At 37.0% G+C, this 144,179-nt stretch overlaps 3 protein-coding genes and 1 long non-coding RNA gene across 5 annotated transcripts in view; 3 read left to right on the top strand and 1 right to left on the bottom strand.

Annotated features, from left to right (window-relative positions):
• The window catches only part of LOC124412507, a 1,351-nt gene extending 1,189 nt beyond the window's left edge, over positions 1 to 162 (top strand). The window contains exon 3 of the long non-coding RNA XR_006929799.1: positions 1 to 162. This exon is cut by the window's left edge and continues 137 nt beyond it. This is a non-coding gene — a long non-coding RNA (uncharacterized LOC124412507).
• A 25,999-nt stretch (positions 163 to 26,161) lies between these two features.
• LOC124412506 (LIM domain only protein 3-like) lies at positions 26,162 to 137,948 on the bottom strand. Of its 2 annotated transcripts, none has more exons than XM_046892423.1 (6): positions 137,767 to 137,948; positions 72,385 to 72,493; positions 72,149 to 72,286; positions 70,210 to 70,335; positions 43,545 to 43,701; positions 26,162 to 26,463 (listed from the first exon to the last, which is right to left on the bottom strand). In XM_046892423.1, the coding sequence occupies exons 2-6, from the start codon at positions 72,471 to 72,473 to the stop codon at positions 26,308 to 26,310; spliced, it is 666 nt and encodes a 221-aa protein (XP_046748379.1). In that variant the 5' UTR covers positions 72,474 to 72,493; positions 137,767 to 137,948; the 3' UTR covers positions 26,162 to 26,307. The 2 variants fall into 2 exon arrangements, with proteins under 2 accessions (XP_046748379.1, XP_046748380.1); XM_046892424.1 differs by having other exon boundaries at positions 43,566 to 43,701.
• On the top strand, positions 51,568 to 53,487 carry LOC124412505. Its single transcript, XM_046892422.1, has 6 exons — positions 51,568 to 51,606; positions 52,208 to 52,281; positions 52,379 to 52,532; positions 52,596 to 52,787; positions 52,983 to 53,091; positions 53,170 to 53,487. Exons 2-6 carry the CDS (start codon positions 52,215 to 52,217, stop codon positions 53,362 to 53,364), a joined length of 717 nt encoding a protein of 238 aa, XP_046748378.1. The 5' UTR covers positions 51,568 to 51,606; positions 52,208 to 52,214; the 3' UTR covers positions 53,365 to 53,487.
• LOC124412504 (cytochrome P450 6k1-like) lies at positions 122,824 to 124,417 on the top strand. Its single transcript, XM_046892421.1, has one exon. It carries the CDS (start codon positions 122,824 to 122,826, stop codon positions 124,357 to 124,359), a length of 1,536 nt encoding a protein of 511 aa, XP_046748377.1. The 3' UTR covers positions 124,360 to 124,417.
• Positions 137,949 to 144,179: the final 6,231 nt, after the last annotated feature.

The following is a 144,179-nucleotide window of genomic DNA, read 5'->3' as shown; positions in this document are numbered from 1 at the left end:
TTACTTTTAATTAAGCCCAAGTTGTTTTGTAATTCCAATCACCACAGCTGATGTCATCATCAAGTTAATACTGTTACTTTTGTTTGACGATACATGGCGTCAATTGCTGATTTCATAATAACAATAATTATCCATCGACACAATAAAATAAACCTTTGAAAATTATTGAAGATTTTGTCTGATTGCCAGTTTTACTGAACTTGCTTTAAGGGTAATTTATTCCTTAATTTTACCGTTCGCCATGTCCCAGATTTAATGCAGACGAAATATTACAATGCTTTGATTTTTTACAGGCTAATTAAATTATGTTTAACCTCTGCGTCGAATAAAAAATAAAACGATAAGAAAAAAGAAAAAAAAAAAAAATGGATGAATTTGTTACGTCACTCTACTGCACAAGTTTAATTACATAATAATATAATATTTACATAAAGGTTTTCAACTTTATCTTAATGACCACACAAGTTCATTCCCAAAGTTTTATTACATATAGATTTCGTTACTCCGGAGAGGGAAAAAAAAAGTGCAAAACTCAGTTTCACAAAATTCCAAATCCTTCCAATTTTCGCACGTAGCTTGGATTTTCGAAAAAAATCACCCGATTTTCGACTCCTCCGTAATTTGGATATAAAATAAAATTTGGACTTGGTCTTTTCCTCCGTTACGAGGGCTCGCATATTCGCATCGTATATATCAAGTACCGTGGAGGTACTTTCACGCGTGTCTGTCCGCCCCCGAGGGATGGGGCATAGAGTGAGTAGCTGCGGGCTGGGGGGATGGGGGGGGGGGGGGGGGGGGGATTTCGAGTAATTGTACCTTATAGCTCGAGTCGCCAACTAAAAGCAAACCCGGGTCTCCCAGCGCCTGTTAAGAGGCTAGTCCTCGTGACACAACGCGCTAGAATGCACCTTATAATTCCATATTTCGACTTCCATTTGCCTCGGAATTTTTTACGCGTCAGATATCTTCAACGAACTTGTTTCTTTACCGTGTAGCTTTTGAATTAAGATCAGATTTTCGATTTTTTCTTTGATCGTTTATTCGATTCCATCCGTTTTTTTTTTTTTTTTTTTTTTTTGTTATTTCAAAGTTTATACGCTAACGTATATTCAGTAATTTTTTCATCAAAATTTATCCACTCGTGACGTTGGTACAGTGGCTGGTGAAAATGTTTACAATTTTTTAACTTCTATGATTTGTTAGTTTCTTTTTATTCAGATTGTTTTTCACGATTCCAATGTTTGAAAAATAATCGGGGAAAGTAGGGTAAAAGTATTACTGCTAATTTTTAGGAGTGAAATATTTCTCTCGAAACTATCGTAACATCCACAATGCGATGAGCTCTTCACGTGCATTTCTACAATCCTATTGTGTATAATGTTTTTAACTTTACGTTCTGGCTTATGCGATTATTTGAAACTTTCCTCATTCCCAGAGTTGTGATCACACCTCGGGTCGCAGAGGTCAGCCTGCAGCTCTTCTATTACACCGCGATCCTGAGATCTGTGTGTGTTTATTTATGTTTGTGTTTGCGTTACCTGCGCCAAAGTACCATTACAGGTAATTACCTGCGGTAATTAGATCGTAAAATTTTGTATTCGGATCAAATTTAACGAAGGAATAATAATGGCCGTGGCAAAACTATCAGGAATAACTGTTTTGTACTATTATTTACGATACATCGTACAAAAGTAATAATTTTTACTGAAAAAAACTTATAAAAGAAGTTCGTGTTTGCCATATTTTATTTCAATTTATGGAAACTATATTGGGAGGACAAAATATTTTATGATCTCTGCAGTGATTAATGGCACTATAGTTGTGGTAATTTATACTGATACTGTAATAAATCCACTATTTTTATAAAATTGGGGCCAAATTGTGTTTTACTCTCATTCTAGATATAATTTTCTGAAAAAGTTTTTTTTGCATTTGATTAATCTATACTGCAACTACGACTTGAAGTACAAAGAGAAGAATTAAGCAACGAAAATGAGAAGTTTATTATACAAGTGTAAATAACAATAACGGTTAAAATTATGGTAAACATTTCAAAGGAAAAAAATTGTCCAACAAACTATCACGTGCTCACGGAGAAGTATGTTTAAAAATTTTACCAAGTCCTCATCGTTAATTGAAAGAATTATTTAGTATAAATAAATTCTAGACAACAAATTACCCGAGAGGAATTTTTCTCAGAATTAATAAATTTTTCGCTCATGATTTGCAGAAAAGATTTATTGATTCAAATCTCCATTTTTTCGAGAGTGTCACTGATTAATCTCGTGATTAGTAGCCATTTTTTTCTTTCATGTTTCAATCAAGACTTCTTTACTCTTAATCTTGATCCCAACCGAAATCTGGCCAAAAAATCCGATTCAAAACGCAGAGTGAAAACAAATCATCAAAACTTTCATCTTTTCGAAGTTAATCAGAATTGAACTATCTTCATGAAAAATCACATTTTTTTTTTATATTCCATTTTTGCATTCAAAGAAAAAATTCCTTCAGTCTTTGGGTTTTTCTTCTCTATACTCGCAGAAATAAATCGCCTCACTAAAGCTTTTTAAGGGTTAATCAAGTTCGAGACAAGAAGCTGGCAATTCACACCTCATATAACACCTATCGCTGGGCGACGAATAATAATAGACCACGTGGTCTGTTTGGCCAAAACACGCATGTGCCCTCCATGAAGGTGCCATAAAACCGAACAAACCACGCGCGGAAGTTAAATTAAATTTCGGAGGGAAGGTGTTAAGCCTTGACACGAGCATATTTTCGTTTATTACACCCTGCAGTTCCCTATTCCCGGCATATTAATACGTCATACAAAAATATCCAAAATAACCTCACGCCATGTCAGTTTAATGTAACAGGGGTTGTAAAAAATTCCCCGCATCTTTTTTTTTCCTTTCAGTTGTTATTTTCTCTTCTTTCTCTCTCTTTTTTTTTTCTTTTCTGCCCAGCATAAATAAATACCGATTTTAACCATTTCTTCCCACAAATTTGAACCCGTTTTTTCTCATCTTTCAGTTAATCTGCAAACCATTGACACTGCGTGACGTTGCTATAGTATTAATCCATCCATCGACCAGACGTTACATTGATAAATGATCGAATGATCGGTCATTAAACTTATACCAAAGTGCATTCGGATCATTATTTGCCCGGATTCTACAAAGGATCTGACCACAGAGAGAATGATTTAGTTTTGTTTGTCCGTTTACACAGGCTTCGAACCTGGCCATCGAACACGCACACGTTCTTCCACCTCTACTACCATCTGCTATGGTGAGGGGAAATCGAGACCTGCACACGGTCGATTTGGACAAAGTTGGCCCAACAACGTCATCGCTCACGATCAGTGGGGTCCGATTACAGCTTCGATTCATTCAACCCTTATCAAGTTCTCAAGTGGTAAGCGCTTAATTCCATCGAGGGCTGATTAGCTTGCATTTTTCATATTCGAATAGCCATTTTCATTGTTATTACACCTTTTTGACTGGTTTCTTGAACAAATTTTTTGGCAAGGGTTCGAGAAACTGGGTAAGTAAGTTTTTTTTTCAGTTTATTTACTAGGAAATTATATAGTTATGTGTGTTTGATCGTTACGATATCGGATAAATGTTGTTGGATTGATGAGAATATCGGTTGGCTTTGAGACACTGCTCAACGTGATTTACACACTTGTTTACCACAAATAAATTTTTTTTTTGAGGTGTGTAGTTGTTTGACTGAAATTTTGGAAATTGGAATTGGGATCGTAGTTCAGAAGCACGTTTTTGAAAGACATTCAAAATTTCAGATAACATTATTTCTATCTATTAGCAATCGTAAACATAAAAAATTTTTCTCAAACCAATCTTCATCCAAATCTGAATGTCATAATATTCTGCAATCTTGATTAAATAAAAATTCTATAATTACGACTTTAGTGTCAAAATGTGTACTGTAAGCGTGGATAAACTTGCATTTCTCTATTGCTGTTTTTGAATGAAATAAATTTCACAATCATCGGGATCGAAATTAAAGAACGATCTTAGCCAGAGAGTCGTGGCTATAATCGTACGAATCTTTGTCTGCGACTTGTAGTTATTTTTCTTTTTTTTTCAAGTTTTTAACGACGTCGTGAAATGGGGGTGTAAGAATGGTATAAGCCTGGGTATAAACGGTGCGAAAGGAAAAGGTATAATTAATGTGAGTTCATCATGCGGTGTTCTTCAGACTTTGGTGACGGGGAGCCGAGTTGCTTTACATGTAAATGAAGTCTCATTCTCTTCCTTAACCCCGTATATATATATACCATATTGTGCATCACAATATACATACCTGTATGTAGTTCAACACTTGGCAGCCTTTGCAGGACGATCGTAAAAAAGTTCACTGCTTGAAACGCATATTATAAGAATGTTTGAAACGAAGCTAACGGACTTGGAAAAATATTTAATATTCTCCTCGAGCTTGCGGTTTAAGGGGCTGCCTTGCTTGATTTTAACCTCGTCGTCTATATCTTTAGATACCAAATTCCACGTATTTTGAACTTAAAAAACGGCTCGATGGCTCCATTTTATACACAATTCTGAACAAAAAGAATCCAACACATTTTTATTTGATGCAGAAATAAAGAAATGGCACGAAAATTACGAATTTACTATTTCGATTTCGTAGTTTTTGTCCCATTTATTTTTTATTGCACCAAATAAAAATGTGTTAGAGTCTTTTTGTTCAGAATTGTGTATAAAATGGAGCCGTTGAGCCCTTTTTTGAGTTCAAAATACGTGGACTCTGAAGATGTGTTCGACAACTTTAAAATCTACGAGGGCAGCCCCTTAAGGAGAGACTTCGGTGAAATTTTGGTGAAATCGATTTTTTTTGTTTTTCAAATGACTAAAGAAGATGCGATCAAAAATTCCTTTCAACAAAATTCAGATTATGGCAGTACGTGTACTGAAAAAATTTTTTAATCTCCTCCTTTTTTCGTCGCAGTAGATCGAAATTTTGTTTCAGGACACATATAACCATAATCTAAATTCTTTTGGGAGGAATTTTCGATCCCACTTTTTTTAGTCATTTCAAAAATCAAAAACTCGATATTATAAAAATTTCACTGTAGTCCCTCCGATTAAGGATTAATGCAGGATCTCGACTTTTGAAAATACTTTGAACGGAAGTATTCTTTAAAAAAGATCATAAAAAAAAATTCCTGATACGTGATAGAAAAGAAAACTTCTTCGATTCTGAATATCAAGAATTTTCATCTGCTTGAAATTCGTGTTATTTATTGTTTTTTACTCCTCTCTCCTCGAAGAAGATAACAAAGTCGGAGTTACGAGGTTTTCTTCTCCCATTCGCCGTTGCTATTCTTCAGAATTAGACCAGATGCAGACGCCGTTCGTCGCCCATTCCATCTGCACACATTCTACACCTTGGTAATTTTCAGTAGGCTCGAAACGGAAGAGGAAAGAGAAAGAGAGGCAGGCGCACGCAAGGCAGTTAACGACACCCTGCGCGGCTTTAAAAAATAATATTTCCATCATTGTTGGCTTTTACGACACGCCGACTGCTCTCGAGTCGTATTGTTACTTTAGTGGGAAAAACCCAGTTCTGGGTGGGTTGAATGGAAAGCCAGCCATTCTCCACCCTTGAATTTCGATCCTATATTATATTCGTCGACATCGTTTCGGACGATTGTTCCAGAAATGACAATTTTCTTGTTATTGTGCGATTTTTAGAATTGCAAGGTTTTGCAATAAACACGATCATATAAGTCACATGTGTCCGAAAAAGCGCTCGTTGTTCGGGAAGAAAATTTTTAAACACCACATTATGTAATAACGTCAAAAAAATCACATAACTTGTTATTTTTTTTTTTTTTTTGTTTTTTTCATAATTTTGTCCATAAAAGAATTTTTCACAAATCATTTTTCTGAAATCGTAGATAATAATAACGTATTTCTTGCTAAATCACAAGTTTATCATCTGTAAATTACTGACAAACTCGAGGGAAAATCTATTCTTGAAGATTTGTAGACGGTTAATTTCTGAGTAAAATGACAAGATATTTTTTACTAAAATCTCACCGAATACATGGATCTTTCGGTAGAAGAAAAATAATAATAGAATAATGTGACGTCACTCTGACGTTGTTAGTTAATATCAAAGCGTTTGCAGTAAAAAGACAATTTTTTCCAAATCTTTTTCTAGATTGCCAGGAATATTTGAATAATATTTAACTTTATTAGCTCGCCTTGGACTTTTCGAATCTTTGACTCGTCAGTTTTTGTTTCGACTAATTCTTGAATCGAATGGGCACCTTAAAAGTTTTGATATCTCAAAAAATTTGGGGGCAAAGTGGGCCTCCTGAAATTTTTTCAACGACTATGGATAAAATTAATCACCTAAACTTTTTCTTAAATATAAATTACTCAGAAATAATTTACTCGAGTAATTGCACAGCTCGTAACGCGAAACGTTTGAAGTCGTGCTTTACTCTCAACTCGTCAAAGTCAAATAATTTTCTGAACTAGAATTCACGATTACTTTTTCTCTCGAGAAAGCTAGATAATAATTTAACGTAATTGTTCATACGAAAGCTAAACATTTTATTCTGATTTTAGGCATTATTTTCATTATCAATCATACATACATCTATTATTATACGCATATATAGAGAATGCGAGAATTTTCTTTCGCGAACGTAACGCAAAGCAGCGATTTTTTTTTCACCGCCAAGAAATGAGGGATGCATGCAGCGTGGAATGCAAGCCTCTAATGGCTCGGCTTAAATATGCAGCAGTGCCTTGCCCACCAGGCAGCGGGTAACAATAAACTAACACTTAGGCGCACTTAGAAACACAATGCAAAGTCGCACCCTTTGCGCTAACGATCTCACCTATTTTGCACCGTCATGTCAGATCTCACGTTGCTACGTCAAGTATTATCCGCCAAAGCTGGGGGACTTGCAAAGCTGCGAACCTGCATTTATGCGCATATTACGCGAGATTTGCAAAGTTTTTTCATCCTACCAAACAAATTTCTCATTCCGTTTATTCAATTCAAAGAAAACTTGACTTTTTCAGAATGTACATAATTTCAACTACGAAAAAATTGAATAATTTATCTCTCATACTAAAATTAATTTGTTAGATGGTTCAGAGAATTTCTTCAAGCACAAAAATCTATGCAATATGTATTTTAAAAAATGAGTCGTAAGCTTATGAGAAAGTTATCTCATTAGAATGAAAAGTTGATAAAGAAATTTGAAAAAAGGATTTACGAATAATATAAAAAAAATTTCACAAATAATTTTTCACGAATCAACGATAAGCCGAGATTCAAATTCTGATTACATTCTTTATAAAGTTTTTCGTTTCCCGTTAAAACGACGTCGCGACTTTTATTCCCGATTATTTCACAACGACAAACGTTTTCGTTTCGAAGAGTTCCCAAGGGTGGTGTACTGCGGCTGGGTGATTATACGGTGCAAAGGGTTAACCCGCCTCCCCCTTCCTCTCGCCCCTTCTTACCCTTGTTACGCCCCTGAATGTTTTAAGATTACCGCCATGGCATGGCCGATGGGAAATCCCCGAAAGACTTGGCGTTATACGAAGCACAGACACATCTTCACCTTGCAGCCTTGCCACAAACTTACTCGACTACGGGGGATTTTTTTTTTTTTTTTTTACCAGGGGGTGGTTTAAGGGGGAGGAACGAGTGTCAGTGCCCCGCTGGGCCCAATCGTACGAAATTAATGTCTTTCCATTATTAGCAGAGAAGTTGGTCTACTTAACCACTCGCTCGAGTTTCGCAGTCTAGTCGTCGAGGACGAAGGAAAGAGGCGGAAAGGCAGAACGGCAAATAAGGGGAGGAGAAAGAGAGAAAGAGAAAGAGAGAGAGAGAGGGAAGATTATAGAGTTACAACTTCTCGGATATACGACACACATCTGTAACTTTCCTTAACGCGAGAAACTTAACCCTCGAGGAAGAAAACACTTGTCATTTCATCGCGAAAGATAATATACGAGAATTGCCTTTCTTCCTGGTGAAAATATAACACTTTTATCTTTGGCACGAGAAGACGAAGGAGTCGACTCGGATTTCGTTAACCTTATTAACAGCCTGCTGCCGAAGCGGCGTGGAGCCGCATTTTTCTCAATTCACATACTGGAAAAAGAAGATTCATTTTATCCGAGTAAAAACGATCACGAAATTATTGCCAAATAAATAACTTAGTCACATCGAGTATCGTTCATTTGACTTGATTTTTTTAAGGTCTAAAAAACACCTTTTTTTAATTCCTCAAGAAACACGTTTTAGTACTTGAATCGTTACTTTTTTTCCTTATATTTATATTCAGTTCAAAGATCACGATTCATAACTCAACATAATATATCATCCTGGAATCTTATTATCCTAAATTAAATGTTTATATTAAATTATAACTATTTCATGAGATTGAATCAATAACGAAAAAGTCGTCAGATACACTTCACAAACATCAATTGAAGATTTGATATTACAAATACGGATCTTCTTTGTAGTGTAAACTGATATCATGATTGATGTAAACAATCGAAAAAGAAAAATTTATTCACAATACTTCCTATTTAAAAAAAAAATTTACCCATAAAAGTGAAAAATCAATCGTGAGTGCGATCTTCCGCATAACTTTTTAGGGGATGCTATGGTTGAAAATGGTAAGTTATTTTTTTTTGAAACACCTTAACACAGAGAAAGAGGGGGGGGGGGGAGGGGGGGGCGAAGTTGGAATACCCTTACAATTTTATAAAAAAAAAAAAATACATTTTTTAAATAGTCAGAAATAACTTGTATAAACATGATTGATCATTATTTTGAATTAAAAAAAAAATGTAAATTCTTTTTTTCCTCCCGACATCTGAAAATCATTTTTATTTTCTTTGCTTATGCTTTTGCTTTTGAATTCTCGAAAACTAAGTATTTTCTTAGGTACTCCGTTCTGCTCCCCCCCTCCCCCCCCCCGGCCTACATATTTCATTCCAAATGAAAGTGAATTCAATTGATCGCAATAAATTGTTTATTGTACGTAACTGCCGAAACGAAGGTGGCAAATTTTTTTTAGCTACCCATTTTCTGTCCGTTTTTTTCTTTCGAGTTACCCTCGCATCCCTTGGCTGAAAATTTGGCGCTGAGATATGGCACGGAGGTCACAAAACCAAACTCTCGCTCACTTTGGTCCAGTCAGCTGGAATTAACTATCATCGGGTTGCTATCAATCCTTGTTCCTTGGGGATAGATTATCTTCCGGTAATCACGAACCCTCATTAACAGCCAGACATTGCTATAACAAGCTTGTCAGGGGGTAAAATCATCTGCGGTTACTATCGCGTCGATTTTTCTGTTTCGAATTGTGTATGTTAAGGCTGACGATTTTTTTTTCTTTTTTTTTCTTTTTGGCAATTTCGTATCGCGGGTAATCGAAAAGTCTTGTGTTGCAAAAATCTTCCGAATGTCATGTTTTTTGTTTGACCAAGTTTTGTACGAAGAAGAATAGATGTGTGTATAAAAAACGAAAGTGTGTCGTAAAGAAGAGAGAAGAGAGAGAGACACTTGCGTCAATAACTGCAGATAATGGCCTCGCAAAACTAAGAGAAAACTGTTGAGTAAAGGAAAATAAAACAAATTGGAAAAAATTGGAGAGCTTTTTTAAGATTTCAATTTGTCAAATAAATGAAAAGAGATTTTTATGTGTTTGGTAATCCAATTCTTAAAAAATTTCTTAGATTTCTTAGTTAGAAAAAAAATATCTCAGCATGTTTACTAAAATTTTTCGCTTAATTTAACCATTTTTTAATATATTACTAAGTGAAAAAAAAAGTACAAAGTCGAAATTAAATGTTAATATGAGAATTTAATTGTTAAAATTACAATAATTTCTGCCATATTAACTAATACAAATGCGTTAAATAACATAAACATAAAGTTGAACTGCTGGGACATTATTTTTAATTTAATTCGTTGATTAAAATTTGCTCCAACTATAATTTCGTATTGAATTTTTAAAGTATATAAAAAATAAGATGAAAACGAACATGATTAGGCAGATCGCGGAACAGTTTTCGTTTCTTTTCTTCACCGCCTTTCGTTTTTCACTTTTATTTTTTTTTACACCGAAAGTGCACGGGAAACGAGTTTTTCCCAACACGTTTTCTACGCGGCTTAGAACGAATGGAATAGGGAAAGGAATAAACGGTTAGGTTCAACTTTTATGCCAATTAAAGCAGACTGCGGAGGCATTCTCGGCTCGGGAGGCGAGTCGTAACCGTAAATTCTTAAACGAAATCGTCTTGTAAAACTAAAAGTTACCAACTTCGGTAACATTAGCTGTAACAATGCTTGTCGTTGTAACTTCTTACTGTTACGATCCTGCCTGCCTGCCTGCCTGCCTGCCTCCAGTCGTTTCTAGTGCTTGTCAGTCGGGCCAATTTCTTAACGTTAAAGTCACCGATGGGACCCCGCAAGAATTAAACTCACTGAAGGGATTCAACCGTCGGAATAATCTGCCGTCAAATAGAGATTAAGATTTACGGATTAATTCTCGCATACGAAGCGTTAATTTTTTCGATTTTTTCGATTATTCTTCGCCTTCGATTATTTATATTTATGTGAAAATTTTATTTACCGCAATTATTTTTTTACTCGCGGTTTAACTAGGTGATAAGAATATTGTGCAATTTTTGCAACAGATTATTGTGCGATTCATGATACATTCATTTTTTACAATTTACTAAAAATATGGTCAAAGTTATAAAAAATTTTTTTGGTTTTTATGATTTGTGATCTATTTTTATGCTATTTCTTATCCCTGTTAATCCTATTATTTTTACTATTGTCAATGAGGACTCGCAGTTAATTGTACTTGTTGAAAAAGTATCTGGCAATTTTCATTTCACATTTTTACTCAGTTGAAAATGCATTTCTATTCCTCCACTCAACGACACAAGTTATTTTAAATCCTTGAAAAAATTTACTGAACGGTGATTCTGAAGTGAAAAAAAAGAAGAAATTACACCGACTGTTTAAGAATTCGTATTTCGGTATTTTTACATTAATTTGATATTTATTTTGATCTTCAAAACCACGAGATTAGTCATTTTTGAATTTTGTCCGAATTTGGTTCGAATTTATTGACACATAATTTTTTCAATCTTCTATCATACTGCACGAAATTTAAGGACTGTAACATTTTGAAAAAAATTCACTACCTAAAAATAGAAAATAAGAACCGAAATTATTTTGTTAAGATGGAGTGGGTTGAAAAATCTGAAGTGAATTTTTTTCACACACCTGAAAAATATGGAAAACCTGGAATTGTCAGGGGATTTTTAATTTGGTAACGGAAAAAATTGAAAATGTCACTTTTCTATCGTGGAAATTAGAAACGATTTTTCGAGGTAATGAGTTTACTTTTTTCGTTTTTTCGAATTATTTTTACGTTATATTTTTCCTCAATTTGAATCGAATTTTTAAGGGGACACGTCAGTAAAACTCTAAACTTTTTCGATTTGCTTGAAACTTGAGCTTTATGATAAAGCTCCATGAACCAAGTTCTTTTCACTCGGTTCCAATCAGTTACGTTCCACATATATCAAGTTATTATTTAAAACAATGTGAAAAAGTCGTGTTTTTCAAAAAGTTCCTTGTCTCACAATTCTCATCGTAAAAATCTGAAAAAATTCCACAACCATTAGACGAGCGTAGAGAAAAAAATTTACCATGGAAATTGCAATTCTACAAGTTACCATATAATTGATAATTTTCACAAAAATTAACAAAAATTGTCAATTACCAATTATTTCACTGACGTGTCCCCTTAACCAAATATAGAGTCAGCAGGCTGATCGATTTAAGTTTTAGTAACTTACTAAAACTGGGAAAATGTCATAGAATTATTACCCAAAAATTTGTGACCATCCTGGACAAAGTATTATAACAATTGTGCAATTTGAAAATTCAAATATGAAAATACTTAACAACGGCGATGATAATTTCCAATGTTGATACGTAAGAAGCGGGACATCGATAGATCGTTTGTAACAATAATCTAGAAACGATACGAGATTATACGAAGGTATAGAAATTAGTCGAAAGCAACAAAAGACTGGGGGTGGCGTCGCAGAGCTCTATTCAAAACGCGGTTGGCAATCGGGGTTGAATCGCTATCCGCAATTCCACAAATGGGGCGGTTTGAACCTGGGAACAAAAGATGTAATAATTCTGGCCCCCCGCCCTGCGCAAAACCCCTTTGTTTGCAAAACAAACAAGAATCGTTTGCTCTCGAGTCAGGTTAAAGGCACGGAGCGGGCTTTGGGGTGGAATTTTAATTACGCGAATAACAAGATGTTGAATTATATTACCTGATTTCGGAATTAATAATTGGCCCTCACCCCCTCCCCCCCACCCTCCTCACACTGCCTGGTTTTAGGCTCTTTTCTCCTTTCTGCGGTTTTCTTCCTAAATAAATTCTTCGCATACTTTATAATTCACTTCTTGTTTCGTATTATGGATGGATATGTAGCTAGAAATATGGTTTTTATTTTTTCAAATTATGTTTCGAGGAAGTGGTGGTGAGACAAGAATCTTGAATGTTTATCATTAACGATGTATGCTTGAGGTAAAATGATTTCTATGAAAATAAGACAACAATATTTACTCAAATTATAAACCAAAGTTTGGATATTGATCTGATTTTTAGTCGTATAAAAATTGTGAAAATTTTATTAAATTCACAAAATTGCTACGATTTTGATTATGATTAATAAAAATATAAATTTTCTCATCACGTGAAGTGAAATTGAATTAATTTCGCGTATATTTTTTCTAATTTCAAAGCGATTTTAACCGAAACATCGACATACAAGATTTTCTTTGTGGTTTTAAATTTCTGAAAAAATCATCGTAGCTTTTAAAAATTGTAATTTTATATATTATACTCGATAATAAAATGCGTAACAAATATCTGTATAATATTTGCTTCATCGACCTTCTTCTTAAGCAGCGCCAAAGATGCAATAAGAAAGCGAGGAACAGGTTGCAGCTAGCCAGAGAGATCGCATACTTGATTAATGAATATCTAGAGTTTTAATAATTCGGGGATTTTAAAAGCGGCAGGTCGCTGACGCGGGACGCAGCGAAGCAGCATTGTAAACATTTTAATTAAAACCCTCGAAAGATATTTAATTTCGAATAATTAATGGTTGCGAAGCCGAAATTCATTCATCGTCGAAACCACAAGCAACGCCACTGAAACCAGCGAGAGACCTGCACCCCGTCTATTACCTTTCATTTTATTACAAGTCAACAGCCACACCAACAACAATAAGTCCCTTGTGATATTGCGTCATTATTTTCTGTCTAATTTCAATCTCTTCGTGACTCGCAGCATCGGATTTTTTTTTATCAGGAAAAATTTGACTCAGCTGCAACGTAATTTGGAAAAAAAAATTTCTTTTTTTTCTTCTTCTTTTTTTTTTTTTTTTATATCTCGTATCTCGTCTAGAAGACTTCGAGACTTACAACTCGTCAACCTTCGAATAAGATCGCACTTACCAGAGATCACCTTGCATATCGTGGGTGAAAATCGCGAAGCTGTTCGTTTGAATAATTCAAACAAAACGTGGCGTTTTATCCTCGCGTATATATATATACATGTGGAAGATTTTGACGCTTCTAAATTCATAAAACATGATATGCTTCACCTTAAACCACATCAGTTTCTTTCTTCTTTTTTTTTTATATGGCTTACCTTGTGCGTATGATAAGCGATATATACGTAACAAAAAAAAAAAAGAAAAAAAAAAAATTCAACGCACCATTCATGCCTCTTAACTCAAGGGACGAAGCTCAGCTGTGAAGTGAACCTGAAAAGTTTGAGGTTTTTCATATGTGATATTTCATTCGAGATGAAGTAACATTTCGAATAAAATATTTACGTACTTGGATCGAATTTCTTTTTGTTTTTTTTTTTTTCTAAAGATGCATTATGTATAAAAATTTGCACAGCTTCACGTTATTGCAGTAAATGCTTTCGTGTTTGGAGGTATTTTTTTCCGGTTAAGAAATGATTCGTTTCAATCCAATTAAAAGACACTTGACATTGAGAACGAATGATATCGAACTCTGCTCAGAAGAAAATCAATGAAATATATCTATATAAAAAAAATTTTTAAGAGGTCGCTCCACATTTTTTAAAATGTAAGAAATTGTCAAAAATCGATTTTTTTTTTTGAATTTTTTTTTCTCGTTACGGTATAATTTTATAGACAAAAAAAAAAATAAGTTTCCGAAAGTTTCAGTTCAAGATTTGAATTTTGAAAGGTCGCTCATAATTTTTTTTCAATTTTTTGGTGCATTTCTTTAGATCTTTTTGAGCGACCTTTTAATATTCATATTAAAATTTCATAAATTTTTTTTCCTCTATTTAGTAAGAAAGAATCGATAACAATACACCACGACATGAATTAAAAATCAAACAAAATAGTGAAAATACAATTTTTTTAATTTAATTTTTTGACGATTTTTGACATTTTAAAAAATTTGGAGCGATCTCTTAAAATTTTTTTTTTGAGTTGTCCTTTGGAGTGGGCTCTTAAAACATCAAAAACTAACATTTTGTCACACAAGACTCAAAAAAAAAAATTTGCTGTTTTTTTGCGCCACCCTAATATATATATATATATATATATATATATAAAAGCTTTCATTCGGGTGAACGAAATTTATTTGACACAGGTTTGACGCGGATGAATAAACTTTTATTTGATCAAACAAAATTCACTCATTTGTGCTAACTAAATAACACTTAATTACATTCAATTAATAAGATAGATAGACTCGCTCTTTAAAAAAATTGATTCGTTTTAAATGAGGTCAAACAATGAAATTTTTCTATAAAAAGCAATTCAATTTTTCGTTGTACTATGCATAAAAGTTAACTTGAATCAGTGAAGCTTTTTCATCGTTTGGAAAAATTGATTTTTCGTTGGGATAATTCATTTAAATTTATCTGAAATGATTATTTTATTTATACATCGAATAACACAAATTTCTTTACTATCGTTAAGTTTATTAAGTATCCCCAACAAGCGTCCCCAACAATCTAAGAATACAGAACTTTCTCAAAAATGGTAAAAAAAAAATACCATCGAACTGTAAAAATGAAAAATGATGAAACAAAAAACAAAAACAAAGAAAGAAAAAAGAAAAAAAAATTAAAAGAAAAGTTGAATCGCGTCACATCCCTGAAATGAAAAAAAAAAGAACAAAAAACAAAATAAACTAAACGTGGTGCAAACGAAAGGGTTGAAAATGAGAATGAAAAAAAAAAAAGAAAGAAAGAAATTGTTTTCCAAAACGGGAGAATATTTCAGCCGGGTAAAATCGCAGCCGGAAAATATGTATAATATTCTTTCAACAATACGATCAGCGGTCCCGACGAAGAGACAATGTGCACGAGTATTGAATAAAACCGAGTAACAATAAAGAGAATACGCGACGCGTCGCGTCGCGGGTTTTGTGCGGGCAAAGGTTCGGGGGTGGGGGGCAGGTGGTTTGGGGGATGAAAACAACCGTGGAATCAAATTAGGGCTGCCGGCGTTGCGGCGACGGGGTGGAAGAGGGGAATTAGAAGGGCGGGGGGTGGGGGTGGAGGGTGGAGGAGCTGTAATTATATTTACAAGTGGCAGTTCTTGGAAACAAAAGCAGCCAAGATTGCTCAATTCATTCGAGGACTTATTGTGAATATTGTCAGATCTTTTGTCTCGTTGTCGGACCGAGTTTGGTTTCAAAATGAGCGCTCGACTCGATTTGCTGCCTCTCTTGTTTTCGGATACGATTAAGCCACTCGCGTTTTAACAGATTTTTGGAAAGGTTTTTTTTATTTCGTGGCAAATCGGCCGAAGTTTAATATCGTATTTGTTACAAACGAATTGTTTTAGCTGGTATTTTAGTAGTTTGAAAAATAAACAAAGAATCGATGTGAAAATCTGATTTTTGGATATATATATAGATTGAAGAATTTTTTCTTCTGGTGTATTCATTTTGGTACACAATTAAATGAATTTCTGTTGGTTTTGTTATATATGTGTATTAGGGTGGGCCAAAATAATTACTATTTTTTTTTTTTTTTTTTTTTTTTCCCGTTAGTCAACGTGAAAATATCGTTCAAGATGGCGACAAAAAATTCTGGAAAAGTTTTTTGAGCTCTTAATATTAATATTAAGGTGTGCCTCTTTGTGATTTAAAATTTCTCGTTTAAATAACACAGGAAAATTTTGTTTTTTTATTTTGAGATTTTAATACTCAACAACGGATTGGCGTATCGTAAAGAGCAATATTTATTTTTTTAGGATATGAAACGATCTACAAAAAACGTCTCTTGCAATTTTTTCGTCATTCTACTGGTTCAAAAGTTGATAAAAATATAAATTTTGTACGATAATTTACGTGAAAAATATATTTCTTTTTAAGTAATCGGAAATTTTGGGAAAACTTCGATGTTTTGTTAGAGAAGATGACACGTAATTCAAGAAATATTATGTTTTTTTTCTGAATGAAAAATGAATTTAAAAATTGATTTGTGTTATATTGAAAAATTCTGAATCTTTAATAATTTTTTCAATTTTCAACTTTCAATTTTGTCGGTAAAAAATTGAAAAATTTTAACTGTCGCAATACCTACGTATAGAAAGTTAATTAACAATCAACTTAATTGAAGACGCTACAAATCTTCCACATATAAACGTTCGAAATCGAATTTCGGGTTGTCCGGAGAATAAAATTCTTATAACAGCACCGAACATTCTTTCGTTGATGATAATGTATTTCCACATATCTCGTGACAGTAATTTTTTTTTTTTACTTTAATGTCAATTAACAACCGACCGATTCTAGCGAGCGAAGAAAAACGCTTGACGAGCTTATATTACCGTATCAGTTTTTTGCGCTTAGTGCGAATAACTGGCCGATGAGAGGCATAACGCAGATTAATTCCGCCAAAAATTGTGTTTCGAACACTTCCAGCAATTTCTTAATGCTAAACATTTTATTTTTCAATTTCCTGAAATCCTAAAATATGTATTCAGGAAGATTAGACGCCATTCGTTAATTACTTAAGGACGATTTTAGCAATTTTTAACTCCCCCCCCCCCCCAGTAATCGATTTCAAGTTGTAACCAGCGGAATTGAGTGACTTGCAATTTCGTAACACAGACTCGTATCGTTCATACAAAAAAGCAGCTGTATTGAAGCTGTGATGCAATGAAAGGAAATGAAAAGAAAAACTTTTTCTACCGTTTCAGATATACTTGAGGCTTCTATTTGCTTGCGGGAAACCTTAGGACGACCTTTATTGTACAATAAAATGCCTTTGACTCAGCCACGGTTTTTCCTAATTTTCAGTTACGCGATTCTTATTCACGCACGAATGCAAAAGATGAATGTAAAAATTTTACACCATTGGAATTCAGGATTGTGTAGTCAGCGTGTGTTAAAAAAAATGTATAAATCAGGTGAAAGATAGAGAAAGTAGGATGTTTTGAATAAATGTCGGGTAAAAAAGTGTTAAATCGGAAATGAATAAAAATTAAATTTTCGAATCGGTGATCACAAAAATCAAAGTAAAATTTTATCGAGTCAGATTCAATTCAAATTTTGCCTTTTTCATACGAAAATAATTTGCGAAGCTCACGACTTTCAACCACAAGAACCCAGTTTTTTCATACATTTTGTGTATAACATTATATAAATATCAAACGTATAATTTATAAGCGCAAAAATGTGATTCCTAACAAAAATCTATCATCGTTAAACTGAGCTATAATTAATAAAAATTGGTCGAACGATGCGTATTGATTTTTTTTTTTCAAAATTATTTCATTTTTTCTGGGTTGAAATTAGCTGTTTTCAATTTTTTATTCCTTTTCTTCTTTTTTTTTTTTTTTGAGCGTATCGTTACATGGAAATTGAATTCGAAATTTCTGTTTCGTCGTAGATATTTTTATCTCGACAAAATATTTTCCCAAAATATTTAACCAGTTATATTTACATTAAATAATATCATATATCTTTTGTAACTGGAATGTTTAATCGTCAATAAATAAAAAAACGGTTCCCATTTTCTCGGATTAAATAAGTAGATGAAAAGGATCGAATATATCCGCAAATAAAAAGAGGCAACTTCAGACGGATCAAGAAGTCCGACTGAGTCGTCGGAGAAGAATAAAAATCATAGTATAATATAACAAGAAAAAAAAAAATAAATAAACAAATAAAGGAAAATAAAAAAACACTTTCCGCTCTCGTCGCAGTGGATTCTGGCAAATAAAGTGAAATTGAAATATTTGAAATTTCGCGTCAAAGAAGTGGACCCCGCCTTGTCCGACGGACAGAGCGCGTTATTCATGGTGGATAAACATCTGGCGTTGCGAAATTGGCGAAAACTTGATAATCGGGCTCCTCGGATGGCTTTGAGCCTGGAAATATGCACTCGCGAATACGTGAATCCTTATCGAATCGTCTAAACGTTCCCACGATTTTCTCCGAGGACTCCGAGGCACAGATCCGGGCTTAAATCCTTACGTCATCGTTGACAACACTTGTTCACTTGCGCTTTACCTGAAATGCGAATGGGAATGGGAATGGGAATGGGAATGGATCTATCTCGCTTCTGCAGAGTCCTTCAGGAGACTGACGCTGGACACAAAGCTGGACAAAGTAAAATGAAAGATAGTTGGCATGCTTTTGAATCGTCTTTGGATACGTCGGGTCGCATATGCCTGCATATCTAGGCTACTTCACGCCGAGTGCAGATACATGTATATTTATATATAGGGGGTTCTACGGCAAATCGGACGGTTTGAAAAGTTTTCATTCTTTATTTCCTCAATTTTTTGATATTTTTTAGTACCCCTGAAAGAGCTTGTCCGGTAAATTTTGACATTCTTTTGATAACTTTTTAGTTGAAAAAGTATCAAATTTAAAAAAAAAAAAAAAAAAAATTGCTCTGTTTTGGTTTTTTTGTTCATAACTTTCTTAATAATGGTACAAATTTGAGTTTTTTATTTTTCGATTCTTTGTTTTTACATGGCCTTTACCGAAAAAATACAACAAAAATTTTCACAGTGTTTTTTATTAAGATTATTGCATTTGAAATGTTAAATCGCGTTTTTGAAAGTTTATCTATCGTTTTTTTGAAATTGTTTTATTTCAAACTAATATTCTTTTAACAACTTGAAACATCAAAAAAAAAAAAATTCAATTTGGACGATTTTTAAGAAAGTTATGAACAAAAAACCAAAAAAAGAGCGATTTTTTTGAAAATTTGATATTATTTTGACATGTAATCAAAGAAATCTCAAAATTTATCAGAAAGGCTCTTTTGACGGGTGCTAAAAAATATAAAAAAAATTAAGGAAATCAAAAATCAAAACTTTTCAAACCGTCTGATTTGGCGTGGAACGTCTCATATATATGAATATATACTCACGAATATCTTCAAAGTCCTTCTTCAAGGGTGGACAACCAGCCGACGAGATTTCGAGACACAGAAATCGCCATTCAAGCGAGGCGATTCTCGGATGTGAGAAAATAATTCGGGATATTCGTTTTTTCAGTTTTGTTTACGTGGCAAATTTTTTTTGTTTTGGATTTCTAGAAATTCGAAGCACTCTTATAATGAGTGACTTTTTCATAATTTTTCAGTTGATTTAGGCTGGGAGGAAAAAAAATCCCTTAACGAGACGTGGAAGGGTTGATAATTTTTTTGAAAACGTTTTGCGATAAAAAAAAAATTTCAAACTTCTTCCAAGTGCTGTAGATAATTGAAACAGTCACAAAATAATTCTACAGAATTTTACAGTTACACAATTCGACAGTTTTAATATACAATCTGAGAATATATCACGAAGGTTTTTTAAACAATTCAAAATCATAGTCTTATAATATATTCTCGTAAAGATTTTGTTTTCAAAATTTTCTACTTCGAGCACAATTGCGCGAGTATTTCTTTTCTTTCTCTATTACTTTAAATACCGTAGATCTAAAGAGTGGCGTTTTTAATTAGCGTGATTTAAAATTGCCGGAGGGAGTTTTTGTCAACCCTGTGACGTGTTTTGTCCCGCGTATAATTTCGTCGTGCTTGGGAGAGCGATAAAAGTTTTTAGCATTGAGTCGTGATTTGAAATTTTTTTTTGTTTTTTATTTTTTTTGGCAATTTAACGTTTAATTTTAAATAAACTTTTCGTTCCACGTTTATACATTTTTTATTTATTTATTTTTTTTTTTACACATATATTCACTTGTTCGTTATTTTCTCAATTTATTTCACGTTATTCGATACCTTGTGCCAAGGATAAAATAAAAGAACAAAAAAAAACAGAGAGACGGAGAGAAATTACGCGGTAATATGGACATGAAAATTAATTGTATGAGAAAATGAATGAATTTTTATTATCTATATATCTAGCTAGTTTTTCACGCCAGATCGTAAAATGACGATAAAACGAATCTCGGAGAGCCAATTTTCAAATTGGAATATCTTTACTTCGTAAATGAAAGATAGAAAAAAATTCACGTCATTTTGTCTCGCGAGTAAAGTGACGAGGCGTAAGAGAAAAACAGGATTGCAATATACATCTACGGGTAGTATTAATTATCGTTGGCACTCTTCGCGTGCCTTCGCTTACTTACTTACTTAGCGTAGTAAAAAGCTTATGGCAAGCACTTAGCTTAACTCGGAGGGTGTGGATTAAGCTCAACCCGTTTAAGAAGAGGGCTGCTCTGCTGCAGGAACAACGGATTTCAAACTCTATTTTTATATTATACAATTTTTCTCATCCCCAGGAAACCGCGACTCACGGAATTTTCTAATTAACAGGGAAATTTCTTCTCCCAGTTTTATATTACATCTTGTATACGTACACATCTCGTATTTTCCTCTAACAAGACGTTTAACCCGCGATCCATCCCTCGATGCGTCTCAATTATTTTTAAACTTCACCCTCAAATTCTTTCGCGTTTATCGGCATTCGTGTCTTCTTCTTATTTATGTATATATACATATATATACCTCTCAAGCTCCAAGAATAAACAAAACCTTTCAACGTTCGTTCGACAATCTTATTCTCAAACAATTCTCTGGCCGATAGATAATAAAAAAAAAACCATCCTTACATTCATGCATTAATTTTTTCGCAATGACTGACCCGTTTTGACGGTGAAATTTTTCTTACGTTCATTATTTTTTTGTTGTAGAATAATTTTGTAGATAGCTAGATAAATATGATAATTTTTTAAATCATTTTCGTTATTTTTCGTTATAATTCCATCGTTTGGTAACCGGATCATTTTGATGGAATAAAAATTATAGAAATGCTCAGAATTTCTGTTAATAGTTACGAATTAACTTTATGTTTTATCTTATTCTCTTGCCATGTGAAACGCTTTTCTTATTTTTTTGTTGTTTAAAAGCGTATTAACCATTGATAAATAAATAAATAAATAAATAAATTTCGAATCATTATTTCTCACCACATAATTACGCCTAAGTATAAATGAAATAATTTCATCGTTTTTCTCGTATCTAATAACTAACCAACTCCATGAGTGACTGACTGGCCGAGTTCTCGCAATGAAGCGACGATCCCGAGAACCTTTGTTGCTTTAACGATCATTTTACGCCCGCTTGAATCACACTTTCTCCTCAAGGCTCGAGGTGCTTTATTCCCTACTTACGTTGCAGCGCCCCGTAACGGGAATGCGGCAAGGAAACGGGGGTGGAGGGGGTGAAAAAAAAGGGAAAACAAACAGCGCCGGCGAGTTATGAAAAGGGACGGGGGTAGGAAAAGTACACAAGCGTCTCGATAAGAGTTATGAAAATGAAACGTGAAAAAATTCTCAAACTTTCAAACCATTTCATATATAAACATATATATATTATATATATTATATATATAACCTTTACATAATGTTTCGCATTTTTATTTCATTTCTCCCAACTCGTCACCGCCAGAGACACGCATCAGGCTTTCGGATATTATTTCAGTCGGCGCATATTTCAGGAAATTAATTTTATGAAAACAATTTTCACTTTTTCAATTAATTTCGTGCCTGCGTGTGTGTGGCTTTTCTACTTTCTTCCGGTCACGTATTATTTCTCAAACTGCAGACCATTGTCCAGTCTCTCGGCGAGTTCCAAAGTTTTTCGAAGGAAATGAAAGCAGCAATATTATCACTAATTTATGTTTTATTTATTTAGCATTATTACATTATTTTTTTTTCACACGGGGTGACGATCGATTCGATTGCAATTTAAATTTCGTTTCACAGTAAAAAGTGAAGGTTTAGAAATACCTGTACACTGATTTCCAAAAAAATTTCACTCCTACCATCAAAAACGGTTTTACGAATCTATATTCTCTCCTCGCTAAAAAATGTATCGCAGATTCCGCGAAAGGAATTCGTCACATATTTTCCTGCTGTTGAAGTGTTCGCGCCGCAAGCACTCGACTCCTCGTTTTGTGCAAACACGAAGCTGAAGATTGTAGAAGGGTGGTAATTGGGAGCAATTATGGGTTTATTATTATCCACGCGAGGGATGTCGAGAGGGTGGTTGAGACTTGGGCGAGGCTAATCGGACTAATAAATAACACTGGGCATCCACATCTGCAATCCAAAGTCTAATCGTCGATCGAAGAGTAATCGTCCAAGTCCTTGGAATAATCGGGGTGGAAAAAGCGAAACGAGACTGAGAATAAGGGTGGCGAGTTTTACGTCAAAATTCATCTCGTGTACCGTAGGTGTTACGCAAGGTGTGATGTGATATTGCAGAGAGCGAGAATAGGCGTAGAGGATTCGGGCGACTCGTCCGATCTGCATTATCATAAATTTGCAATATTCAGCGAAAATTCTCGATCAGTTCGTGCGCGCAGGTTAGATTGCTTCGCGAGTCAGTTTTACTCTCGAAGTAACAGTGCCGATGGTGTTGGAAAGGGTGGCGATAAGGGGCGGGGGAGGGTGGGAGGGTGGGGGGGGGGGGGAGGAGGAGAAGCGCCTGCAGTTTCCAGTATTCGCGCCCCAATAGAGTTGAATTTCGCCCTTCTGAATACACAATGCGATTTATTCGAATCGTGGCGTATAAAACACAAAGGACCCCCTATGATTGGTAAATTATTGAGGAAGGCCAGATTTTGTTGGCCAATCACGTACGCTGCCGATTTAATATTTCAGTGGAAATTTTGAGGAATGCCCGTTTCTCAATTCGACTTCGCTTCGAAGTTCCTGCTTCGCGAAATATAGCTGAATAATTGTTGTTGTTGTTGTTTTTGCTAGTATTGTTAGTATTGTTAATATTTATTTTTTCAAGTCACCAAAGAAGATGGTTTTGTTTTAAGGAAATCAAGATTTTTTTTCCCCGATTTCGTGAACCACCTTTCAGCGATTTATTCTGAAAAATAGTTCTTTCGCTGGTGTCTCGAATCAATTTTGAATATTGAGTTTTGAAATTCGAAAAGTAAAATTTAGTTTATTATTAAAGTTAGAAAATTTTTTTTGTAGTATAGAATTTATTACGAATTATTCGTTTTCATGTTTCTTAACGTTTCTAGAAAGTGGTGCAAAATTTTCATCCCTGTATAATTTTCATCTACGAATTATTGGAATTGGGAAAATACTCGTTCAGGCTTCAGGTATTATATTTATAATCACGAAATTGCAGGTTAAATCAATGAAGTACATACACGGCTGTTTCAATGTTCAACTTATAACGTTGAAATAATAATTCATTTTTATTAATATTCATTCTATATAAATAAATAATGAAAGAAATTTACAAAACGAACTATACGCATATACACTATTATATATATATATATATTACATATCTATCATATTTGTTATTCATCATTCAATTAATACTATCATCCATATTACGTTTATTTATTTTTTTTCAAAGATCTTATATATTTCACTTATTACCGATCGCGTTATATTACACAAATATTTATACACGTATATTTATACGGTAATTTCATTTTTTTTTAATTTTTTAATTTTTTTTTTATACATATACGAATGCTCATTGCGTACTATTATTATGCAAGTAATATACACACTCATATATATATAAATTACACGACGAAATATATCGATCGATGTTATAATATATATAGGTATTCGCTTTTCAATTTCTTTTATTTGTTATATGAAAAATCTGCGAATTGATTAAATATGACTCAAGAATCATTCTCTAAGTCTTCATATAATACGAACGATGCGTTAATTTTTCGTTTATATACCATCATCGTGTCGTAAAAATTGCAATAATTTACTAAATTAGGAACATTCACGTGTACTCGATTAATTTACGTCTGTTTAAGGACAATAAAAATTATTTAAAATTAAAGTAGACGAATAGGATAGTTTTTTAAATAATTAATTTAAAAAATCAAGCCTTTCGCGTAATCCAGTCGTCGCAATTATGCAACGGAATATTATCTTCCGATAGTACCTACAGAGCGAGCGAGTGAAGCCAGCAATTTATTCTGGAAAACGTACGGTTCGGTGCAGCGAGTCGGGGAGGAAAATAAAACATCCCCATTTACGATAAAAGTGTTCAAACTTTCGACATAACTCAGCTTCGTTATCTGACTAACAAATAAGGCAAACGAAAGTTTTACGCATCAATCACGACTCGCGGAGATTCAAAGTTGAAACAATGCTAAGTCACCCCTAACGTATGACTCTCTGGGGCTCACCGTAGAATAAATTCCATTTCATGTTGCGCTATTTATTTCCGAAACCAAACATTCGAACACTTCAGATTTCGCATTTTCTTTCTTTAATCTTTTGCTGATTAATTTTTTTAAGCCGAAACATCTTTTTATTTTACATTTATCTCGTCGCAGAAAATTGAAATCACATCAATTTAGATTAAAACAAGAAACAAAAAAAAAAAAAAAGTCGAGTTTCAGAATAAATTTGTTGACTTTTTCTTTTAATTATATATATGTATTAGGGTGGCGCAAAAAAACCGACTTTTTTTTTTTTTTTTGAGTCTCGTGTGACAAAATGTTAGTTCTTAATGCTTTAAGAGCCCACTTCAAAGGACAGCTCAAAAAAAAAAAAAAATTATAAGATGTCGCTCCACATTTTTTAAAATGTCAAAAATCGTCAAGACATTAAATTAAAAAAATTATATTTTCAGTATTTTGTTCGATTTTTAATTCGTCTCGTGGTGTATTGTTATCGATTCTTTCTTACTAAATTAGAGAAAAAAAATTTATGAAATTTTAATATGAATATTAAAAGGTCGCTCGAAAATATCTAAAGAAATGCACCAAAAAATTGAAGAAAAATTATGAGCGACCTTTCAAACTTCAAATTTTGAACTGAAACTTTCGGGAACTTATTTTTTTTTGTCTACAATATTATACCGTAACGAGAAAAAAAAAATCGATTTCTGACGGTTTCTGGCGTTTTAAAAAATGTGGAGCGACCTCTAAAATTTTTTTTTTGAACTGTCCTTTGGAGTGGTCTCTTAAAACATCAAAAACTAACATTTTGTGACACGAGATTCCGGAAAAAAAAAAATTGCCGGTTTTTTTATGCCACCCTAATATTATATATTATTTTTTTTTTCAGAAACCAATAACGACGAGACAACGACAACGATAACGTACCACATAAATATCGATATCTCCATATTTTTATTTCCAAATTACCTAACGAGCACCTAATAATTTTTTTCGTTAAAAAATTTATCGCGTCCAGATAATGACTGCAGAATTTACTAATTCAAGACTATATAACGTAAATGCATTACGAAGAGAGCTCAGAGGGCAAAAAGTTCTATCAATTTCCAAAGTTTGACGAGAAACTAGATTTGCTCGAGAAAGAAAAAAGTTTCTTCGATCGAATCAAACTCAGGCTCCAATGAATCAAAAGTTTTATTCTCTAGTTACGAATATTCTGAAAGCAAAAATTTATCCGTGAAAAAAAAAGTGTTAAAATAAATTTAAAACGGTGTTAAAATTTCATAACATTATTTTTAAGTGATGTATCTACTAATTAAATTCACCTATGCGCAAGTGATTTTTTTTTATGATATATATCACCTAACCTCACGAGATGCAAAAAACTTCTCACCGTCTTTGGGAATGATTTTGGTTAATAGATTATTTTAGTTTTATTTGGCCGTCGTTTTTTCCGCGTGTTGTAAGCATCGAGACCGAGGGAATTCCATCGGTACTTGCAACTCCTTGCCTATTTTGATTGTCATTTTCCGTCGTACTGCGGCGGGGCGTTGATTCCGTTCAAACTGTTCATCTGATTCAAAGCGCTGTGAGAGGTCGTCGGGGGTGCCGGATATCCGTTATGGTTGTGGCCGACGTCCCCGTTTGTCTGCCTTTGCGCAGATCCGGTTGGACCTCCCTGAAACGAGGTGGAAAAAAATTGGGTAAATATTGATGTTGGCAAGCGTGTCAGCGAAAGATAAAACAACATGTTAATTGTTGATAAACCCCATGGATTTTTTATAATGCTAGAATAAAAATGATTTGCCGATTTTTTGCCTTGACGGAATCGGCAAACCGATCCTTAGATCAGGTAGTCAATATTTGCTGATTTGCATTTCGAAAATGAAAAGATGAAATTTACGACAGGCAGAATTGGCATGGATTCAATGAAATTTTATTGATAACGTAAATCGGGTATCCATTGATAATGAGCCGAAAATAATCGGACACGATTGGGTCTGTTAAAAATGAATCGATTCATCGATTATTTCGTATTTCTTGAAACTGTTGGTATGAAACCAAAATTTCTGTATGTAGTCTTAACAGTGGAAAAGTTCTTTGATAATTTATTATTTCATTTAAAACATTTTTCAATTTCAGGTGAAAATATTCATTTATCTTTCACTTGTTATATCAAAGTATAAGTAAGAATATTGCAATAATTGATAATTTGATCGCACAAATTGATATTGTATCTCATCGTTAATGGGAGTAAAAAGTAAAAACCGATCTTGAGAGAAGTTAATCGAGTCGATCGATTGATCGGGTTTGCCAAAAATAATCGATTACATTCGATTAATCAGGAAAAAATAATCAATTTAATCGAGAATTTATTATTCTTGGAGAATCCACGATGCACACATTCTTTATCAGTCAATCTACTCCCAATTAATTCTTAATGATCAGAAGTTAGTCGAGTCTCATCTACTTATTCACAGATTTTCAATTATTACTCAACCATTCTCGCCTGGAACGTTTTCTTTTAAAAAAAAGTTTGCAACTGTTTTTAGCACGTATGAATGTGATCGATTTTCGTTCAATTATCGTTGCGACTTTTGTAGCAGATTTGGATTTTCTTAAAATACGATTGCATAATCGCTGCGATTTGAGAGTATTGAAAAGGCTTTGTATGTCGGAATTTCTTTCAATCTTCCAAAATTGCGACTTAAGAATCGTTTCAGGTCGATTTTCTGCGTGAAAATTGCCTCTACGAATATTTAATCATTTGTCTTTCTAGAGTTATAATTGCAAAATTATTACAATTACATCTGTCGCTATATATATGCTTCTCTCAGAATTCTGTTTAATCTCTTGGAATTGGGATTACAATATTTGCAATAGAATCTAAATTATAAAACAGAAAAATCGACTTCTTTTCACAGCAATTTGATTCTTTTTTTACTTTAACTTTATATTCAACAAGCAGGAAAAAAAAATCGTCGTCACTTTTGCGGTAAATTCCAAAACATGGTTTCTTGTTCTCCTTGTTTATTAATATTCTATTAATTTCTACCATATCACGTAGGTACTTTCGTTGATTTCCAGACCACTAAGTGATTTCCCAGCATTCCCGGTGAATCCTTCGACTCTATTAAATCTAATACAGACTGAAAATTTGCTAGAACACTTGCAGACTGTTTGAAATCAATGGAAATCAATGAAAATCACTCGGAATGAACGTTCACCAATTTGAATCATTTGTTTTATTTCCCAGTGAATAGCGTCTTACGAATAAAAAAAAAACAAGACAAAATAGAAAAAAACGTTAGGACAAATTCGCGTTTGAGTAAACTCGCGGAAATTTTGTTTATTGGTGGATAGAAAATTTATCCCTGAAGATTTGTAGACGGTTAATTTCTGAGTAAAATGACAAGATATTTTTTATTACAATCTCACCAAATACATGGATCTTTCGGTAAAAGAAAAATAATAATAGAATATTGTGACGTCTCTTTGACGTTGTTAGTTAACATCAAAGCGTTTGCAGTAGAAAGAAAATTTTTTCAAATTTTTTCCTAGATTGCCAGGAATATTTGAATAATATTTAACTTTATTAGCTCGCCTTGGACTTTTCGAATCTTTGACTCGTCAGTTTTTGTTTCGACTAATTCTTGAATCGAATGGGCACCTTAAAAGTTTTGATATCTCAAAAAATTTGGGGTAAAGTGGACCCCCTGAAATTTTTTAAACAACAAGGGATAAAATGAACCACCTGAACTTTTTCTTAAATATAAATTACTCAGAAATAATTTACTCGAGTAATTGCACAGCTCGTAACGCGAAACGTTTGAAGTCGTGCTTTACTCTCAACTCGTCAAAGTCAAATAATTTTCTGAACTAGAATTCACGATTACTTTCTCTCGAGAAAACTAGATAATAATTTAACGTAATTGTTCATACGAAAACTAAATATTTTATTCTCATCTTAGGCATTATTTTCTATTCCCGGCTTTGCATGTACGCGAGTTTAGAATCGGGTGTAGGAGCAGTTAGCCGCCTAACGAATTCGGCTATTCCCGATTCAACCCTCTCGGAAACAAAGCAAAAGCTCGGGGAACTCGTTGTGTCTCAACTCGACTCGACTCAACTCAACTCGGTAGGTATAGTAAGTTAAGACCTGCTGGCTGAGAGCCGAGCGAAGCAGAACGAAACACCCGCTGCTCCTGCCTTCGAAGGTATATTTATGTGCTGCGAGATCCTTCGGAGGCCGGGAAAGCCGATGAAAACTTGGAACTTTCGACGGAAGCTCGACGGCTTTTGTGCCGTTCTTATTGTCACTTATAGCCTTGCGTCGCACCGTCGGGGTGTTAAATTGTGCATATTGCTCAGGCGGTGGATCAGTTTCGAATCGGGCTGTAGCCGGGTTCTCAGATGCTCGAATTAGGGGCGGGGTTGAAATTCCGAATTTGAAAAGTTCGAAAGCGCCAAATTCCCGGTTTTTTTTTATGGTTAAACTTGAAGCGAACAAATCAAATTTTGACCAAACGTCAAAGGTGGGAACGTCCGAAACCCGATACTTGAAGTTCTGAAAGTACGAAAATGAGAAAATCTGAAACATTCTGTGAATTTTTGGCTCCGTGACCTTTTTGGTTTTTCTGATTTTTTAAACACACTCGTTGAATAAATTATGCTTTGTGAATATATTTTAATTTTCGTAACTTCACTGTGTCAAAATTTGCTTTATTGTAACTTGAATTTTTAGAATCTTCATTTCTGAACTTTGAGCCGTCGGGTTTCCGACTATTCGAAAATCTCTTGTTTCGTGAAAGTTTGTTTTCTTTCCTTCAAGTTTTCCCACCAAATATTTCGAAGTTGTACTCGAAGTTATGAAGACTTGAGTAAAATTTTAATCGCATATAATAGCATGTGGACGAAACTTCGAAACTGCTCGAATATAATATTCCAATATCGACCAGGAACAGGTTAAGAATTTTTTTGAAATGACGCCATTTTGCAGGCTAAAATTTAAAGTGCTTAATTTAAGCAGACTTAAACAAATAATTTAGTTCTGCAGTATAAATTCTGAAAACTGGTATTTTTTATTATAAAACTGAAAAATTATAGTGAAATTTTTCTTCATCAATTTACAGAAAGTTTCGAATCAAAGTCTCAAATCATGCACACCGTCAACTGGGCATCATCACGCGTCGAGGGGGTTGGGAGGCGTATTTTTGGGAGAAAATGATTTTGAATTTTATCGTGAATAGATAAAAGATAAATAAATTCACTGTGTCAAATTTTGAATTGATCCGTTGAACAATTTCTTCATCAGAAAATTAGAAAAAAGCGATAAATTTATCGAAAAAAAAAACAGAAAATCTTCCCTTAAGTAAAACCGCTTAATGATTCCCCTAAAAAACTGCGTATCACTTAGGTTTGTCTATATAATCGAGCCAGAGTTTCAACGATGTGAAAATAACTTTTAAACTTGACACATTAATTTGAGTGATAAAATTCTCAAGAAATTTCAAATCAAGATTTTCCTAAAAATTTTTAAGTGACCAAAAAAGGGAGAAAATTACTTGGAGAAATGGTGAAAAATTCTTCGGCCGAGAGATTCGTTCTTAGCTTGGACCAACTTGTGTTGCAGGTTGCCACGTGTTCCCATAAATCTGTGCCCGCTCTCAGCAGCCCGGCAATTGAAGATAAAAGTGAAATAAGTCATAGACTTAATTTAGGGGGAAAGACGCCTGGACTTTCTTTCTTAATTACGCGCCCTATTCTGGTTCCGCAGGCCGGCAGAAAGGGGTTGAAAATTTGAGATTCTCAAGCGGGAGATTTGGGCATTCCTGCAGGACGAAGTTGGCCTCTTACAGACGCTCGACGCGACTGTTGCACACCCCTGTAACGGCTACAAAGCATTATTAAGCTCTTTTCTCCTTTCTCCTTTTTTTATTTTTAATTTCTTTTTTTCACTCTCTTATACTCAGTCATTTTTATCAGAATTATTATTTACGGGCTAATTACTCGACTTGGGTAGGAATTTAAATGCAAAGAACCACGAGTATCACGTCTCGGTCGTTTATACACCTACACTTGCACGCTTATATACTCCGGTAATTATCTTGGGCAATAATTAATTCTGTATCTCATTCTCTGAATCTAGTTGGGAGTTTTTTCAATGCAGGAATTTAAGTCCGAAGAATATGTATGATCTGTTATTTTTTTCTTTCTTATCATTTTTTATCTATAGAATTTTATAGATATATATTAGGGTGGCGCAAAAAAACCGACTATTTTTTTTTTTTTTTTTCGAGTCTCGTGTGACAAAATGTTAGTTTTTGATGTGTTAAGAGCCCACTCCAAAGGACAATCCAAAAAAAAATTCTTAAGAGGTCGCTCCACATTTTTTAAAACGTCAGAAATCGTCAAAAATCGATAGTTTAAAGAAAAAAAAAAAATTTCTCGTTACGGTATAATTTTAAAGACAAAAAAAAAAAAAATAAGTCTCCGAAAGTTTCTCAGTTCAAAATTTGAATTTTGAAAGGCCGCTCATAATTTTTTTTCAATTTTTTGGTGCATTTCTTTAGATCTTTTCGAGCGACCTTTTAATATTCATATTAAAATTTCATAATTTTTTTTTCATTATTTTAGTAAGAAAGAATCGATAACAATACACCACGACATGAATTAAAAATAAAAGAAAATACTGAAAATATAATTTTTGTAATTTAATTTTTTGACGATTTTGATATTTAAAAAAATTTGGAGTGACCTCTTGACATTTTTTTTGAGCTGTCCTTTGAAGTGGGCTCTTAAAACATCAAAAACTAACATTTTGTTACACGAGATTCAAAAAAAAAAAAAAGAAATTGTCGGTTTTTTTGCGCCACCCTAATATATATATATTTTTTTTCTTTTTAACCGTGTTTCAATACATCTTTTTTATATTCGCAAACAAGAAGGTATTCGAAGAAGCTTCTTCTTTTTTCTTTTTTTTTTTTCTTTTTGTTAACTCCTTTTCTTCCTCGTGTATCTTGAACATATTTTTGCAGTAACTTTACTCTCCTGGAATTTAAAGAATTCCCAATTTTAGGAATTCACCTGCACTCCACGATAATTAAAGTTTACAACGACGGAAAAATTGTGTGCAAAAGCTCAAATTACGAAGAACAACTTTTCTGTGTAATTGAAAATCTCTATCACGTCACGAGCTAAGGGTTAGCAAAATTATTCCTCTAACTCGATTTCTCTGAATAATCAACCACGATCTAAAATGAAAAAAAAAAAACTTTTGTGAAAGTTTGAAAAACACCAATGTCTTCCGTTCACTTGTGCAAACCAGATTTCATTCTACGAAAAATCAATCTTCTGATATCAACGATAGACAGTTAGGAATAAAAAAATGAATTTTTAGTATCCAACATCGAAAGTACGATAAAGCATTTTTGTTTTTTTTTTCGACAATCAACAAAGAAAGAAAAGAAAATAAGGAGAGAAACACTAATTATGCGAAAAAAAAAAAAAGAAAAAAAAAATTCACCCAATCGCGTTAATTGCATCGATACAATGAAATGCCTCGCGGATGAAAAAGTAACCGGGAATAGACGTTCATCTTCAGGTCATTACCGCGATACACGAAGAGGTCTGTGGTTGGAGAAAAACTGGGGGTATTTTTCGCGAGATTTGCGCCCGCGAGCGCACGAGTAAGACATTAATCGCGAGCTTCGGGGTTAGCGAAGGATGGGGGAGTAGTTTGTAACTGGGGGTGCGAGGCTTCCTCAGGGAGGGTGGGAGGGAGGGAGGGAGGCTTGGGGATTCCTGAATCGCGTGTCATTTGTCTGTTGATCTCCTGCGGCTGGGAACGGAACAGGTGCTCAACGGGGCTAAAAGCACCGGCCGCTTTTCTTCACGGCAAAAATTAGCACCTTGAAGAAGAGAATATTAAGCATTGTGCAAAGTCTCGTTACTTTGCCTGATGTAACCAAGAGCTGTAACTCTGATCTGAGGAATTATTTCAACGGGTGAAAAAAGTTTATTGACGGATCGTTGAATATCGGGGCGTTTGGTTGTGGTTATTCCCATGCAAGAGTTTGTTTTTTATCTGAAAATATCGTTATTTTTCAAAGTTGAAAGGTCAAGTGTTCTGAAATTTCAAAAAGACGGGTAGAGAAATCGAAGTGATTGTGAAATTAGATGAGATTAGCACGATTTTTTAGATAAAAATCAATGTTCATCAGGTTTTTTTAAACGTGTCAAAATTCTTTTTGGCTTTTTACCGTCGCTCAATAATTTATGAAACTTTTTACGGTGTAATGTGTGATTAAATAAATTAACGGAGAACATTCTTGATTATCTATATCAATTTTGATCGGCTTAAATAATTTAGATATAATTGAAGTTTTAAAAGTTGCATGAAAACGCTGAGAAATTAATTCATTTGACGGTGATAATAAAATATCGATATTCGATAGTGATTTTGTTCATCTTTAGTTTGACAAATTCATTTCAGAGCATAATATCGATTGATTGAGCAAAGAATTCATAAAGTGCTAAAACATTTGAAACTCTCTGCTGGAGATTAGAATTTTTCAAGACAATTCACAATTCAGAAATTGGAAAACAATATTCGAAAAGTCAGAGAAAATAAGAAAAATATTTTACTTTACAGAAGAACAAAAACGCGGATATAAAATATTTTATCGTTACATATTGAATCTGAGAAAAATTACAGTCGATCCTGTTAAACAATTAATTATCCCTGCGGTCTTTCTGTGAATATAGTAATCATTCAGTTTCGGTGAAATATTTCAACTTCGAGGTGTTTCGAAGCCTGCTTGAACGTTATTTGTGAAACCGTAATTCCATGAGAAATCCATGGTTTTCAGACAAAAATCATTATTCATCCAATTTGCTCTCATGTGCACAATAAATAAAAAATACAACAGTCATATGAACAAAAATATTTTATACTTCACCAGAGCCCAGTTCATTGTGAGAAGAATTTGTAAAAATTCCTAGCACATAAAATTCTCGAAAAAAAAAAAAAAAAAAAAAAAAATGGCTTGGTTTACAACCATCGCCTGAAAGTTGAAAGAAAACTTTTCTTCTCGCCAAATAGTTAAATTTCTATGAATCTAGAACGAAAGTCATTATATTCGAGATACGCCCTAAAATTCCCTGATATTTCCAGATTTTTTCAGATGACATAAAATTCCCTGAGAATTCGTTGATTCCATAATTTCCTCCACGAATACCGGATACCCTGTGAGAGTCAAATGATCAAGCACGTTTCATTAAATTTCAGTCGAAGGAGGAAAGTCGAGGCGTGATGATCGGCGTATTTGATCATCCCACGAAGCCTTCCGCCTTCATTAATTTCCCTCCAAAGCTTATAATTCCTCGCGGAGGGCCGGCAGGAACCGAGTGTAATAATAATCGTTAGAAAACTCGGAGGCGTGCGGTGCAGGGAGTTGTTTCGCAACTAAACTCGTAATCTCGCAGCCTGGGTTTTCCCATGCCCGATGCCTGTTCAACAACGGTGTGAGTGCTGCAGTCTACACCAACAGTCATTGCATCCTGCTAAACTCAGTCATGCACCGATGGCTTATAATATGTTCTGAATAAATCGACCGTAATACGCCACCGGGGGGAATCGAATTCGTTCCCTAATTTCACGCGTCTACTTCACTTCACTTCGGAAATACGTATTTCAACCCTGAAAAATTGTAAGCCATTTTTTTTTTTTTTTTTTTTTTTTTTTAAGTTTTTTTTTGTTACGGAATATTTTCAAAAACGATATATCGAACATTTGACAAATGATTGTAACGTCATCTCAGTTCCGATATATTTGCAAATTGTTTCATAGCTCTTCAGAGTTTTTAAAACTGATTTCGGTTTTTGTTTTTTTTTTGCTAAAATTGTTCGGTTAAAATAAGTCTAATTTCAGTTCTCAGGGATTCTGACTCTTTGAGACACATAAGCTTTGATGGTAAGAGAAGAGAGACATTTTTTCAACAAAGTTTCCAAATAATAAGGGCTTACGTGCATCAGTTGTAACATTTTTCACTAAATTTATTTTTTTGTACACACTGAATGCTTTTTTTTTCGTATCTATAGAGACTTTGCGATATGAAATAAGACCATGAAATTGGAATCCTTGGAATAATTTCATGAAAATTGAGTGATTTTGTTAACAATAAGAAAAATCTTCGATCGTTTGTTTATACGGAAGTTTATAACAGGATCGAAGAATTCTGAACTTCGATCTACAACATTGAGTTCACCAGAATTGATTTAATAAATTAAACTGGTAACAGAGTTAGAATCTTTAATTTCTGTTTATTCCTAATGAAATCGTTACAAAACTGGACGAATGTTCATTCCTGCAAAAGGAAGTCTTTGATTATTTATTTTTGAGAGAACTGATTTTCTTTCGCGTAATAATTCTCTACCATCCATGGAGAGAAAAAAGAAGGTGAAATAAGACGAGAGCCGACTCTGCAAGAATTCTTTAAATATCTTGTATTTGTTAAGTATTCGCAGTGCGATATAGCAGAAGAGTCGTAAGCCTTTACGACGTACATTGATCCCCTTAAAGTCCCATGTTTCTGGGGCGTCGCATTAGCATATTATCTGCCGGCAGCCCCCCGGCACTCACCACCCGGCTTGGTGCCCCACCCCTGATTCGCGAAGGACTTTGCAGACACTTGAGAGTTTGTTTTAAAACTCAGATAATCGTTTCGAACTCTCTTCGTCTCGCACCGGCTCCTCGCCTACCCTCGCCGAGGTCCCAGGGGTGAAATTAGACCGGAATAAAAGTTTCCGCTAATTTTTGAACACCTCATAATGCTTTCTCCCTAGCTCGTTGGTTTTTTGCTTTTTTATTTTTCTTACTTTTTTTTTTTTTGCATAGTCGTAAACCTTCGTAACTTGATTTTACGCTCTCGTTCATTTTTGGAGGGGAAAAAAAAGACTTGAAAAATTAAAAGTTACGAAAATTGATACTTGAAATTATTTTTACTAACAGATAGTCGCACTTTGAGCGTTTATTCGAAATTTTTTTAAAATTCTTAACAAAAGGTTTTATGTATAGAATAAATATTGGAATTACCATCGAAATCTTAGATTTTAAGGTTTCGTTTTTGTTTATCTTTGTTGAAAATTGTTGAAAATTTTATACATTCATTCAATTTCGATCTTATACAACGACTAACTTTATTCCGAAGACTATTTTCCACCCAGTCATTGAAACGGATTTTCATTTTCTTCTATAACTCATTCAATATTGCAATTAATCATTGATCATAATCAAAACCGCTGCAATGTTTTAAAATTAAATATCAAACAATACCAAAATTATGAAAAAATCAATTATTCAACCGAACTTAAAACAAGCCATCGTCGATTGAAATAAAACAAAACAAATATCAAATTTCACTCTATTTCAAATCGACTTAAACCAACGCATCGATATCTGAGCTTTTCATCCAAATTCAAATATTTTCTATTTTTCTATTACTTAAACAGATTCTCAATCATAGCTCAGCAATACATATCATTCTTTACAGATACTCAATGTGCGGTTATATCCGTTAATAAAACCAACGAAAAGCTTCGACTTTCGACCAACCAATCAACCCCCTGAAATGTCTCTGTTCCTCGTAAGCTCGTTTCCTGGCAATATAACAACCGGGAAGCTTTTTCTCTCTGTCGCTCCAATAACGCGCGGTTACAACCCCCCCTCCTCCCAATTTCTACGAAATCGTCGTCTCATCAACCGATCGACATGTTTCCACTTCCGTTTCGGCACGCTCGGTCGGTTCGCAACAAGAGACGTCGTTTACAATCAGTATCGCTGCGGCAGCCGCAGATTGAGACAGCTGTCCGTTCCCAGGCAATCAGAAAAACTACCCCATCCGACGGAGCCTCCCTCACCCTCCTAGATTCTGCTTAAGACGGCGCGAGTTTTCTTCTCAGCCTTCTTTCGAAGGTGACTGCGAGCTTTGGACGAGCTTGAATACGCCGAGCATCTGGTTCCGCGCGGTTTTTAAGATCCTCAACGGCTCTTCCTTTTCTTATCTTCTTCTTATTTTCACCCCCACAGCGCGCTTTAAGACGTCTTCGAAAGGAAAAATGGGGCTTGAGGATCGTAAGTACTTTGCATTTTCTCTTTGCGTCTCTGGTTTCAAGCTTGTTCCGTTATATTATTCCGTCGGTATTTCTCTTCCAGCTTCCATCTTTCGATGATTTTACTCTCGTTAGCTTACCGAAGATCGGATTGTGAGATTGAACGTTTTAAAAGTAGTTTCCTGGGCTTCTCATCGTGTCTTCTAATCTCAGATTAGGCGGATAAAATACTCTGAAAAATGCTTTTCTTCAAGTTTTTATCGTTGGTTGAAACGTTGTAATTTGATTGTGTAAATTCCACATATATTTTTCTCAGCGATTAGAGTTTCGAAGCTTCGTTTCTACACTTACATCTATTCCCAAGAATGTAATTATAATATCATTCAGGTTTGAGGGTAAGATAAATTTAAGATTGCATGACGCACGTGTAAAGAAGGCGGCATGGCGTGATTCTCTCACTGAAAAGAACGTCGAATTTATCACGCAATTTCATTGTGTTCGGGTATCAGGTGACACCTCATTATACCTTTGTACTTCCCAACGCTTGAACGATGTCATTACAGTCCCCGTTATTATCCGCACCGATAATTGATTGACTCTCTTGTCATCCCCGTCACCTGTAGCTCCCGGTGGTCTTAAGTACTGATTGATTATAGCCATTATACCGAATAGTGCATCGTAACTAAATGATGTCGTTGACAAGAGAAGAAAAAGTATCCACTTTCCAGAAAAAAATTCTTTTCATATGATATCAGGTAAATTTGTATGAAATTATATCTCGAATTTGACCTGATAAAGTTGTATCATTTTACAGAATATTGTTTAATTTTACCTTCTGTTATATAATTTTTCAATAATTTACACAAATTTAAGAAATTGGATATAATTATTTGAATTTTTCTTTTGAATTGTATAAAATTGCACAAGAATTACGAAGTTTGGAATAACGAGATCGAAGATACAATTTGAATGTCTATCTATACTTTCGACATTGATACTTAAATTGTTTCACTCGATAATATTAATATTTTAGAATACGTTCGAACGTATGGTTGAATAAAAAAATGATCGACAGTTTCATATTTCTGGAAAATGTAGAGAAAATTATTTAAAATTAATAAGATCTAATTGCGATTTGAAAACATGAGTTATCGATAGAAAAAAATATGAATCGATTCACAGATCGTGGAGATAAAAAAAGGAAAAGAATTTATGACATAAGTTTAAACCTCGTGTTTCGAAAGCTTTAATTATACCTGGTTGAAGCAGCTAATTTGACTAATATTAATTAAAGCGAGTGTACACAAAACTACGGCATGTGTATTATGACGCGTATACCTCTACTCCTTGTGTGTACCTTACATCCACCCCGGCTGATCCTGTACCAACTCGAGAGAGAGAGTTTGAATAGAGTCGCTTGGCGGGTCTACGAACCCCTGGAGAACACGACGAGGGTGTAGCATAGGGGTAACGAGTGAGGGGAATTTGCATATTATAAGTAGTGCACGTTACCAAGCCGATACCATCGTCAAGATATCCAAGGATTTCGTATTCCATACACGTTATTTCATGATTTTCACCCATCTATATACCCTAGATATAATTCATACGTATAGTTATGTTAAGTTATTTCTCAAGCTTTGGTTTGAGATTCAAATATTTTTCGAGAGATCATCCTACACGTGATTTGATCAATTTTCTGATTTTATTTACTTTTTTGAATGAAAACAGAAAAAGGTTTCGTCTCTTTTGTTGTTATATACTCGTACATTAGAGTGGGCAAAAAAAAATTACTATTTTTTTCGTCAATTACCATGAAAATATCGTTCATTTTGACGTAAAAAAATTTGTAAATTTTGAGCTCTTATTTAATATTAAGACGTGCTTATATGAGATTTTCCATTTCACGTTTAAATAAGACAGGAGTTTTCTTTTTTTTATTTTGGAATTTTATTACTCAACAACGAATTGGCGCATCGTCAAGAGCAATACACAGTTTTGTAGGAAATTGAACGATCTGCAAAAAAGGTCTGTTGCGATTTTTTCTTACATCTACTGATTCAAAAGTTGATAAAAAAATTTATTTTGCCCAATAGCTTACGTTATAAACTTATATTTTATAAAGTAATCAGTAATTTCGGCAAAATTTCAATGTTTCAGAAAAGAAGATAACATAAATTTTAAAAAATATCATATTTTTTTCATTTTTCAATCATTGTTTCATAGTGGAAATGAAAAAAATTGTGAAATTTGACATAACTAATTTTTAACCTTATGTAACTTTTGAACCAGTAGATTTACGAAAAAGTCGCAAGAGATTGTTTTTGTACATCGTTTAATTTCCTACAAAAATAAATACCGCTTTTTACGATACGCCGATCAGTTGTTGAGTAATAAATTTCCAAAATAAATGAGAAAAAAAATTTCCCGTGTTATTTGAACAGGAAATGGAAAATCGCAAATCAGCATTTCCTAATAATTATACTAAGAGTTCTAACTCTTACATAATTTTTTTTTGTCATCTTGAACGACATTTTCACGGTTACCAACGAAGAAAATAGTAATTTTTTTGGTCCATCCTGAGAATATTATGTCGCTCTCGTCTTTAATTTCTGCTGCAAGCAACTGCTTCGTACCGTCAATATTTTGGTAAGCAAATTCGTTACGTGATATTCGGACCTGGCTTAAGATATATCTTCTACCTACGGAGATTTCGCTAAGATAGGCACAGGATTAAGACGGTCTAAGGTAACTCAACGGGCTGGAGATGGTATATTGTTTTCATACAACGCTGTTGCTTTAGGATAATCATCGGTCTTCATATTCAAGCTGTTGTCGCAAAATTTATGCATCGAAATCGCTGCAATTTCTCGCCAATCTTGTTTCGTATTTAGAATAATCGATCGACATCTTCTTCGATATTTTTCTACGAATTTTTTTGAAAACGCAGCAGATACAGATTGAAAATATAGATTTCAAGTTTCGATTGATTTTTCCATATTCTCTTAATCGTCCAGCGTAGTGATAATCTAATGGAAGTTGCGAGATAATTCACACATCGAGAAAATTTAATTTTCTACTTCCTCTTTGGTGGTGAAATATTTTCGAAAACTTTTCATCACTGGTTTTTCTACGGCAACACTTCTTTTCAATTGCACGAAAATTTTCTTCAAAATTCGTAATGCAGGGAAATGTACAAATTATAACGACATCAAAAAGCTCGATGCTTTTTTATTTAAGCTTCAAGGAAGTCAAAAATGAAAAACTGAACCATCTAGTTCGATGGAGTCGTCAATTTAACCTCAAAAACCCAAACCAAAGTCCTGGGCCACTGAATTCAGCCAGGATCCCAGGTTTCACTAGCAAGGATCACTCGAAAGTCTTATATAACTCGTCCGAACTGAATTCTGCCGAAATTATAAGGACATCAAAAAGCTCGATGCTTTTTCATTTGAGCTTCAAAGAAGTCAAAAATGAAAAACTGGAGCATCTAGTTCAATGGAGTCGTCAATTTAACCTCAAAAAACCCAAACCAAAGTCCTGGGCTACTGAATTGAGCCAAGATCCCAGGTCTCACTAGCAAGGATCACTCGAAAGTCTTATAAAACTCATCCGAACTAAATTCTGTGGACATTATAACGACATCAAAAAGCTCGATGCTTTTTTATTTAAGCTTCAAGGAAGTCAAAAATGAAAAACTGAAGCATCTAGTTCAATGGAGTCGTCAATTTAACCTCAAAAAACCCAAACCAAAATCCTGGGCTACTGAATTCAGCCAGGATCCCAGGTCTCACTAGCAAGGATCACTCGAAAGTCTTATAACTCATCCGAATTGAATTCTGCCAAGGTATAAGGGGCGCCCCCATCAAGGAAGGTGGCTCCGGATCGTTAAGGTATGCGACGAAGCCTCGGAGGCCAAGGAGCGGAGCGGAGAGCTTAATTAATAAGGACATGCGATATCCCACTCATATAAGAGCTGCCGTTGCCTTATAGGGCAGGCACAGCACGCGGGGAATCCTTTGTCGTCGAGGACTCGCGATCCTCTGCGCTCTCCCCGTCTTAGGTCTTAGGACACGCGTCTTCTCGAGTCCTGGATGCAAAGACGTGGGAGCGCCTCAGGTTCAACGGTGGGGTTCAAATATTCCAAATTAGAGGTGAAGGAGGTTTTCGTCCTTCGAAGCCATAGTGTACCTGGCTGTGTGTGTCCTGAGAGTTTTTGAGGTTAAATATGATTGCAGCATAATTCAATATGAAGAACGGTTACAGTACCAAATTCTAAAATGAGTGAAAGTCTGATTTGTAGGATTCGTAGGAAAGGTGATAAAAATAGGGCATTCCATGCCAAATCTACCCCTTTCGGTTTGACAGAGAGTTTTTTTTATCCTTCTTTAACCTATGAAAAATGTTTCTAAGAATTTTTTTCAAATTTTTTTACCCAACCAAAAAAAAGGTAGAAAATTTTCACGGAATACCCATAACTTTTTCAAAATTTGCTTTTTGAAAAAAGATACAAAAAAATTATTTAAATCTATCTTCATCGTAATTTTTTTTTTGTTATTTTTTCAGATTTTTGGGAAAAATCGAAAATTTCTCGATAATAACTATTTTGGATTGTTTTCTTTCTTTTTGTAATATCAAACTTTGACATTTTCTGCAAATCCAGAAATTTTTGTCAGGTAACAACATAAACGCGGAAAATATGGAAGAAAATTTATAAAAATGGTGCCGTGTGTTCGACTATTTTTGACATAATTTGCAAGTTTTTTTTTGAGGTGAAAAAAGCTTACATCGTGATAAAAAAAAATTCTTATTTCAAACCTACGAATATTACACGCTACTATTCGAACTTCTTACCCTCGGTAGGATGCATGAGATAAAAATCTCCAGGAAAACAAGCGAAATGTTAAATTTCCACTCTAAATATCGAGGATACTTAGCAAGGTGTTAAGAACGAATTGCGTGACAGAAATAATTAAGTAACAAATTTGTCGTCATACAGGCGATAATACATCGTGAAGATGAAGTTTTCCCCGACAACGACGAAGAAAAGTGGAAGAGGAGGCGAAGCGAGGGCGCCACGTGACTCGGGGTGAATTTCCTTGGAGGGGGAGAAGTGGAAGAGAAATTGAGACTGACAGCGCTGTTTAGCGGCTCAAGTAGTACCGTTTGTTGTGTGAATAGTTGAGATGCTTGCCTTCATACCTGCCTACATGCATACATATAGGCATGGATAAACCGAGGGGATTTACTGACAGAATTCTAGAATCCTCGTGGTTTCCACCCCAAATCGTGTATTTAGGTAACACCTCCCTACCCCCTTTCCCACCACACCCTCTACACGACGATCATCGCGGTTGGTTTCTTCGACAAATCGACTCGAGTCTCCGCAGTATAAACAAGTGAGTCAAGCTGGGAAATGAGCCAATTATCGATGTTTATTAAGGGGGTAGTTTCTGGTCTGAATTTTAAGAAATTTTTCTAAATGAGATAAAAAAGAAATAAAAAAACATTTTTACCATCCATATTTTTACAAGAACTTTATTGATGTTTTAAGAATATAGGATAAAATCATCGAAAAAAAAAAATTGAAACTACGAAAAGTTACAGGGTGGTGAAATGGGGACTACAGAAAAAAAGGCACGTCCTGTTCGACATGTTTTTGACTCTTGTAGTGTTCCGAAACAGAAAATTCAAAAAAATTCTTTATCAGTAAAGACGTTTTAATAATCCGCAGGATGGAAAGAGAAAAATGCATTTTTTTTGCGCCCTTGTTTTTTAACCTTTCCGAATTTTTTAAAAATATTACCAATTTTTTTTTTCAATCCGTGCCTCCAACCATAGAGGGATTTACAAAGAAAATTTCCACCAAATTTCAAGTAAATCGGTCCATCAGAACTTGAGATATCATTATTAACCGTATCGAAAAAAATAGTTTCGAGAAAAACGCGTTTAAAGATTCGTTCCGGTCGGATCGGTTTAGTTGGCGCGTCACAAAAATAACTGTAACTCCGAAAATAATTTGAGTTTCCAAAAATTCTCTTAAAGACTTGGTCTTAAAGGTCTAAACTTTGAAAATATGGAGGAAAAAAACAAAATTTTTTCGAATTTCTAGACCAGTATACCCCCTTAAGAATCTCGACATTCGTTCGATATTATATATGCATAATGAATTGCGTTTGCGGTGCAGATTGTCCGAGGAAAACGAAGAAGAAGAGAGACTTCCGCGTCTTTCACGGCGATAAAGAAATATATTCAATTGAATATTGTATATTTGAAATTCAAATTCGTTTTGCTCGATTAAAATACCGCCGATAATTGAGCCAATCACTTGGCGATTTTCTTTATTAAACACGCTCTGCCGTGTCTTAAGACTCCAGACGTACTTCGTTGCAGACACTGTTTAACTGATTGCTCTACTAGAAAGAAAGAAGAAGTGAAAAAGGAGTAGAAAAAAAAACAAAAAACAAACAACAATCTCAAATCGATTACCTACTCATACATAATGGAGTGTGGAGGAAACTTGGCTCACTTGTGAAGTGTTAAAAAAAGTTTAAATTAATCGAAAAACGCGTCGAATCGCGATTCATGTAACCATTTGATTTTGTGCGATCTGAAACAAGACACATTTTATCAGTTAGTCGATGTTACCGGAGATTGAAGATGAGTTACTTGTCTCTTGATGTGGGCCAGAGTCGCGGAGGGTGGAGGATGCAGAGCCATATTTGCGAAGACGAGCCTCTCCTCGTAGTCGTATTCGCACAGGATTTTATTTTCGCACAAGTAAAATCTGTCGCCCACGCAGAATCTGGAATGAAAAAAATCAAACACTGTACATTAGACTGTATCAAAAAAATTGACTATTTTTTTTTTTTTAATTGTATACTGAAAATATTGTTCAAGATGACGAAAAAGAAATACTATAAAAATTTCAGATTTTAATATTGATATTTAGAGGTGCCTCATCGCGATTTTCTACTTTCCATAAGAATAACATGGCAAAAATGGTTCTTGCTCGTTGCGATTTTTATAACTAGATAACGACGCGTCGTACAGAAAATTCATAACCATGTTTTTGTAGGAAATTGAACCTTCTACAAAAAAGGTCTCTTGTCATTTTACGATAAATCTACTCCTTCAAAAGTTATTTGAGGTCCTTTGTTGATGTTTGACGTCAAATAACTTTTGAAAGAGTAGATTTATCGTAAAATGACAAGAGACCTTTTTTGTAGAACGTTTAATTTCCTACAAGAACGTGTTTTTGAATTTTCTGTACAACGCGTCGTTATCTAGTTATAAAAATCGCAAGGAGCAAGAACCATTTTTGCCATGTTATTCTTATGAAAAGTAGAAAATCGCGATGAGGCACCTCTAAATATCAATATTAAAATCTGAAATTTTTATGGTATTTCTTTTTCGTCATCTTGAACAATATTTGCAGTATACCATTAAAAAAAAAAAAAAAGTCAATTTTTTTTATACAGTCTACTGTACATATATTTTTAAAGTTGCGAAAGTTGGTGAAAAACACTTCATATTTAGATGAAAAATAAGCCTAGCTTTAGTTGGAAAATTTTCAGGACCCTGAAATTTTGGTAATCATAAATAAAACATGTTTTTTAGTATAAATTCAAATTCATAACAGGATTGATTCGAATATTTTGTGGAAATAGATGAGAATTTGTCGGCCGGATTTATGGGTTTCCGAGTCTATTTGCCCGGAGTAACCGCAGCGGTTTTCGAGATAGGAAAAATCAGTAAGTGAGTTAGGGAATAGGCCGAGCAATAAGGCGTGTTAATTTCCTTTCGACTGCTTTCCTGCAGGCGGGAACTGGCGAGGAAATTGCGAACAAAAAACGAAGAGAGGTAAAAATAAATAAAGTGAAAAAGTAGAAAGTGAAACAACCGGCGAAACTCTCATCGCCTTCCGCCTTGTGGAAATCTTTCAAGGCTATTTAAATGCAAATTTTTACTTAATTCGCAGGAAATAAAACCGTTTCGTTTATATATATATATATATACTGTTGCAGTTTACCATCACCGATTAAAACTCGCCTTTCGCAATGCTCCGATGGTTATCTGTTTATTCGCTGCAGAGCGAACGAAGTCTTCGATAATTTAACGCGGCGGCGTTTTATGGAATTTATCTATTTTTCAAAAGGTAAAAGGTGTCTTCAGAGCTCTTCGATTTTAAATACGATTCATTTGAGTTTTCGTTCGTTATTTTCCCCCTTAATCGATCAAGTCATTTTACGCTTTTTTATCCAGCAGGTCGTGCATGCAGAAAATACTATCGCCAAGTGTTTACGTATAATATTCCATGGCAATGAATGGAAAATTGTAAGAATTGTTAAGGTTTCAAAGTCATAGACTTCAATTTCAATTCTTTAAAAATATTGTTTTCTTCGAATTTCGGGACCATCAATCTTTTTTTCTTCCAAATCTTTTGAATTTTCAGGCAAGTGTAAGAAAAATTGATCCCCAAATATATAGAATTGCGTTTTCTATAATTTTTGGATAAAACGCGAAATAAATTAAGGATTACAAAGAGAGAAAAAAAATGTAGTCAGCTGAAAATACCAAGTCCAAGCAATCGCGAGTTCACTTTTCATTCCCCACCAGAATCAACAAAATTGTTATTCCGTTAGCTTTTCTGCAGATTTTCGTAAAAGAAAAATCAGATTCAACTAACCATTTATATATATATTTTCACATTGGAATTTCACCTTCGTTTTGTTTCTGTGCTCCAAAACTATCAGCGATTCTGGCGTCTAAATTTTTCAAAAATAATCAAACGTAGGTATTTGCAAAAACAAATTGTTGTTGTTGAAATGGACAAGAAGCAAATTTTTTCGTTAAATTTTCAAGAAGGACTACATGAGCATTGGAAACAAAATTGAATTCTCAAGCTACAATTAAAAAACTGTATTATTTCATCAACCTAAAATTTGCAAGATTTTCACTTCTCGGATCTGAACAATTTCTGCTCGTCCGATTGCATTGATAATCGATTGCAAAAAATAACAGGCGTATGAAAAATGATGGCATGAAAATATCAACTCTAATCAGCAAAGCAAAGCATTTGGCATTCTCTTATTTGACGGCGGTTAAATGTTTCCCCGTGACTCTAGTAAACAGCCGAGGTCCTCGGAGCTACGTGCCCAAAATGCGATATTGAGAGAATAACGCAAATTCTCCGCGGTGCTGCAGGTTATACGCATCGGCCAACTGTCGCGCCTCGGCTGAACGGCCCTTTAAAATCTCAGGCTTTATGTACCCTCTTTTTTATTGCCAGATTCAAAAGTCGAATTTCAGAGACGAATACGGAATACATACGCATAACCGTATTATATACCCCATAGGTGCATATTATACGTATAAACCTACGTGTATACGCAAACGTTTTCGCAAATTTGCAGCAGGTTCCATGCAGCGTTCGGATCCAAAAGCCGTTTAGAGTTTCACGATTTTTAACGACCGATTTTCTTATTTTTCTTATAATTTTTCATTTCTTTTTTCCTTCTTCTTTTTCTTCCTTGTTCCATTTTTTCACCTCATCCGCATACAAATTTTACATTTCTCTTCGATGTGGTAAGAATTATTACCCTCGATCAAGTTTACCCCGATTCTTATACAGTTGACGACTCTAAAATCGTTTTGTCACTATTAAGTTCAACAAGCTTTTTTAAATTCGTATCAGCTCCATGTAATATTACTCTTGACGGAGCGTCGCCGCCCATTTTATCTACCGCATGACAAGCGTGTCCAAGCCATTTGTCTAACAAATGAGATTGTAATGCTCTCCTCCATCTCCATGTAGAAATCAAACAAGCCAAAACGTATATGGGGATGGAAAGTTTTTCAAAACACTCTTTAAACACCGATTCTTGAGCATGCGTAAAGTGACTCATTTCTGAACAGTGCGGTAAAACGACGCTGGCACATGCGCACTTTCAGGCAAATAAATTTTATGTACGGACTTTACGCACGTCATTAGACTGAGTTGAACCCAAAGTTTGCGCGTTTAGGTTAGGTTTCCGGCACTCGCCTCTGCGGCTTACGCTGCGAACTTTATACTACTCGAAAATCGCCTACTTTTCGCACTTCTATCGATGACAAGAATGGTCTAAAAAAACGATTAGTTCAATCGTTCTTTACTTTTTCCGTGCAACTCTCGTGAGCGAAATCAGAAATTGTGAAATTTTCTGAGTAAAAATAATTCAGGTGAAATCGAGAAACTGTTTGGTTAAAGTTTGCACGGTGGAGTTGAAGTGAGGTGGGAATCTCCTTGGGCGTAAGGATAATAAAAGTATTCCATGGCAGTATACTGCAGTTGTTGTGTATTCAAGGCAGTTCCCTCTCGGCGAATCCTGCGTTCAACCTCACCAGCTCGGATCCTTGCTCGGGGGTTTATTTCAGCGCTTATGTAAATGCAGACGTGATTTTTTCGCCACCTCTGCACCTGCCTCGTGTACCAAACAAAACTTTGAACAACTGTACACAAACGAAAAACCGAGAGATTTTTGACCACATAATCGCAAAGCGGAGATCCGTAATCAGGTTGTGAAAACCTGACTCTTCCAAATCTCAAAATATTTCTACAAGCTTGAGGCATGGATCATTGATCATTAGCCAGTTGCAGCAAAATAAAGAAAGAAGAAACAAAGATGAGTAAGCGAGATAACGCGTCATGTAAAATGTGTGAAGAGAGAAAAATTAGAGGAGCAAAACACTGGAGTGCGAATCGTGTAGCATGAGGCATGTTGGGGCCATAAAAAGCAATGCTCCCTCATAACGGGACACGATAAGTATGCGACGTAAAATAAAATCGATTCGTACAGCATCGAACTAGGCTCATAAAATGGGACATTAGAGGGGATGGTGGTGTATAATGGTGTTATGATTTCGAGGAAAGATACGTGGCGTGTTTGGCGATAACGCGATAAGGGTAAAAACCGCTAAACGCTTTGGGCATTAGCTATATTTTTATAGTACCGAATGCTAATGTCGTTATACCGTAAAAATGTGATCTTTCAGAAACGGTTCGAGAGTCCCGCCACCTGCATACGCATGAATATCAGGCCTAGCTATTGATTAATCTTGATCTCCCCGGATGTACCGCGATTCTTATCTCCGCCACACATGAAGTATAATCTGCAGGTTTTCAATGGGTGAAAATAATATGAGAGTGAATGCAATTAACCTGCGTCAAATATTGTTACATTAGGTATTGCAACTTGTTCATCGCTTCACTTCCTGTACTTTAAATAACACATTATAATTAAATGAAAAGGTGAGTATTTAAAATACACCACCATAAAGTGACGCTATCAAAAACGTGCGTTCCGAAGTATGATCGACTTGATCATTTTGAAATGAGACGGCATTGATGCACATTCAGAGATCAGATATATCCATGAATCGTTAAATATTCCTCATATCACGCATCGCGTCCACTGACAGACTGCCGAATTGCAAAAAACTCCGGAGAGATTATACAAGCGGAATAAATTTTACAGTCTGTAGAGTCCCGGCTGGCATGCAACGTGAAATTTGTAGCTCGATGAGCGATGCAAGCGCCTGGTAAGCCTCGAGTGAAATCCTCTCCGTTTCTCGCCTAGCTCTCTCCACTCCACTCGTCTTCTCTCATCTCTGGCGCTTATTGTTATCCCTGATCGCAAATTCCTTCCACCCCTTGGCACTCGGCGTAGCGTTCGCTCTTAATTTGCATCAGGCCGCAAGAGGCAGCGGCTTGGCGCGGCGAGTCTAACGCGTTTAGCAGAGACTCGAACCCTTAATCAGATCTTCCGTCGGTGAGGTGCGGGTCGGAGGCGGCAGTCATGCGACTTCGAAAGGTGGAAGGAGTGGAAGGGGTGGAAGGGGTTGCAGCGTGCGCTCGAAGCCGCCGAGGAACTGGAAGGAAGGAAGGAAGGAAGGAAGGAAGGAAGGAAGGAAGGAAGGAAGGGATGTGCGAGGAGCCAGGTTTCCCGGCTAAGGTGCCGCTAAGTGTGAAGTTAATGGAGTCAAGATGCTGCCACCTTGAGAGACAGAGGCGTCTGCCACAGGGATCTACATAGACGTCTCACAATCCAGGTGCCATCCCCGTCTGCCTCCCATACACCACCGTTTGATTATTTAAAGGCAGTCAAGGGCTTCTCCCGACTCTGTATTGTTTGCAAAGGCGCAAACGTCGTTAGCCTCGAGAATTCTCTATACTATAACGCACCGTCAGATTCCGTGGTGGAATAATTTTCAACGTTGTCCTGACGCCATTCTTTGGAAAATCATTTCTGGACTCTACTGTACACACGTGTTTACACTCCGAATCGCATTATTTTTTCTTATCCAAGGTTCGAATGCGTGAAACCGTTACCAGGAGGGGGGGTGTGTTTTTGGAAAAATGGGAATCGGTTGGCATGAAAGTTAACAGTGTTTTCTCTACAATAGGATATTGGGAAATTGAACGCTTACGCCGCTGCGTAGGTATTAACACAAACAGGGTTGAAATAAATTGAAATTTGTTTCGATGATGAGCGGGCGATACGATTCAACTGTTAATTAATTCAAACCATGAGGGTATCAGGGGCGGCGTGGCGTGCTAATTCGATCAGGAGTGCGTTCACTCTGCGGACAGTAGGGGCTGGTTTGGCCGGCGACAGTCTCGACGATCAGCCCAGCCGTGATTTGACGTTGCTATCTGAGCGCTACCCAGGCATACGGTTAAGCGTCACTCGGTGTTCCGTTTAATTTCCTAATAGTCCTCACCCGAGTCTCTTCTCTCCAGCACCGACTGTAATTGACGTAGTGTCAATCATATTGCTAATCAGACTTTCCCCGTTCCGCCGCGTCGAACAAATTCTCGTTTTGTTCAATGTAATTGGTTGTGAAATACATCTACTCTCAAGCAAATACACGGATTATTCACAATTCGGTTCGGTGGAACCTGTCTGTTCGTCAACTGATTCATCTCAGTTCCTGATACCTGGAAAACCTACAGACTTTTCAAACAAATGCCTGCCTACAAGACTACGCAGTCGCTACAGACATTTGTGTTTCAACCCCTTCGCTCTCGAACGTAATCTCGGGCTCCTTTCTCTAGACCATATTAATCTATATTAATGACCAGGATTAAGCGTGAAATTAAAACATCTACTCCACCGACCTACCGAGAGGGAGGCGCACTTATACCGGGTATCACAATGAAGCCTGAAGGGTTGAATATATCGGGATGAAAACACGATACGTCTGTATTAAAGGATCTCGGAGCGATTCCGCAACGAGAAATGACTGGCCAACGTCAGTAATAGGGTCGAAATATTTCACCCCTAGCTGAACAAAAGATCCGAGTTATGCAATGCTGATATAATTCAGAAGCTTCCCGGTTAAATATGAGGACAAAGAAGGCAATTTCTCTGTGCCACTTTACTCGTGGTAAGTCCAATGGCTCCTCATAATATTTCTCATAACATGTACAACTGTCGTATAAGACGGTTGCCAATTACAAGCGAGCGCCGTGAAATCATACACATGTTACAATGCTCAAGGAAGTGGAAAGGTTCGATCGAACGAGGTCTTGGTGAAGGTTGTACGTGTTCATTGGCCCCTGGAAATGCGGCGAGAGGAGCCCAAGCACGACTAACTCAGTCCTCAAAGACGATAGAGGGAAAATGACGTGCAATCAAATCAAAGATTATTTCCTCCAATAAAGTGGAACGCATTTCTTGGAGCAGCGCGGGAGGACTTCGAGGTTATAAATCTCTTGTAGCCTGGAGCGGACACTTATCAGTTTCAGAGTTAAGATATAGTCCTCAGGACCGCCGGGCGTTTGTCTCTGCAAATTGACGCCAGTCGAGTTATTAACTTCCTTGGCGACAAATTCGCGAAACTTTGTACAGTCCGCTTGACGCTAAAACTTATCGGATTCAAGTTCACGAAATGTCTCACTTTGTTGACTCACTTCGAGACTTCGGGATTTTTAACTTCCGTCATTATACTCTGAGCAATTTACTACCGTCTGGTCATTTGAATTAACCCCGCAGGGTCACGTGGAGTGCAAATCGTGGCCGTTATAGCAACGCGAGTGGCACCAGCAGCTGTAACAAACTTAGTTTCCATGCAGTCCAACCAAGAGGGGATTAAGTATGACTTAGTACTGAAGTTGCGATCATTAGCCGTGTGGTCTTCTCTGCTGCTGGCCAAACTTCCTCTTAACTTGCAAGAGACTGTAGGGAAGGACGCGTTAGCTACGAGTTCTATTCCCTTCAGACATTGTTAGACTTTACACTGTTTTTCTTTTCTTGTGCTTGCTATCATGCCACAAATTTCGTGCGTGAGATGAAGATTCCTTGAACACTGTGCCGTAGTGTTTCACTCACATTCTTTGGGTGATCGGTAAAACTGATCGAGTGTCGATCGGCGATCGATAAAGGACTGATTCACTATTGTTTATCGTCATCAGATTCAATTTCAACAATGCTGGGAGAAAATGATTTGCAGACCTTGATTATTTTCGGGGATAAGAGGGGAATCGCGGTTTGTAGGCGATTACGATAGTTCAGGTGGCCACACAGCTACGAAAACCGATAGATGGATATCTCACCCTCAAGTGCACGATTCAGATCGTGCTACAAGATGTATAAATATATATAAATGGGGAACTATTATGCTGGACTTCAACAGTACATGCCTGTGGTTAGATCGCAACGAATCACGCGTAAGTATAATTATTAATAAATAGTATAATAGTTTTCAAAGTTCTTATGTACGCGTCTTGGTTGGCCTTGACTTGTTTTTTCACTGCAATGGAAAGAAATCGAATTCCAGTTTCCAAAAATTTTTACTATACTTTATCAGTTTTCAGAGTTTTCAAGCACCATACGTGAATCAGAACCGCTTAACTGCAAGATGTGACTTGTTGTTTAACTTAAGAACGTTTAGCGATCACCAGTGTTCAAAAATTTCAGTCGATATTACGTCCGTACAGTATATTTTGAGGTCATAGAAGTGTGATAACGGTTATCCATAGCCCGAATCGTTTTGCCGATATGAAAAGGAAAACAAATTAAGAAACAATTATAGTGGTGTGTTGTAGATTATTGATATGAAGAAATCAATTCAGCCAATCAAGACATGCTTGAAACTGATTAATTTTAGAGATCAAGCCTCAATTAGATACCGAATCACAATACACGCGCGTGACTGTGATCAGATGATCAGTGATAAGAATTACCTGTTCTGTAGCTAACTCTTTCCGCCCTTACGATCCACGCAATTGTTGTCATTCATTCGACTCTATCGGCTCAATTTCTACACAGAAACAACATGAAATTTTACGGCATAACTGTTCTCTTGGCGCTTGCCGTCTTCGCCCATGGCCTACCTACCAGTGGTAAGTTGCAATCACCTCAGTTCATCGAATGCAGTAAATAGGTAAATGTAGACACCGAATTTCTGTTAATATGATTGTATGATTGTCTGAAACCCAGCGAAAACGAAGCGATCGATTAGCGACAATCTAGTATCGCTTGTCAAGGACTTTCAGGAGGTAATGAAGACTGGCGATGAGGACGCGGGAATCCCTGTGTTGGACCCCTTCGAAGCTGATTCCGTTGACTTATCCATCGACGAAACTTCAGTAACGTGAGTAAGAATTCATTAGCATCTCGATTCCGATATAATGAAGATAATGTTCGCTTCATACAGATTGGACGGCAAACTGACCAACTTGAATGTCGTGGGTCTGTCGAATTTCTCAATCGACACCTTGACCTTCAGTCTAATCGGAATCAGGTTCACTTTCGATTTCACATGGCCCAGTATCACCTTCAACACGGGATATTCGATCGACGGTACGGTTTCGAGTGACATAGAGGTCTACGGTAGTGGGAATGCAACGTAAGTTCAGCACTAGCACAATAGCTTTGTGAAGAAGCCTTTGGATCGACAGGAGAGAAGCATGACTGCATGACAATATCATTATTTGCTGGTGTTTTCCGGAACACATTACTCGAAAAATCTTTATCACCGATGTAGGATATTTAACTTAAGTAAAACTGGTTAGATGTTGCTCGATCAATTGTTATGTTACAGTGGCAAGATCACCAACCTATCCGTTTCCGGAACCGCCGCGCTATCCGTGAGAAACTCGTATCTCTACATCCGCAGTTTGAGCAGTGAGATCGGCTTGGAAGATGTGGAAGTGAGTGAATTTTGTTATTCACACTCATGCCTCTTTGAGTTCTCTCCGCTTATTCGTTGATGATGATTTTCTTCGCAGTTCAACATCACTGGAATCTGGAATGACGATGACGTATCGAAGCTTATAGGAGACGTAGTGGGTGACATCGCCCCAGTACTCGTCGAGGACTACCAGGACGAAATCACCACCTTTGTCAATGAACTGGTTACCGAATATGCCAACGATTACCTCGGCACTATGACTCTGTCCGATCTCATTGGACTCCTCGGATAAATCAGTTTCCCATTATCCGCGGTTACATGCTATCCAAATTTCAATGTCGAGTAAAGCATCGATCAAATGTTAATCCTTCCTTTGACCGCAGGATGAAATGCGGATCAATAAATAGACCGCTGAAAAACAAGCTGTAAAAATGACCTGTTTCACGTTACCTTTTACGAGAATTACGAGTTCACCATTGATCATTAAAATTAACGATTCCAAGAGCGAATTCAACATACACACGTAGTGAGTTTTGAAACCATGGGGAAACCAATGTCATTGATACTCTAATTTGTATAAAACCATCAAACGCTGTACCAGTCGAATAGCAACTTGACAGTTGACGGATTCGTACCAGGGATGAAAATTAGCGTTGTTGGTAGTCCACGAAGTGGGAAACCCTCGAAGGATGGGGTGGTGGGCTGTTGGGTGGCGGGAGAGCAACAAACATAATTCAAACTTACGGGCGCCGCAGTATAATTACCGAATCTTGTAGCGGGCTCGCGGAGGTTGTCCTAAAACTTTGATCTAGGAGAGGCTGCAGAGGGAAGAGCCAGCAAGGCCGCAGATAGAATAATGCCCCAAGGCTCGTTACAGCGGGGCCAGGTTGAATTTGACTCGGTCAAAATTTAAGCCGAAAGGTCCGTCTTCCTCGCGTCCCTCTTCACGGTGTCCTTCCCTCGGCTCCCCCTTATCTTCGGCATGGCAGCTTGTTTGACTTCCGGCGCGGTGTCTCAGCGTGACCGGACGTACTTGATAACCGAATATCCCAGAGCCTCTTCTCTCAGCTTAGCCTACTGCTAAGCCTTTCCAAGGGTTGGCTTACATTAATCGAGTTCCTCCGAACTTCTCTGGCTGATGCTCACACCGACGTTCGCCAGAAGATCCAGCGCCGCTCGGGCAATTATCATCTTCGCATCGTGCATTTTAGCTGTGTCCCCGGGGCTTCGAGTCCTCGTTACTCGAGCGAGAGTCGGAAGGATTAACCCGTCGAAAGACGCGGCAGACGGAGAGTATCGTCATATTTCTCAATAAACGATAAATCACTCTCAGAAATATCTATATCTGCTCGGGGACGTATAACGCTCTCTTATAGATCTCTCTCTCTCTCTCTCTCTCTCTCTCTCTCTCTCTCTCTCTCTTTCTACCCCCATTCCCTTTGATTCTTCCGATGCCATTAATCTATGGTTATCTATGGCGTGTGGCGGATAAGTGCGTTCGAATGAGCCATTTCACCCTTGGGAGTTAAAGCCCTGAGAGAAGATCGAGGAATTCAGTGCCGAGTTAACAGAAGGGCGACTCGAGCTTCGCTCCCGCCTCTCTTCGCCCTTCGGCGACCGAACGACGCCGCCCTTCGTGATGAGCTGTGCAAAACTTGACCACCAGTCTCATCTTCTTCTTCTTCTTCTTCTTCTTCTTCTTCTCTTACCAATCCACGCTATCCTTAGACTTAATCGAAACTCGCTTATCGTCAGACTCTTTTCTCAAATGCTCTAACTAAAAACCCATTAGCAACTAACGTCGAAGAACGCAGTATAATCAAGGGTTACCTTCAAACTCGACTAAACTTTCAATCACGTAGTAAGTACAACTGTAGTCATGTTCATGGCATGGATACGTTCTCTGTACGCTACCGTAACATCGGACATATTGATGAAGCGTCAGACTGATCAGTGTGTCTTGAGTGCTGCGCGTGTGAAGGTCTTCCGAAACGTGTAACAACACAGTATAAACACCTTCGTAAATATAAGCTGTGTTTGACTGAGTGTGTACTGAGCATCCCTGAAAGTTGTTGACACCGTGACTTCATCGTTTTGGTAAGTCGATAATATGCTTCAACTTGCAACTCGCGATGCGACTGGAGACTCCAAGGAGGACGACTAGGATTCTGGTTCAATCGAACTAAGGAATGAACGAGTGAGAGAAAATGTTGGCCTCGCGAAGTAAAAGAGAGTCGATAAGATATTCGCGATATCGTGTGGATTTCGGAATCTCCGTATCTCCCCGGGTTCTGTCTCTCCGTCTCGCGGGCTCGTTCTTTCGGTGAGTAATGCTTTTCAGGTTATCTTTTCACCTTGGCTCTCATAACTTCACGGAAGGAGCGCACCCTGTCGGGCCCCCCGTGAACGAAATGGAACCAAACCGGCCTTGCGTTCGCCTCGGTGTAGTTTAACGAAGGAAAGAACTAGTTTACTCGCATGTGCTCACGGTTACAACTCTCCCTGTAGCCGCGTTATCGCCAAGCCCTTCGAGAGAATTAAGTGGAAGAAAATGTGGCAAGAATCGTTGAAGCGAAGGGAAACTTCCCGCTTCTGCCGCAAGACTCAACCTAACACAGGAAGCTTGTTAAAACGTAATGCCAAGCTTCTACCTTCCACTATACCTACACTGCCTAGATACGTACTATCGATTGGGCCATGCATGCGTCACGGATTTACAACGTTCTGTTTGCCTCACGCACAAGGATGAGCACTAGGGTGTTTCACTTTCAGGCGATATTTTTTTTTCTCTGTGCTACCTGAAAATCTCATAGTTTATCAAAATCAAAAAATCATGCCGCCGGGTAAAAGGTTCCAAGTGCATCAGAGACTTAGCTCTTTCAAAAATTCGATTTCCCATATAAATAACACAGAAGAAATTTTTTTTCGGTTTCAATTCGATTTTTCGATGTTAAAATTTTTTTTTGGGAAAAACACGTGTATAGCTTTTGTAGGACATAAAATTTTCTACAAAAACTTCTTGTGAGTTAATTCCCCCTGACCAACAGTTTTTGAGTTATAGAGCTGGAAAGGTGAATGTTAATTATATCTCACATCAAATTCTCTTGAAATCAAAATTTTTTATTTTTACAGTCAATAATAACTATAAATAATAACTATAAAATATATAACCATAAAAATGAATGAATGAAATTTATATTTATTCATTTCATTTTATAGTTATTATTTATATTTATTATTGACTGTAAAAATAAAAAATTTTGATTTTAAGAGAATTTGACGTGAGATATAATTAACATTCACCTTTCCAGCTCTATAACTCAAAAACTGTTGGTCAGGGAGAATTCACTCATAAAAAGTTTTTGTAGCAAATTTTATGCCCTACAAAAGCTATGTACGTGTTTTTCCCGAAAAAAAATTTTTAACATCGAAAAATCGGATTGAAACCGAAAATTTTTTTTTCTGCGTTATTTATATGGGAAATCGAATTTTTGAAAGAGCTAAGTCTCTGATGCACTGGGAACCTTTTACCCGGTGGCATAATTTTTTGATTTTTATAAAGTATGAGATTTTCAGGTAGCACAGAGAAAAAAAAATATCGCCTGAAAATGAAACACCCTAATGAGCACGCGTCTTAGGTAGACGCTTTTGACCACTTGCGAAAATTTTCTGAGGTTAAAATTGCCGAGAACTCGTTTCTAGAGATGCTTGTTTCGGAATTTATTCCACTTCAGTTTCACCATTGAAATCCTAATCTCGTCGATTATTGTTTCATCAACGTTTTACTGGAATGTAAAAAGCACCGAAGCGTCGTAACGAACTTTTTGAGCTTTAGACCCTGACGAAAATTTCCGATTCGAAATTTCTCTCCTTCTGTACACGAGTATGAATGCTGCAATATTATTGTGGATGGGTCTCCATTGTGCGAGGAGTGTGAATAGTTTGGAAGTGACGTCAGACGTGACGAGGGAGATATAATATCAAGTCGGTTCGCGGGTATCGCGAGCACAGAGCAGTCTGGAGAACTAAGTGTCTGGAGCAGATATTGTACAACTGAGAAGCCAATGTGTCACCCAAGTCTCAGATTGTCTCCCCGCATCTCTGCTATCCGTGAAATGTCTGGAACAGATTCCGAGGCTTGGGTGAATCGAACGACCATTTGCAAAATGATTTTGAGTGATTGAACGTTAATTGACTGCTGACTACAGCATTGACAATGAGTGAGAAATTAAGTTGGTCTGCTAATCGCAGAGAAGTCGAGGCTTTGCGACGCGACGTTTCGTGAGGTTTGACCTTATTTCCTCCTTAATTCCTTATTAATAACCGAAGAACGTCGTGTGTTTTGGTTTGAAAGGGTTCTCTAGGTTCTCCTAAGGGTAGCAGATGGCGGAGGATATTGCTTGAGAAAAGAAACACCTTGTTGGGGTTGATGACATTTCGTGCACGTAATGTCAGCCAGCAGGTCGAGGCTGGCATTTCTCTGACCTTTGCCACCCTCGCCCCTCGACGTCAATTTAACATCGTTTTAATTTTCACAGCCGCATATACAGGTATAATCATCTTACGTTTTCAAGTAATTATCGCGTTTGAGTCGAGCCGTGAGGCAGCTGATATTCCTAATTGAAGCTTAACCTTTTCGTGCTATCTTAGACAATCGATTAGAGAAAATTTACCGAAAGTATATTCGTGATATTTTTCGAAAGTTTTCGACTTTGGATATAATATTCTGATTTTTTTTTTCATCGGATTTTGAACGAAAATATTTCTGTACTAAAATGAACTTACATCTTGAGCACAGTCGTATACGAGATAAATTTCCCAAGCAAGTTAGAAGTTTGTTTTGCAGTCTAAGCTGTCGTTATAGTTCACGTTTTTCGCCTGATGAATTGTTACACTTTGACCCGATTTTATTTAACAGATGAAGCTGTATCAAAGCCTTTCGATGTTCTTCAAGCGATTTAAATGCTTGATGAAATCTGTAGCTTGGACTTAATGTCACGGATTTTCATCCGAGACATTCGTCGGTAGAAATATCTTGACTCTGAAGTTTGTAAATTAGAAATCCAAAACTCTATACATATATTGAGAAATTTTAAACGCAAAAGCTTGTAAGTTTCCGGTTCTCGAAGTACGTAGAAAATGGGGAAATATCATAGGAAAAAAATCCGCTTCTCATACATGTATAAAATATAGTAGTTATAAACAACGAGTTGACATATTATTTATTTTTAATTGAATGTCACTATTTTTTATGCATACATTAGGGTGAATCGAAAAAAGTAAAAAAAACTGTTGGCTACCCTCAAAAATCAAAGATATTGCTCAAATAAAGGTCTCCGTGCAACGATTGGATTTTTTTACAATGTATAGGGGACGCTAAAAAACGCTATTTTTAGTGTTACATTTTTTGATTACGTAATCACTGATAAACGGAAACAGATCATTCCAAAAATTTTGATTTAATTATTCAAGGTGCCCAGACATATACTCTTTCAAACCCATATTCGAGGAACATTGACAAATCGTTCATACCTTCGAGAGAAATTTTTGAAAATAGATATTTTCAGCATTTTTCAATTAACTCTCAATAAATACTGATTTTTTTTCTTCTCAAACGTTTTTGTATTTCTTCCATATTCTCTTTTTGTGAAGCTCGGTATCAGTATTGCTTGAGATGCTGAAATTCGCCAAAAATTTTCATATTTCATTGAATTCATTAAATCTTCATTTTTTTTTAACAATGTTGCCATTTTAAGCAATACAGATACCAAGCTTTGCAAGAAACAAATAGAAGAAATAAAAAAAACTTTTGAGAAGGAAAAAAAAAACGTATTTAATGATAATGAGTGGAAAAATAGTGAAAATATCAATTTTGAAAAATTCCATTCGTAGATATGAAACATTTGTTAATATGACACCTTAAAAATGGCGTTTTTGAGGGTAGTCAACAGTTTTTTTTTTTTCCAATAACCCTAGTATACATAGATATATTTATACCGTACCGTTTTTGAACTTGTAAAATTCGCTTCAACTTTATTTGAAATAAAACACAGAAAAGCTTGATCAAATTATTTTCTTCAAATCACTAAAATGTAAAATAAAATAATAATAATTCATGAAACTTCCCTATTAGTCAAGGATCGAAGCTGTTGACCTTGCAAAGTGTAGACGCGAACGGAAGTCTTTCCTCTCGAGTCACGCGAGGGTACGATACACCCTTAAGGCTCAGTTGCTTAATCATACGCTTTTCAACGGTTCATGCGCGTCGTGAAAACGTCGGTTTGAAACTTATATTTTACCTGCAAGCAACAGTTAACGCGTTGCAAAAACCCCGTATCGATCTATGCGAATAGATATATATATATTGCGCACGCTGGGTGCGATTATGCATTGTGCATATTTATTTACAAACACTTTCCACAAATCATTTTTAACGCATTAGCGTCTAATTTTGCAGAGAAATAGTTCGCCAATTTTATAAATTGCAAAACAGTGATTTGGAAGCTTCCCATGGGTATGCGATAACACGTTCACATTATCCCGAGGGAATACCTCAGCGTTTTAGCATTAAAATCCGAGTGTATACGTCAGTTATTGCACGTGCAGAATTAGCTTTGGATTAAAACCATGGAGAATAATATTGAACCACTTGAAATAATATTTCACTAACAATAAAAGCCAGTCGTTTATTCAACGGGAGTACAATATTCGAAAATATGTTTTGAAATTCACCCAGCAACTCAACGTTTTCGAAGCTGATAATTCTGTGTAATTGTCGCTGCGTACATATACAGTCTCATGATTTGTGAGCTTTACCGTCGAACTTGTTATGCAGGCGTATATATATATATATATATATCTATTCATGCAACGTCGTTCGTAATTCCGATGACAAATAAATCGACTATCAATTTAACGAATTTTTTATTTTCTTTCCTTCCTTTAAATACAAATTTTGAAAGACAAAATTATCCGACAATTCCTTTGACGGATGACGATGATGGCGTACCTATAATTCGTTAATGATTTACTGCGAGCGTAACGGGCTTCGGATTTAAGCTTTCTTGACTTATGATCTATTCCACGAGGATTCTCGGTACCTATTGTCTGCAGAAGCCACGCCTTTGTCAAGCGATTACCTTGTATAGCCGCACACCATACTTGCCGACCTCCCCTCATCTCTCGTTGCATTGTTTGTGTTTATATTATTGTATTTTGCCATTATACGAGCTGAGCAGATTTAATTGTCATTGTTCCATCCACGCTCTTTGCGAATAATCGTACCAACACACGCTGCAGTAATTTTACGGAAGTACACGCCGAGCAGGAAGTAAGAGACAAAATTTTTGATTCTTTACTTTGGTTGTTTTTTTTTTTTCTTTTTAAACTAGTTGTAAACGTATAGTTTTGAATTTAGTTTATAATTGATTACATTTATAAGCGAGAGGACATCAAATCCTAAGTATTTAATGAAACTTTATGGATTTCAATAGAGACTTTGCAAAACTTGATATTTTAAAGAATTTCAAAATACTTTCAAATACTTAAAGAATTTTCACCGAACTTTGATCACTAAATACGTAAATTGTTAAATAATTTTTTGAATCGAATCATCCAAAATTGCAAGAAAAATAAAACAACAAGCGTGTAACATTAAAGGGTGCATTCTTTCCTACGATTAACTTGAACCCTTGGACTTGAACGATAATCCTAGACTTTGTCGAGAAGGGGATGAAAGTTGGACTGTTTTGTTTACAAAAGTGCTTTTCAATGCTCGCATTGATACGAGAAGACCCCGGAAAGTGGCGCTGAGTAATTCTGCCATTTATGCCAGAGCTGACGATTAACCGTTGGTTGTGGCGAATAACTATAGCACAATGTGCGAAGTCAACTTCGCACTATACATATATATGTAAGTGTATTCACACTCTCTCGAGTTCCAGGCTTTACTCACTCTTGAGTGTCTCTCTCTTTCTCTCTTTCTGGCTCTCTGGCTCTTTCTCTTCCTCTTTACTTCATCCCTTCGTGCAGCCATTTTGTTTCCGGTGTCCCGGGCTGACTTCCGGCCAGCGTCACGCAGTCCTTACAGGCCACGGAGAACCCCGGGAGCTCTTGAGATCTACTTTTCTGATTATATTCAAATTAAATGCGACTTCTGACCGGTAATATACTGCCGCCAATTTAACCTCGGCTAACAACCCTCCACGGAAGTTGCACCCCCTTGCCTCTCGCCTTCTTCGCCTGCGATCGAGCCCTACACGTGTGTCAAATTCGCATCGAGATCTCGACTCTGTTTGTTTACCGCACGTATCGCTTTACCACCAACGAGCAATTCTTAACCACCTTGGTTTCGACGCTTGCTGGAATATCCTGCTTATATTACCCAAGCTCTTTTACTTACAATTAAATTTGATTTAAGGAGGCACATCTGAGTAGAATATTTGCATAATCGATTTTCTTTTCATTTTTCTTTCTATTTATTAATTGCATGATGAAATCCGACGAATTGCAGAAATTGCGACCGATTCGCCAAACCTTAGACTCGATTATCTTGAAACTACGTTTCCTAGTCCGTGCCTAGGATATCTCGAAAACGAAACGACCAATTTTTACCAAATTTGGACACAATGTTTTTGTACATTTTATTTATTTTTCTATGTTCCAGAAAAGGTGTTAACCTTAGGCCCAGAAACGAACGTTAAAGCCGAAACGTTCACCGTTTCGTCAATTAAAAAAAAAACCTACACAGCGAACGGCTCAATATATTATATGTCAAGTTCCCGTTGGAATTTTTTATTGTAAATCAACCGACTATCCAAAATCCCAATACGAAACACGTTTTACGCCGGCCATTATAACAACGACACGAGTGCATAAATTTTTATGTAAAAATTACTGAATATACCTTAATGTATAAACTTTGAAACAAATTTGAAAGAAAAGAAAAAAAAAAAAAAAAATCGTATGGAATCGAATAAATAGTTTTTTAGATAAAAATTTTTGAAATTCGCCTAGTTTTCTAATCATCTTTTACTCGGATGTGCCCCCTTGAATATCGAAAACGCGTTTTTTCTTCTTAGTTTTTCGCTTCTCGACGTCATCTTTTCATTTTTAATTGAGAAACCCTTAAAAATGCTGACGGATTAGTGGTTTTTGCGCAATTGCGTATTGAAACTTTTGGTGCGTAATTTTATATAATGCATCCTTGTGATCCGATTTCAATTTTTGAAACGGTTTTTTAATGTTGACTATATCCACAAAAATGCGTAGAAACGTCAGGGTAAACGTCCAAGTGCGTGAATACTTGGCAATTGTTGTGATTTCGATTTTTTTTTATAAAGGATGAGGATGTATATTTATATATATAGTATTCTCGTAAAATGAGTTTTTGCATCAAGTAATTCAATGCATACGTTTTTCATCAAAGAAGGGATTTTTGTGACTTATGATCACATTTAATATAGGTACTTGGCGAAAGGTTTTTGCACCAGGGGTGCTTTTTTGGGGGGATTATTGTTGCCTTAAGACTGTTTAAGCAGATTTGCAGAGGCTTGATGCAGGAATTAATTAAATAATCCTGATTCGTAAAAATTTGAGGAACGTCATGCTTTTCGTTTCGTAAAAATAATAGAACAATGCTAGCTTGAAAAAATTTGTCCAATAATGTGTAATTTGTTTGTTCGGATTCCCAGTTTTACACTTTTTTCTATGTCTGGATAATTTCTTTTTAATTGAATTAATCGGTGCTTTTTTTCTACTATACCGTACCTTAAAATTCAATCTTTTTCAAAGTTAATCTAATCCTGATTTATTACTGCAATCGTGATAAAAATTTATTTGTTTTTTTGCAAACAAGAAACTATATCGAGTATTCAAATGAACTTGCGCTATTTTTATACAACAAAAATTGAAGACCGTTACTTTTTTCACTTAAATCTTCTTTCGACGAGACTTTTAACCATCCATTTCAATCAAAACAATCCCCGTGATGTCTAGACCATTATTCAACTGCAGGTTCGCAGACGGATATCAGGTTTCGAAACCCGGACGCTTCGACCTGCAAGGGATTCGGTTGCATTTTGAATTTTGGAAATGCAGTCCAGCCGGGAAGGGCTTCGATGCCTGACCACTCTGCCCTTCTCTTCTCTTCCCTTTCCTTCCCTTCCCTCGAGTTGGCATGGGAATCCCTTTGTCATTCGATAGCCCAGAGTCTCGTTATCACAGCTTTGGGAAACGCACTGCTCTTTGCGTATTCGACACCGATTTGTAATAAGCGACGCTATCACGTCTGTCATCAATTAATGCAATTTTGATATGCAGATTCGCCAGCTTTTTCAAATAGGCATGTCCTCAGTCGTTCTAATTCGATATTTTAAAGCTCTAATCTCATTCGACGAAACGTTACTTTTGAACAAGTATAAGATTATTGTTAGCAGATTTTTCCAACTCAATATACACTTCGAAGATGCTTAATTATATTCGCTAATCAATCTTTGCTTGGTTGGATGAAAATTTCATTTTATTCAGACAATTAGAATTATTCGAACAGTCTTTTATAGTTCAGTTATTTGAACAAATTATTTGACCAAATTCACAAAAAAAATTTATTCAAATCAATTTATCGGATCAAATTGAATCTGATTCAAATAAGACAAAACTTATTTTCAAGCATTAATAAAATCTCGCTTTATAAAATTAGCTAGATGAATTCAGTGAATAGAATTATTAATTCTCATGTGGATTAGTTTTTTCTTTTTAAACTCGTGAATCATTAACAAGTTAATGTTTACAATAATATGAGATGTTTAATTTCATTTCTGCGTTTTTTTTCTCGTTTTTTATTTATCTTCAGTCTGGCAAACCGGACATGGCTTCTGTTCGAAAATGATTTTCAAAGTTTCGTCACCTATTTTCACCGTCGCTTGTTCAATGTCCTATATATAGTCATAAAATTCACCCGCGCATCGCCATGTTTCATTTGCGTATATGAAACCCACAGACTTGCCACCCAGATGGATTAGAATCAAGAAACCACGGCTCTTAACTCTCGGGAGTGGAAACACGTTTTGCTAATTAATTAACTCACTGTACTTTACATCGTCGCTGTTTACGCATATATATATATTTTCGTTAGTCACCGTGAAAAAATTGATAATTTTGATATAATTAATTTTTAACCTTAAATAACTTTTGAACTAATAGATTTACGAAAAAATTGCAAAAGACCTTTTTTATAGATCGTTCAATTTCCTACAAAAAATTACGAAAGTTCCTATCAATAAAATTCGTTTTTGTTTTCTACCCCAAGTTTCAATTCCAAAGCTCGTTTTAACAATAATTATAATGCAATTGGCTATTTGTTTATATGATTTCATCTTCCATTTAATTTACCGTACTATTCTCGACGATCTTCATTCGTAGTCGTTCGTCACAATCCACATGAGAAACTCTGCTATATTAATCCATGTATGTTACGAGTGTGTTATACCTATATGTATAACAAGGGAAGAACCCTTGTGCATTTATAAGATCTGAATTAGTTCATAACTGTCAACCGAGTTAAGCTGGCGGGGTTTTTGAGACGCTGTCATGCAAAGTGATAGTTTAATCTCTGGTTTAAACTGATCCTAGAATAGAATAGTCGCGCCTAATCCTCGCCTGGATTAACGTTGGGCTCAACCATCTCGCATGACGGATAGTTTCCTTCGCGTTGCTGCACATTTTTGGGGTTAAAAAATATCCCGGCATTCCGCGTGTAATTCAGTCACCGTGGAAGTGCACGCATCAATCAGTTTAATCAAGGGTGAAATTTACTCGGCGTTTTATAAAGCTTACACAATTTACAGAGGGTTAAAGTATCGTTTGTTTTATTATTCCTCTTTTAATTAAACTTTTTCGTATTCCTATATATCTAGCTTTATCAATTCGCGTTGTGCGCACCTACGGTTTGATTTTCCGATCGCGAATTCCTCACGTAATTGATTCTCTCCGAACTTCACGTTTCAATTTGTAATTGAAATATATTCGACAGAGAATTTGGACAAAAATGCGGTAAATAGTCGCGGACTGTAATTCGAAAGCCACACGCGTGGCTTCTACCTGTTAATTAGTACCTATTACTCAGCTCGGGGGTGGAATTTATGAAATTCGAATCTGACAAAGCGTGGCGGGTTTTCCATCACCGGAAATAAAGCTTCATATGCACCGATAAAATTGCATGAAAAAGTGAAATCGCAACGCGGGGGTGTCCGGGGGTGGAAAGAGAGGGTCGAATCGCTAATCTATAGACGACAGAATAATCCACGAGACATCAAATCCCGTTAAATGCTCCTGAATTAATTGGACAAATACGAAATTAGCCGGACTATACCCTGCAGCTCAACGTCCGGTAAAATGATGCAGAAATTTGCGGTCTGGCAAATATTGTTCGACACTGTACCGTAATATCGTTTCGGTCGTGTGTTGCACACTCTCCCGCACCGTCAACGCGGCAAGTTTTCAGCGGAATCAACGCGCAGTCGAACGCATATCGAAAGCTCATTAAAACCAGTCCAATTCAACAAACGAATTCGCAATCAGCGTCAACGATTCTATTCTAAATCAATTCTATTCGGAATCGTTAATTTTCATCCCTTTTCTAATTGTAAAATTAAAAAGATTCAAAATTCTTTTTAAATAATAAATTTTTTATTATTTACAAGAAGTGTGAAATTATTATTCTTTTATTTTATCAAAATTCTTGTTTTTCAGCCAATCAACAAGCTTTATTTAACTGTATATTCGGTATACGAAAAAACAAGGTTGAAAAAAAAATAAATAAAAAAAAAAAATGTGGTTTTAATTATACGTACATATATAACGAAGAGGGGGACAAAGTTATCTCGAGTTTTGTTTAAAGGAACTGTAATTATACGTATATATGTATGTTAAATCCTGTTTGCCGTTTGACCGTTAAGCGGAGAGATATTTTTTAATTTTCCATTTCAGTGATATCGCGATGCAGCATGTGACAAGAACAAACGCTGTGTTAAATTTTTTGATAAATATCACCCCTCGCATTTCTTGTTTACATATTCTATTTTCCCCTCGACGAAACGTGACCTCGCATAATTGAACATAATTAGGAAGAACAAGTCCGTTTTTTTCTGAAAATGTATTTATCCTGCATATCCACATTATATATTAACGACGTGTAACTTCAAATTTGATTTTTGAAAAAATTTTGTTTTGTACAGTTTCACACATGTTTTTTTTTTCTAAATAGTTTCTGTCATTCCTGAATTTCGATTTACCCAGTAGAGGGAAGGAAATGAATGTTGCAATGAAATTTCACGGACAGAGAAACTACCTGCAAACATACGATTACGTCACAGTTGTCGACCACGACGTGGTGGTTCCTGCAACACGCTTAGCATGAGCAAACGTTGCAGTATCGTAACTCGATGAATGACGATGCCATTCTCGGTGGTTTCCCTCCTTCGCTTGGGGAACCGCGGATCATAACGTAAACTGTGTACTGCGATATAATACCGCCACTTGAATTCGCACAATTCATTGTTGCACGGTTTTTGCAACGTCAGACCTGCTGGACCTGACAATTTTTATAACATTTGTGTTCTTTTCACTCGTTAATCGTACGCTTTACGATGTTGCAGGAAAAAATGGAATCCAAAAGCCGGAATAAAGACGCGGGGGTGACGAATTTTTTATCAAAATTAGGGTGAGTAAACGTTAAGAAACAAACATTTATATTATCTTTTAAGCATTATTTGACATTTTATTCTCTTGCACTTACAAGGAACATCAGTTTGGTGTCCCCCTCAGATTTTGACATGTATTTTTTTATCCGCGGAAAAACGGTTTAAAGGGGTGAAAACGACCTCCAAAAATGGGCACTCAACGGGGTGATTTCTTCGTGAAATGTTTTTTAATGAATAGGAAAACTTCAGCGTTATTTTCACTGAAATCCATCAAGCGTATCACGAAATCATCTCATTAGGTATCCATTTTTGGGGGTCGTTTTCACCCCTCTAAACCGTTTTTCTGCAGATTAAAAAAAATACGTGTCTCTTAGTTTTCAACGTTTTACAACCAAATGACACCAAACTGATGTTCCTTGTTAGTGACCTGACTGTTTCTATATATATCGATGGCAAAGTATTTTAGTAACTATAATTATTTCTCATAAATAATTGAATAATACATTGTCGAATTTTTAGAGAAATTTTGGAAATCCATCCGAAGGTCTATATTTTATTGTCATCCCTCGAAAATTTGTCACTTCGATTAAAGTTCAAACTTTTTACGATACACAATACTAAACATCTTGGTTTCCTTTCTTTTTGGCGAACTCGGGCATTCTCATCTCAATATTGAACGCTACTCGAGGTTCGTGTACCTCTGATATTATTCTGCGAAAGGGGTGTATGCGTAGGCATGAGATTACCACGCGGCCTTTACCAGGTTGCAAGTTTCGCAAGCCATCCCCTCGAATTGTTTCAAAGCGTTCCCCTTAGAATATCCTGATTTAATCAAGGCATTAGACAAAATAATTTGCATTTTACTTTCGCCCACCTCCTCACCTTCCTTATCCTCTTCTCTGCTTCGCTATTTTCCGTACATGCTCCAAGCAGTTCCCTTCGGTTTTCAATTATTATCTATCTTCATTTCAGGACTTTAATCAGGACTTTTTCTTCTTCTTTGCAATTTTAAAATTTCACGTTTTAAGTCAGTTTCAGTAAAAATTTTCGCCTTCAATATCCATCTTTCCAATTCTAGTTTTAAATCTCTTTCAGAAAACTACCGACTTTAATTCACTTATATTAGTATTAGGCTGTGCTAACAAAATTTGAAGCTGCTCGTTCAAGATCTTATAGAAGACACAAAATAAAAGCCATTCCCAAAGTTTCAGCAAAGTTGGTTGATGTTTAATGCAATGATGTCGACCATTTTTTAAATAAAAATTTGCTGCTCCGCTTTACCATATTATTATTACAATTTATTGTTAAAATTTAGTGAAATACATATTATTTAACAGTTCAAAGCTGTCAAAGTGAGATTCATTCATTATTATGATGGTTAAATGCAATTTCTAAAAGATCAATTTTCATTTATTTGAAAACGCGTTACGTTTTTTTGTTATTTAACCGTAACCTATGGCGAGTTGTAGTTTTCGAATAATCTACAGTGCATAGAAGAATAGCAATTGACGAGAAATTTCCAAATTTAAACTGTTGTTAATCGGGTTCAAGTGGTAGACGCGAAATCAATGTTTTGTGTCAAGCTTTGTAAGAGCTCATAACTGCGTGTTCAACATGTGACGATTCATGAAATGATTACGATTCTGAAATTGAAATTTGAAAATTCATAATCACGGAATAAATATGGCGTACGGAAATTCCAAAAGTCATTGGACTTGGGTCAAACTCTGTACGTGAAAGTTTTCGATACGGTTTAATAATGAAAAAACGTAACCCGTTTTTGAGTAAATAAAAATCGACCTCTTAGAAAATGCATTCAACCATCATAATATTCAAAGAATATTACTTTAACAGTTTCAAACTATTGCATATTGTGTATTTCACTAAATTTTAACAAAAAATTATAATAACGATGTGGTAAAGCAGAGCAAGAAATTTTTATGGTAAAAATGTCACAAATCATTGAATAAAAACACATTTTTGAGTTCTGCGACGGCTAAATGTCAACCGATTTCGATAAAACTTTGGTAATCGCATTCATTTTTTGTCTTCTATGGAATGTTGAACGAGCAGCTTTAAATTCGACAACTCGATTTTCTTGACACAGTCTAATTGTTATCCTTCTGTAAAAATTCTTCAACAAAGTTCGTGGCAAGTAATCTCTATTTCGATCGGTATTTTGAACTGGCTGAAAATCTCAGGCTCTGTTTCATCGTCGAGATAAAAACAGTCGAGGCCCCATGACGGCGATAATAAACGATGAGATAATTTTCTCGCCGTGAATTATCTTCACCAGCAGGGGAGTTTTCTGGCTCTTTGGACCCACGAGGACTGCAGAGTCGAGTTGAGCCAGCTCGACGGAGTTTGCAGCTTAACTCAGTTGTTGTGAATAAGTAAGCGAAGTGTTGTAAAGTTAGAGTTTTCGAGAGAAAGAGAGAGAGAGAGAGAGAGAGAGAGAGAATGAGGGACGGGGGATGGTGGGGTGGATAAATTAAATTGTTATACGGATGAGCTGCCTTCAGGAATATCCGAATGAGACGTGCGTCATCGGGTGTGAAGATTTAATTACCGAACGAATTGTTATCAACAAAGACGCGCGTCTTGTCGCGTTTCGAAACGCGTTCGTCATGCGAAACAGACTCACCTATTTTGCACCTCGATTCGATAGTTTATTTTCGTTCTCTAATTCATTTGTTACAAAAATAGAGAATACTGGAATTATATACAAAAGGTGGAAAAGGATGCTTTGTTTTAAATCGCTTAATAATTATTTGAAATCCGTAGTAGATTTTCTCCATTTCATCTGGTCATTGAAACCGATTTTTTTCTCGGTAATATTTCTTGTACAGACATTTTTTCGTCATAAACAATACCGGTGAGACATTGTAAAATTGGATATTCAACGATATAAAAGGTTCTCGTGAATTTGTGATTGTAAAAAAGAATTGAACGAAGTTAATAGATTTTTAAACATTTTCAAGTGATTCAAATTTAACAATAATTTGATAAATACTAAATTTACGACAGACTTGTGGTAAGATTAATAAGAAGCATCGATTTGTGCCCATCTTCGTACTTATTATATAAAGGCATTCCACGCCAAATCGACCACTTTTGATTTGGCTGAAAATGTTTAATCCTCAAAAAGTACACCTGAAAACGAAAATTAATAAACAAAAACGTCCCTACGAGTCAAATTTTGAAAAGTAATAAGTATTTCATAAAAAATTCATGACTTTCTTTAGTTGGGCAAAAAAATTTGAACAAATTTTTGAACCGAAGAAACGGTTTTTATAGGGTAGAAACGGATAAAAAACTTTCAATCAAATTGAAAGGGGTCGGGTTCGAAAGTGGTCGATTTGGCGTGGAATGCCCCATATACATGCTGGTCACGCCACTGCATTGCGTGCGGAAATATCTGCGATTAATTGGCTTACCGGTGATTGCATTGCTGACAAGCGAAACACTCCAAGTGATAAACGTTCGCTCTTGCTCTCATCACCATCTCAAATGCTGGTATCACTTTGCTGCAGGCTGCACAGTAGCCGGTATTTCCAAAGAGCCTGAAAATTTAAGTGGATAAATAAAAAATTTGACGCCGAGTAACGCGTCAAATAAATTACAGGTTTACAATCAGACACTTTTGAATATCATCAAGCAGATTTCTACCTGAATTTTCTCAGTTAACTCGTCTTCCTTTCGCGTCGTATGATCGAATAAATGAGGATTTTTATCTCCCTTGAATTTTTCGGGAATATAGTCTCATGTAAATATAGGAACCACATTTTTTTATCGGTAAAACAACCGATCGATCCTTCCGGTGCTAAAATAATAGCCCAGTTGAATTAGGATTTGACACGAAAAAAATTGTAAGAAACGATTTTCCTTCGGAAATCGTTGAGGGGTGGGGGGATTTTGGTTTTCGAGATTTGCACCCCACTGCTTCAGTCGCCATATTGAATTCAAGGTCTTAATCGAAAAATGTCGATTCTAAGGAAAAATTGATGAAAACCAAAATTGTAGAAAATTAAATTCCAAACAACTTTGGTAATTACGAATTTTCGTATAAAATGGAAAATAAACGAGATAATACAATATTTAGGTTCACTTTCAACCTATTTTCGGGCCTTAACCGGAAAATATCGATCCTAAGGAAAAATTGCTGACAACGAGAACCAAAATTGTAGGAAATTCAATTTGAAACAACTTCGCTAATGTTGTATTATCTCGTTTATTTTCTATTTTATTAAAATTAAATTTCCTACAATTTTTGTTCTTATCAATTTTTCCCCAGGATCGATATATTTCGATTAAGAGCTCAGATTCAAGATGGCGGCTGAAGCAATGAGATACGAATCCTGAAAGCCGTAATGTAGACTGCCAGTGATCCCCCCCTCCAATGATTTCCAAAGGGAAATCGCTACTTACAATTTTTTTCGGATCAGCCCCCTTTTTGATCTAATTTGACTGGCCTAAAGCGTTCATTGTTAAATAATGAAAATTTTTAGTCACATATTTGAGCCAGAGATATGAAAGTCCTTAAGACTATATTTAGCAGGAAAGTGCAGCAGACGCGGTTTTTACGTTAAGAAAACATCGCTCGTGAGAAAAATAAAGCTGTGGATCTCAGTTTCGGAAACGGCAGATAACCAATACCGATATCCAATAAAAGGTCTGGTAATATCATTCTCAAATATTTGACCATTAATAAGGGCAATAGTTTCAATAACTCGTAACGCGAAGCCGCCGCCAGGCAGCCGGGCACCTGCGCACTCCCTCGGGAGCCGGTAATCTCAACGCGGCTTGTTTGTTCACCGCGTGTTTATTCGGGTTGTAGATATATTCAATGAAGGAAATTCATCTGGAATATTCGATTTGTGGTTCGCCGTTAACTCAAAGCTGCTTTATACACTCTCGTTTGTTCCTGGCAACCACATTTCCAACTTTCGGACGTTGCAAGTTCTCTTGTTTTGCAATTTTTTGCAACGATTTTAACTGCAATTCCTGTTGGATAGCTTCGTTACAAATTGGACTGAATTAACTGATCTGGTAATGAGGATCAAGTCGTAGACGTAGTACTTTATGTCACAAGGGAATAAAGTCGAGGATTGTTGGCCTCATATTTCCCGCAAATACGTTAAGAGGGAATAATATGCTACTTTACGCCCGCTTTTCAGGTCGAAAAAGTTGACGTTATGGCTGAGTCGGGAATAATAACACTTTTCTTCCTGTTTTTTGAGTGGTTCAAAACTTGACGAGTTGGACAGAGGATTTACTCCTTTTTCGATCACAGTATATGTACTCCGAATTAAAGACCCTTTCAAAATGCTGTCAAAGCCTGTATTGTTTTCCGATTTATATTCTAATCTCACTTACCTGAGATAATCTCTTTTGCAGAGTATCAAATTAGCTTTCGTGTAGAGCGTCGAGCCAACTTCTCCAAGCCTGCAGTCACAGCATCCGCATTTCAGACAATCCTCGTGCCAGTACATATCCAGGGCGTTTAGAAGATACCTGCGGGAGTATTAATCGTTCTGTGGTGGATTACCGAAATTCGCACTAGACCTGCTCATCGTGCCAATTTCACGATTCCGACTAAGACGCTGACTTGCCTTTCGGTTATGCTCTTTCCGCATCCAGCGCACTCTTTTTGGCTTGTCCCATTCTTGGTCGGTTCCGTCTTGCTCACGTCCATCGTCATTTTCTTCCAAGTCAAGACTTCTGCAATTATAAAAGCGAAAAGAAATCGTCACACAAGTCTGACAACCAGAAAAAACATTTTCATCTTTCACTGAACCATTATTTTCATTCCTTAGAACCTTCTGACCTGCTCCAAAGTCGGAACAGTCATACAAGACAAACTGCAAAAAGTTCGGGACTGAATTTCAGAGACTCTGTGCACCGGAAGGCAACTCATTTGACTTCCTGACGTTTGGACAGAGAGTCAGAAGCTTTTGGTTCACGTGAAAATGCGACCCCAATATCTAGACTTTATATCTAATTCGAAGGGTAGAGGCAGAGGGAATAGTCGCGAAGGAAATCAAACTATCATGCTCACGTTTGACCAGACGATCCCTTTCGGGGCATTTAACAAGTTTCAGAAACAGCTGTTACGCGAATCCCGCGTCGGGTTGTCTATGAGTAATTAGAGTTAAGGCTTGAGAATTTAACCGCGGTTACAGCCATCTGTGTCCGAGTCGGGGGTGCGCAGCTCGGTGCGGTCAGAGTTTAGAATCGAATTAGTTTGACCCCCGCCCTCCTCGCCAGACCTCGACGTCGTGTTTATCCTCGCCCACCATTCCGCCAGATATTTGAAAACAACTGCAGTTTGTCAGGCACCGGATGTGCCTGGCTTTTACATAATTCATCCCACATGGGCCCGAATTTTTAGACCGATCCTCAGCCATCGGATCAGGATTTCGCTCCTTATCATTCCTCAGTCACCATCCACCACCGCCCCGCCCTTCCAAATCCAAGTGTCCAGGACACCAGGACACGCGATGTTTGCAGGCTGCTAAAACTCCGCTCATTTCCCTCGGCAGTTATGAGCAAAGTTTATGTGGTTTCAATATGTCCTAACCGCTTGGACAGTGCCAGTCCTCCACCCTTCCACCCTTCCACCCTTCCACCACGGATACTAATATCTTCTCCGAGCTGCTCGACTGCTTTGAAGTAAATTCCAGTCGTCCACTACTAAACGTCTCTCATCGCGTCCTCGATTAACCAAGTTTTTCTACTCAAGTCCCATTTCGTTGGTTCACTGGGGTGGTAATTGCAAGTGCATTTACTTGTCACTTCTCATCTTTTCAAATGTCTGTAGGTGCATCTAATTTTTTTACCGTTTCTCGATTCCCAATTTTGACTTAAGGACTGACTTGGAATCAACTATCGATTCGCAAGATGGTAATGGAACTCTGACGTTTCCACTTGCTTTGAGATTCTAGTTTTAGGGCTGGCACGAGTACATAGATCGGCGACCCAGAAGTCGGAAGAATTGTGTGTATATTCAAATTCTTGTGGTTACGGCACAAAGCTTTGTCGGTCATGCTGAAATTCGGGAAAGTTGAACCGACTCCGACCCAAGCCCGACGGTTCAACCCCCAATACCACGGGAAACCGACAATTCCGCAGGAATTCTAGGAACACACGACTTTATAACTCGCGTATCTCCCCTTCCCGCAGGACTAGCAGGACATCGATTTTCCCAACGTCTTTTTCAACGTGATTATCGAGGTGCGTGATGCACACCTTCGACTATCGGCTCTCTTTTTGCCTGGAAATTCGCGCGAGGGGTGGATTTCCGGTTTTACCTACCTGTCGCTCGGCGTAAACAGCCGAGACGCAAATTCCCAAAACTTGGTTCGAGCCAAAATTAATCAAGTCAATCAAGATTATCATCTCCGGCGTACCCGGGCGTAATCTGCCAGGCAGCCAACCTCACTCGCCCAACCATCACCCCAGGGCTATTACCGCTGCTTGTTGGGCCCATCGACTCGGGAGAACAAGGGACGAGAGGGAGAGAGAAGTAGCTACCGGAACGGAGGGGCGGAGGAAGTTAGTTGTCAAGGAATGCTTGCGTACATATTTGCGGTTTGTTAAGGATGAATTGGCCCGAGTCGAATGATAGGGAGAGAGAAAAAAAAATTGAAAAAATATCCAACAATGATATTGCAACGTCACTCCAAGTTCGATTAACACAAGGCCGAGATATCGAGAATTTGAGAAAAGGATTCGCGATTTGAAGAAAGTTTAGAATTATGGGATTGCGGTAATTTTTATCAGAATCTAAGGTCGTGGGGTTTATTTTGGTAGAGTTTGATGGAAAGTTTTGAACTATATTGAAGAAGAAATCGACGGGATCGTGAAAACTGTAATTGGAACGCTGCAAGTGTGGAAATAAAACCTTTTCTCTGAGTAAGTAGTTCGTTGATTAGTTCAATCTGATATGAAAATTTCACGGGATTCCAAAAAATCTTATAGTTTTCAGAGGTTGAATTGATTGCGAAAAATTTCAGTCAAACTGTCAACTTTCATCCTTGGCTTCAATACCGATCGCACAGTGTTTGAATCGACATTCACCACGTGGATAATTCTTCCAGGACATTACAAGTAAAAAGAATGAAAATACGAAATATTGAACGCTACAAAAAAGCATTTTCTTTTCGACGGTACGGAAGCTGCTCGAAACGAGACCTTCCACGATTTTGTAAACCTGAAACCACGATCGGAGTAGCTTTCGTTGGGTTCTGTTGTAAATAAAATTGGCCTGAAACGAAGCGAGGCTAACGTTTCGCGAGTACTTATAAAATTATGGGATGAGCGTCGCGAGAGAGAGAGAGAGAGAGAGAGACAGAGATGTGTAGTATTTGACGGTTCAGTTACATCAGTCGATGATTAACAGAGGCACGGGTAAGTAATCGAATTATCGCTGCTTTGAGAAGCAGAATCCGTGGATGATTCAATCACCTACCTGACGTACTTGTTCGAGCCGGGTCACGTGGCATCCCTGGCAGTAACTGGGGCCAAGCTCACTCGAGCTAATGTTTCGGTTAAACTTGTCGAGGGGATGAAACTAGAACTGGGTTTTCCCCCTGCCTCGGTACAATGCTTCGATTCACCGATTTTCATTTGTTTACCCATTAAACTTGAACTATAGTCACGCTCTGATTAACGCTCTGGGGAAGGATCGATATTTAACTGAAAATAACTCTTGAGATCGGTGAATATATTATTCACTTATTTATTTATTTTTTATCGATTTTCCTATGAATCAATATTCGACGTCGAAAGAATTTCAGATCAACTTTTGATACGAATCTTTTTGCGTGTGTGTGTGTGTTTTTTTCTAATGTTATCAAAAAAATGTTTATTAGCAGGCTAGTTTTTGTCTTGAAGCAATTTATTTTACTTGAAGAAATTCATAATCACTTCTAACATCTAGAAAATGATTTCGTTTTTAGATTTATAATGATTTTCATTAATTGTATAAAATAATTTCGTTCCACTGTGCGAAGAAAGTGAGTTTATAATGTCTCTCGACTAAAGGGTTGATAAAAAAACAACAAAAAAACCGTAAACAAACAAACTTCACGTGAAATCGAATTAACAATTGTGTAATAAATTTATCTAACATCAGAGAATTTCGAGATAATATAAAATAAACAATTCGAACGTTCATCCAGTATTTTTGCAAAGATGAGGTGTGACAAATACGTAAAAAAACAAAAAAAAAAAAAAATCCTAACGTCGAAATTATTGCAATTTCTTGATTCATGGTTTCATCACTTGCTTGATATGAAAATCCCTGGAGAATATGGACGACGGCATGAATTTCGAAACGAAATTAAAACGCAACGGAATGAAATTTCGTCTGAGAAAATCGTTGAAACTATTCGTGAAGTAACTGCGAGAAGGACACTCGTGATTTTCGTTTTTCCTCCTGATGTCCTGCGCATCGACCGTTGAAAGCTTGGTCCATATATAGCGTAGCTGGTGCTATGTAACTTCGCGGGAGTGTCTCTCCCATCCGAAAGCTCCGCCTTCGCAACCTCTATATACACACCTCCGAAGGTTCCTCCCCCAGATGTTATCTATTAGAAAATTTCAGCGACGGAATATCAGCGTTAGGTACATTGAATGAAGTCGTCGTCGTCGGATGAAGTTGAAAAAATGAATCAAGCGAGCTTCGCTATTAGCCTTGTCTCAGTTCTTGAATAACTTCGGTATGCTTCACGTGTTTCGTTCGAAACAACAGCATTTTTCATTTTGTATTTTCAAAGTTTGCGTTTCCGAGTCCGCTAGTTTTGTGCTGGAATTCAAGCTTGAGCTTTTTTGGTCTCGGTTACATTAAGCTCTACAACTCTGCTTGGTATTTAAATAAGTTGAGAATTTTCTGATAGCTTATGCTGTTCCACATATTTTGAGAAAAAAATTTCTTCATCCCCGTTTTATTGATACCTCAGGTGGTTCGAAAATAGTTAATATGCGGTGGTAAGAATTCGAAATTCCAATTTCTAGCGGGGCATTGAATACAATAATTGAAAAGGAGAAATGAAAAAAGCTGTTAGTGCTGTTGAAAGAAAGATATTTTCGAAAATACGTTGGTGTCAAGCTTAAAGTTTTTTAGAGATTTTTTTTTTTACGAAAACGCACTTACAGCCTATTTTAATTCATCTCTTGAATTTTCTCGTCGAAGATCTTGGAACCCGGGATGTTTTTATATATTTGTAAGTCGTGTTTCTTTGTATTTTTGTATTACATTGATTTTTGCAAAAGCAAAACAAGACGAAAAGCACAAGAGGAAAGTAAAAGAAACAAAAAACAAAGCTGGGAATCACCGGATACTAAACTGAAAACTGAAGCTTCCTACCTAATACTTATCAACAAAACGTTATTTACAAATCGTTAATTGTCTCGGAATCTGATATCGAAATAATTAGCAGACTAATTTGTAATGAAATCTGGGGCAAACTAATTACACGGTACAACAGTTTGAATTTGGGAGTGTTTTTTACGACGCACAGTAAATTGCGAAAAAAATTGATCATTACGAAAAATTAAAAAAAAAAATATCGCTTCTAAATATTTCGCCAAAATATCTTATTACACGAACCTACGTGCTATGAATTTTTTCTGTAAAAGTATTTTCTTTATCGAATTGGAATTAAACACTCAGGAGTGAAAAAGTCGTTGATTATGAATTCATATAATATTTTTTTCATTACACCGAATCGAACGAATGAAAAAATATGAGATTTTTACAATATAACGAACATTCTGCATTTTTACAAAAGGAATGAAAAAATATGAGCTTTTTACAATATAACGAAAATTCTGCATTTTTACAAAAGGAAGGAGTCAAGAGCGCCTGATCAAGCCGAGATACATGCTTAGATATAGCGATGAAACCGGAAGTCGTTTCGGGCATCAATTCACCCCGGGAGAACCGCAATTGCGGGCGAAAACCGCGGGACCGGGGTTTGCGCTTATATATTTCGTTAGCTTTTGTCTTAATTTCTCCTGGCTGTTATCTTTTACTTTATATACACACCGCGTCCGGGGAGGTTAGTCGGGTCCATTAATTAGGCGGGAGCGCATTAAGCCAGGCATTAATATACTCGCCTGTGTTTTGTTTTATCCTCCAGGAAGGACGCTCCCGGCCGTTGTACGGTTGTCTGGAACCGCCGCGCCGTTCCCGGATCTCCTTCCTACTCCTGCGACTCGCTTCATCCCCGGGGACTGTTTAAATTTTACAAATCGTTCTGCGACCCGCGATTCCCGCCAAAAACACGTCCCGTCGAGATAAGATACAAATTGATTAGCTATAGCTCATGGGAAGTTTTGGTCTTTCCCTTTTTTTCTAAAAGCTTGACAGAAAAATTCACAACTTTTCCAAGGATCTATAAAAATATTGATTCTCTTTGAAGTAGCCTCGCGTTTTTTTATTTTTTATACTTTGCTTTTGGCACAGTGAAAATATACCTTTTCGAAATATCGCAGGGTTTTTTTTTTTACACAGAAAATATAAAGCAGAAATTTGACGGAAAAATTAAGTGCGTTCTTTTTGAAAAGAAATTTTGGTATCCGATCGCTTACCTGTAATCATCGAAAACGCCTTTGAGATGCTTATAAAGACCCGTTCTACACCTCGAAAACGCAGGGATGCAGAATTCCTATACCGCTCAAGCGATTGGAGTGAAACTTGGGCAGTTAATGCCTTATTTTGGCAAAAAGTGAAGCGTCTTTTTAGTTTTTCAAAATTTGGAAAAAAATTTTACAGACTGGTTACCACCCGCAGAAATTGGCCACATTTTCACAGTTGCACTGAATGGATCGAACTATCTGGTATGATACCACTCAGCGGTGTTGAAACACACATTTTGAGCCCAGTCCCATGAGATTTGATGGTGAAATGACGAAATGGCAGCTGATCTGGTTTTCGATTACGAAGAACACCGAAATCTCATTTTGGCGACATTTGTTACCGACATCACGCGCATGCCGGTAATGTAAGCGTGTAATATCGGTAAGAAATTACCGGCATGCATGAAAGGTCGGTAACAAATGTCGCCAAAATGAGATTTTGCTGTACTTCGTAATCGAAAACCAGATCAGCTGCCATTTCGTCATTTCACCATCAAATCTCATGGGACTGGGCTCAGAATGTGTGTTTCAACACCGTCGAGTGGCATCATACCGAATAGTTCGATCTATTCAGTGCAACTGTGAATATTTGGCCAATTTCTGTGGGTGGTAACCAATCTGTAAATTTTTTTTCCAAATTTTGAAAAAGTAAAAAGACGCTCCACTTTTTGCCAAAATAAGGCATTAATTGCCCAAGTTTCACTCTGATCGCTTGAGTGGTATAGGAGTTTTGCTTCCCGCGTTTTCGAGGTGTACAACGCTTCTTTATAAGCACTTTAAGTACTGTGTAATCAATAAAAATGGAATTACTCTGCACTTGAATATTCCTGAGATTATTTATCGTTATTTCGAAAAACAAATAAACTCGAGTATTTCTTATTTATCAACTATTTTGGAAAGCCTTTTTTACGTTCAGTGACGTATTTTCAAAACTTTGAGGTGTCAGACGTTGAATAATTGAATAATTCCTACACCCGGTTATTTCTTTCTGCTTGCTTGCATTTTTGTCTTCTTTTGTAATCGCCTTTATTTTCAGGGTGTCTTTTCACCGATCGTATAATGGAAACGAAATTTCACCGGAATCCGCGCGGAATCCTCCGGTCTGCGTGAATATTTCGCATGGAATAAATCTCACGTAACAGTGGCAGTGAAATCCTCATTTGCTAGGCGTTCAACCCTTGCTAATGGGTGTAATTTAAGGGATGTTTTAAGCTCCCTGAAACCGCATGTGAGCCATGGCAAAAACTTCACATATTACACTTGCTTGTGGGAACCCATTGCGACCGCGGTAATTAGACATTTGCATTCTGAGCGCACCGACCCCAAGTTCGTTGTCCCAAAAAACTACCCTTAAAACTCAGAACTCCCAGATTTTAACTGATCAAAGAGAAATCTTATTATTCCGTTATTAATTCCTTGTATTTTTATATTTTCCATCGCTATTACTATGACTAAAATTTCTGCTAAAAATTATAATATCTGTTCAAAGAGTCTAGTCAAATAAGAATGGCGAATCTGCTCCCACCGTCTTTTGTCGTGCCAATTTTTTTGAAGGTTTCCAACCTGAAAAAAAAATTTTATGCCCAAATTACAGCCTTCTATTTCGATTTTGAGGGGTCTTTGTGCTGAAAAAACGCGGGTTTTCGATTTTTGCAGTTTTTAAGTACTAAGAGGCGACCGGAAAATCTGAAAAAAATCTATCTAATCCAAAATTTGGGAAAGGCTAGATCCTAAAAAGTGTTCCAAGGTTCAACAAAGTTGAACCAAAAATTCTATTTTCATCAGAATATCGTATTTTTCATTAAATTTTTCATAATGTTATCAAAGAGTAGAGTGTAGTAACTAAAAATTGTTCTTAGTTTAAACAAACTTGAACTAAAAATTCTAATTTCATCAGAATATTGTATTTTTCAGTAAATTTTTCACAATATTAACAAAGAATATATAAAATTACGTGTCTTAATGCAATGTGTAGCAAATTTCATCAACAACATCATTTCGAGTAAAATGAGTACAATAAAAGTTGACCAATTTTAGATCATTTTTCAAATTTCAAAGCTCATAATGAAGATAAAACATACACGCAGAAAAAATTTGTACCACTTTTGCGTTATGACACATATTATGTGAGCATTAAAAAAAAATATGTCTTTATTAAATCGATTTGACTCTTGTTCGGTTGATCATAGTTTTTGAAGTCACTGCATCGGAGTCTGAAATAAAATTTACAAAATTTAAAATAGCGGGGACCCTTATATGACGGAAGAAAATTGGAAAAGTAGTTGGATTACGACAAAAATGTGTATCCTTAGTTCTAATGTTATGTTTTATAATATCTTAGATCTTTTCTCGTATTTAGGCACTCAAACTCAACTCAACTGAATGAAATCAAAATTCAAATCGGTAACCACCATATTGGATCTGCAATTTTAAATTTAAAAAAATATGATTTCAGAATCAAATTCAACGAACTCAAAAACCGTGAAACTAAGATCCTTTTTTCTACCATTTTTTATAGGGGTTCGTCATGACACTCCAAAAAAATTTTTTTTTCAAAATTTCCGTAAAATTCCGGTAATTTTGTTCAAAGTGGAACAAAAATAAATTAATTTGATGGTAAAAAGCCACAAAAAGTAATAACCTGCTTAGGGGCTCAATCGTGCCTCACCCTCCCCTATATCATCATAAATCTATCAAAACTTTTTCTGCCATAATATTGGCACGAGAATCTCATTTTCGCCACTCAACGATGGGGTTAAGTTTGATCGGATGATTTTCGATCCGGTCTTCTCAGATTCTCGACTGTAGAATGCCCGTCGTGTTGTGGCCATCGAGGGCTTCGTGTCCGTAGTTTGCAGACGATACGGGGTTTCGAGAAGGGTGGGAGGTATGCAATCAGATTACGTTAAGCTATGTTCGTACGTGCTTGCGTAGAGCTTTCGCCCCCCGACATCCACCCGCATTCTGTATTCCCTCTCCCCCCTCTTCCCCTTGTCCCCCTTTCCCTCAGCGTGAAATATATTTATTGTTGTTTGCAAAGCGGTACGTATGGCTGCTAGCGACGGTAAAAACGGGCAAAAAATCTGCGAGCCTCTCTAAGCCGTCAACCCCCACCACTTGGAGTCAGTCGGGTAAACTTTTAAATCGTGGAACGTCGCCCCACGCGAACGGTCAAATTTATCTATTAGATATTTTCTGTTTGATGTAAGCGACTTCTTACCCTCTAGATAAAATTTAGCACAACTTTTAGGAAAAACGTTGGTCAATTTTTAAAACTTTTTTTATTCAACTTTTTTGCAGTTTTTACATTATTTTTTCAGTTTTTTATTCTTTTGTAGCCAATCTATAGCGATAAAGTTACACAGCGACTTGGTGTTACTCGTGTAATTATAAAATTCAATAATATACTTATCAATAATCAGTTTGATACAGTTCTGATGATAAAATCAAAAATTTACGTTTTTCAATTGATAATTTAGATGAAAATGAATAAAAAAAATGTCTCAAATTTCTTTTACCACTTATTTTTCTGAAACAGACTAGACATCTTGATAAAAAATTTCTGTGCAAGTGAATATCAGTTGGTCAGGACAATAAATGAATGAAAATGTGTTTCTCGTTTACTATCGTAAAATAATAACAATGTTAATAAATTTTTTGTATTTGATTGCATAGAAATTTTCCAATATCTTTCCGATAATATAACGAAAATAAATTTTTACCATAATTATCTAACTTAATCGAAAGGTCCTGAAAATTCCTGAAACATTCTACTTGTAAAAGGCAATGAATAGTTTCGTTCTGCGGAATGATCGCGTGACTAATTCAGAACTGATGATCGGCGTCGAACTAAATCTGACGACAAAAGGGATGCTGTATAACTACTTGGGGGAAACTTTTATCTTCCCTGGATTAATGAACGGATTAAAGTATTTGCCGCTGGATGCGGGCTGATTGGGGTGGAAGTGGGAGGGATGAGGGGAGGAATCGGGAGGGGATTAGAACTTGATTGGCTAATTTGTAAGTGTCCCTGGCAGCGCGGCGCAAACTTAACAATCGATTCTTCGGCTCTCCGCAGGCGTACGAGGAAGAGAAACACACGCAAGCAATTTTCTTTACTTTCTTCTAATCCGGCGATTACCAACAATTCGATACGTGATCGTCATAAATCGTTGCCACATTTAGGCGTCGATAAGGCTAAAATACGTCTGTCTGTCTTTTTGCTGTCTTTCAAACGACGAAGACTAACACAGTTGACAAAAAAAAAAAAACTATTTTTAAAGATTAACGTAAGAAAATCACCAAAAATATTCATTTTTGAACTTGATTTTTTATTACTTTACATTTGTATGCTATTACTAATCATTATTGTTGAATTAAGAAGAATCCGATGTTCAGCAAAAGTTATTTTGATTGTAATTTAAAATAAAATAATGTAATGGGAAATTCAGTTATTTTTTTGAAAATTTGAAAAATTGCTCTGATTTCTACAAAAGCAAACTTCGATGAAAAAAATTATTATTCCCTTTATTAATAACGTAGAACCCAAAATTTGACATTCGTAAGTCAGGCCCAAGAATCTTGTCGACTGGTGTAATCGATCCAAAATTTCAAAATCTAATTTCTGCTCTTCCGTATTCAGGTGTTTGAAGCACCAAGTATGAACCAACTGAGTTCTTCCCTATTTTCTCCTACAACTTGAGGAATCAAAACATCCTACATATCTGGACTGCATTTTTTAATCCTAACAGTAGTCGAACTCCATTTTCCACAATCAGTGACGCGGAAACGGAAGACGAAGTCACCTTTTAATCCGGTAAATTCAAGCCTCGGGACAGGCTGTATCTACGAAAATTCAGCTGCAGTGGTCAAGCCAAGTTAATGTGCGGCGGGTGTAGGTGGCTGACCGCTCGACTGATTTACATCACACCCCTTTGCCGGGGGCGGCGGGGGCGAGCGGAGGGAAAGGATTGTGGTCAGCTGAGGGATGTAGCGTGTGATCAGGGTACCGGTTCTCATTAAACACCCGCAAGAGAGGGACCCTTTGACGAAGGGCCTGCCGTCCTCTGCTCGAATAAAAATCACGGGAAATCCGACCCGCCGTATCAGCTCTCATTCCCCTTTTCTCTTTCTTTCCCTCCCGCGATTCCAAAAGTTCTGGGGAAAACGGGAAAGTTGAAAATTGACATTTTTTTTCATGCGGGGGTTCGAAGGTCCGAATTTGAAAAGTCCCGAATGCGCCTAATTCCGAATTATTTGCTCAAATTTTTGAACATGAATCCCCCTTTTCTATTTCTTTCCCTCCCGCGATTCCAAAAGTTTTGGGAAAAACGGGAAAGTTGAAGATTGCCATTTTTTGTGATGCGGGGGTGAAGGTCCGAATTAGAAAAGTTCCAAATGCGCCTAATTCCGAATTATTTACTCAAATTTTCAAACTTGAATTCCCCTTTTCTCTTTCTTTCCTTTCCGCGATTCCAAAAGTTCTAGAAAAAACAGGAGAGTTGAAAATTGCTATTTTTTTCATGCGGAGGTGTGAAGGTTCGAATTTCAAAAGTCCCAAATGCGCCTAATTCCGAATTATTTACTCAAATTTTCACACTTGCATTCCCCTTTTCTCTTTCTTTCCTTTCCGCGATTCCAGAAGTTCTAGAAAAAACAGGAAAGTTGAAAATTGACATTTTTTTCATGCGGGGGTGTGAAAGTTCGAATTTCAAAAGTCCCAAATGCGCCTAATTCCGAATTATTTACTCAAATTTTCACACTTGCATTCCCCTTTTCTCTTTCTTTCCTTTCCGCGATTCCAGAAGTTCTAGAAAAAACAGGAAAGTTGAAAATTGCTATTTTTTTCATGCGGGGGTGTGAAGGTTCGAATTTCAAAAGTCCCAAATGCGCCTAATTCCGAATTATTTACTCAAATTTTCACACTTGCATTCCCCTTTTCTCTTTCTTTCCTTTCCGCGATTCCAGAAGTTCTAGAAAAAACAGGAAAGTTGAAAATTGACATTTTTTTCATGCGGGGGTGTGAAGGTTCGAACTAGAAAAGTCCCGAATGCGCCTAATTCCAAAGTATTTGCTTAACTGTTTAAACTTGAATTCCCCTTTTCTCTTTCTTTCCTCCCGCGATTCCAAAAGTTCTGGGAAAAACGGGAAAGTTGAAAATTAAAATTTTTTTTATACGGGGGTGAAGGTCCGAATTTTTTGCTCAACTTTTTAAACTTGAGTTCCCCTTTTCTCTTTCTTTCCTCCCGCGATTCCAAAAGTTCTGGGAAAAACGGGAAAGTAGAAAATTAAAATTTTTTTTATACGGGGGTGAAGGTCCGAATTTTTTGCTCAACTTTTTAAACTTGAGTTCCCCTTTTCTCTTTCTTTCCCTCCCGCGATTCCAAAAGTTCTGGGAAAAACGGGAAAGTTGAAAATTGCTATTTTTTTTTATACGGGGCTGAAGGTCCGAATGTGAAAAGTCCCGAATGTGCCTAATTTAAAATTTTTCGTTCCACTTTTTAAACTTGGCTATTCGATAAGTTGAAGGTTTAGCCAGCAAAAAATTCGGACTTTCAGCCGTGCCCCATTTATTTACAAAATTGAACATCGATCAGTCAATTCTTGCAGGACATTTTTGTTTTTTGCCTCAAGTATTTTCGAGACTTCTCTGAATTTTTTCAAAAATGAATTTTCACCATCGACAGTCAATGGGAAAAATGAAGCTTGTTTTCTACGCGATTTTATTATATTCTTCCCAAACTTGTTTAATTATTACCTTGTTGTTGGAGAAAATTTTCGTTAGTTCGTTCGCGATTCTTATTTTTTCACGCCTAGTTACGGTGCATTAATAATAAAAGTTTCGCCTATTGTGTCCGCCCTTGTGATGGGAATTGATGGGGTATGCCGGCGGGCGAGGGGCATGTTTTGTCTTTACGTTATGAATGGTTCTTATCGGCGACGAGTCCGTCACGACGGTCGTTTTGTCCGGGTGTCCGTAGAACTGTCTGCGAATTGCAAGGCGGCAGGAAACCGGAAACGTAGCGTCTGGACCGACGCTGCTTTGTAGCGTATCGCGGAAAATATCGAGACAAAAAAGATACCAGAACCGAAAATAATATTTCTTTTTTCGCTCCATTTCGCTGGTATGTGATAAAAAAACAACCAAAGCATTACAATATTTCTTGCGAAACGTTCGCGGATATTAACGGAAAACGCAACCGTAGTGAAATTATTCGCTTATCGAGGAAAGTTGTGCATTTCCGTTTGCATTTTTTCACAAATAGTTAAACAATTTATGGTTTTATATTGTGTACCTACATAACCAACGCACAAAAGTAAGATTAATAATGATTTAATTAGCATTCCTATGAGTTTGTGTACAAATCAAACGAGCGAAGAGAAAGCGAGAGAGAGAGAGAGAGAGAGAGAGAGAGAGAGAACGAGGAGGGAGAACAAACACCAAAGCTTTCAAGAATGTTTATTAATTACGGTATTCCCTCCGTCTGCCGTTGGGGCTTCACCTGTTCGTTCAACGATTCAAACTGTTGCAGCCCGCGTCTGTATATAAAACTTTTCTATTAAAACACACGGCCTTCTGAAATTTCCCTAATCGACGCCACGTGTCGTCTTACTTACTTTTTTGCATAAATATATTATAGAGCCATAATAAAGTCTCCTTAGTCTGACAGTAAAAATATTCTCAAGAGTAATAGCTGGAATGAAAAGAATAAAAACAAAATATGAAAATTACAAATTCAAACTGTCACGAGCTGGATCGAAATACAGATAAGTAATTTTGGTATCCATCTTACAGGCAGTGGAATAAATCTTTTTTATTATAACATAACATCACGTTGTCATCACTTCATATCTTTTTCCAGTGCATTAGTCACAAGTATAAAAAAAAAATTGGAGCCTAAGTAGTTCACATAGATTGTTAAAGAAAATGTAATACATTTTCGAAAAAAGTGTCGGACGCAACAGTTCAGTCACTAGCAATTTTGACCATGAAAAAATATGATAGGCATTCGAACTGACCGATCGAGTTCAACGAAAATTAGTCCAGATCAGATCGGGGGTGAAAATCGATATGCAGACAGAGGGTTGAAATTCCTGGAAGATTACAGAGCTTGGTAAACACACAGGAGTTGTTCTTTCCCCCGTCTTTTGGTCACCGTGCCAATGGAGTTGAATCGAAGTGTGAATTATTGGGGCTTCAAGGGGGTTGAGGGGGGGGGGGGGGAGGGGTCTGCAGGTTCAGCTTTGTGAACTGAGCTGGAGGCAGCAAATAAAAGCGAGAATCAGGGTAAAGTGTCGAAAGCACGTTGCGCAGGCGAGAGGAAGGAAAGAAATAAATAAACGGGTATTATTGTTTTGGTGATGAATGCGCGGGGAATGATGAAACCTGAAAAGTGCACGAATGCGCGCGGTGGAAAAAATATCACACGTAATACCGTGACGCTAACACTGCGGGTGTTCCTTGCAGCGAGGGTGGAAATCTACTGACCGAGTACTTGAAGCCGTTTCGCAAAGGATGATAGAAAAGATTTCGACGAAATATTCCCGGCTTTGGATTTATTGTAAGTTGAACATTACACAGAAGTTGGAAACGGCCCGAGAGATATTCTTCTGGGTATATTTATACGGTTTGAATCCACGTATGAGGATCATTCTAATGGTTTTATTATACCGATATGCTTGCGGGGCTTCTCACTCTTTTCCCGTGGGATTCTGAAAGGGATCATATACCGAGATTGACAAAAGAACTTCTTGCGTCTGATAAACTGCGGTGAAAAACGCACCACATATACTCACCATTATGCGATTCAATGTGGAAAATGACATCAGACCAAACCGTTAACCTCCGATTTGACCTTCCAAGTAAAAAACCGGAAGCTCATCTTCCTCCTCTGCAATAGAATCAACAGGCCAGCTCTGACGTACCTACAATCTCTAAATCATTGGAGACCCTTTGTAAGCAGGGTGTAAGGAACGGTCATTAGGGTCCTAAGCAAAGACTGACCAAGCGGGGGCTTCGGACCCTCTTCACATACTCGCTATGCGATCTGCGTAATTATCGGTGAATATACACTCCACGGTTACGTCAGCAATGGTCATTTCCGTTATCGGACACTCCCCAGACTCGCCTAGCTTCTGTCTAGCCCTGGATGTTTGCTGCCACAACTAGGATTCGGCAGGGACTCATAATTAATCGACCACCAGCTGACACCGATGACTCGGCGTCGAAACACCGACTCAACATCATTAGAATTTCAGTGCCGATGGTCCATCTCTCCGACAACCTGCAGGGATCGAATGCATACAGTCACTTTGACTGTCAGGCACATGATACATACAGAGTCACGTTTCCAGTGCAGCGTGGTTTCCACGTTCGACTGTTTGCTCTTTTATCAAACAAATGATTTTTGTTCATTGAATGCATTACGGGGTTCACGTTGATTCTCATTAACTGTTCTAAGTTTTTTTTTTTTTTTTTGACTTCTAGGGATTTCGGGACTAAATGTATAGAAGAATCATCGATTATCGATAGAATCAACAGAAAACACTCAAGACTACAAGACTCACAAAGATTTCTACGATTTTTAACGCTCACAGGGCGATAGTTTCAGCACCCCATCGTAATTCCCGGGCGGGGTTGAAATTCCGAAAGTGCGAAAATTCAAAAATCTTAAACATCGAAATTTTGAATGATCTAAGATTTTTAGTTCCGTGAAATTCTGGCTCGGTGAAATTTCACCACTTTGATCCTTCTTTATTTTCGATTTTCGATATTTTTACCTTCGGAATCCCGGTCATTCTGATGTTCGGTTACTCTGATTTTTTGCACCTCCTCGCTACAAATTTTGCTTTATCGTAACTTGGATTTGTAGAATCTTGAATTTCGGAACTTTGAGCTGTCCGGTTTCCGACCGTTCAAAACTTCGTCGTTTTATAAAACTTTGATTTCTTTGCTTCAAGTTTCGCCAGCAAATAATTCCGAATTAGATGCTTTCGGAATTTTCAAATTCGGAACTTCAACCGCGCCCCATCATTTCGCATTTACTTCCAATGATTCTCCGTGAATCATCATTTTCTTAATCTAACTGTTAAATTCACAACTTCCTTAAGTAAACCAGCGACGCAAGCTTTCACCTCATTCCTACCGTGCGGCAATGAAGTGGACACGCAGATTGGCGAATGAAGGATCAACCAAGCGGCAAGAGCTGCTACTGGGAATATGAAGGGACGTTGTTGGCGGGAGAGAGGGGATGAGAAGTTAGTTGGTAAATCAAAGCAGATGTTTCGAGCGGGGCGAAGAACGTCGGTTGGTGGAGCTCGGAGAAAAGTTAGCAAAGTATTATAGCTCCCTCAAAGAATCAACAAGTATCCATCCAGCCCAAGGTATACCTACTTGGCTGCGTCAGCCGCACAACCGAGTCGAGTCCTCCCCCTCCTTTGGCGAACTGCCGCCACCCCCGCAGCCACAGCCACAGCCACAGCCACAGCCACCGGTGGTGTATGCGAAGAAGTAATATATCACGAACCCCGCAAGACCCTGACACCCCTGTCACCCCTGTCGGCGGCTTAAGCGGGAGCACCACTTCGATTAAGTGTTCCTTTTCTCGAGCGAGTCGACCTCCGTTTCGGTCTATCTGCAGCTTTGAGGCGATAATCATTTCCCGCTATACCCTGCATGACGTCAACTGCTCTGCGCAGACATTTTACAGTCACATTGGTACGTCAATGACTCTGACAATTCTGAAAGTTTTTATCGAGGATTGTGCAGAGGGTGCGCAAGTTCTCTTCGTCGAGTGGTTATATCACGGTACTTCCCAAGTCGGTGATCCACCCTGCATCAATTCGAACCTGAACCTTTGGGGGGGACCACTTCAGGGTGTCGAGAGATGTCTGAGATGAGGTAAAGACTCGTGTTAGAATGTTGGGTACCACATTTTCTGTTGGCTTATTCATCTTCCGGAATTCTTGTTCTTGTGTACCTCGTAATGGCTATGTGTTCAAGAACATAGCAAATGAAATCCAGTTTGATCACGTTGGATTGAGTTGAAACAGTACCTCATCAATACATTATAAAAAGAGAAGAACCAACGAATTACCACGGAAGTACCTCAGCTCTCAACGAAGTTTAATAGTAAGAGAAGTAAAATAGAACTTAAAAGAGTTAACTACCCTTATTGAATTCAAAGATAATTTTTCCGAGGGCTTAGAGCTGGCAATGATACTTGATTTCAAGATTGACCGACAATGTCGAAGGAAATCGTTGAGATTGAAGGCAATCATTCAGTCATCCGATAATCTGAAATCTTGACGTCCGCCAGCTGAACTCGTCCGCAAATTTATCCATCCATGACATGCATAAACCAGCCGAGGGATGATTAGTATTCGGTTAATCAAACAGTTAGTGAGTCTGAGGAGAAGAGGAAGCCGAAGCAGAGATTTGGGGATCGTTTGACCCCAGTTTATCATTTCAAAGTAGGCAACATCCACCCTGAATTAATGATTCATGGATAGGTAGAAGACGCTTCCTGAACCTGTTCGCCGAGGTTGCGGCGGTCTGGAGGCCAATCCGGTTTAGTTCAGCCGCGAAGCGGAACTTGAGGAGTCCGGGTGGACGCAGGGTGCCAGGTTCCTTATTTACGGGGTTGCTTGAACGTGTCTATCTCTCAGCTTGTGGCGGACCTAGCTCATGCCAACTGCCCGAAAATTCATCCTTGCCGTACTGCAAGGACCTTCGTCTGTCCGGTGAACCCGGCTGGATATCGCCATCTTAGGAACGCAGCCACCGCGCTAAATCAAGCCCAGTTAACTTAATCATCCCGATTCGCCACCGTCGAGTCCTGGTGCTGTTTAATTTAGCGAAAATTCTCTCCTCGGATGGATTCTCTGTGTCTCAGCTCGCAACATGCTTTCACTAATCGCGAGTGAAGTATGAAGTGGAAAGAAGAAACAGGAGTGATACTCGTTAGAAAAGGTTTTTCGAATCATTTTTCAACAGCCGTAAAGTATTTATTTATCATCTCAGATACATGACATCATTTTAAACCATTACCATTTTCCTTTCGAAAACATGTTGAAAGCTTTTGTCTTGACTTTAAATAAGCATTCAACGTAATTTTAGGTTTCCCATTCAACGTACATTCCTGAAAGTATTTCACCCGGCCAATCCCACAAACTTGATTTAGAACTGGGTTGAAAGGGTAGCTGATAAATCCTTTGCAAAACAAAAATTGATCCGATACCTGGGTAATGATGCCTTACAAAAAAAAAAAATAAAAACGAAACGAAACTCCAAAAACCGTACAAAATTCACCCTCGACTGAGTAGCGGACTTAATCGAGAGTGTATAAAACAGGAAGCGGAAAAGGCCAGCTTAATACTCTGTTAAACTGGAATGAACCCTTCTAATTCTGTCGTATAATTCTGCACCGGGGAGGAAAGGAACTCGTCATATCTCCGGAATATGCAGTGTATGACGGTTTCACCCGTAACGGGGACGAAGGGGCCGAAAGGAGGATGGGAAGGGGGGGGGGGGGGGGTGAAGAGGAGCAGCGATATGGTTTGCAAAGCAAAAACCAAGAGTGACGTCATAACAGTAGCAGCTTATCGGGACTTGCGGTACATTAACCACGACGATGGCACGCCACCACCCCCCACCCCCCACTTCTGAACCCGAACCGCAAAGTAGCGGTAGGGGAGAACTAACACTGCTGAAAGATTATCTTGTCGCTTTCAATATTCCTATGAAACGTACGGGATGATAAATTGCAGGCTTGCGATAGAACGGATGCACCTCAATGCTAGGGCCTGACTTCGTTATCCCGTTTTTTTATCCACCGAATCACCACTTTTTTTCTTTACTTCGAGTCGTTTTTTTGAATATTTTTCAGCGTTTTTTCCTGTCGTTTATGTGATTTTGTGTACATCGTGTTTTGAAAGCACAGGTTCTTTTCAGAAATCAAGTGAGTACGGTTGTACGTAATAGACATGATGGTTTTAATTACAGAGGACCAATCGCATCTCTTCTCAGCTTGTTACTTGTACCAAAAAAAAAAACAACATTTTTTGGTATATTAAGGTGGGATAGTATTTTTTGAAAAATAATTTTGGCACTTGCGATTAAAATATTCAAAACGTTCTGTAGAAGCATTGAGACTAGTCGAGAAAAGTTAAAAGAGTTTTCTAAGTTTTTACATAAGTTTTGTCGGATGTTTTTCTTTTTCGAAATTTCAATTTTTAGAACCATTTATTTTCCTATCAATAAGATTCAGTGTAATGATAAAGTCTATCTGCATCTCTAATATTGTACAATAAAACAAAAACAAAAAAATAAAAGAATCCGTTTACTAATCAATTACAAAAAATTGATCAATTTTCCAAATTTTAAACCGTCATATATTTGCATATTATTCTCTTAATTAAATATAAGTTAAAAAAATTTATGCAACCTTTCATCTTCCACGCGAAATATATCATCTTTATTATGGCTTGAGTTTGATTCTTACGGGAATGAAATTCCTGGCTTCCGAATTGCTGTGATGTCTTAAACGGATGCGATCTGTGATTAAACCTTTCTTTTGAAACAGTATACTTATACATGAGTATAATTCATATGTATGTATAAGTAATATAAGTATGCAGACGGTTTTAGATAAGAGGCAGAGCAAAGTGCAGCAGGAGTGTAGGTATATACCTACGAGTACATAGTTTGTATAATCTAGATTTCGCAGCTTAATTATGCAGAGTTCACTTTCGGGATCGTAGCTATGCTAATCCGACCTTATTAATAAGGACTTAGTCAGAGTGGAGATCCCTGTACTAAATGGCGTCTAACCCTTCGCTAAGTCGAGCTGCTACTTCGGCGTCGCCTCGAACCCTTGCTGTCCCTTTTACGCTCTCTCACTCGCCTCTGCAAAGTAAGCGAGATTTCTCCATATAATCGTTTTATCCCCGCCGACTTTCGGGGACTTTACTTTCGGGTCTTAAAATTACGATGGAGAAAACGCCTCCGCCAAACCGGTGAGAAAGCTCGCACGCTTCGCGGATTATAAGACGAAGAGTGTTATTAATTAATTGCGGCTAATCCAATCGACTCGAGATCACGTCGAGCGAAATTTTTTTTTTTTTTTTTTTTGGCTTTCAAATCATCCCCTGCGATGTCAGGAGACTACGAGAATCGAAATATAATAATATTTTATAAATAATAATTATTATTATAACGGCAATTCCTGCAATCCGTACTCGCGGTATGTATGTACGTCAGTGACGTTGCAGACAAAGGTCCTGTCACTCGGTTTTGACGCCGTGAACGTCGGCAGAAATCATTTGCCACACACGTCAGGACCAAGTGGATCAATCGACAACCAATTATCGGATATTGCCATTATAATATAATTCGCTTTACTAACGCCAAAAGGGTGTAACTCAAAATATACGTCCTTTTGGCTCTGTAGAACAAAAAAAAATTTCTCCAATCAACTTCAAAATGTGTAGAATGTATAAAACTATGGAAAAAAACTGATTTTTTTTTTTTTTTTTTTTTTTTTTTTTCGACACACGTGCTTTTGGCTTAAGGGTAAAAATTTTATTATTATTTTTACCATTCTTGTGACTATTTTTTCGTGTTTTTGCTTGGTAATTGATAATAAGTTGAAAAAAAAAACAATCTTTTTTCGTGTAGATGTTTTTCCCCTTTCGCATGGTAAAAACATGATAAAAAAAATTAGATGATTCAAATTTGGAAAACTTTTGAATGTTTTTTGACTGTGTTTTTTTTATATTCTCCTTGTACCGCGGCCACCAAAATTGACTCGCGACTTTATTTTCGGCTCGAGATCCAGATGCGTGCAGCGAAGGTAATCAGCAGTAACGGATATAAGGTGCCTCGACGACTGAATACAGATTTTCTTTGTTGCGGTTTTGCCCGAGATGCTTTTTGCACGTCGAATATCCCGCCGGATCGGCGGACGGAGATCTCGGCTTCCGCGGTATTGACGCCTCACAATACACCCCTGATGCTCTCCTGACACCCCCATTTGCAAGCCGCAGCATTTCTGCGGGATTGCGGAACACCGCGAATCTGCGAGCGTATTTTCGAACGTATTTTATTCAGATTTTCTTCTCACCTTCTCTTTTTCCCCCTTCCCCTTTTTTTTATTCACTATTTTCTTGCTTTTTCACACGTATCTACGTGTGAAATTTCACAACTTTCAAATTCCGTTCGTATTGAAAATTTAACGATATTTCTTCTTCCGTACGAATTTCTTTGCGATAAAGACAAAAAAAATTCGCTCCAATGCTTCGAGATGATCTTAAAAATTTTTTAAACAAATATTGAAGACCATTTTTTTTTATTTTTATTACGGCAAAATCATTTTCTCAATTATGTTATGTCGAAAAAAAAGAAAAAATACGGAACAAGTAGAAAAAAAATTTTTGAAATAAATTGAGAGAAAAATATCATATAAAAAAATTTCTTTGTGAAGAAAAATTTAAGATAAGGAAATTGTTTTGGGGTACAAGTTGTAGGGTTTTGAAATTGGTTGACGAGGATCAAAGTTTGGGGCATAAAATATGGAGATAAAACGAAGCATGGCCATCGGTTATTCCGACGTGGATATAACGCAGCGATGAAATGTACGCGTTTGTAACGCACAATACGATTAATATCTCGTCGAAACCTGCGCACCCTGAAACTGTTATGGGCACCGATCAGTACCGCGACTATCAGTCGCTTCCGGTTCACCAAACAGCATCATGGCTGCCCAACAAGATGGCGCCGGTTTGCCACTTCGTATAGTGATATGCAACGGCGCATATGCGGCATGATTTAAATGCTCCCGAAAAATACGGTTTACCTTTGTGTGAAACTGATGAAAAAAGGAAATCACATCTCCGTTGAGAAAAAATTTTTTCCATACTCTTACCGTAAAGTCTTTATAACTATTTGCCAGAAAATTCAGTCTGTGTTACTATTCTTTTATTGATATATATAGTCACTCATACTTTATTTTTTTGCAATTATGTTGGTGAATCTTAAGAGAAATTTTACTATTTTTTCACAATGGAATTGTTTTTTTTTTTTTTACCGCAATCCGCTATAACCTGATTTCACTTTTTTAAATCTTTTTTGCGACTTTTAGTTGAAATTCTGAGTCTTTTTGTCTAGCAAAATTCTTATTTCTGATAAATTTTCCATCAATTTTTGCACCTACTGCGTCTCGAGTAAAATAAAAGCTCGTGGAAAAACACCAGAAGTTAAAAAAGATGAAACAAAAAATGAAGATTTTTTTACCGGGGAAAATTTGACCGATAAATAAAATTGAGATTCCTGATTTTGGCGCGAATTTGACTCGAGATTTGGAGAAAATGTTGAACCGGAAATGGCGACGAGTACAGCGAGATGGAGAGTTCGTATCTAGTAGGGAGCAAGTAAATCGCGGCTAATGGCGCTTCACTGAATCAAACCGCGCGCGGCGTTTAACAGAGCAAACAGACAGAAAATGGAGCGCAGCCGCATATAAAGAGTCGATGATAACGGAATGATATATGACTTGGTGTGAATAACATAGCCGCGGGCAGTCGCGGGGTTGCAGCTCGGAGGGAGGAGGGTGAGTGTGTTTCGGGGGTGGCGTTGGGCCTCTGCCAGCAGCGACGAATCCTGTTCCTGTATGATTGATCGGGCCGAAGATAGCCTCAGATATGCGTCGTTCAGGATTAAGTGAATGTGCGAACACTTGATACCTTCGCTCTTCGGATTGACGCGGTGATACGGGTTAGAGTTCCGAATTTGGAAAGTTCCGGAAATGCCTAATTCCGAATTATTTCCTGGCGAAATTTGGAGCAAAGAAATCAAAGAAATTTGAAGTAACGAAATCAAAATTTTACGAGGCAACAAAGCTTCGAACGGTCGGAAATGCAAGATTCCGAAAATTCAAGTTACGATAGAGGAAAATTATGGAAAATAAAGTTTCGACGAAGTTTTGTTTTCGAGAATAAAAGAATGAGAAAAAAAATTTGCGGAAACAGGCTTCAAAGTTTTGTTTGGGTATAAAAGTAAGCCTGTAAAAATTTGAGATCTTAATATTAATATTAAGATGCTCCGCATCGCACTTTTCTATTTTCCATAAGAATAACACGGGGAAAATGGTTTTTGTTTTTTCTGATTTTTATAACTCGCCAACTACGTGTCGTACAGAAAATTTTTTAAACATATTTTTGTAGAGAATTGAATGCTCTACAAAAAAGGTTTCTTGTCATTTTTCGATAAATCTACTCTTTCAAAAGTTATTCAGGGTCAAAAATTGACCCCCTTATATCCTTTGAAAGATTAGATTTATCAAAAAATGACAACAGATCTTTTTTGTAGACCGTTCAATTCCCTACACAAATGTATCCGTCAATTTTCTGCACAACGTGTCGTTAGCTAGTTATCAAAATCGGAAGGAGCAAAAACCATTTTTCCCGTGTTATTCTCAATGAATAAAAATTTATCCTTCATAACTTTTGAAAGAGTAGATTTATTATAAGGCTCATCGAGACCTGTGACGTAGAGAAATGTAAAAAAATTATCAACACAATTACAATTTCAAGCATATTTAATTTGAACCATACTGTGTAGCTTGACATTAGTTTAAAGTTGAGGGAAAAAAAAATACAATTTTTAAAACCCTTCCGTAATAAAATAAAAAAAAAAAACATTTTTACTTGTTAATATTCTGCAAAATTGATTTTTTAGTTACATCAGCCGTAAAACTCGGTTATCAACGATAAAAGTGAAACGTAACGCGAAGATCAACTACAATCTTCTCGAACAGTTTCCAGCGCCGAACTTATTCCGGTCATCCGTGTTTACTTTTGGGCTCATTTCACCTCGGAATCTCGGCAAGTGAACATCAAAATTACGCGTTTAAATTGCTCCGCGTGTCGGATTATTGAACGAAGATTATACAAGTACGACACAGTGTGACGATTTTGTTTTTGTTTAAATTTTCCTTTCCTCTCTCTCTCTCTTTCTTTACGAGTTTATTAGTTTATTAGTTTATTAGTTCTTGTTTGTTTTCTTGTAATTCGTGTCTGTGGTTCTTAAGGAGTTATATTCCAAAATCAAATAAACATGCTTTCTCTCTCTCTCTCTCTCTCTCTCTCTCTGTGAGTTTCTGTGTGTGTATGTGCGTGTGTGTAAATGCGATCAAAAAGTTGCACCGAGCGGATTTGCAGTGATGATGATGACGTGGAAATCTGGAATGGCTGCGAGGTGGTTTCAGCGCAATTAACTGTTTTGAAGAGGAGCTTGAGAGGCGGTTCGATATTGCTGCGAGAGGTCGGATGATGAAAAATCATACTCGGTGAGTAGCTCCGAGTATACATTTTATGTTTACGTGCCACTCAAACCCGTATCAATTATCGTTGATAGAAAATAAGCCGTTATTGCAACGTTGGATGCACTCGTTCTGCGGTTACGTCAAAAAACTTCTTAACAAATGGAAAATTTTTAAATCAAGATTTTCAGGCGTTGGATTTTACAGTTGATCAAGTTGAATTTGAACACAATGTGTAGTTTATACGGCAACTATTTTGACTAATCTTTGTTTATTTCGATGGTGAATAAATTGTTTATAAATCATTTCCAATCTGTCGATAGATTTTTGACAACTTCTCTCTCACTTTTTTTTAACTCACTTATAACTGACAATAATTTGTTATGTGATGATTTTTTATAAATAAAATTATCTCCGTTAATTTGTAAATAATTTTTATTTTGCCTGCATCACGTTATCAAGATTTTTTAAAGAGTTACTATCTCTTTTCAGCGTAAATAGAAACGAATAAAATATCGACTGATTACGTGATAAACAATACGTTTGTGAATCAAGAAATTATTTTTGTATTCTAATCTGAGCCCCGTTATTTCATAACTCTTCAGCTTAACTAATCTTCAATTTCAATCCCATTTAAAAAATTTTCCATCGCAAGCATAAAAATGAAGAATAAGTGTTGAATTTCCGATCCAGGTTGTTATGAGGAACAAAATTCACTCACAGCCTCGTAGCTTAACGAACCGCAAGGTGATTATCACCGGAGTAAATGGCATAATAATTCGATATCGCGTAGCTCCTTGTGCATAATTATTATCAACTCAATCAGCTAAAAGTACCATAAAAATTTCACCCGGCTACGCGGCTTCACTTGGCTCCCTACCTTTTCTCTTTTTTTCCAATTTCTTTTTTGCTTTATATCTTTTTTCCAAGACTTCTCCAGACACTTTTCATCGTTTTACTCATTAATTCTCAAATTTTTCGCTTATCAAATTGTCTTCGATTGCGGACTCGTGAAAATTATTCAATTTGACATTTTTCTTATTCTCATAATTCATATGATTGAAAAAACATCCTGAAGAATTTATTACCCGTCGTTTTTAGTGCGCTTATTTTCCTTCGAAAAATACCGAAATTTTTTGAAAATTTAAACAAATAATACGTTTATCGCGAATTCGAACAATTTGGATGATTTTTTTTTTAGGAAGAAATCAAGTGATCGATAGCGATCATCTATAAACAATTTCACTTAAAAAATAAAAACTAGCCTTAGGTATTCCGTTGAAATTCCATCATCCGGTTACAGTTTTTTCGAAACACTCTTTTCCACCGCGTTCTACACGGTGTCTCGATAATACCTAAACGATAAAGATCCTTGCGGGCGTTGAGCTTTCCGCGTGCAGTTATTTCTCCAGGCTTACCAAAGCGAGTAAGTGAGTTAGGTTATAACGGGGCCCAAGAATCGGTGTTGGAACAACTGCGACGTGCAAAAGCAATAAAGCACGAATGGTGTATGTGCCACAGTAAGTTAATTTCGGGGTATTACTCTTGAAAGTATAACCGTTAACGGTAAATAATATCGAAACTATGCTCCCCGGGAAAGCGGCGCCTTCTTCCCGCCTCACCTTGTGCCCCGTATGCCCAAACCCCATAACCAACCCATAACCATGCCCAGCTCACATGTAATAACTCGCATTCGCGAAATATATTACACTCCAACAAATCGCACTTAAGAATCGCCCGGAGATATGGGAATTTTTCTTTCGTTTTCTTAGTCTTCTATTTGTCGAGGGAGTCTTTCCTCATTTTTTTCTTAGATCCTATTCTTCTTTCGCGCATGGAATACACGCGACCACAATTCACCGGTTTCAGCTTCCCCAAACCCAGGTTTTTATTACCGCTTGTAAATTATACTTACGTTGCTTTTTTGAACAAAAATCTTAGTTTTTATAACGATGGATTTCCCGCGGTTTTTCGGATTACATTATTTTTCATGATTTTCTCTTGTTTCATTTACTAGGTATTTAAAAATGAAGTGAAAATTCTCGGAAGCTTTTATATATATGCTAAAATTCTAACAAATTTTATTTCATCTAAACTACCTAAATCAGAATCGTGAATTTTTTAAGGATCTTAATAGGTTCAAAAAATTATTTTACGAAATTTCTATTGTTTTCAAAGAATTTCAAGATATCGAAAATAAGTTTATTCGATTTCGGAACATTTCACGTAACTTTGAATGATGTCTTGCAATAATATTATACACACGATGAAGGGGGGTCGGTTTGAAATTGTTCAACGATGTCATATTCCGGTTTACGTATTTGATTATATTAATATAGTTTCAATCTAGCCCTCGCCTTGCCCACGGCGGCAAGTCGGGTATTTAGATTCTGTTTAATGCATGGCCAGCCTATCCCTTACGGTGTTGCATTTATCCGCAGGGGCTATGAATACAATAGCATCTCCGCGACGCATTATATCTACAATATATGTACATACATATACTAAGGTCACAAAATTTCTATGGTGTAGTGTACGACCACTCAGTTTTGCATACGTCTGTGCTAAATTAACCAACAGACTCATGGATGAAGCAGGAAATTCTGTTTACAATACACGCGATACTTTGAAACCAATTACATTCCTCCCGATTTTTGTTTTGCCATTAGTTTTGGAAAAGAATGATAAAAGTAGCTGATTGTCGGTTTGTGATTTTTAAATTATATATGTATTAGGGTGGCATGAAAAATTTGATTATTTTTTTTTCTTCGTTAGTTATCGTGAAAATACCGTTCGAGATGATGAAAAACAAAAATTCTGTCAAAGTTTCGACTCTTAATATTAATATAAATAACAAATAATCGAATAACACTGCAGGATTTTTTTTTTTTTTTTTTTTCATTTCGGAATTTTATTACCCTACAATGGATTGGCGTATCGTAAAAAGAAATACACATTACTGTTGGAAATTGAACGAACTACAAAAAAGGTCTGTTCCGATTTTTTCTACTGGTCTACTGGTTCAAAAGTTGATAAGAATATAAATTTTGTACAATAGTTTGTGTTAAAAACTTATTTCTAAGTTAAGTAATCGGAAATTTGGGGGAAAATTTTGATGTTTCATTACAGAAGATAACATAAACCTTAAGAAATATTATGATTGTTTTATTTTTCAACCATTATTTCATAGTGAAAATGAAAAAAATTGTAAAATTTGACACACCTAATTTTTAACCTTAAATAACTTTTGAACTAGTAGATTTACGAAAAAATTGCAAGAGATCTTTTTTGTAGATCGTTCAATTTCCTAAAAAAGTGGTGCATTTTTCTTTACGATACATCGATCCGTTGTTGTGTAATAAAATTCCAAAAAAAAAAAAAAAAAAATTTCCTGCCCACCAAAAATTTTCATTCCCTTGGCCAACCCTAAATTATGTATAGATATTCAACTTTTCAAGCATCTACTATTTATTCCAGCTCCGGATAGAAATCGCTCTATACATAATATGCTAGGATCGTAATAGCCGGACATGAGGTTGCGGATTCGGTCAATTATTTAGCCTTGAAACAGGTGGTTCAGATGATACCAAGATGAGGAAGATCCTTACCGATTTTCCGGTCAAAAACCTCATTAAACTTTCATCGTTAGTCGAACCTAATTTTATATCAACTAAAATCCAGGCTAAACGAAGTTATATAAGACATAAAAGTTACGGTAACTTCAAAAAGAAAAGAAACAAAATAACACCAAAATTGCTGTTGAATTTCTTTTTCCAATTTTGCAATAACTTTGTTTCATTTCTATTCTTTTTTTCTGTTACCGTGCAGGTAAATTTTTCGATGTTTGTTTAGCAAATCTCTAACTTTTTTTTTTTTTTTTTTCACTAGAAACTATTTCATAGTCTCTTCATTAAGAAAAAAAAAAAAAAAAAGAATTGCATTTCTTGAGATCGATTCGGTTAAAATATGAAAAAAACAAGAGTTTTCTACACAGTTCTTTCAAACCAGTACAGCATCGATGAAAATTGAAAAAATGAAAAAAAAAAAAACAAAAAAAACAAATTCGCTATACCTAAAGTCGATGTAAAAATTGCTGTTCAGTTGATAAAGAACAAAGAACAAATTATACACGACATGATCCGGTTGTATGAAGCCTGGTTAATGTCTGGTAGGATATTTTAAATAATTGACTAACGAGCCAAAGTTTAAAAACGTTAAAAAACAACAATCACAAAAAAAAAGCGAACAAAAAAAAAAACAAAGAACCAAAACGAAACGCTGAGAGCCGGAAGCTACTTTTTAGCAGCAGCCGGAGGATCGGAAATGAGTAAAAGACATTCAAGCGAGGCTCCATTACTATTTAAACGCCACCGCCGCTGCTTTCAGAACAGCCGAATCTCACTTCTCCCTTCATCCCACCGCACCGTTCTGAAAATCAGTATTGAAATTTTTTTAGAAAGAAATAACTATCTTTTCTCGAATTGCGATGAGAAGGGAAGGGAGGGAAAAAATCTAAAAAACGGAATAAAATTTCACACGACTCTCCCTCGCTGATTCTCGTCGAGATCTTCACTCTTACCTACAACTTTTACCATCACCCTGTATTTTACCGCTTCCAAGTTATCCACTTCAGTCTCTCAGTGCCTTGCCCGTTCATTACGCTGGTCCTTCTGTGAGACGGATCGTCTGTACGTGCGCTCACTTGAACGATCGAGGGGAATTGAGAGCGCTCCGTTCGTTGCCAGTGGTGCAAACCCTTCCGCCGAGTGCATTCTACCCTTATACCATATACATACACCCTGTATTATATACAAGCGGATCGTGAAACTAGCTGCAGAATGGCGGGATTGTATACCTTGTGTCCCTTGTGCTAGGGTGTATAGATTGCAGATCGACGTGCGTATGACGTTTGCAAGTTTTTGACTCGGTTTTGTTGTTTTATTTTATTTATTTCTGAAAATTGTTGTCGCGGTTTCGATGCTTGTGGGAAGAAAAATTTTACGGTTATTTTATTCGACTTTTTTTTTTTAGCGATGAATAGAATTTTTTCGACGTTCTAAACTTGTTATTCTTGCAAATCATCCCTTAACGATTTTTGCTAGGAATTTGGGTGTATTCGATGGATGAAAAATAGTCAGTTTTAGGCACGGATCGAATTTAATATTTAATGATTATTGTAACATTGGGGGGGTTAGAAACAGTTCAAATTTATTTATAGATTGAATTTTATTAACAGTTAATACAAGCGTTCAATCATTTAATAAACTTTCAAAATTTATACTTGGGGAGATGAAAAATAACACTTTATTACAAAATAACGTTTTATTAAATCGCAGCAAGAATGAATCGATTCAAATACTTGGCTGTTGAATTTATCGATGAAGTTATTTGTTGTTAATAAGAATCTATTTCATTGCAGTTAAGCTTTTTACTTTTTCAGATAAAAACCTTCATTTCAGATTTTCCAAAAAAAGGTCCGTTACTTGAGTTTGAACAAAGAATAAACTCCATTGATTGCAATTCTTTCTTACTAAAACTAACACATGAATTGTCATAAGTTTTCTTTTTTTTTTACGCTAACAATTAAAGTGTTTACCGATTCAAGATTCTCTCGAGTAAACTTTTGACGATCGTCACGATCGATTAATCTGCAGTGATAGAAATGAGATGAAAAATGGCAGATTAAAGGTGAGCCTGAAGGGGTGGGGTTGAAAGGGGGACGGCTGACCGAGCCCTAATTTAGTTGTCCACCGCGCCTGAGGGAGTCTGGACAAAATTTCTGGAGCAGATAATTATAAGGGTCTGTACCCTGGAGCGGTTTTGCCAGCGCGTGATTCGCGTTATAAGCGTTATAAGCCTGTTACGAGCGGCTAACTATATCGCTTTTAGACAAATTTCTCACCGATCGATTTTCGCCCGGCACGTCTTTGGAAAAGCCTAAGAGCCGAGTTTGCGAAAAAAAAGAGTCGTCCCAAGAGAAAATCGCGAAAAGAGTATTTGTAAATTGGCAACAAGAATATTAACCGGTTGACTGGCAGGATAAAACTGGTAAAAGCATATTCTTTATTAAAATACAAGAAAATCTGTTTCAGGGGGGTTTTTGGTGCTGTCGAATCGATTTCGGAACTTAGTTTTTGCTTTGCACCATGTTAAAGGGGTAAAAATAAGGGTTGAGGGTGAAATTTCCGATTTTCCAAAAAAGTTGAATTTGAGGGTTTTTTAGGGACGCTCATTCCATTTCTGAACTTGATTTACACTCCGCAGCCCCTTGATGGGATGAAAAATAAGGGTTGAGGGTGAAATTTCCGATTTCCCATAAAAGTTGGATTTTTAGAGACGCTCATTACATTCCTGAACTTGATTTTCACTCCGCAGCCCCCTGAAGGGATGAAAAATAAGGGTTGAGGGTAAAGTTTTTCAGTTTCTCCAATTCTCAATAATACAAATACAAATCCAATGTCAGATTCATGAAGTTCAAACGGTAGATCCGAAGACCGTGAACGTCAAAATGCAAATTCCTAAAACTTCATTATTGTTATTTTAGTTTATTCATATTTCAGTATCCGCCATTTAGAATTTCTTGATTCAGATACCGGATTCATAGTTAGCAACCCAAAAAACCTCGGAGTAAAAATTTTACAATCATATATATGATCACTTAAAAAGTACGTACTTCAAAGAGTGCAGAATAATTATGTATGATTTGGGTAATTTTCAAGTTAGGATTTTGAGTTTAATAAATTTGATTGATTAGTCGAATAAAGCATACCAAAAAACAGTTCTATTTTTTTTACACAGTTTTTTTTTTGTACATACATGATACAATACCAGTCAACCGGTTAAAAAAATTTCAAAAATCTCCTTTCGCCAAGTTTTCGATTTATCGAGTTCATCCCTTACTTCAGATCATCGCGATCTATTTCACGCCGGAATTGCAGCTGCGGGATCGTAGATTTTTCCCAACTGTATACAGTATAAGCTGAGCAATTCTTGGCTCTCAGTTTGGCTAACAGAGGAGATTTGTGGTGCAGCGGTGGAGATTCGAAGCAGAGTTCCATCCCCCAAACGAGGAGTTATGAGGAGGAACGTTTTCCTCATCTTCCTCTTTCTCCCACTTTCTTCCTCCGGAGTTCATCCAGGCTCAGTTTTGTTGTCTCTACCGTAATTCATAATAACCAGAGACTCGCGTCTTCTCCAGACGGCTGGCTCCGAGGCTTCCTGTCGCATTTACGGGTTTAACGCATTTCGAGACACCGCCGTTCCTTCCGGATCACGATAAGGATTTGCGAATGACGGTTATCGCCTCTCAAGCGAAGAAGCTGCGCCTCGATTTCATGCCACTGAAGTGATTTTTATTTCGTTCTTTATTTTTTCTCCCCCCCCCCCTCTCTCTCTCGCTTTCTTTCTCTCTCCCTCTCCCTCCCTTTAAATCCTCCCAGAGAAAACCGCGCAAGGTATAAATAAACGATCACCTGGGATGCAGCCAGTACGTGTAAACGGCATATATATATGGTGGCATTAATTCATATATATATATATGTATACATAATCGGTTTCACCATGATTACTAATTTATATCAAAAAGTGTTCAATTTTGTTCCCTCCCTCCTTCCCACCCCCTCCCTCCTTCTCTGTTTGGCACCTCGTAGGTGGTTTTTGTTACTTCCTTTTTTCATCTTCTGAATCTCCAGCCGGTTCTTTTTCTTTTTTTTTTCCCCCCCTTCATTTCGAATAATTTCCGTTTTTCAACCGTATAATTTTTCATTCGGCTACGCTAATCGTTGCCCCTTTTTTCATCCCCGCACCACGTTTCCCGGTAATATTTAATTTTTAATCCGACTTTATTCAAATGCTCTCCCCCTCCTTCTCCGGTTCACCCCCCCCCCCCCCCCCCCCGCCCCCCATCACATTCTCCATTACTGGACTTCTAATGGGAATACGATTTATATCCTGGCCTGTGCTTATTTTACATTTATGCTAAGTACAGACTACGTGAGCAACTTTTTTCCCTTTACCTCCCCCCCCCCCCTCTCACCCTCCACCTTCACTACACTCGAGGTTTGTTTTACCGTTGAATGCCAAATCGAACACGCTTTACAGATAATATGAAATTTTTTGTGCTTGTTCAGCTTCTCGATTGAAAAATAAATGAATCGTTTTTTTGGTATTATTTTATTGTTGTAATGAAATGTTTGTTAGTATTCTATGATTTGTTTTGAAACGAAAGTATGCGTTCGTAGTGATGAAATTTCTGTTTAATATCACAATATGGTGACAAAAGTTAGCTTTTTTCTGTTAGAAAAAAGTGATTCAATTGATTTGAAATAATCTATATTCTTGGGTGGGATTTATATGCATAGTTGATCAGTCGTATCGCGAAAACAAAAAGGAAGGGAGAAAAAATTGATTTATATTAAATGAATAGAAGGGTGAACATGATGTTACTTTGAAGTGAGTGGGAATTTGTTCAACTGTATCGCAATGCAAAAGTGTTTAGAATATCAAGAGATCTTATTTTATATTTAAATAAATTTTTTTCAGACTTCTCTCCGATTTCCTTATTCTTGTTCACAGCGGAGATACGATTCTAAATAATTCAATCACTATGACTCTTGTATGATTTCGTTTTTCATTTTTATGCCTACGACGCGATTGAATTTTACTCGATTTGTGATTCCCAATTTTTTTCTGCTTCGGATTTCAAATTATTTCGGACAATTTTGAGATCGGTTTTTACTCCTCCGTGATGAATTAAAATGATTTATACATATTTTTATCTAATTATGTAAAAACGATGTTTTTACGATTTTAAACAAGCTACAGGATTGTAATTATTTTTTAACATTCCAATGGATTTTCAATGATTTTAGAAATACACTCGAAACATTCTCTTTTCGAAAATCCCTCTTTTTACTAACAACGTCCTCTAGTGTCTTCAAAAAAAGATCAAGAAGTCAAATAACAAAACCCCAGTCCTTGACTATTTCATTTTTCCTTTAATCTTTCTCATGTTACCGAAACTTATAATTTGGAATATTTTTAGGTCCTGTTAATACCGAATCCAAGTAACCTGATTTTATAAAATATCGAAAAACCTCTCTTAAGTCCTCTAGGTTTTCAAATCCGTAATAGGACCATTCGAGGTTGGCAAATCGGGCAAATAGTCGTATATAATATATATATATAGTCAGAAATTCCTCCGTAGCTGCAGGAGTAGCGAACCCCCGTTTAAGACAGACAAATGCGTTTCGGTCAGTCGGGGCTTGGCAGGCGCCTCGGTCAGAGATTTACAAGTTTAGTTACCACTGATCACACTCCGGGGACCAAAGCCTGATGGAAACTCCGTAGGTAGGTAGGTAGTCTAGACTGATATGAAGTTCCTCGCGGTGAATTTTTGCTCCCAGAAAATTTAACCCCCGTGTATTACGTAAAAATCAATTGCGAGAACTCATCGAACGAAAAGAGAGATGGAATAGAACATCAAACTTAAAGGAATGAAAAAAAAATATGTTTAAATAGACAAGCAGAGATAAGAGATAAGAGTGAATGAAGAAAATCTTTCCTTTCCATCTCGCAAACGGCGCTAACAAATCTTTCCACTTTCCTAACGGTTACAGATAGCGAAGGCGGCAGCCATGCTTATAGTATCTATACACACCACACCTACCTGCGGTGTCATTTTTTCCCTCCGCTTATGAATGACCAGCGTCGGATAAGCCGAGTCCAGGATGTATCGCCGACCGGCGAAGAGCCGAGGGTTCACAGCGCACGAACATTTGTTTGAATTATTTTATATCCGGCGATTTTTTATTATCTGTTCCCTTCCCTTCCCTTCCCTTCCATTCCCTTCCTCTTTACCCGAACGTTGTTATGCCTGTACCGCGAATGCTTTCCACGCGGTGTTCAGGGACCACCTCTGCGAGAAATGCGAGATTAGGCCGTTTTGCTCTACCCCTGCAGGCACGACCGGAAGGATTATTTTCGCGTCGAGTTTACCAGCTAGAAGCGTGTTGTATATACACGTACCTACGTACGTTAAACCGCACGATTACACGCGTGTTCAATTTGAAAAAAATTAAAATCCCCCCACGACAGATTTGTGCCTTCGTTTTTATCGCTGATTCTTTTTTTTGAAATGTTTTTTTTTCACGTCGGTTAATCTCTCGAGATCAATATAAACGTTGAATGACAGTTTCGTTTATGCGATATACTTGTATAATAGTTGAAAAGCTATCTCTCAGCTTCTACTTCGAATTCCCATAATTTTGTACAGTCATTTTTTGGTCTCTTTTTTGTTCGTCGATTCATTCAATCCACTCGCTGGAACTAAAATGTTATTGCAAAAAAAATCCCCCCAAAAAAACGTGCTGCAAAATGAAAATCAATTTTTTTTTTTTTTTTTTTTTCCAAGTAAATAAACAACAACGAAATAGTACATTGTGTCACAAGTGCGAAAAATGGGCGATTTTCTATGAGTGTGAATTCTGCATCGTCCACCACAAAGTCGAGAGCTACACCGTACGGACGAATGTAAAGGAAAGTTTCATTCGAAAAGCAGCAAAGTTGGCACTGACAGCGCATGAAATTGTGCTTAGGTAACACGCGTTAAATAACGCAGTGCGTAAAATTGAGTTATTCGAAAGTGCGCATGCGCAAATGTCAGCCCTAGTACGTGAAATCGAGCACTTTCGTCGTGCGCACGCGTCAACATCGTTTCAATACACTGTTCAGAAACGAAGTACTTTCCGCACGCTCACGGACTCCGAAAATCTAACTTACCGATCAGGCGTTGAAGAAAACTTTTCTTTTTTCATACAATAAGTATGATAAAGAAAAAAACTACACGTATAAAATTGCACGGTATAATATCCTCGAACACGTTCTGTCCGTGTGCCTATGTTTATATCCATATATAGCATAAAATAGTACTCATTTGAAGAGAGAGAAAGAGAGAGAGAGAGAGAGAGAGAGGGCAGTTTGTCGACCAAAACCGCGGAGCATAATGGGAAAATTTGCGTAAACGGTAGGGCCATTAAACGTACCCTTGTGTGTTCTAGAATATGTGTGTCTCTCTGTGCGAGCGGCGCTCGAAGGGGGTGTAGAGGGAGGAGAGGGGGGGGGGGAGGCTGGGGAAGGGATGTGAGGGTGAAACGAGGGTGGGACTATAACTCGCAGTAATACCAACCTAACCGTGTACCCATGATTATAACGCTGCCAATTAGTCAACCCAGCTTACGATGACACCCCCTTTCTACCATCTGACCCCTTCTTCTCGGCAAGCTTTTATACTCCTAGATCACATGAGTTCTACAAGAGAGGTACTTCGTGTAGTATCGTCAGTCGCTAATTAATCCTGCTTGAAACGATTCAGTCTCGTATTCGTGATCTGGCAGTTCGATAAATTGAAATGAAAGAGAAGAGGGAGGGAAAAAATATTTTCCGACAAGAGTCAGAAACGTTTTTTCGTTATTGTGTTTAGTTTTTGTTCGGAATCTTTCAATTGTTATAGCGATAATGAAACGGGTAGATTTTTTTGTAAAGAAAAATGGTTTTATTCATCAATTAACTAACTTCATATTTGAATGAAAGCAGACATTGTGGGAAAATTTTGTTTTTTAAAATCGTAGACTTATGGTCATTAGTATTTTGTTACTGTTACTGTTACTGTTACTGTTAATGGTGAGAGAAAGTCGGAGGGATTCAAACCTCGTAGATTCTCCTACAGGGCTCATAAGCAATGCGTCATTTTATACCCTGCACCAGCAGCAGTAGCAGCAGTAGCAGCAGCAAGTTTAGTAATTATTCAGTTAAATTACGAGACAGTTGGCAACACTTTGCAGCATGTGTTATGTAACTGGGTAAAAATCTCTGAATTAATGCCACCAATTAATTATGTTTATGAGTGTCTAAATTTTAACGGTATGTTTGGCGTGTCACCAAATTTATACGATAATGTGCAATCTTCAGCAACCTTCGGCCGCGTTTTCGACAGCATTTTCCAAAACTTAACACTGTTCGTTTCTGTCTATGCGAAGAAATGTGTGAATTTTCGAAACAAGAATCCACAAAAATGTATATCAATATTAGGAATATACTCCTTTGTTTTGTGAGAATTTTTCATTTTTCTAATTGTAATGTGAATCTTAAATCTAAATATTTTGAACAGTATCATAATATTATGTGACGAAGTGAAAACATCTTCAAAAATCTTTCCATTTTACATTATAATTGTAGAAAAGCATAAGCGCCGATTATCGTACACTTATTCTCAAGTAAACATGATTGCGCAAAGTTTCATAGATCCTGTCCGTAAAATAATTTTCTCAGAGTAAAGAAAACTCAAAAAGAAACTATGATTTTTTTCTTAATTTGACGATTTTGAATCCCTGGATAGGAATGCGTTTTGTTTCAGTTCTTTTTTTTTTTTTTTTTTTCCTCCCTTGTAAACTGGAAATTCAAGAAAAATTGTTGCCTGCATGGATAAAAAAAAAGAAAAAACAAAAAGAAGAGAAAGACAAGCGCATATTGGAAAAAGCCTTTAATTCCTCGTGTTTTCTAGCCTGGGGTGGTGGTGGTGGTGGTGGTGGATCATGCTGCAGGATTGCGGGAACAGCGAGTCGACCGCGATACTCGGGTGCGGGGGTAGGTATCAGATATTTAATTAATTTCACGTCGTGCGCAAATGAAACGGAAAAATATAATACGATCTGACGTGTGGTTTAAAAACTCCCTCTGGTTTTCACCCTTGCATCTACCCTCGATCCGCGTGCATCCAGCTTTTTCCGCAAAGCTTGCAGCTTGCGAATCTTAATACAATATATAGATATGTCTAGGCTTTATTGATACATATATGTATATTAGGGTGGCGCAAAAAAACCGACTGTTCTTTTTTTTTTTTGAGTCCCGTGTGACAAAATGTTAGTTTTTGATGTTTTAAGAGCCCACTCCAAAGGACAGTTAAAAAAAAAAATTTTTAAGAGGTCACTCCACATTTTTTAAAACGTCAGAAATCGTCAAAAATCGATTTTTTTTTTTATTTAAATTTTTCATCTTGTTATGGTATAATTTTATAGACAAAAAAAAAAAATAAGTTTCCGAAAGTTTCAGTTCACAATTTAAATTTTGAAAGGTCGCTCATAATTTTTTTTCAATTTTTTGATGCATTTCTTTAGATCTTTTCGAGCAGCCTTTTAAGATTCATATAAAAATTTCATAAATTTTTTTTCTTTTATTTAGTAAGAAAGAATCGATAACAATACACCGCGACATGAATTAAAAATCAAACAAAATACTGAAAACACAATTTTTTTAATTTAATTTTTTGGCGATTTTTGACGTTTAAAAAAATTTGGAGCGACCTCTTAAAATTTTTTTTTTGAGCTGTCCTTTGGAGTGGGCTCTCAGAACATCAAAAACTAACATTTTGTCACACGACGCTCAAAAAAAAAAAGTCTGTTTTTTTGCGCCACCATAATGTATATAGATATTGGGATTGTCCTTACTAGGGTTGTTTTTGGATTTTCATGCTCTGAGGGGCTTAAATGCTTTCAAATTAATAATAAAAAAAAGCTTTTGAAAATTGAAGCTCTCTATATCAATTCTAAGATAGTCCGCTTTGTAATCGACATGTTTTATAGAAATAATATGGGAAAAACTTTTTTTGCTCTTCGAAATTTTATAAGTCGTTAACGAATATACCGACATGAATAGAAAATAGATATTTTTTTATTTTTGTATACATATATATGCCTGTTTTAAACTTTTTCAAATTGAGAAGAACATTTTTTTTCTTCCTGGAATAAAGTCTAGATTTTGGTTTTTGACTGAGAAAAAATTTTTCCTCCCCGAAGTAACGAAATTTTAATTTAAGTGTCTCCAGTGTATCGTTTTATGTGACTCTTTCCCATTTTGAAATAACGTGAAACAGAAAGTATATTTTATATTATAAACCGTATATTTCGGAAGGATTTTTAGTTTGGGAAAAACTGACGCCTAGATTTTGAATGAGAAATACATATAAATATATACTTTTTTTACGAAACAACATCTAAACTATACATATAATATATTCATCTATACATCGCCCAATAATCCAATGGAATAAGCCTTTCAATTAATTTCTGCTTTTCTTTTTTCTTAAAACTATTTTATTCTCCCAATGAGGGATGTGCGGAAAATTAGCTTTTCCGTCTTCTCTATTCGTCCCTTCTCTTTCGGCGTTTGTTTATATTATATAACCTTTCGATCAACCTCGGGCTTTCATCCGTCGGATTGAGGGTGGGAAGGGTGCGTTTTAATTCTCGTTTATTTCCTTTTTTCCCTTCACTTTTTCACCCTTCGTTCTACAAACGCGGACTAATCAACCTTATATCGAATCCATGATTTAATTTGCGTACCTGACAGCTACCGCGCGTGCACAGCTGTTTCACTTTTTTCCACGATATTACACAAAGACAATTTCTGGCTCACTGTCATTGTTGCCGCGTGATAAAAATATTCTGCACAACAATATCTAGTCAGAACCCCGTATACTGCCTTCACCCAATTGATCGAAAAAGCTATTTTTTAACGCTTCAAATCACGGTTCTTTGAAGCTTATTCAAACAATTTGAATTTATTGAATCAGATTGTTATTTTTTTCACCCAATTTAACATTCAATCGAATCAAATGATATTCGGTGTGTACTGGAGAAAAAATTTGAGAAATGTTTTGTAGAAATTATTTACTCTGTCGATAATAGTGTTTTTTCTATTAACTGTATTCGTTCAATTTTGAATTTGCTTCGCTGAAAATTTTGCTGCCAATGAATCTATACATTTATTCATATAATCCAGATACTTTATATTTCAATCTGTAATTATGCCTAAAAAATTTAAACATTTAAAAATTCATAGTATAACATAACAGGCGTCAATTCTCTCATTGATAAAATTTGCATCATCGTGAATTGAAAACATTTGTTAGATGGTCGTGAAATATTAAATACCGATAGTTTGAACGCGTATTTTATTTTTAATTCCTTGCAGATATTTGATTTATTTATTTTTATATAACAAAGTGTGACACCGAGGAGCCAAAGTCAATCGATTGGCAGTCAGTTTCAATTCATTATTTACCCACTTTGCATGACGCGGTCAATCCAGACTTTATTTATGACTAGAGTAGCTTTTTTCATGTTGAAATATTGAAAACTGTGTGTTAAATTCAGCTTCATCCATTCAACAATGAACGAAGATTGACTTCTCTTCGCGAATAACGCTGCACGTATGTACCTCATTGCAATTAATACTGAAAATACCGATAGAGAAACGCAAATCTGCGCATTAGTGTCGCTCCAAATATATCGCAGCTCGGCTTTGTGGAGCAATAAAGTGCGATTTGAACGCTGAAATCGTTGTGTATTATCGCCACGTGTGTGTTTGCGTGTACATTTATTACAAACGTGTCTCAGTCTGCGTTGCCATGCAATAAATCAGAGCGTCGATCAATTCTATACGTCGTACGATTTCTGGTATTTATATGCTCGATATAAATTCGCCGCAGATCGCACGCCCGCCTTCGTTCAATTGCGCAATGGCGATGGCTACAACCCGAAACACGATTAAACACGTTCTCCTGAATAATTCCAAATCATTCAAACCGCTCGCCCGTTAGCTAAATTGACCGTGAATATATTGATATACACGATTATTTATGGAGTGGTAGAACTTTTTTTAAACCTTTTTCGAAATTTTTCAAACCTCTGGAAGCTCGGAAGTCAAGCCGAAAATAAGTTATTTAGTTTGTGCAAAATTATTGTGAATATTGATTAAGATGATAATCCTAATTACTCATTTTACTTCACTTTATTTTTCTAATTATTATTACTGATCAAGCGGACAAAATAATTGATTTTTGACCCTCAGATTTCGGGCTGTAATCGGCAAATGGGATTATAAATGGTATAAATTCGAATCCATAATTCATGAACTAGGAAATTAAAAATGGCAAGAATCGTAGTTTAATTTAATTAGAACATTCACTCTTCTTTTTACGTAATTATATGACTACTTTATTTTTTCTTTTTTGTGAGTCATTAGGTTCAAAATGTCTTATTATGTATACGTTTATTAAACAACAAATTATTTTTGGCAACAAATTGGCAAATTAACATCGACATGAACTTTTTTCAAGGGAATTATCTTTCAACGGAAGTTTCATCAGTTCTCACCCTTACTTACGAAAGATTCGGCGAATCAGCCGCAAGTTCTGCAATTCTTCGGATTTCATCATGCAATTTACACACAATATTCTTAATACTTGAAACTTTTAGAAACGCGAATAAAAAGAAAATCGATTATTAAAATATTCTGCTCGGATGTGTCCCCTTAAACGATATATATGTTATGTCATATACGTACGTGTGTTAAGGCAGAACAGTGCATATACCTATAGAACGGTAACGAATAGCTGGACTGCAGGAATTAGCGTTACAAGTGTGCCGTTAGTTAGCGATTGGGGTTGGAGGCTAGCCGAGTAGCGAGCGAGGGTGGTTTCTCGATATATATCGACAACGGGGCATCGATTATATGCTCGATTAATTCGTGACCGTCCCCGCAGCCCCTGCCTGCCTGGCTAGTACACCTCACGTGGACGCGGTATAGATGGTTTCGGCATCTGCACCCGGCACACATTATTTTTAATCCCTCTTCACGGCGAAGCAATTTTTTTTCCATAACCTAAACTCCCCGCGACCTTCCCCTCTTTCTCTCTCTCTCTCTCTTTCCCAGTCCCTCATTTCCGCGGGGCAAGCTCGGAACATTTTTTTTCCATTTTCCTCTTCGTCTTTTTTTCATTTTCTTTTTTTAACATTCCTACGCATATTCACCGGTCAGGATTTTTTTTTTATCGGATCAAGGGTTGTTTTCTACCAACTCTTACCTGTTAAAAAAATAAACGAATAATCCTCACACGTCATACAATTCACTCTACATTAAATCGATCCCGGATCCTTTGTGGAAATTGTGTTTTGGATAGATTGAATGGCAATAGAACGAATAGAAGAATCACAAGGGCTTAGGTACTCCAAAGATTCAGGAATTCTATTTATAGACTTAAAAATCAGACTAATGATCAAGTTTGAATCTTTGATTCTCCAGTCTGGCCGAATACCTCTTCTTCGTTTTTCAAAATCGACTCTGCAGTTCAATTAAATCAATCTTGATAAAAAAAATTTAACACCAAGTGCCAATAATTAATAATAAATCATGAGTCTCTGCGTTACTTAGTCAACCTTGCCAAGCTGCTTTTACCCCTTCGTAACTTACTACCGAACGTTTCGTTTGCGCTTTTATCTTCGTAAGGTTCTTGGGTCTCGAATCACAGCTACAACTGTACCGAAAAGAATTTTTGCTTTTGGTTACCGTACAGTAGTTGACTATTTCCATTTTTACCGTAATCGAAAGATGCTGTTCTTGGAATAAAACGAAAAAAAACTTTACAGCTTTTTGTTTAACCACCTTTATAAGTTTATAAATCTAATAGGTACACGTGACACTTCTATTTTTCATTATGATCACTCGTACAAATGGAAGCGATAAGCCAAAGAATCGGCTTAATCTGCAACATTATCATAAAACTTATAGTATCGACCTACCATGACGACACTCGATATAGTTATCCGTCATCGTTTGCACTCCAGGTTTACTTTCAATTTCAACAATATTAAAACGTTATTGCAAGTACGGTACAATCGTCTTACCACCAATAATTTCTCGGTAACAACAGAAAAGTGAAACTCCATTGACTTCGATAATTCTAGGGCAAGTAGCATAGCTGATTTGCAAGTACGATTTTCAATGAAAAAATGGCAAAATCCGTTATCCAAATCAAATTTTCTGTACACGGAGACGGCTGTGCAGCCCACATACCGTGTTGTCCGTGTGCTCGAATTACCGCGACTCGGAGGTCTCCGGTGGAGGGAGGGAGGGAGGGATTTGGATTTGAAGGGTGGAAGGAAGGGACGCCCGGGCAATTAGCGGGCCGTCACTGGCACAGTAGCTGACAGGGCCTCTGCGCTCCTCGCATCATGCGTTGCTCGTAATCTACATGCGTTCGCCAAACTCGTAGGTCCAGGCGGTCTGCAGTGTGCTTGCGGCGGGACCAGTAACCGAGAGAGAGAGAGAGAGAGAGTGAGAGTGAGGGAGAGAGGGAGAGAGGGGCTGACACCCCCTAATTAGAACAGACAACCGGTGCGCGAAATCGGCACCGAGTATCCTATGAATGGCGGGTCAAATATGCGCGATCGCGATCAGCTCGAAGCACCTGCAGCCATCCTCAGTGCTGAATATGGGGCCACTTTAAGCCGGACTCTCTGCGTTCCGTTCTGCAACCCGGCGCCACTTGTTATGCTCAAAGGCATTCCTAGCGCGCTCATCGGCGCCCCTCTGTTGCGCTATGCGATCCCATTGCTTGATCGGTAAGTCGATTGCTCGGTCGGTAAGTCGATTGTTCGATCGGTAAGTCGATTGCTCACTCGGTAAGTCGATTGTTCGATCGGTAAGTCGATTGCTCGATCGGTTGGTAAATTACTGAGACGCCGATACACACCGATACTGAGACATTTTTTTATCGATACGATATTTTAACTCTCAATATTCAGTTTCACAAAACGATTGTTTCTATGGCCGTTTGCGATTTATTATATTTAGTTTCTGTAAAATTTCTGTACAGTTGTGTATTTGTTTTTTAAAGCACCTCGCCTAGTACTTTCTCCCACGAAAATTTGAAATGATTTCACAACATTCTTGGTAGCGTCTTGGGTAGCGTAGCGAATGAGATTTGACATTTCTACATGCATAGAAAAATGTAAATTAATTGTTTGAAACAAAATTTTATTTTTTGAATAAAAAACTATTAAATGATTTAGTTGGCATAAGCCAGGAAATTTTACATGATTTGGTTGAATGTATTTCAACCTAATGAAGTTTTGTTTCGAACAAGAAAATTTCAACCAATATATTCGTATTCAAATATTGATCTAATTTGAGCGTAATTTGCAGTCTGATGATTAACTATCAAATTTTGATAGCGTTAAGCATAAGTAAATATACCGAAACCTACTCTACCTCCAGCCAAGGTGTTATTTGGTTATGTTTTAAGGGATGTAGACGATTTAAATGGTGCAATTGGTTTATTGATAACGATAGAATAATTGAATTGCAACAGTGATCAATGTGAAGGAATCGGTTTGAGGAAAGGGCTTGGATAGGAATGGAGAGATAATGGAGAAGACTCGCCAGTTGCAGTATGTATAGGTAGAGATGAACATGCTGGCTCGGTGAAGATAAGGAAAGGACGCAGGGTGTAAGGTGACTATAAGACTGTGGGAAGGGAATATGAAGTATGAAAGACGTAACATAAGAATAAAAATGCAATTAAAAAAAAAAAGAAACAACAACAAAAAAATACTCCAAAAAAGCGGTAGAGATCAGTTGAAAAGTGACGATGATTAAGAAATTTTACTTTTAGATAAATGACGAATTTTTGGAAGAGATAATATGGAAAGAAATTTACACAGCAATTAGCAGAGATCAGAATCGTAACACCGTCGTTATATCTCTGTTATTGTATACAAAAGTTAGTAACAAAACGTAACGATCAGATTTTCCCGCACCCCCGAACCTCTGGCGAGTCATTCGAACCCCCGCAGATAGGGTTGCAGAACTATCGCATAGCGCGCGAGGGGGTAGTGAATGCAATTATAATTTTAATTTCGAAGGTATTTAATAAAGGGGTGCAACCACACGCGGGCAGATACATACACACACAAAGAAGCCGCGTGGGTGGCGACGAAGCGAAGGGTGATCAGGGGAGGGGAGTCGAGAGGAGAGGAGAGGAGAGGAGAAAACGGGCCTGTGAACTAATTAGTAATTATGGCTTGACAGCCGACCGTTCCAAGGCCCCCTCGACCCCCTCGACGTTCGCGTTCGTCCCGTCACGGTTGGATGGCCCCGCTGAAAGCTGCCCGTTGCATTTCCCGAACGCTGTTGGCATTTCGTTTCAACGTGCAGATCGTTGAATACCATTCGGTTGCCAATTGGCTCGTGTACCCCGCGACTAATTGGTCCATGCGTCGCACGACAGCCCCCGTTTTGTTTCTTTGGCTATTAATGTGTTAGTTTACTTTTCACCTTTCGTTGTCCTTGTTTTTGCCTTTCTTTTTTTTTTTTTTTTTTTATACTTTCTTTAGATTTCCCTTTTTTACTTATTGGTACGCGTATGGTAATATTCGTTCGACGCGTTTCATCCCTTTCATTTTTGTCTCTTAATTGGGATAAAATTGTTCGATTTTGAGACATGACGAATTTTATCCGCGGTTATATAGGGCGAAAAAATTTGACATTATTTTTGAAATTTTAACAAATCGTTTGTTTTTAATGAAATCGTTTTATCACACTCGAATTAGGGATTTACCGAAACGGTGATCCAAATTACAATCGTCATTGAAATTGTTTTACTTACCAATTTACCAATTTTTAACCGTTGCCAACGGATTTTCATTAAAATCGCTTATAACGAAAACAAGTTCAATCGCTGCAAGGGAATTATTTTCTTTTTTATTTCTCCTCCTTTTTCTTTCTATGGATGCTGCGCGTTATTCGATTTTACGGGGCGGTTCGAATTACGTCTCCATACATACGTGCGCACGAATTAATCGAAAGATATTAAGTTTGTGTATACAAGTACGATATTCGAACTAACGAGTTGAAAGTGTAATATTGACGAGTGGCTGTTCGATGTTTGTCGATAATCAAATAACGTTTGATGTCAATAGTACGGGAATCATACATATAATTGCACAATGCGAGCTTGTTCTATTGAATTAGTTTCAATTAAAGAGAAAGCGATGAAAGGTCCTTCGTGTCCAGCTACATGGAGCCGAAACGGCCACGAATAATCAAATTAGCGGTTCCCCAGTATTTTCTTCTCTTTTTTTCACGTTTTTATTTCTTCGCTTTAACTGAATAACTCGGGGATGCCCCGCACGTTCATCTATTTCGGTCAATTTGCGGTGAAATCGGAAGGCATTCCCGAGTCAATTATAACGCGGACCGTGTAATCTGATTTTTTCAAACTCGATTACATCGATTTTTGCTCGCTTGATAACCGCTTAGATATTTATTATTTATAAAAATATTACGTGACTAGGTATAATCGAAAATCGAATTTAATTCATGTATTATCATAATCGTTTAACAAATAATTTTTCATCAGGTTTTAGTCATTCGAAAGCTGGCGATTAAGGGGTTTATAGAGTTAAAATGATCAAAAAATCGATTTTTTTTTTCTCTATTTCGTAATATAGCATATATTTAAGTACACGCACAGAAAATTTCTCGTCAATCCGGAAAATATTGACAATTCGTTTAAGGTTGAAAAAGAAATTTTTTACTACATGTAAAATACTTTTGAAACTTCAAACGCGTTTTTGCTCAAAATTGTTTTTTTTTACAAGTCGGTGAGCAAGATTTTTCGGAAACGGCTCAACCGATCAATCTCAATTGTTAACACAAGCTTTTTAAGTATATTTTTTAGTAATTAATCGAAGGTTTTTTCTCACCGATAAATATTTACCATTTTATAAACAATTTAATGCTTAAATTTTTGTCAAAAATCGATTTTTTTGAGAAGCTGCAGTTTTGTCAAAAATTATTATGTTGCTTATTCCTTCGATCAATTACAAGATAATACATTATATTAACGAAATATTTTTGGTTCTTTCATTTTGTATTATTCAGTCCAGAGATATCGTGCTCACCGCAAGACGCCCTTTTTAGAAGTGCTCCCGAAGATCAGTGATAGTAGCTTTCAGTTAAAAGTTACAATAATAAGTGCATAAATTTTTACTTTAATAAATTAAAAGGTCTTTTTAAGAAAACTTCTCGAAAAATCGATTTTTTGTGCCTCCTGACTGTATATAACTCATTAAGGGGCAGCGATTTTTAACTTTATATTTTAATTGAGACGCGATATTTCACACTGTCGTACGGCAATGAAATTCACGCAAAATTCAGTCACGCTGCTACAGGTTGACGCGTTATTTTTGCTACACCTAAATGCGATTACTTACATGTATTTGTGTATTATATACCAAAAGCCGAAATGCGCGTTGTATGTTTTGCAGACAATACTTGCAATGAATTCAATGAAATTTCAGCCCACCATTTACTACCCGGACCATTAATTACGCATTAACAAATCCACCTCAACACGAATTACTGGCTGATTCCGACCTCGGAAAAAGGACGAAATTAAAATAATGATTTATACTATGATCAACGAGGGTGAGGGCGTAAAATTAACGATTTTGGATCGTTTCAAATGTTCATATTTTTTATTTTTTTACGTAAAGAAACTATTTCTCCAACTCCGATTTTCGAGCGAAAAATTAAATATTCGCCGAAGATGCTGCAGCGTAAAAAACTTGCAAACCTCTTATCTTTTTCGCGTTGAAATAGAAATACAAACGTTCTAAGATTTAAAAACTCCGACGAATAGCACGATTTTCTATGAGATATCTGTGCCGAAATTTGACTGAAGGTAATTTTTATCTCGAACAATATTCACTCAGTGTCTAAATATTTTTAAAACTTACCAGAAGGGTTAAAAAGTCTGACTCAAAATTTATATAATAAAATATGCTATCAAAAACTGTATATTTTATATCCATTTCAGAAATATCGACCCTGACTAATACAACTTGAAAAAATCATCACTGTGCAATGTAATAAAATAAATTCGTTGAATCATTCTCTTTCGCAAAATTATTACTAATCAATGAAAAAAAAAAAAAAAAATATATATATCACACAGCTTGTAACGCCAGTGAATTTCAAAAACCTGTTAAAATTGTACATTATACATGCAGGAAAAGTCGGAAGCGAGATTTTGCAGGGGAGTCGCGATGATGGGGGTGGGGGTGGCAATTTTAAACTGTCCCTGGGCGAAAATGGTTTTGGGCATAGCGTCCGGCTAGTGAGGCGAAGCGTGCAATGATTGATGCAGGGCCGAGGGGTGCTCGGGGTGGGAAATTTAATTAACGTAAATGCCGTCACCACGGCCGGCGCTACACACGCCGTGTGTGGCGTGCGGGGGGCAATCGCTCATATGCAACCTGCCCCCCCCTCCCCCCCCCCCCAATCCTCACAGCCCTCGAACCCAGGTTATTAAACACCCTCGACTCGACTCTGCGCGGCGCATGCCGAAAGGGGTAAGAGTTTTGCGATGGGTATGCCGAGATTCCCTCGCCCTTCTACCCCTGATCTGATTTAACCGAGACGCGCGATGCATCAGCATCAGGGGCCAGCAGCCCTGCGGATACCGCAACTACCGTGATCGATCGCGGTATGTGCAGTTGACGTCCGGATACAGATTTCATCGGTAGGTAATATTAACACCTAGCGAAATGCTTGATCCCACCCCCCACCCCGTTTGCAGGGTTTCCGTTTGGGTTGCGGTTTCGGTATTTCTATGTCAGTGTACGTGCATATTTGATGTATTCCATCTCATTCGTGATTTATTTGCGAATTATATATCTTCGTTTTTCGATGTGTAGGTACACGTTATTCTGGCTGAAATTTATCCAGTTACAGTGGTAACTTTGATAATATATGTGAGAATATTGTAATCTAAAGAATTCCATAACCCTGAAGAACAAAAAACTTTGTAATTAAATTCAAAATTTGGAAAAATTTCTTTTCGAAATGTACAATCGAAGGTTCTTTTCTGTCTCGAAGGGAGTCTGAAGATTAAAACTATAACAACAATCAGCGATGCATAAGTGAAGTTTTGAGGTAAATTTTTATCATAATGGATTGGAAATGATTTTCTTCACATACATACGTCGCGAAATTCTTTTGCTGATGTTGATCTCATTAGTTCGTTGTTTATTTAGTTTAAACTGCGTCTTCGAAGAGTTGGATAGAAAAAGAAATTGAAACAAAAACTGCACAAATTGTAAAAAAAAAAAAAAAATTCGCAGGGACAAATTTGGAGGAGAAAAAAAACAGGAATTAAAAAAAATACTCTGAAATAGATTGACTTCCTTGGGAAAAGTAAATGGATTTCACTGTAAAAAAAAAAAAAATCATCGTCGTCGATTCTGCAGAACCGCCTTCGACCGACCGCGTCGGCAAGACTTGGCGACAATAGCGATCTTGTGCGGTAATAAAGTTTGGGGAACAATTCTATAATCTCTGAAACCTAATTAGGAGCGAGACTCTTGCGAGATACCAGAACCGACTTAACTTTGGTACAAACAAGAACAGTATCTTCCTCTCTTGAGGGCTAAGAAACTTAGTTTTCTTGACGCGGGGCGGGGGTGGAAGAGGAGGGAGGGGGGGGGGGGGAGAATAACGTTGTTTGCGGGGGTCGCCAGCGGCTGGCCAATGTAATCGGTTGTAAAAATGTAATAAAAGATCAAAGCTCTCGCCAAGGGGCAAAACGGATATCATACGCAGAGCTGCCATGGTTGGCCTGTGCCCACGCCGTCAAATATCAAGGCTGTCTTAGTCTTCGGAAATTTTTTGATCTGCTCCCCCCCCCCCCCCCCCCCATGCGTCAGACTTGCACGAAACATAATTTTCGACAAGAGCACAAAAATAAACGAGTAACAGAGAAAGATAATCACTTCGTTTGTGCTTCTAGTAAGTAACTTACAGGTATGGGAATTGTTTTGTTTTTTTTCTTTTTTTTTTTACGCTTGAGATTCATCGGCACTTATAAAAGTATTGAAAATTCATCCGAATCAAGTTTTGGAAGTATTTTTTTACAGTATTTGTTAGACGGACAAGCGTAATCGATAACGTGCGTTTGGATATGTTGATTTTTTTTACAACGTGTATAATATAAAACGGCAGGAGACGACGGCGATATCCAAGGCTCCTTGAGAATTCATACACGCCGGGCGATGTATTGGAATTTTTCATATTTGCTTATCAGAGGATATTGCTTTGTGTGTTTATATATCAAATCATAATATGATAGGATGTCAATAAGACGTGTCTCCCCGGGCTTCTTGACTTTGCATTGCCTAGTGAACAGGAAAATTGACTCTCCGGTAAAAATTGAAATATTTTTGAAAGGTCGACGAGACTCCCGACATCAAGAAACTTTACTCTTAATCAATAAAAAGTCAGTTGCACTCTGAAAAATCGTTTTTTCTTTTCTGCCCCCTCGTACCTCGTGAATATTGGTAAATGAAACTTGGTAGCTCAAACAAAAATCGGAGAGTAGATTATGTAATTTTTATCCAATTTTATCGAAATCCGTTGGGTAGAGGTAAGAATCCGAAAATATTGGGGAATTAGTTTTGAATTATTTCAAGCCGATTTGCAGGGTGAGCCACTCGAAACCCGAAAATGATCTTTCCAAGAACCCCCTTAAAATATACGAAAGAACAAGTTGCCGTGATGAGAAGAACTAGTAGGTTTGCTTCCGGTCCACAGCTGAAAGTGAACTTGACCGGTTATTCAATTCCTGGTCTACTATGTCTCGTATTGAGCTATGACATGCATATTTTTACGTACCTATTATATAGAGTGGCCTAATTGGACTTCGCCTCGAGAATTTAGACTGTGAATCGAATATGATCTGATCAGTGAAATGCAAGGTCAGGGTGACGATTACATGATAATGACGACTTAGGTAACGAGATGTCCAGTCGACACGTTTTGGAAGTCATCTTCATCGTTTGAATAAATACTCTTCCGATGTATGGATTGGACACATCTTTCAGATGTCTTACTCAATCAAGTGAAATATTTTCCTAAAATTATCGGCCACGCACTTTTCAAACTACATATGAAATTGAACCCCAATTCGCATGGACTTGATCCGTATCGCGATTGTGAGAACGAACATCGCATGAATAGCTATCATCTTAATACGAGCACGGTGGACCCTGAGTCTGACCCTACATTTAACCCGCAACTATCATTGAGTGAAATTCTCATCGTGCACAATCCGTGTCGTTGTCAACGTTGGTTACTGCGCACATCGCGTTGATACATCAGTAACAACCGGAGAATCGACTGATCCAGACTTGTATGATGTACCATATTTACATCGCTTGTGGAATATGCCTGCTGGGTGCTTGGTGGTATCACTATTTAACGAAGAACTACGGATACTGGGAAAAGAAATGCGTACCTTGTCTGAAGGGCGCTGTGCCGGGATTTGGACACTTCTTTTCCATGTACTTGATGCGGAAAAACGTGTTTCAATTGGGCGAGGAGTTTTACAATAAAATACCCGGCAGAAGTATGGTCGGACTTTACAACGCCGGGGATCCCACTCTTTTAGTGAGAGATCCCGAACTGGTGAAAGCTGTGCTTCAAACAAGTTTCGCGAGCTTCAATTCAAACGGCATACAGCTTGACCCTCAACTGGATCGGCTGGGAGCCAAAAACCCGTTCTTTCTTGTTGGTGATGAGTGGAAAAGTTCTCGTCAGCTATTATCCTCTGCCTATACGTTGGGCAAGCTCAAATACATCTACGAGTCGATAAACGTTGTCTGTGCGAGTTTTGTCAAGTATCTGAATAACAAAGTCAATCAAGGCAACGGCGAGTTCGAAATTGAGATGAAGGATCTTTACTCCAAGTTCACCGCAGAGGTTGCCGCTAGTTCAGCCTTTGGCGTTGAGGGTCATTCGTTCAGCGACGATGAAGATGGGACTTTCACGAAAATCGGAAAAACCATATTCGAACCGACGATCGTCAAGGGAATAAAGACCACGTTAATACTGTTCGCACCATTGGTTGCAAAAATTTTAAAAGCGCGTTTCATGCCGCTTCAAATACAACAGTTGTTGGTGAAACTAGTTAAAGACATGATAAAGTACAGAGCAGATCATAACGTGCAACGTAAAGACTCTCTGCAGTTGATGATTGATTTGAAAAAATCCGGTACCATTGATCCGAGCACTGGCAGAGAATACGACGACGAAACTATCATCGGACACGTGACAACATTTTTCATCGAAGGATACGAGACGTCGAGCGTTACGCTGAGTTTTTTTGCACACCTGTTGGCGAGTCATCCAGAAATTCAAGAACGCGTTCGCCAGGAAGTTCTGACCGTCGCTGAAAAGCACAATGGAATCACTTACGAGGCACTTCAAGAAATGACGTACCTCGAACAAGCGCTGTACGAATCGATGAGGATCTATCCTGCTGCAGGGACTTTGTTCAAAGTCTGTACGAGGAAAATCGAACTCCAAGGATCCGACGGAATCACCTGTGAAGTTGAACCTGGAACCTCCGTGATGATATCACTGGCTGGATTGCAAAAGGACCCCGAGTACTGGCCGGATCCTGAAAAGTTTGATCCTGACCGTTTTTCCGAAGACAATAAACAGCGCAGGCACAAATTCCTTTACATTCCTTTCGGAGGAGGTCCTCGAGCTTGCATCGGTATGCGAATGGCCATGCTGCAAATTAAGGCAGCAATCGCTACGACGCTCGGGAACTTCACTCTTCAAGTCTCACCGAAAACTCAGCTTCCTATAAAACTCAACCCGTTTTACTTCATGGCTGCGGCTAAAGGCGGACTGTGGGTCAAGATAAAACAGATAAAACCTTTGTAATTTTTGTGACGTATTTCGGTTTTCATACTTTTTATTGAGACAATTAATGAGAGCTTAGCATTTGTGCCCTCGAAGTACCTAATCGTGAAAGCTATATTTTAACTGCCAATCAACTACGGCGATAAAAATCTACACTGTTTGATAGTAAAGTCTGCCTAATCGTTTTAATTAATAAAATTTTCGTATCGTATCTGTGTCGTTTATACTTTTCGTGAGTAAACATAACCTAAACGTACAGCTGCTGAAGAATGTTAAGTTACCCTCGACGCATATGAGAATACCGTAAGTAATTCACGGATCCTTAAAATCGATGGCATAAATTCCATGAGCTGAACTCGTTGACATTTTAACAATATGTAAGTAATACTAAACTTTAAGTAAAATCGGAAACATTCGATTATGGTTCCTTATTCACGAGGTAATAATTGCTCTAAAAATTGTTCAGAATTTTTCACCAAGTTATTTCTTCCCCACGTTCGTAATTTTCCCTCTAGAATAATAAAAAAAAATAAATAAATAAATAAATAAAGATGAAACCTCGACCTCGCACGTGCTGTCGTATATATCAATAATGATTTCGTCTCGGTAACAATCTATGTATACGAAGCTTATCGCATTTATTACCTATCCCCGGACTATTACGAGAATGGCGAAGTCTTGAGAAAGGGCAGAAAACCTCGCTGCAGACTCGTTCATCGGTTATTTTACAACCCCGAGATAGGGGCGCGTAACGTCTTTGTTTTCACCACAACATCCCCCGACCTTTCTCCCTCCAGCCAGCCATTTGACCAGGGAAATACTCTCTCGCTGCGGGAGAGGTGGAGGGGGTAGTTACAGATAAAAAACTGCTTGCCGTTTTCCGATTTTCTTTATTGGCCTATCTTCATTGCCAACCGTTATTGAAAACGAGTCACCAGTGGAGAACAAAGAATCGTCCTCCGTTTTTCTAACCTAGCAAAATTCAAGTCATCATCCGTCTGTCGTTTCCTCATTATTACCTGAACACCTGAAATATTTTGCAGACAAATTCAATCTGGATTATAAAACCATTTACAGTGTATATTTTAGAGACAATGTTCTGAAAAATTATCATAAACATTTGTTTACTAGTTTTCAAAATTTGAAAAGACGTAGCGGAATTCAAAGAAATAGACCCGAAGCTTGAAATTTGTGATTTCAAACTGTATTTAGGAATCAGATTCGTTATCGTCGTTTTCAACTTTGTCCGATACTTCAGTTACTGCAATCGTTAGTCAAATTCGGTGTAACGAAATTGTACGGTAATGTTCGAGTCAACGATTTGATAAAATATTTTTTATTATGTTCAAATAAAAAAACAAAAACAAAAAAATTACGTGTATCTTTGAATAATTATCGAAAATTTTTACATTTTCTTGCTTCCTTTGTCGATTTTTCCTCTTTCCCGGTGATCAACCTTCAATTACATCGGCGCACAAAAAAAATGTGGTCTGTACATTTGATTAGATCCACCTAGGGTTATGTATATCGACGCGCTGAATCAGAATTTGTGGTCCATTTGGTCCATTCACCCCCAAAATTTTGAGGGGATTGCAAAAAACTGCTAAAAATGTCTAAAAATCGCGCAAAAATGCTTCTATGCAAACGAGGAATTTTTTTTCGAACTAGATCAAGTATGTTTCTCATGTATTTTGATGCCCTGAATCCAAATCACAAGTTAATTCAGCACGAAGACCTTCCACAGTTGGAGTAAATTGCGAATAACCGCTGAAAGTCGCTAAAAAATCGTGAAAAATTGCAATTATACAGACGACAAAAATTTCCTAAACTAGATCAAGTATTTTTTTAATTTATTTTAATGCACTGAATCCAAAGCCAACGTTGGTTTGGCTTGTACACCCTCCAACTTTGAATGAATTGCGGAAAAAACGCTAAAAATAGCAAAAAATCGTGAAAAATATTCATGACTACTTCATGATTTAACTACAATCTCTAGATGTTATAGTATAATTTAAAAGGAATCACGTTTAGTTTATTAGTGTGCATAAGAACAATACTATTTTTTGATATTATCTACTACATCGTGACTATTTTTTACGATTTTTATACTATTTTTAGCGTTTTTCTGCAATTTATTCAAAGTTGAAGGGTGTACAAGACAAACCGGCATTTGATTCGGATTCAGTGCATTAAAATACATAAAAAAAAAACTTGATCTAGTTTAAGAAATTTTGTTTCGTCTATACGTATAATTGCAATTTTTCACGATTTTTTTGCGATTTTCAGCGGTTATTCGCAATTTAATCTAACTTTGGAGGGTCTACGAGCTAAATTAACTTGTGATTTGGATTCAGGGCATCGAAATACATAAGAAATATACTTGATCTAGTCCAAAAAAAATAATTTCCGTCTACATAACTGCATTTTTTCGCGATTTCAGCGGTTTTTTTTGCTATTTACTCTGAATTGGGAGGGTTGGCGAGCTAAATCAACTACGGATTTGGATTCAACGCATCGAATTACATGAGAAACATATTTGATCTAGTTCGAAAAAAAATTTTCGTTTTCAAAGAAGCATTTTTCTCGATTTTTAGACATTTTTAGCGGTTTTTTGCAATTTACTCAAAATTTTGGGGGTGTATGGACCAAACGGACTACAAATTTGGATTCAGTGCATCGATCAAACGGACTACATATTTGGATTCAGTGCATCGATATACATAATCCTAAGTAGGTCTAATCAAATGTACAGACCACTTTTTTTCTTTTTTGTGTGCCGGTGTTATTAATCATCAATTCATGAATCAACGATGAAGCATAATTGGCGTCAATCCGCCCAAATTTCCACATTATCAAATGACTTTATCTCCAGTTTACAAAACTTTGCCAGGAATTTCGGCCAATTCCGTGGCAAAATAAAATCCTCGCATCACGCAGTGCAAAGTTCGAAATCAGACGTAATTCCATTTCCTCGGATACTGCGCGAAAAGCGAGTACCTTTTGGACAATAGGAGGTGGCTTGGCGCCAAAGTTTCAACACCAAAGATGCAAAAATGGCTAAAGAGGCTGTTGGCAAGCGGACCATGGCAACGATTCTGCTCGGGCGGGTAGGGGGGGGGGGGGGAGAGGTTCGGCCAGATAAGGTGCGGGCATAAACGTCCGCAGATAAGGGTAGTTTGCACCCCCGTTGTGGACAGTTAGCCTTAAATGAGGTGGGGCTGCTCGTGAGATCAGGCCTTTGTACCCCAAGGACGTTACGGAATCTGCAGAACTGTTGCTGTTTACAAACTGCGAGGACCACTCGCTCAACTCGCCTTGTTCTCGAGATAAAATATTCGAACGTGTTTCTTTTTTTTCTAACAGATGATATGACTGACGTTTGAAGAGAAGATTCAAAAAAGAAATGAAATAGGAAATTTTACAAATGTATTTGAAAACGATAAATAACTAGGCAGAGAAGAAAAAATGGTTTTTCTACATGTTTTCTGGTTGCAGGCACTTACAGATTTTGTTACTTCTCATATTCGTTTATCTACCTACTTATTTAGTAAAAAGTTCACTTTTTCTTTAATATATTTCATGTAGATGTGACGATCCGAGCTTCCATTTTCCACTTTACAGGAGTGATTAATGTGTTTGGTTCGGTCAATTCAGATACTGAATTTTCGAACATTAGCGATAGAAATTAGTCGTACATGATGTATATCTATAAATCATAACAATCACGTAACGAATAGAAACAATAATTCGAAAGTAACAGAAAAAATTTGAAAAGAGAAAATTATAGTTTTAGGATTGATTCTTGAGGAGATTTTGGCAACGAAATTCAATTTTTTTATTTTGTTAAATTCTTTCGTATGTGAATTATAAAAGGTAGAAAGTATTATTGTGTTAGAATTCACGTGAAATTTTGAGATTGCTTTCGTAAATTGAAAATTGCAGACTTTTAATCTCCAGCACAACGATATCAATTTCATTCATCGATTATTACCAATGATAATTCTTGGTTTTCAATTTCGATAAAAATGTCTGGCTTGAAGTTGCAGTTAATTAATTCTTTGAGTAACAAAATTAAAGGAACAAAGATAGAAAATGTTGATTTTTTTCAAAATTTCAAAGTTTGAATTATAAACAAGTAAGACAACTTTTTTCTTGCAACCAACCACCTATAATTATTTGTCTCAGTTAAAAATTAGAATCAATCAAGTCAAGCCTCAAAGAAAATATGTTTCAATGGCTGTTGAATGCACTGTTGAAAAGTTGAATTTAATCAATCGTAAACCAGTTCAGAACCATGTGTTCACTGACTAGATAGATATAATAAAAATTGCTTATAATCATCCTTCACAATTTATTCGCCAATTTTCACCGGTAATCATAATCTTGATAATGGTTTGAAACGACTGATCCCCGCCACCTGCTGTAACGAACGGCGACCACGTGACCCGGGAAAGTTGAAGTAGCAGCAGCTCTTGAAGAGATTGAAAAAAGAAGAATTGAATGGAAAGGACGGGTCGGGACGCGAAGAGGGGGTGGCGTGTCGGTAGCCAAATGGTGGCTATTGAGGAGCACCCCTTAAGATAAGGGGACGCCGGAGCGACGGGTTGGCCCACCCCATCCCTCATACATTTCCGCTATCTGACGCTAAACGGCGCCCCTAAAACCGCCCGAGACTCGACTCGAGTTGAGTTGCGGAACCGCGTCGTTCTCAAACCTGGGTAATTCGTCGTCACTTTACCTCCACAAAAGCCACCAAGATAGCAAAAATTTACCCACTCTTCAAATTCCCAGTCGCAGATTATTTTCTATATTCAATTTTTACTCTTTCATTCAGCGAATAATCACTCGAGTTTTTCATAGATAACACTTGTCTTTGAACACCTTCAAAATCCACATTATACTCAAAGGAGTATTACAAAATTCTCACTTGAATTATCACACACAGAGACTTTGAGTACAAGCTTCCAGTAATTTTTTAACTCTAAAAAAATTGCAGGCCAAAAATTCTTCACCTCATACTCAGTCACGTGGGAAAGAAACGAGAAGGGTGGAGACTTTGGACCCGGTAACTAGCAGCCAACTACTCCCAGACACCTATGTATAGTATATTTAACGTAGAACCCCGTGTAAGCTCACGCCTGAACAAATTCGCCCCCCTCCACCTCCCCCCTAACCCCACCCTTTCCCACCCTCCATTCGTACCACCTGAGTAACTCCTCGTGCCCAGCGTTATGAAGTTGTGTTGAACTTTTGAACAGGCATAGTTTACGGAACACCCTTGGGTGACTACAGAAGCTTAACTCGCCTCGTGACATTGTTACCCTCCTGGAGCAATACTGCCGGCTTAAAAGTGAGCCGAAAATTGGGGGAGTATACTGTCCGCTGGGAAACGAATGTCTTGAATATTCGAAACTTTGACGTCGTCATGGCGGAAGAAACGTATTGGGGGATAAAAACGGCGAATGACCGTCAGGGTGACATCATGAGTGGGTTGAAACGGTTATTTACTCGTGAATTTATCGTATCTGGTTTAGAAATTGCTTCTTTTTTACCATGTAGGGGGTGGTGGGTCTCTAAAGGCAAAGTAAGAACCTTAAAATTTTTGATATCTAAAAAGGTGGGCCCCTGAAGGGATAAAATTAACCACCTGAACTGTTTATTAGATATAAATTTTTCGGAAATTATTTATTCGAGTAATTCGACAGCTCATAACGCGAAACGTTTCAAGTTGTGCTTTACTCTCAACTCGTCGAAGTCAAATAATTTTCTAAACTTGAATTTATGATTACTTTTTCTCGAGAAAGTTAGATAATAATTTAACATAATTGTTGATATGAAAACTAAAAATTTTGTTCTGATTTTAGGCATTATTTTCGTAAGGGATCCACTTTGCACCAACTTCCCCTAGAACGCTGAAATTGTATTATTTACCTTTGTTGAAAATTTAACGTTTTCCACGGTAAAATGAATAATCAAGGATTATTTCCGTTTTTCAATTATTTATGGAATGCTTGGTATTAATTAATTATATAGATGCAATGCCGAATGTATATAGATATTATTATGATCGATTGAAATCTTTTGGAAAATTTTCAACGAGCATTGACAAATCGAAGAAAATAAATCTGCCTGAAAACCCGTTTACGTATCTATCCAGCCAAAGTTTGACATTTTATTTATTGGTTTGATTTCTTCTGGAAAAATAAGAACGTCAATGTGTCTTTTCAATTCATTATTAATAATTCAATCTGGCTCTAAAAAACAGTCACATTTTTTCATACATATTCCAGTGAAAGTTAATATTTTGAAAAAAGTACGGTGCAAAACGATAATGAATAACTTTGACATAAAAAAAAAATTCTTAGGTTTAGTTTCATCCCAAAAATCGTTAAAATTTGCTATGAAGAAGAAAAAAAAAGAAAAAGAAAGAAAGAAAGAAATTTTGCAACGGACCTTCGAGTCTGAATAATGTCAACGATACTTTGAAACGGAGGTAGAATTTTATCAGGAGGGGTGAAACCCGTCTGTTGGAAATAAGTTAGCAAAGCCAGAGCTCCGGACCCCAAAACCGACTCGCGAGCCTAGCATACGTGTAGGCATAAAGTGACGGTGAGTGCGTGCAGCAGTCGCGCGGGTGTATAACGTGCAGGAAACCCTCGGGGTAGGTACTTGCGGTAAATCTAATAATGTTGTAATGTTGTTACCCCTGAAGTTGCCTCCTAAGTTTGGCATATACCAGCCCCCGCTATGCGGGGAATTTCTAACATGTTAGACATTTTATCGTCCCGGTATAGTCTGTGCCTGGGCTTGTTATTCAACGACAGGTAAAAATAAATGAAAAATAACACCAACACATTCTGATGCAGGTTGTCTCGCTTCTCGATCACCTGCAGGATAGTCGACCATTTTTTGGTTGATCGGAAATTGACGCGTTATACTTTTTGACAATGAATTTCAAATCTGTAATTTGAAGTTTTAAAATTTTTTGAATGATGTCTATAATATTCTCTAAAATTATTCAAAGTTCTTTGCAATATTTTAAGAATACCTTGTAATCCTTCGATATTACGTAAATTCTACAAAAAATAATTTCGATATCTTTGACATATCGTTGAGAATTTTGGAAATTCTTGACTTCGTTTCACGCTTTTGGCATATGATGTTGAATTTTGAATTACGCTATCCACATAAAATTTTCTGCTCGAAAATGATTTCACTTATTATATCGATCAAACAGAAGTATCGATTTGCCGTAAACGAGACACAAAAATAACGTTCTTCTTGTCTGCGTAAATGTGTGCAATATTGATAAGCGAGAAGCAGTCGCAGCCACGCGTCAATCACGCGAATTCCCGGCTCTGAGTTTAGTTCGCAATCGGTTCTGCACCTCGGATTGCAGAAAAGGGTTGCAGACTGTGTGCGTAGGTTAAAATCACGGCTCTTCTCGCATTGCGGCGCGGCTGTGCAGAATCACAGAGAAAATCATGTTAGTTCGCGAATCGCTGTGGCGTGCCGGTTAATAATTACACCCCGCTGAATCCGCGTGCAGCAACGCTCGTGGGCGAGCAGATAAAAATCAGTAATTAGCCGGGACCATTATGGCGGCCGTTTGAAAAATTAGCGAGTCGGGGAAACCAGCAACCCTCCGGGTATAATCCCGCACCCAACGAGATCCGAGTCCTGCTCTCTGCCCTCCCGGCTCTGATTTATACGGGCTTACTATTAATTACTCTTCCACTATGCTCTGACAACCGTATTTCTGAACTCGCTCTATACTTCCGCCCATCCAATAATACCAAATCGTGTTCAAATGCCCCGAAAATTTTCACGCCGCCTCACAATTTTCAAACTGCGTTGATAGTTCGTCACGTGGTGTCGAATTTTTGGACGCAGCATGATTAAGAAACTTTTGAAACAGAACAAAATTATAGAAGAATAGTTCTAAAGCTGCGGCGACTTTAAACAATCGTGATAAATTTATTTGTAAAATTATACCTAGTTTTGATCCTATTTGTATCTGCAATTTCCAGCATCACGAAATTCAAGTAACGAAGAATAATTAATTGCAAATAATTTTACAGCGTATTGTTATCTTATTTTGAATGACGAAAATTTACTTTTTAGCCAGTGATAATGAATTAATCTTATAATAATAATATACATGTAATCAAACGAGTAAGATTTTATTAATATCGATTGAATAACACGAATTTGTTATTTAGAAAACTAAGCAATAATTCTATCTTCACGAAGTCATCAACGACTGATAAACTTTCTTTACTTAAATTTGTAGTCTCTAATAGTTTTCCACCTCATAGAGATATTATTTTAATAAAATCAACTTCAATCAATATAAATTTCACTATTCTAACTTTCAATTTTTGGGATTCATTTTTTAAAACATTCTATCTTTTCATTGGACTATGGGTCTGAGGTATTCTGGGAGTAACAATCTATCCGGCACTTCGATGAAATGATTGAATATTCAATAATTCATCGTCAATACTCACTCCATTTGAATGTTCAAACGAATTAAGCTTCATCGAGCATTCCATGTACAATATTTGGCGAAATAATTTTCGCGGAAAATTTAACGATCGAAATAATTGCGTTTATGGAATGTCAAATATTTTTCTAGGATATGATGATACGAATTTCCTGAATTTAACAATTTAATTAAGCTCGTCTCGAATTAATTGCAGGCGTTGTGACGTTTGAATTATTCGGTTTTGTGTTGGCCGATCTTTTAACAATCTCACTTCGGAATGCGTTCCTGAAAAATTCTTGGAATTTGTTCTCTGCATTCGGGAAGCGGTCGAGCATATATTTATGGACTTTTTTTACTTCCTGCACGGGAAGATTGATATTCATTTTCAAAGCACCCAGCAAATGCGCTTGAAAATTTTGTGGGGATTCCTTTCACTGTATTCACACCAATTATGCAGCCTGTGCATCGTGCAAATATCAATGGAAATTGCAGATTTATATGAAGAGAAAGAGAAATAATTTTTGTCGAGTTCGGTTAACCATAAATCCGTCATTTCTATCAATTTTATTACGACAAATTTGTGCAGTGAGTGAAAGAATTGAATTGTTATAGATCTACACTTGTTAGCTACGAAAGTCTCTTTAAAGTACAAAAATTTAAGATATTAGACCTAAGTAACCAAAGCTTGGATATCGATGCTTCCTTTCAAATCACTCCCAAATTGTTTGAAATTTAGCAGATTCATTCGATTTCATTTTATACTGGCTCTTTTTATTCAATAGACTATTTTTCACAAAGTATATATGTCTTATTATTTAATTTTACAACATTTTAGCGATGTAAAATCCGTTTCAGTACCAGTTTAGAAAATAGTCTTTTGAATAATATGAACCACAGTTCATTGAAATCAAACGAATCCATTATATTTTATAATAATCTTGAAAAGATTTTAATGTAAGTATTTAATGATTTCGAAGCTTTTATTCAATGATTTCAGTAATTCATATTTAGTATTTATTGATTTCAAAGCTTTTATTCATTGATTTCTGTATTTCCTATTTCTGCATTTTCACCAAAATCTTCGCAGTTTACGAATACGTTAATTCGATAAATACTCACCGTACAAAAATGCAAAAAAATTAATAAAACGTACTGATTTACAGGCTCTCCAAATCACCTTAGCAATAAATTTTTTTTCACGACAGATTTAGACTTGTAATAATTGCGGAAAAATCTAAGAATGTTGTGCAGCGGAAGCTCGGTTGAATGATAAAGGAGCAGACAAGGAAAGAGCTCGGTACGACCCTCGAGGTTTTTCTCTCTCCTTTCATCATCCAGCACCCAGGAATAAAATCACCGCATTTATTTATGCCCAGGTAATATTGAGAATAGACGCGAGAATAGAATTCGACGAGTGCAATGTAGGATGTGACGCAAGTGGCGCCGTCACGGAAGCATTTGACCGCAAGCTCTCACCCTCGTCGCGTCGTCGTCGAGCCGGCGCTTGTGCAGCACACCCCTGTTACCGTAACCAGATCGAGGCATTCAAGACATAACAGACCGAGATATGCATCATTAGCTCGGCTACGGAAGCCATGGAAATTCCGGCGCCTGTCGACATTGACTGAATCGTTGCATCGGTATGAGGAGAAGAGGCTTTTGCCGCGATCTTGTGTTATTGCGGCACGTCAGCCATCTCGACACATGATCGACGCCACCCCCGACCACCATTGATCCATCGAAAGCATCGAAGCCTTCGCCATCGCCTGGATGCATCGCAGGCTTGCAGAATCCTCGAGACAATTTTATGACTCAGGAAGAGAATGAATATGGTACTTGAAAAAAAATATTTTATTCTTCCTTTTTTAACAAAGAGAATGAAACAACGTTTCTACTTATGTCTGATGGAAATGAATCTGAGAATTTTCGAATAGCGTTAACACAAGCTTGTTGGATATAGATAAGTGAGAAACGATTTTGTAATAACAATGTTTGGAATGATTAAACTCTCGGGTTTCTTTGCCGATTCTACTATTTTTTATCCAGACTGAGATATTCGAATCCAGGTGATGTAATTAATACTGGGAATTCGTTTAACATGCATGTAAATTTACATCAAATCATGTATAACAAAGTTTATTCGAAGGGTGTAAGTGTGTGTATGTAATTAAAATAATTTTTTTTTTTTCCAAATTTACCTTCCATTACGGAATCTTTATCCCCTCAGAAATTTATGAAATATATATGATAGAAGATTTTTCCAAAACCTTCCATGTTGTATTTTTTTTTCATAGAGAAATGCTGGATATCTTGATCGCTATACGACTTTAAGGGGTTTTTTAGTCGAGGTAAATCTGTAACGGTTTAATGTATGCGCGACGCTGACTTGTTTATAAAATTTTAATCTTTGTATTTCAAGCTTGAACGGAATGGCTGTAGAGCGATGAAAATTATGCACCCTGTTCATTCTCGCTTCGAGTGACGCGTAACGGTCGCTTGTCACGAACGTTTCACCCAAGTGGTTGCAGGTTAGACGAAATGATCCGACGATCTATAAACAAACACTCAGTTTGCATCTAATACGTACATGGTTTTTAGATTGAATGAAAACGACTATTACACTCCGATGAAAAAAAAATTTCAAAAAACGTGGTCAGCATGAAATTCAATAAGAATTATTTAAAATTCGATGTCATTCTGAAAATGGAAGAAAACGATATCTTCGAAAAATTGTGATCTACTAAAGGACCTTCGCTAGGAAGTATTTTTTTTTATCGCAACAGCTGTTTAAATTATTATATTAAAAAATAGATATTCACCTGAAATACTCAGGATTTGTGATAAGCTATAGGATTTTAACTCACGTTTTTCAAAACTAAACATAATAAATGAAACTCCGGTTTACTAGCACATCCTACCCTAGAATAATTCGCGATCAACAAAATGAATCTACAAAAATGTAAAATTGCACTAACGACGAATTTTTTCAAAAAAAATACTCCAAAATCGTGGAGAAGTCAAATTTCCAATATAAATCACGATTTTCATTCGCAGTAATTACAACTAGATACCTAATCAAAATGAATCTAAAATTTATCCACTAAATTAATTCCGTCAGAAAATTTTCTAAGATAGCTGCTCGATATTTGATATTTAAATGTAAATACCACACATCCTTTGAAAATTCTCCATGCAGCTGCTGACGCTGCTGACTGACTCTCTCATTTTTTTTTGCAAGAAAAAAAAAAACTGTCAAACACGTCGATCGAGCCCTTAGAAAAAACGAATAATTTTTCCCCTCGAAAATCTCTAAAAATACTAATAAAAATAAAAAACAAAAAATAAAAATAAAAATACACTTCAGTCAAGGAATTCAGGGACGGGACGCCGCATCGATAGGGGTGGAGGGTTTCGTTGGTCATAGGTGTAACATATTTATGTTGTGAACCGACCGAGTGCGGGCAATAAATAGCGGTCCCGCTGCTCCGGGGGTTGAAGGTGGGGCGAACGATTACTGCACTCACCCCCGTTTCGAGGTAAACTGCCCCGTTCGTTCATTTCGTTCGCTCGCTACGCGCTTCGTATTGGCACTGGCCAAGGTAGTCAGGGGCCAATGCAGTCGGCGAGGCAACGCGTGAAAATTTCAGAGCTGTGCATAGTGGAGAATGTTTGTTGCTGCGGATACTGCAGGCAATGATGAAATTCGAGTTTGCTTCATTTTGTCGGTAGTCGAATTTGATTAGTTTGCGAAAATCTAATGTTGGCACGTTATTTGCAAAGATTATTCAAGTTTGCTCTAGATGTATACGTGAAATTGTTTTCTGGCAAAGAAAAAGATGAGATTATTTTTTATAGTTACATTCAAGGAATTATCTTTTATTATGAAAAATTTTTTTTTCCTTTTTCATTTCTTCAAATCAAAGATGGACTGAAAAATAAATTTTTAATGCTAAGTTTTTAGAGGTAGTGCAATTAAAAGGAAAAAAGCAGAAATTGTTTAATTCTAGCCCTGATACATTATTCACATTTTTATTTTTTGGTATCGTCCGTAAATTGTGGAAAAATTTTACGGAAGAAATGAATTATAACAAATGGATGAAATTATATAATTTGGAATAATTTTTACTAAGCGAAAGAAAACGGTTAGAGTTATTGAGAACAGTGATTTGCAAATTATTTGATTAGTTAGCTATGACATTAACTCATTAATTTTCTATTAAAAATTCACCGTCTAACGTTATATATAATCTACATTCAACCGATTATCTTGTTTTAATCAGATGTAGTGAGAAAATAGTGAGGAAAATTTATCTTATTGAAGTGAATGTGTACACGTATTGTAATAATTGAATATTGTTACATTCAAAACGTGTTTGTGGTAATTATTAATTGTAGTTTGAAAAATTAAAGGATAGTAAAAAATTGACGCTGGTCCGGACCTTCCACAGTTCGATTTAACAATCGAACAATCAAATCGAATCAACGCGTTGCGTGCGCGCTTCGATGTGTATGAAAGCTCGACCCCTTCAAGGTACGGAGGGGATGTGACGTGAAACGAGGGAGGGTAAATTGCGAGGATAGGGGTGGGTGAGCTTTGCAAGATAAAAGAAGGACCAACTGTTGAATATCGGCCAACTCCGAGTCGAGGGGATCGCAAGCTGGAAATTCCGGGATCTACTCGATTCGCCGATTCAAAATCAAAATTCGTCGATCAGTGGAAGAGAAAACAGAAAAAAGGGCGAAGAAACATATCAGTCATATTATCACCGCCGAGTTGACAAATAAAACTGGGAAATTTTTCCCTCGCAAGCGAAAGATTGCAAAAAATAAAAAATTATTAAATCGAACGAAATAATTTTCGGCGAACATCTGAAATTCTCGCTCATGAAAATCTGTGTATAAATATGTGTAAACATAAATTCTGCACAATGAGTACTCACTAAGCGTTGATTAGATTTCTCGTACAACCGTATCTTCTGAACTTTCGATCTTCACGATGAGCTTATCGGTATTTGTTAACTTATTGACAAATTTATTTTTCACTCAAAAGTCAACGTTCGAGTGTCGGTACGATTCCGCGTAAATATTATGATAAATATTTTGCATACATTCACCAATGCAAAAGCACCGATATTTTTCAATGTCAATCTTTTTTTTTTTTTTTTTAATCTATTTCATTTGTCTTTCAGACTTTTACCCTGACGATTCATCAACGCGGTGAAACCATTGAGCAAACACCATAACAATATGCATAAAAAAGCTGAGCGGCAATATCGTGCCCGACTTACGACAGGATCTCTTTTCAACGGTTTCGTGATTTCCAATTTTCAAAAAACCGGCTCTACCCCCATAGAACTGCAAACCACCCTTCGAAAGCTCGCGATTTCGTCGGAGAGCGAAGCTCCGGGTTACACGTGCGTCTCGGGCACCCCGCACGTGGTGTTTGCCGAGTGGTTTCGTCCTGGCGAGCTCTGAAACCGAGCTTTCAAGCTCCCGTCCACCCATTGGTCGATGGGTGGGACCTGCGCACGCCTGTGGGCGTCGACGGAGCTTTCGGGGCGGAATAAGCTCCCCGAGGTGATAGGGCGCCCCGTTGAATGGGCACGTCTTAGAGGGGAGGAGGGACGCCGCGTCGAGCTTTAAGGGGCGAGGGAGTAACCCGCGAGCTTTTTTGCTTCAGCTCATCGGCTCTCTCTGCTCCATCCCTTCCTACTTTTTTCATCGCGCTTTCTACTTTCGTTTCTTATACTTTTTTAACGCCGATGAAAACTTTTCAACTTATTTATTACACGTCTGCGCGGCTGGGAATTCGAGGTTTTTAAAAGCTCAGGTGAATTTTTACAACCCCGTTCGATCGTAATTTCCTGCTTTTCAATTTTCGGGAGCTTAATTTGTTCGAGGAACGATAAAGTCACCAAGAAACCGGTCTCAACGACATCTTTTTTCGCATATATTTATAATCACTTCAGGTTTATAATTTTTAATACCGGTCTAAATAAATATTTATGCCAAAATAGTGACTGTCATTTCTGACAAATGAATGAAGTGGAAAATAGGAAATGGAATATGTCCTCATGACGTCAGAGTTTGGTTGTTGGCGCCATTTTATCACCACATAACCTAAGTTTTTCATTTTAATGGTGGAAAATCGTGATTCTTGGGCTTTCAAATTAGTCGTGTCACCAAAATTAATGCAACGTCATCGATGATATACCTGTCCTACCATCCACAGGCAAAAAAGAAAAAAAAAACAACAACCTGTCAACGGTCAGCTGCCAGCCTGTTTGCATTAGTTAGACTTTTTTCCACCAGATTACGCATTGCCAAGTGACAATCTCAATGCCTTGATAATATTCTTTGAAAACGATCTCATCAGCTTATTCTGTTGTTATCTATTGACTCATGCATGGATTTTAGAACCAGAGCACAAAGAAACAGAGAAGATGAGATGAAATGAACAAATGCGATCTACTGATTCTACATCCTCTCTGTTTCCTTGACAATGAAAGTATCATCTGGACATACTTGTGAGCACCGTTGAATCGTCGACGAGTTTCAAACGGATCGAGTGAGTTTCTGCAAGTTGAAACGATTGCGATTGCATCGAGCTGCCACGCCGTGGCGTAACATCAATCAACGTCATTGTCCTGAAATATCCAGCAAGCTTGCGTACGTATCTACGTATCCTAAATATTCAATCAGATTGACAAACAATTCGACGGAGGTTTGAAATTAATCATCGCATAACCCCTGCAGCAGATTTGGTACAGAATCAAAATCTAATCGGAAACTGACGATAAATAAACCAATTCTAGTAAAATAGTCGAGGCATCGAAGTGCAGCCTATTTCATCCTGCATCGCGGCTTTCACTAGAGACAGACAGTTTCGAGGCCTGCGGCTGCTCGGTAATGGACTAGTCTAGTAGGACAACTGACTCAAACTGTGATTGGCAGTTACGTGCTTATTCTGCTTCCTTCAGTCATTTAGTCCTTCGAATTGTACATATAATATCTTGGGTGATCGTTGGAAAGCTTTGATGTAATCGTAATATTTAAATGGAAGAGAAAAATTGGGCCCCTTTCATTATTTATTTTTTGGGTCATCCATCGTATAAAGCAATCGCTCGTCAATAACCTGATATTCATCACAAAAAATGAACTGTACGAGTTATAGTGTTTTATTATGTGTTAATTAAGCTTTCTTTTAGTCTGAAAACATTCAAGTCTTAACTCTTGATAAAATTTCACTTACAAAATGCGAATTCAGCATTGTTTAGGAAAAGTTGTTGGGGTTGTTTTTTCAATTTCATTCGATTAGCTGAAATTCTCTCGGTTCTTCATTTGTCACGACTAATTACGCGGATTGAGAAGAGACGCGTGTCGCAGACTGAGTGCTGGAAATCGTGGTGCAATTCAGCCACGTCGTAACTTTTGACAATCGAAATCCAGACCTCACACATTTCGCACTGCTTGTAGAGAATTAGGACGTAAAAGGAGCATTTGCAGGGAACCGGCTGAATTATCTAGAGAGTCTAGACCACGGCTGATCTGTGATTCTGTGTCTGATTAGCTATTCGATGAAATGCGATTACACCGCGATTACGACGTGACGTGGCTCAAAAACCATCGATATTATTGTCTTAATTCCGAAATTATATCAAACGTTCAGACGCTTCCAAAATTGTAACGAATATTTAATAAATCGTCAATGAAACTGTAATCGATTCAATTCCAGGGATGAATAAAATAAAATTAAGGGTCGTTCACCTTTGTAGACACGAACCTTATACGCTAGCTAGACGATTGTCCCTCTAATCCGACAGACGAGGAGGTTCGAAACTGTAACCGGAAGGTCGAAAGAGTGTCCGTAACAGGAAGTTTATAGGGGTTTGGAGGCACACACACACGCACACACGAGATATAAAGCTATCAATTGGGGCTAATCCTTGGGCCCGAGAAGCGGGAAATTAAATGTCCTTAATGTGCGTTTAAACATCGATCAACTACCGGGTGGTAGTAGGCAATACATAACCGGCTCAATATCAATCCGTCAATCAAAGTTGTCAAAACTTTACTGAAAATTAGAAGGATCATGTATTGTCGGTGACATGGAACGACTCGGGTTTGCATCCGGCGGTCGAACGGGGCCAATTATTTTACCGTCGGGGATTTCGGTGGACAGGACATGTATATTAGATACCCAATTCCACACCGTAATCCCGCCATAAATATCTTTGAATTATATTTTACAGAGCGGCGGACATTGCGATCCATTTGTTTCGGGATGGGCATTATACACCCGACGGTTAATCGCTCAATTAAATTGGATTATCAAAAATAGTACCCGGCTCGACGTTACGTCTACCTATAGCTAGCTATTACCGTTAAATCCAACCGGATGCTTTGCAGGCGTTAGTCTCGATTCGTTCTCTATCGTCACTCGAAAGAGGGACGTTTTACAAAGGCGAGAAGAACGGTAACCCGAATAAGCGAAAATCCACTTGAATAACTACTTTCAAATGAAAATGAAAAAAAAAAAAAAGTACAGGAATTGTGATTACAACGAAAATAATTATATCGTCCCAGTAATTCTGACTTTATTTGTTTCCACTACGAGAGGAAGAAAACAAAAAAAACAAAAAACAATTATTGTCACTAATAATTATCCACGTATAATTTTATTTTCAGTACCCAATTTTGTTTTCTCAATTCACACCTTATACAGGCTCGATAATAATATAAGGATACCTTATACATATATTGATCCTTCAGTTAATGGCTGCAGTGACGACGAAGCAGCAAGGCTGGTTATTAGAATCAATCTTGACCAAGTGTTACCAGTGGCTAAATATAGGTAAATTAATAACCTTATTTGTATACAACCCCTATCTCCGTGGTCAGTGGTTCTCAAACTCTTAATCATTGTTATACATTTTACTTGCATCTACAGGGTGAAAAGTTGCAAATGGAGATCCTCTTCAGCGTGAAGCTCATACTACAAAATACTGTCATAACTGGTAGTTTTTGAACACATGTAAATAAGCCAAAACAGCAAAAAAAAAAAAAAAAAAAAAACTTAGCTAACAAAGACATTAATTAAGATTTTTGTGATATTGGATGCAAAACTTAGAGCGCCGTTCCTTTATGCGTTTACGAAGGCTAATGCCGTTCGGTCCGGTGCAAATTCAAACACCCGGTATTTGGTCCGAAAGGGTAGTTTAGAATGGGGCGGAGGGTGATTTTCATTCCGAAGCTTGTGCTGCCCGATACGGCTCGCAGTGTCCACTCGGAGCTGTTCCGCGTTCGTGGCTAGTGCCTGGCCAGATGTCGCCACGGCCGTGACGTCACTGGTTAACTGCCCCCGACGACGGGGATGATTCTGATTAATTACCGATAGTTACACAAGCTGACGCCAGCCGGTGTATGGAAGCCTGCAGACTACAGCCTCGCGTCACGTTATTGAACATTTTGCATTTTGACTTTTTACAATATCGCTGGACGCGTGCAGTGCTTCAATTTTCTACGGAGGGTGGAACTTTCTAGGGTGAAAAACGAAATCCAGAAGTGGTTGAGGGCTTTTTACGGACTTTCAAAATGTTTTTCAATTCTATCGGAGCGAATTGTTTTCAATTTGTTTTTTTTTACCTCTGCTTTGGCGTGGGAAAAATCACAGGGAAAACCACCCCCGCCGGTGTGACATTTTGTGCTCAAACGCTAGAGTAAATTTCAAAACTAATGAACCGGTGTTATTCTCGTCATCGACGAAATGATCACGTCTTTACAGTTAGAAAAAATAAAGAATATACTTTCACTTGAAACCTAGAAACAATTAAGGTGTCCATTCATCCATGATACTTTGGAATTTAAATATTCATCTATCCTCACAACTAGTTGTTTATGATTACTTTAAGAATATTTAGAGCTACGTAAGTACAAGAGAAAAAAATTGAACAGGAGTTTTGAAGAAAATAGAAAAAGATGTTAATAATAAGTCTTTTTGATTTATCTAGTCTCTTAAGTCTTGTTCACAACTAATGCTGTTCATTTTATAACTAGACTTTCAGTTTTATATTGATTATGATTTATTTTTTCATAAAATTTTTTCGAAAATCTGTAAATATGCATATCTTGCATGAAAATAAATATACAAATAATAATTATATAGTATATAATATAAATAATAAATATTTTAATTCAACATATCTAAATGCTTAAAAAAAAGCATTATTATTTTGAGGGAAAGTTAAAAACCTTCTCCAAATTTATTTCAATTCAAATTTTATCCCAGAACGAAATGCAAACTGACTTGTTTTCGAATTTTTTAAAATCATTTCCGTATTTTTCGACTCTTTCGTTTTGAATTTTTACAGATTTATATGAAAGGACTTGTTTCTGATTGAAAATTATAAATATTTATTTATTAACGATTATGTATATCAACTCCCCGCTTTTCACGTGTATTTATTATAGAGTGAAGGAAAAGTCATTCTACTTACTCCGATCATATATTTTTGCTCACCGATCTCTCAAAAATGATCTAAAAAAAGATTTTCATAATTCATATATTTTTATAAATCATATATTTTTGCTCACCGATCTCTCAAGAACGATCTAAAAAAAGATTTTCATGATTCATATATTTTCATAAATCATATATTTTTGCTCACCCATCTCTCAAGAACGATCTGAAAAAAGATTTTCATAATTTTCGTCTCAACCGCTTCGGTTTTTGCAGACTTAGAATCGATTGAATTAACAGAGGAATCGGCTGTGGCATCTCCGAGTTTCTCGCAAGATTGAAAGGCAAGAAAGTTCAACGCACAAATTATGACATCTGGAAACTTCGGAATCAAATAACCTCACAGAGAGACTCATGTCGGAAAATCGTTCCGCGTACGTTTGGCAATTACGGGAGAAAATCGCAAACGGGTATAATTTCTTTTCCGGATCCGTTACTGCTCGCGATTCCGATCGGGAATTCAAAATGCCCGCGCATGGTGCAGGGTGAATATGGGGCTGGTCAAAGCACCCTCAGAAAGAGTCGGAGGCAGCGATTTCCTAGTATTACCGGGCTCTCTCTAATTACCATGATTTTAATTTAGCCGGTTCGTTTCCGCCAGCGAGCGGAAGCCTCCGGCGAACGGCGAAGCTAAACACACGAGGCGCCCGCTGCCCTTCCTTTTTTTTCCCCTCTGCATCCCCTGCGCAGAACTGCATGCCGGCCGCCGTGATTGCTTCTAATTAATATCAATCAATGATATTTGCATCAGATTACTACCCACCAACCCCACGCTTTTCCTTCTGTGTACCGATCCTCCTCGAATCCACCCCCACCTCCACCCCCCACCCTCTG

This window comes from Diprion similis, chromosome 11 (assembly GCF_021155765.1).
Source record: "Diprion similis isolate iyDipSimi1 chromosome 11, iyDipSimi1.1, whole genome shotgun sequence".
Taxonomy (NCBI): domain Eukaryota; kingdom Metazoa; phylum Arthropoda; class Insecta; order Hymenoptera; family Diprionidae; genus Diprion; species Diprion similis.
This window is presented reverse-complemented; position numbering and strand designations above follow the sequence as displayed.

What these genes read in the sequence shown, in the direction of transcription:
- LOC124412505 (XM_046892422.1), top strand. Translation starts at nt 52,215, where the DNA reads ATGAAATTTTACGGCATAACTGTTCTCTTGGCGCTTGCCGTCTTCGCC. An exon ending in CCATGGCCTACCTACCAGTG is followed by an intron (nt 52,282 to 52,378) that starts GTAAGTTGCAAT and finishes TCTGAAACCCAG; the next exon opens with CGAAAACGAAGCGATCGATT. An exon ending in ATCGACGAAACTTCAGTAAC is followed by an intron (nt 52,533 to 52,595) that starts GTGAGTAAGAAT and finishes CGCTTCATACAG; the next exon opens with ATTGGACGGCAAACTGACCA.
- LOC124412506 (XM_046892423.1), bottom strand. Translation starts at nt 72,473, where the DNA reads ATGACGATGGACGTGAGCAAGACGGAACCGACCAAGAATGGGACAAGC. An exon ending in TGCAAAAGAGATTATCTCAG is followed by an intron (nt 70,336 to 72,148) that starts GTAAGTGAGATT and finishes TTAAATTTTCAG; the next exon opens with GCTCTTTGGAAATACCGGCT. An exon ending in TGTCAGCAATGCAATCACCG is followed by an intron (nt 43,702 to 70,209) that starts GTAAGCCAATTA and finishes TTTTCATTCCAG; the next exon opens with ATTCTGCGTGGGCGACAGAT.
- LOC124412504 (XM_046892421.1), top strand. Translation starts at nt 122,824, where the DNA reads ATGTACCATATTTACATCGCTTGTGGAATATGCCTGCTGGGTGCTTGG.